This window comes from Eretmochelys imbricata, chromosome 2, assembly GCF_965152235.1.
Source record: "Eretmochelys imbricata isolate rEreImb1 chromosome 2, rEreImb1.hap1, whole genome shotgun sequence".
Classification (NCBI taxonomy): Eukaryota; Metazoa; Chordata; order Testudines; family Cheloniidae; genus Eretmochelys; species Eretmochelys imbricata.
The window spans coordinates 46,154,142-46,276,037 of NC_135573.1; the positions used below are offsets into that span (position 1 = coordinate 46,154,142).

General features: G+C 40.7%; 2 protein-coding genes across 2 annotated transcripts; one reads left to right on the plus strand and one right to left on the minus strand.

Moving 5' to 3' along the window:
* Positions 1-54,074: 54,074 nt before the first annotated feature.
* CALB1 (calbindin 1) lies at positions 54,075-75,129 on the plus strand. Its single transcript, XM_077808933.1, has 11 exons — positions 54,075-54,156; positions 54,673-54,749; positions 59,495-59,569; positions 67,144-67,227; positions 67,323-67,379; positions 69,883-69,960; positions 74,102-74,157; positions 74,250-74,289; positions 74,370-74,423; positions 74,592-74,663; positions 75,016-75,129. Exons 1-11 carry the CDS (start codon positions 54,075-54,077, stop codon positions 75,127-75,129), a joined length of 789 nt encoding a protein of 262 aa, XP_077665059.1.
* Positions 75,130-82,500: 7,371 nt separating this feature from the next.
* On the minus strand, positions 82,501-119,101 carry DECR1 (2,4-dienoyl-CoA reductase 1). The gene is made up of 10 exons (XM_077810046.1): positions 118,965-119,101; positions 107,001-107,203; positions 99,820-99,877; positions 99,605-99,691; positions 94,764-94,911; positions 89,363-89,462; positions 87,732-87,804; positions 84,135-84,281; positions 82,797-82,859; positions 82,501-82,692 (listed from the first exon to the last, which is right to left on the minus strand). The coding sequence occupies exons 1-10, from the start codon at positions 119,031-119,033 to the stop codon at positions 82,633-82,635; spliced, it is 1,008 nt and encodes a 335-aa protein (XP_077666172.1). The 5' UTR covers positions 119,034-119,101; the 3' UTR covers positions 82,501-82,632.
* Between the last annotated feature and the right edge of the window lie 2,795 nt (positions 119,102-121,896).

The following is a 121,896-nucleotide window of genomic DNA, read 5'->3' on the forward strand; positions in this document are numbered from 1 at the left end:
CACAAGCTGTGCTGAGCACTGATGGGCCAACTGCCAGGATCTGGCTCATTATGGGTACCTGTGAACAGTTTCCTTCAATCTCCTTTGACAAACTATGTCATTTCTAGTCCACTGTGTCTTTTTATCAGGTTTTCTGGGAATATCAGCATGTAACTTGTTCTGCAGCCTCCTCCCTGCAGCAGGAGATATGTGAGCCATTCTGTTGCATGTCAGATTGCTTGGTAGTTCTTGAAGAAACCTGATAACACATGATTTCCTTCTAGGTCAGCAGTTTGCAAACTGTCTTTCAAACTCAATTACAATGGTTTATTTCCCCAGTGGCCTGAGGATCATAAATGGAAGAATGTCTGTATTTAATATTTCTCTCCTTCAGAAAGCCTTCATATTTCTTGGATGGGAACTGCGGTCTGTTGTCAGACTATGTCTCATCCATTTCCTTCACAAGTGAAAATTAACAAGGACTGTTATGAACATAAGATGAGACTTTAACTCTCTGGGCCTAAGTCACCATTGTTCTGACACCAATGCAAAATGACTGCAAAAAGGGTGAGGAATACCACTCTGTTTATCCAGTAACATTTTATACCCGCTTTGCACAGGGGCAAATGGCTATGCAGAGAAGTGATGAATCAGGCCCAAGTGTGGCCATGTATTTGCTGAAGTAACCAATTAATACGCTAATGGCTGCTAATCACAACTGCCATATTAAGATCACACAATCCACACCCACAGTAAAATCACCTGTCACCAGCTGGTGTTCTCCCACCCCAGCAATGAATGTGATTCCAAAGCACACAAACTAATGGAAAAACCACAGAATTCTTCCTTTTCCTGGGTTTAATCTTGTCCATATCAAAGTTCTCCTTTTTCCAGGGTACAGGCAATGCAACCCACTATCTCCTTGGGTTTTCCACCACCAACAGCCATACTCTTATTCATCCTGTTTTCTTTTAGTGGCAACTAGGCCCTGTAATTTAAACAGCTCTGGCTGTATTGCTGTGCCAGCTACTTAACCTTGCTGGTCTGATTCTCTGATCTACAGACCTGCCAAGAAACTTAGGTCATTGGCTTTGGTCCTACCTGGGCAACCATGACCACGAGGGTCCTGGCATCAGGACAGGCAGTGTCCCACCGGTGAAAGAATCCTCAGTGGTGTAGGAGAGCTGTGGCTACAACAGCTCCGACACCATCTTCTTTTCAGGAGCCCTGCCCTCCCACCACCATCATGTAAGAAGCATGCCTGAGAAAAAGGGTGCAGAGCCAGGTTGTCCTTGTCCCCTGACAATCCCCAGCAGCAGAATAGCCCCTGGGGACTGTTGACAGTTGGCTTAGTTTAGCTGGCTTTAATATGGCTTTAATTTGCACAGGGAGACCAGCCTGGCTGTTGAGGATTGGGGGACTGCAAAGGTGAAAGCCACCTTTGTCCATGCCTCCCCAGTCTTACACCAAACACTGCTCATCTGGACTCTAGAATCTGGGTCAATGTCTTTGCCCCAAGGTGCACCAGGAGAAGCCAATGGGATTACCTTTGTGAGAAAATACCTTCTCATGTAAGTAAGGGTTTGCAGCATCAGACCTTGAATTATGTGATAATGATAAAGAAATTAGTGCAATTTATTAGAAATTAGAGAAATTTATTCACAGACACACAAACACACACACACACGGTTTAATGGTATGGTCCAACTAGTTTCAAACATCTTTTTTGCAGATCTGAGAGCCATCAATTATCTTTGATTTAATGATTGTCTGTCACTGTCATAACAGTATGTTATGCCTGTAATGGGCTATGTTGCCATTAATTATTGAAATGCTATCCATTTAGTTAACAGGAGAAGACACTTTTCTGGTTAGTATTAAGGATGAGTTGAGCACTATGACAGTTTTACAGACTTATTCATATTCTCTTTACAAAGAGAAACAGATGTTTCAACTTCCGTATGTATCAGTTGCACACCATGCACCTAATACTTCTGTATATATTTCACCAATGCAACTAATTCTATTTTTATCAATAATGAATACAAAACACAGTCCTCTATTCTGGTCTGTAGAGAACAAATTGATTGGGGTCTAATAGGTGTATTTGTGTTAAAATATTTCCAAAAGCTTTTTAAACACCCAAGGGAACCAATTTGGGGGCTAAAACAACATAGAATCTAATCTTCTCGTGGTATTTCAGTGCACATATATTGGAAATACAATGAGGACACTAGTTCCTGTGTATTTTGCACTCATAAATGGCTTTCTAAGACATTATAAATGCTTGGTAAGAAGCAAACATGAATACCAAGCTTTACCAGAATGCTGTTGCTCCTGTGAACTAGAATGCACATCCCTATGTTTTGTGATGATTTGATCTAATAGTGAATTCAAGCAAATCAGACCCAGTAGGGGTAAAAATAGCTTTGTTTAAATTGTATTTTCACATATTGCATCATATTTCCGCCACCTATAATTTACTGTGAACAGAGAGGCTTTAATAAATACCCTATGTCTGCATAAACATAAATAATATGGAACTCCAATGACTAAAAATTCATTCATTTACAGAAACTAATCACAACTGTTGAGCAAACCATTTTCCAGAGAGCTGAAGAAAAATCCAGTGAAAGGTTTTAAAGCCACACACTAGCCACATGCAACCGGCTTTTTGGAAACCCTCCCATTTATTGTTCAACAAAATGAGGATGTACGGATGTCTCAAAAAGGGGACAATTTCTGCTTGCCTTTTTTAAAAGAGTAATCCACTGAAGCTATTGTGCCTAATTCTTCTCCCACCAGTATAATTCCATTCTTTTCATGGAGTTATTTCATGGAATGAACGAAAAATCACATAGGTTAGTTCCAATTCAGAGGTGATGTGCAAAGTGGTTTAAATCAAACTCCTTACATTAACATAGACTCCTCTAGATCTACTTCCTTGAGCTGGTCAACATTTTTTGTCAAAACATATTTTTCAATAAAATTTTAAAATTGTAATGGCCAATTTTCATTTTGGTCACAATTTTCCGGGTTTGCCTGTTGACAACCAGAAATCATAATGTAACAATTTATCACAAACATTGTCATTTTTTCATTAAAAAATATCATTTTTTTGGTTCTTGGTAAAAAATGTGAGGGTTTGGTTTTTGAAAACCACGCTTTATTTTTACCTGAAAAATGTTTTCAGAAGCAAACACTGTTTCAGTTTTTCATTTCCTGTTTGCATTCGAAAATATCCACAATCACTTTATAAAAAGAAGAAAAATGATTGAAAGCATCCTGTAAACAAATAATAGGCATTGTAGGGCCACTTACAGTAATGTTCTAATGTGTGTGGGAGTGAGATAGAGCCTCTAAGCGGGATAGCAGTCATTGAGGGTATCGGAAGAAGTTGTATATTTCACCTACTTGGGGACCCTGGACTTAGACTCCCTTCTGAATAGGGAGCAATGGAACCTTTTTTATAAGGAAAATAAGTACAATCTGAGCCAAGGCAAATGACTGTTATTTCTAGAAATCAGCAGAATAATTTCAGGTCAGCAAACCTAGCAGCAATGGCTGACTGCATTGCTCAGCTAAGTTCCTATTGTCTCATTTCACTTTCTGAAAGCCGTGGAACACAGTTACATTGAATCATTGTTAGCACCTCTTCTCTTCAGAATCTGTTTAATAATGGAAATCTTTCAGGTACCCATGTTTCAAAGGGGTTTGCTTGTCGTCTTGTCTATTTATAATAGTGAGTTGTTTTGAAGTAAAAGTAAATCTAGACAATAAAGAGAGCATTGTAGGTATTTCTTAAGTAAATCAATAATAAGAGTGGCAGAAAGGTAAATATTAGTTAAGGGACCCTTTGGCAATAAAGCAATCATTTGCTTGATCACATACATAAATTAACTACAGACAATGGGAATGAAATGGTAAGGCTGCACAGTTAAATGAGAAAATGTCATGCAACAATAAAATGAAGAAATCAGCATTTCATTATATGCATTTTACTTTGGAAACAGTAATATATTGTATTATACTGCACCTTTTACCAGAAAATAGAAAATAATACACCTGTGTCACCGGGCTGACATAACACTGCTGTTGATACTTTACATTTCTGATTTTGTGTTTTTAACTTTACACCGATCCCATTTTTGCATTGAGTTGCATGCCTAACTCATTTGCATATTTGCAGAATTGAGGGCCGGCACAACATGATAGATTTTTGAAAAGTGCTTTGATGTTGTTCCTTCTCCACTCCTAGCTTTCTTCTGACTGTAAGGGTGGAATGATGGCCACGCAGAAGTCAATGAGTGGGGCAGGGTTGCTACTGACTTCAACAGAATGAGGCTTTCACCCTCAGTTCAAGGCAGAGACTGTGTCTTCCCAGAAGTTTGTACAGAACTTCAGATAGTTAAGGTACAAAATGTAAGCAGTTACTATAATAATAGAGACAGGAAAAGGGGCAGAGTTTCTATAGCTTCCTACAGCCCTCCTTACCTGAAGTCTGGCTATTACTGGATAGGTGCCTCTAGATTTATTTTAAAAATGTGAACATATAAATAAATAAACTAAGTATTTCACATTGGATATTTTTGGTGAGCATTTTTCAATGTTTACAGAAGTTTTCCTCCTTTATTTCCCCAGTCTAAGAGGCACAGCAATGACCTTTTCTGTGGAATAGCCAAGAAAAGCTGTACAATGCTCCCTCTGGTCCTGGGTGCCTAATGATGTTGCTCTGTCGATCAGCCGGTGGAGGGGATTATGTCATTCAAAAGCAATGCAAGCTCAGCAAAACTGAGCTTGGGACCCAAAACTGTACCCCCATATGGTGATGGTGCATTATTCTGCCACCAGGACACAAAGCCAGCCTTTACGTGTCAGTGTTGTTTACCCAGTAGAGATATTCACCACAGCAACCAATGCATCAATTAACATGCACCTAAAATGTATTATTCCATGTTTAGTTCTTGGAATCAACATAATCCACATTTTTATTGAAGAAAAAAAATTGAAACCCAAGGAACAGCAAGTGGTCTCTTTAAAAAAATTATAACTTTGTTCTAAATCCGTGGAAGAAAATTTGTTGTGTTCTAGTTTCTCTGGCTCATTAAGCCTAGAAATCTGATAACAGTCTTAACACCACAGGATAACGTTAAATTTTAAATAGGAACAAAATAAAGCATGCCCAGGAATATATTAACCTGTTATGTCCCCAAAATAAATGCACATACTTCCACTGAATGGGAATTTGCAAAAGATGTTGGGGAGATGTACAGGATACAAATAGGCTAATACATAAACATATGGACATGGCTTAAATGTTGATAGTGGATAAGAAAGAGACACTCATCCATTGTATAAACAAAATAAACACCGTCATCAGAACCAGTTTGCTTTCTGACATTGTTGTTAGCATTTTCAGGCTGAGAGGCAGAGACTATAGCTGCAAGTAATTCAAAGACCACAAATTCACATGCCACTGCCCTGGGCATCATACATAGAGACATGCAATGGTATGATTGTTTATTAAAAACAACAACAACAACAGAAAAAGTCACAGGATGCTATTTCCAACCATACTCATATGGCCACAGCAGTGTCAGGTGCCCCCATGTCCTAAGGTAAGTTCTGATGGGCATCACTGACACTGCTTCACCAAACACCTACCTCCTTTTCCTAGGTTGCCAGCATTTCTGTTTTGACTGCAAATCCATATTGGAAGAACGAAGCTATGAATGCCTTGCTGGACGCTGATAAACAATGTGGTAGTACAATGAGCCCTAAATATAAAGAAAGACATGAGGTAGATCACAATCCTACAATTCTAAAAATATAAAGGGCTAGTTAGTAGCTTTAACCCTAGCCCTGAGTGGGGAAGATCATAGGAAGAGAGGCAGTCTCTCAGATACTTAGGGCCTAAGCCATATAGGGATTTATACACTAAAACACCTAAACTGCATCCAGAACCAAATAGCCAGTTGGTACAGCTACCAAAGGGCTGGTGTATTGTGTACCCTCCAGCTAACACAACTCAGGAAGTGAGCATTTGAATGTTATATGAACAGTTGTTTCCCAGCAGTCACAAAGGCATGGGTCATAGGATCTGAAAGAAAAGGTCATAAATGCATAGCTAAATACAGACAGAAAGAGACACTCTTGGCCATCAGTGCCACCTATGATTCCAGAAGAAGGAAAGGCCCCCCAAACTGAGAATCGCTTTGGTAGGAAGTGGACAAACGCTTGAATACTGGGGGGTGCAGAAACCATCACCTCAAGATCCTTCCTCACTCAACTACAATCACCTCCTTACTGTCCAGACTAAGCATTAGCCAGCTGGCTCTCATCCAAACCCCCACTTTCAGCTAGACATTGAAAAAGCAAAGACATCTCATTATCTGGGCTTGATGAAATTGAAATCTAGAGCTGAGTGCCATCCTTACACTAATAGAATTGCAGTCCAAATCCCTTCACAATTTCCCCACATATGTATGGAGCAAGAGAAGGTAGCAAAACAGAGCTTCATGGAACCATGCTTCAAAGATCATATAGCAGAGATGAGCAGTTGCTCAAAACTTCCCCCATGCAATCTCTGCATGCAGCAAGAAAAGAACAAAGCTGCTGATGAATGATATGATCCCTCCCAGGGCCTATAGATGAATTAATAAAATCTCATAGTTGATGCTATATAAGGTTGCTGGCAGATACAAAAGAATCAGCATGGACACCACACTATTTTCCTTTGCTAGGAAGAGGCTATCATGCAATGAGACTAATGCAGTTATTTGCTATGCTATGCCAGGAGAGCTGGCTGGGGTCAAGGATATCTAAGGACTTCAGATGGCACCTTGTCACAAACGTCTCAATAATCTTCCCTGGAAAAGAGAAAGTTGCGGTTATGTTCCAGAAAGGGGAAGAGGCTGGAGCTTCCCCCAAACCTGGAAGATTCCTACTGTACTGAGGGAGTATGCATGGGGGGAATGACCCTGTAAATCAGATCATCTCAGTAAGAGGACATTGGCATGAGGAGGAGTGGGTCTAGGGGAGCTGGTAGGCTTCGTGGAGGTCTAGTTTAGCTGTGTTGTTGGTTTTCAAGGAGGACAGAAGTTGGGGACTAATGCTGTGCGAATAACTGATTTTTCAGTTCAAAATATACATTTAGTTTCATTTTGGGTTTGAAGAAAACATTTCATTTTGTTCTGCGGGGTTTTTTAACTTGCTGTAAAACGTTAAATGAAAAGGCATTTTGAATTAAAAAAATCAAAATGTTTCATTTAGAACATGTTGAGTGGTCAACTCTGGCCTCTGATAGGCCCATGATGCCATCCTCCTTTGCCCACTTGTTGAATGTTCAAACAAGCATGACGGGGATGGATCACTTGATGATTACCTGTTCTGTTCATTCTCTCTGAAGCACCTGACACTGGCCACTGTCAGAAAACAGGACACTGGACTAGATGGACCTTTGGTCTGACCCAGTGTGGCCATTCTTATGTTCCTATGTTCAAGCACCTTCTTGCTTCTGCTGCCCCTCAAGTTCGGGAGAAACTCCCTATAAACATCCACAAACTTAACTCATTATCCTCTTTCACATTCCTTCTTAACTCTCTCCTTTGCATTGATACCCACAAAAAACTTGACAGCAGTTAGGCTGCTGCTGTGTTGAGACCACTGCCTATCATGCTGACTAGTACTGTCTCATTGTTTCCTTCCACTCCCTTATCTGTATGCATCTGTCATCTCTTGTCTTAGATTGTCAGCTCTTTGAGGCAAGGAATGCCTTTCAGCTCTGTGTTTATATAGCACCTAACACAATGGGGTCCTGGTCCGCGGCTGGGTCTTTTAGGTACTATGATAATACAAGCAATGCATCATAATATTAAGTTTTAATTTTTCCAAACAAAAAGACTGTTTTCCCCCCCAACCAAAACAAATTCAACCCAAATTCATGAAATTCCTCAGTCAACCCAAATCTGCATTTTTTTGGAGGGAAAAAGATTTTTGCCCAGCTCTCTTAGATGACTGTTGGAAATCAAGAGTGCAATCACAAGATAGATCCAGGGGATGTACCAGGTCATGGTGAGGAATGGGAGTTGCTGAGGTTTCCCATCTTAGAAGGCTATGCACCCAGTCTTCTGAATACTTATCAGATCAGACTTCTGACTCTTAGAGATCTCAGGCTGTTCTAAGGTGTACCAGGGGACTGGCTGAGCATGGAGCAGCCCAGGATCAAGAACTGCAATGGGCACCTTTACACCCTTCCTTCCTTAACTGTGGCAAGTGCTCCTTGGCCATAGTTGAGAAAATCTGTTAAAGCCCTTTATAGAAAAAGACAAGTTTGCTGTACTCTAGAAATTGGGGAGAGTGGGGAGAGAAAAGGACATAAGTAACTTCTTAAAGTCCTGTTCCCGCAGTCAGCATGTGGCAGACCTTCTTAGGGGCTACTCTCTTTCTCAGGTTACTGTGGCAAGGGAACCAATAATTCAGCAGCTACTTGATATCCTGACAAAGAATGTAGATAAAATTACCAACCATGGGGGGGAAATATGTCATTTACCGGGCAGCTCCAAAAGGCAGCAGGCCACCTTGAGGAACAATGCTTTACAGAGCTTCCAGCAGAGAGGCCTGGCTCCCCACCACTCCTAGTTCTGAGCTCTGCCTTAAAGGCACAATCAAGCCCTAAACTAGTTCTAACAAGAAGCCAAGCATGAAGCTACAGCGGGGATGAATTTGGCTCTACATAGCTTGACTGAACTGTGTGCAGATGGGAAATGCATGAATATTAGCATCAGAAACGCACTAAGAAGGCTGCCTCAGAAAACTTCCTTTGGTGTCACAGGACACCCATATCACATGCAGTACATTCCCAAGTGTTTCACTTGGTCTTAAAATGATGACTGACAGGTCTTGAGGTTGAAGATCTGTGTGAATATCAAACACAAGGCTTTACTTCGAGTTTCCTGAATGTTTTGTCAGAGAGAGCACTGGAAAATGCTCAATCACTAGTTACCTAAGTCTTGAGGCCACTAATAGGGGTTATGCAGTACGTAAATAGTTGTGCAAAACCACTTCTTGTACAATTATGAGTCAGTCCTATTTTAAATATTGCATATACTATCTACTGATTCAGTTGTTATGCTTGCCCCTCATCAGACTAATCTCTCAAATTCCACAAGACTGAAGTGGATTGATGGTAGTGGGGCAGAAGAGAATCCTTACATTTACTTATTAACATCACAGATCCACAGGATCCTGCAGAGCCTTCTGGGAAATTTTACTGGGGTTACTGCAATTGCCCCCACTCTACCATTGACCATTTGACTTCACTTGATCCCCAAAACACAAAGAATCACTCCTTGATGATGGCTCACATACTGTATTGATCACAAAACCAAAGGTAGAGACACTCTGAGAAGGTGAAATTACATACTGGCAACTCAGCAGATTTAATGCTTGTGTTTGTGCTTTCTTCATTGAAGTTACCAGTTGTGCCTGCAAGAACTTTGTCACTGAGGGATCCAGTTCTGCACTATTCAGTTTGTGGACACGAAGACCAAGCTGTCTGAAGAGGATGCATTAGTATTATTCTTTGCAGGACAACTTGCTATATAGCTGTCTTTTAAAGAGGAAGAAAATAAATTTTCATAAGAGTTCTTGGGTTTCCAATTGATGAAGAATCAAGAAATCCCTCCTCATGCCTGAGTAGAAGCCAGAATGAATAACTGAAGAGGATGAAGAGACAGTAATTACTGAATACTACCAAACTGAGATTTTCTGGAATTATTTATCTCAGATGACTTTGTTATGGGGCTCGGGGTGCAGTACAGACCAGTAAAGGATTGTGTCACCACTTGCTCTGTAACCCTGGGTACCTCACAATGCTTTGCTGCTGTAGCTCCAAATGTTGGATGCTCACAAGCAGCCTACAAGCATGCAGGTCACACGCTGTGTGTGTGTTAGACAGCCCTGCTTCACCAGCTCTGACCCCAGCAGTCTGCCCACAGCCCCAGTCTGGTGGCAAGGTGACCCCAACACACTCCCTGTCCTAAATTTTACAAGAACCATGTGTACTGTAATGTCCAGCCCTTTCCTGGACAGTTCAGAGAAATGATAAGGTCCATTTTTCTCTAAAGGAAAAAAAAAAGCACATAATAATTTATTAACCTTAATTAATTTATTAACACCTTTCCCTTTAAACACAGCACTGAGTTGGTTTTTAGTAAAAATAAAAGAAATTTATTAACAATAGGATATTGGTTAAATGATGCCACGTAAGAGGCATAATGTTAGAAAGGGGTACGAGTAAAACCAGAGCAAAAACACACATCTAAAAGTTGAAAGCTTAGTCTAGCAAGGTACAATCTTTGCATAAGCAGGTTTCTCACCTATATTCAAGTCCCAGAGACATTGATCCCCCTTTAATTGAAGGCTGTCTTTCTCAGCTTGCAAGAGCTCTGTGCCCTTGTCTCCATTGGTGGATTACCGCACAGGCTGAGGGTGCCCATGCCCAGGGGCCCCAGCCAATTTAGGGACCCTGCAGAAGTGCCGGAACTCTGGTCCTGCCCCCTGCTCCTCCTCTCCCCTCAGCGACCTCTGTCTCCCTGCTCCTCCTCTTCCCCCTGAGGCCCTGCCCCTGGCCTGGCCAGAAGACGGAACCTGTGGTAGGGTGACCATACTCCTGCCCTTCAGATAGAGCTTGCCTGAACGCTCTCCCAGTCTCTCCCGCGTGTGACACAGAGCTGGCCCAAGCCTCTGTCCCCCCTGTGCGGGGCTGGCCTGAGCCACTCGCCCAAGCCCTGCTCCTTTCCTGTACAGGGTTGGCCTGAGCCCCACTGCTCACCCGCCCTCCCCCGCCAGCCTCTTTTTGGCAAAACTGGGCATTGGTCTTGTTTGCTCTTGCCATCTGGTGCAAAAAAAGTCAGGCTGTCTGGAGCTGAATTGAAGCAACTCAGACCTCACGTTTTGCTGTGCATGAATAGTTCAAGTTCTCTCCTGAATTTAGGACCTGTGAGTGAAACCCTGGGCCTACTGAAGTCAGTGGGGGTTTTGCCATTACACTTCAATTTGGCCCGAATTCACTCTGTTATTTTTGAGTTGGTTCTAGCAAAGTGACTCTTCTCATCCAGAGAGTTAAACCTTCAAGTTAAAATTGTCTTTTATGCCTTCCCATGTTTTTGCTGATACAAGTATAAAATATATTTTGCTGTGCATGAATAGTTCACGTTCTCTCCTGAATTTAGGACCTGTGGGTGAAACCCTGGGCCTACTGAAGTCAGTGGGGGTTTTGCCATTACACTTCAATTTGGCCCGAATTCACTCTGTTATTTTTGAGTTGGTTCTAGCAAAGTGACTCTTCTCATCCAGAGAGTTAAACCTTCGAGTTAAAACTGTCTTTTATGCCTTCCCATGTTTTTGCTGATACAAGTATAAAATATATTTTGCTGTGCATGAATAGTTCAAGTTCTCTCCTGAATTTAGGACCTGTGGGTGAAACCGTGGGCCTACTGAAGTCAATGGGGGTTTTGCCGTTACACTTCAATTTGGCCAGAATTCACTCTGTTATTTTTGAGTGGGTTCTAGCAAAGTGAGTCTTCTCATCCATAGAGTTAACCCTTCGAGTTAAAACTGTCTATGCCTTCCCATGTTTTTGCATATTAATGATCGGAGTTTTGTTATTTTGCATTAGATACCTTTGCCAACAATTATTCCAGAAACTCCCTCCGATCTTGTCTTATTCCAGCACTTTACAGACCTCTCCCAAATATCTGGCTGAATCTGGCTCTATGTTTTCTCTTGCAAAAAATGACTATAAATTTTAAGGAAAATTGGGACTCCAGTGTTAAACCTTACATGAAAGACAGCGCCCCCCATAGCACCGCACCACATAACTGGCAAAGGCAGTGGTTTGATACTGGATCAAGTCAAAAGTGTCACCTGTTGAATCACCAACACCACACTCTGTGCCTCCATGGATTTTCCTTGGAGAGCTTCTAGCTTAGTCCTATCATGCTAGACTCTGCACTACATGTAAAATCGGATGAGGTCACACTTGAGGAGATACGGCAGTGGGCACATTTCAGCATTTCTTTCTCCACTAAGCCTGATGAAAGCTGTAATGATCTACCAATCGTTAACTCGGTAGGAACCCTGCCTGTAACCTTTACAATCTTCATTGATGAAGTGAGGCCGAGTCTGCTGTCAGAAATCAAAGCCTGGGGGATGATCCATAGAATATATGAAATAATATATTGCAACAGAAATAGGCCAGTAAGAGCAAAAATCAGTAGCTGTGATACAATTGGGTTTATGGTGTTGAGGGATGGAACCAGACTCATCTTGGTTCATTTTTGTGGGGGGAGGGGAGAGGAACTAAGGGAAGTGCATTCATCTCTATACAATTTATTTGGTGACAAAATGAGAAGTCGATCAAATATTTAATATGTTGACCCAGGGAGCTGTAGCTGACAGATCAAGTGCTTTCACGTTAGATTCAAACATTCAGGAAACAACAGAAACAGCCAGCATACAACCAGTATTTCTGGCTAGACCTGAGGGGGAGTGCTGGCAGACAGCTTCTTTCCCTCCTTGAGCACCTGCCAAAAGAGCACAGGGGGAATAAAATCCAGGGGAAAGCAGATAGAACGAATGCTTCAACTAGGACTTTTCATGTTCAGGGGCATGGCCAATCAGGCTGAAGGCATGTGCAAGGGAATATATCCTTGCTAGCATTTACCATCAAGGCCCAGGGAATCTGTGTCATTTTTGAAGACAGCAGTAAGTGCTGCTGCTGAGAGGGAATATGTTGACCCACAGGGAGCAATCGGGGAGCATGCCAGTGAGGTGCTTTAACCACAAGACAAATCCTTCTTCCAGTAGTCCAGCCTGCATTTCAGCACAGTATAGAGTTAGGGGTCATTGGTAAATTCTGATCCAGGAGCAAGTTTGGATTTTGAACATCACCTAGGTTTGATGGTGGTCAAAACCAGTCTTTGGGTCCTGCAAAACCCGTACCAGTTGGCCCCTTTGGTTTTGAGGAGGAATCAATAGCAGTATAGTAAGAGAGGCCCCTGTGCTGCTGATACAGATGGGGAACAAAGATGAATGTGGCATGTACAATAGCTGCATAGTGCCTCAGCTGTACGAGTCTTCTATCAGTTTTACCTGTAGATCCTTGGCCTACATGTAGTTTGGTAGCCCAATTCCTTCTACACCCCCAACTATCCCATAGTACAAGGCAAGGACAAGGAGTAGCTCTTCAAAAGCCACCTATCTATTTGGAGTAACTTCTCTCTTTCTCTGCAGGTTGGAGTGTAAGGTCCATGGTGAAGGTTAAAGGCAGTTAAATATCCAGAATCTCCTGCCAAGAGCATCTGGTAAGACCCCCAAGCATACAGCAAGCTTTGCATTCACTAAGGCTCTTACAAATTCTGTTGATTAATTCATCAATTGATGCAGTAAGGACTCTCCTGCTAGAATAGTTTTACTTATAACTCTCAGATCACAGCAGATCTTGATTTGGCCTGATCCCATTCATACTGCTGCTATACTGGAAATCAACTGTGGAGCATCTAAGAACCATATTTTCATTCCTGGGGGACATGTAAAATCATGCCCGGGGCTCCATGGGACCATCGGGGTCCTGAACTTTATAACATGGTCTAGACCTCATGAGACCAGGCTTTCTCATGGTATTTAGGTACTGCTGCTGCCAGTTCTGTCTGAAACATATGCAGAGGCACCAAAAAATGAAGAAGATATGAAATGGGTAAGAATATAAAATACGTTTTTCAAACTCTATTAAAGACTCAACTCAAATTTTGGGTGAAGGCTTCAGCTGGTACTGATCTTATCCCAAGTGCTTTGCCATACCTTACTTTTAACTTTTACTGGGCCTAAGCCAGAGACATGCTGACTATTTGAAAACCCCATTGATTTCTCTAGCATCTCTAAGTGCCCAGCACTTCTTCGGTCAGGTCCATATTGTGCAAGATTGAAAGTAAACAAAAGTTTGAGGGGATTTTTTGTAAAGAAGTGCTGATTTTTCCATTCTGTATTCCCACTCTTTTTATTTTGTGTCTGTTTGGAAAGATAATCTTATTTCTTTTAGTCATGTCAATGACTCACTTTTTGTGGAAGAATAGCAATTTTGTGCCATTTTACACAGCTGGTGTCAGCTTTAGCTTAATAAGTCAGGAAGCACAAAAATAGAGAAATTCAAGCCCCAGAATGAATGACAGATAGCAATGGATGACTCCCCCACCTCCCCAGGAATGCAGCTCTTTCATATTATGCAATTATACACTAATGTGATTCAAAAAAGTGTTGCATGTGAAGTAAAGGAATGAACTTTCGGCTGGTTTTGGAAAAAAAACATCTTCATTGCTGAGTTTTGATTATGTTGTTGTTAGAGTGTAAAAAACACTGAGGCAGGGATTTGGGCTTTCTCTTTGTCCTGGGAAGTGCTTAGCACACTTCTGAGAGCTGTATAAATAACAAGTGCTAACTGTGAGGGCAGGTCTGCACTTAAAAAGCTGCAATGGCGCAGCTGCACCACTGTAGTGTTTTAATGAAGACACTTTATGCTGACAGGAGAGAGCTCTCCTGTCCGTACTTAATCCACCAACCTGAGAGGTGTTAGCTATGTCGACGGGAGAAGCTCTCCCTCCAACATTGCGCTGCCTCCACTGGGAGTTAGGTCAGTATAACTTCGTCACTCAGAGGTGTGGATTTTTACACCCCTGAGCAATGTACTTATACCGATGTAAGTCTGGAGTGTAGACCAGACCTGAGTTTCTAGTGAGAGGCAGTTTTGTCTGCTAGTGAATTGAAAAGCCCTGGACTGACAGTGAACTGGTAATTGGATTCCCATCAGTGTGGGTTAGTCCAGTCCGAACAGGATCACTGCTAAGGTAATTCATTCTCTGGGCCTCATCCAGCCTTTGGTCTCTCTGCTGAAATTGCCAGCAAAGAAACCAGTTGTGACATTGGGTATCTTTATGGTGAGGACACTTTTCCATTAAGAAATGGGCTGAGATCACCAACTCACGTCATACTGGCTGCTGGGCAGCTATTAGAATGTAAAGATTTTTGGCCTTGGGTCAGATTTGATTCACTGACTTGAAAGTGAAAAGATCCATGTCCCATTACCTAGTCTCTGCATCTGCATGAAAAGCAGGTTCATTTTATACCAGGAAAATTGCGTTTGGCTTTACAAAAGCTGCCCTTGTGAATTACTGCAGTGGAAGAAAGGTTTGAAGGTCAGGGTAAAATGTGGTAAAAATAATTAATCAAAATTGTTTTAAATTGCTCTATTTTGTATAGCCCTTACATTTCTGTTTGTCTGTTAAAAACTGAAAGGAAGATGAACTGATATTCCTATTTAGTCTTTTTTTCACACTAGGGAGTGAATCAGAGTAGAGTTGGGGGGTGGAGACTGTGATAAAATGCAAAGTTAAGAGAGCAAAAGGAAAAGAAAGAACCACTTTTATGTCCTCCTACCTTGACCCCTTAAGAATATTTGGATTTAACACACTGGATAAATTCTATTCTATTCCATTTTAAATAAGTTCTTATACTGCATTCTTCACCACAGTATCTGAATCAATAAGGTCATCGGCCAATTTTATTTGTAAGCCACACTGGCTATAATTGCATGGCTAGAACCCTAAAGCAAGCAGGCTTTGCCATGTATCTCCATGGATGCAGATCCCCCTCTACTTGCAGAACCCTTCCTTTACCAGTTCTAAATCATCTGGGCTGAGTTATGTGGCTGTTTTGTGCCGTGGCCAATTACCCCCAGAGACTTGGATAATTTGTTTCACTTGTGATGTCACAATGTCAGCTTGAATCTCCTGTAATGACCTAAGTTTGAAGGAGGGGAGGAAATTTCTGCTCTCCCTCTGTATTTTAACTCTCAAACAAAATAATACAAAGCTTCATGGCATCCACTTACTCCTCTATTGGGAAATCAGTCACCAGCACACCTTAGAAAGTGGGGCCCACGAAGTCAGACTCTGAACAGGTGCTTGAAGGGGCTAATAGATTAACAAACAGCAGCAGCCCATATTAGGTAAATAGGTATTTCCTCTGCATTCCTACTTAGGACAAAAAAAACATTACAACACTAGGACAATCCCCTTAATTTATGCATAGGTGAAGTTATTTGGCCAGAATCAGAGATTTTCTTATGATAATTAAAAAAAAATAGGTGACAATAAAGGAAAGAACCATATATTTACTGGGAAAGAAAACTAGATAGCAGTGGTCACTGGCCAGCACAGCCTCCTGCATTACACCATCTTCCACAGCAGTGTCTTTAGCCTGCCCTTCCTGCCTTCCGCTATACCTGAGATGTCTTTAACCTAACCTTTCTGTGTCACACTATACCTGCAGTGCCTTTCACTTAACTGTAGATACTGCAGCTGGGGTATTGTTACTGAAAAAAGAGAGCAGGAGGGGAAACAAAATGCCACCACATCAGTTTCCTAAACATAAACCTTGAAAACTTCCTCAATAGTGTAGTGTGCAACTTTCTGTTCAGAAGGTGAGATGGAAGTCAGCCATAGCTGTGAAGATTAAAAGGAATCAGAGACTTATCTTCTGTAACAGCTGTTGGCCTCCCAAAATCTTATGGCTAGAAGGGGACATAAATAACAGCATCCAGCTTCCCTATCGCTTTGTGCTGGTTTATTTCCAGAATCTAACAATTACTTTACACAGAGTGAGTGTGCGGGATAGGTGGAAGGTTACAGTATTTCACTGACAAATCCCTTAATAAGTTACTGCATTCCCCTCTGTCTTGGCTCATTTTGCACCTTGCCCCAGTCACACACACTGCTGTGGAACAAACTCTTAAAAGCTGGGAACAAATGAGAGTTTAAGGTCCCTGAGTTTCCATTTCCCATGGACATTACTATAAAACCAGATGCTATTGTCAGGCTAACCGCATGGTGAAGGGACATGGAACATTAAATATAGATTCAGTTAGCTCAATCAGAGAGAGAATTTCATGTTATCTGCCGCTAGGAAAAGTTTCATTTATGCTAGTGTATTGATTCAACTCTGATTCTATGATTCCTAATTGCGGAGTTTAACCCAAGTGCCAACACTAAATACAATAGCAGCGTCTTAAAAAAGAATCAAGCAATTTCTTTTATTGAGTCATACTCTGCTGTTCATACAGAAGATCATAAACAAAACTCTCAATAAAATTCAAACAAGCCAGTGTTTCCAGTTTCCATCCACCTCCACCCTTTTTATCCTTTCCTTCAGCGAGCAGAACAGCATACAACCATCTCATCATCCCTTTTAAACATCCTGGACATTTTACCAGATCAAACACCCGGCTGCTCAGTTTCCAAAAGTTTCATGTGCCTCTTGACTCAACACCTTCAGTGCCTGAGATCTGAACATGAATGGGGGAGAAAGACTATTTTGCAATACAGCAATCAGGTTTCAAACCCTTATACAGATCTTATATGATTCTGCAGATTTTCAGTGTAAATTTCTAGATGAGGCAATATTTCATTAAGATATATTTTAAAATGTAACATTTTTATGGGACAAACCCTGAGGTGTTTACTCAGGCAATACTCCTACTGAGTCTGTGGGCATTTTATCTGAATAAGGACTAAGTAGAAATTAAGATTCAGATCCTGTTCCAGTGATCTGTACAGTATAAGGATTTCACTCCAGGCCCAGTGTGCCCTTCCAGGCACAGCTGTTCCACTGGGACTTTGCTCAGAAAAGAATTGGAGAGTTTGGCGATGAGGTGAAAGGTGAAAAGGGAAGAGTAAGGGTCTGGTCATGCTCCATAGCACCATCCAGGGGTAGCCCAATGCTAATAATAATAGAAATTCTTTTTATATTACATTACCCAGGAATCCTAGTCAAGGATCAGGCCCCATTTTGCTAAATACTGTATAGTTAACAAGAAGACAGCCCCTGCCACAGACAGCTCACAATGTCCATGTCAGACAGGCTTCAACAGGTTGATAAATCTGAAAATGGGTGGAAGTCAATTGCAAGGTTAATGTTACACTAAAATAAACAAAGTTTAGCAGAATAGCAGAAGTCACAACTCTTCAGGTGCCTAATCAAGGCCAGGTGTTGCAGTTACAGGGCTATCTGCACCTATGTCCCCCCTGAGGGCACCCTTCAGGTATCAGACTTTTACCTCTCCAATGGTGGAACCACAATTTCCCCCTCTTAGACCAGCCCTTGGCTACAGTATCCTGTGTATCAACCACGCTTACCCAGCAAGTCTGACTGAGTTCAGGCATCTGTGGTTCTTCATTCAGGAGTCTATGACCAGTGGTATCCAGTGACAGAAGAACCTTCTTCAAACCAAAGTACTGTTTATGTTCATTGTAGGAACAAAGCATGAGAGAAAAAGAACTTTAACCATCAGCCAGTCTACTACATGCATGTCTCTTACCTAAATTCTTATCAACCCCTGTTGGCAGCCTAGGCAGGCCTAACTTCTTCAGACAACCCAGCAGGTGCTGGTGTCAGTTTGCTCCCCTCGAACAACTCCTCCTCTTAAAAGAGTGTTCTTTTTCAAACTGCTATATTCCTTTTGCTCTCCTGTGTTCCTGGGCCTTTTCCTATCCTGCACTCTCCCTTAATAACCCTGCAGTGTTTGTGAAGAAATGGCGTATCCTGAGTCATTCTTTCCCTTCCTGGTTGGTTTTCCTTACTGCCCCCTATTAAACTAAACCAATATAGTAATATGGTAAACAACTCAATAGCCAGGTCAACATACTATATTCATTAGTTATTTCAGAGCCATTCCAGTTCCATCACATCGGGCAGGAGTGATTTGTAAGCATCATGACAATGGAATGAGAGTTAATGCTCGCTGAAGCAGTATTAACTATCCCGAGGTCCCTTATCTGACTGCTGTTGAGCAGCCTTAAGGCAATCCAGCTACGTTGTGTTGACAGAAGGATGGGAGGTAGCAGAGAGGGTCATGGGACTAGCATAAAAATCAGAAATATCATTGGCAGCTGGCTCTTACCTTGCCATACTTGAGGTCCTTTCCCTACAGATCCACTGGTGGGGAGATCTCACTCCTATATGACATCTGTAAGACTTTGAATTCCTCTCCTGTGAGTGAGTATCTCTGTGTGAAGGAGCAATCTGGGCCTAAGCAAGGAAGGACTTCAGGATTAGCCCCTTATCCTTTAGTTTAAACAGCTTTTGCCTTCACGTTCACTATGGAGCTATGCTTTTCTTTTCCATGTGCTAGGGAAAGTATTTATGGACGTATGGAAGCAGAAAGAGATTGTGGCAAGGAAACCAGGTACTTTTTCATGCAATAGTTATGTACTTCACTGCTAACGTAATCCTGATAACATTATTACATAGACACCAGTAAATGTTAGGTATTTACTAAGAACATTACTGCATTGACAGACCTTTGATATAGAAATCATATTTACCTCACTTCTAAGGCTCTCATGGTTATGATTGATCTATAAAAAATATTTCTATTAAGATGCCACTTTTTAAATAATAATTTGCCTCCCAGCCCCAATGTCTACTGTAAATTCTCCAGAGCTGGAAATACAGTATATCTTGATGTTACAAGACACTCTTCACATTTTAAGTGCCAGATTGGCAGAGCAGGAGACGGAGAGCTTCCATTTATTAACAGAAGAAGGTTAGTCTCAGGGCAGACTTCCCTTAAACAGATCTGCCAGTTTCCCTCAACCCTGATTTAAATGGACCATCTCATAGCTCACAGGGATAGTTAAGCCTTCGTGTCTCTATTGAGACAGTCAACAACCAGGCCAATGACTGCCAGGTGGGGAAGTGGATTTTGTGATGTAGAGTTTTCTGCTCATAAGGAATTGAACAGAGACCAGAAATTTATTTCCAATAGGTCAAAAAATAGCCATAATTTGTTGTCAGATGTCACTGGTATGGTGCTCTGCTCTGTTCAATGTTGATAACAGTTGGCTGTGTGCGTTTGTTCCCTCTGCAGATTGCCAACACAATAGACCCCGAGAGAACCCCCAATGACCACAGGCTCTGATAAGGTACGAAGGCACCCGGCCAGGTTTATTGCCAAACGAAACAGTTTCTAGCTCCCCAGATCAGATGTCTACAGTTCTGCTAGTACATATGTGCTCCCTGACAATGGACACAGCTCAGTCAGTGGCGGGACGCTCCACTGCCCCCTAGGCTGGACAGAGACACCGCCCCAGGGATGCATTCTTATACACAGGTACAAACAAGTTACACATCATTCCTGACGTATTGAGGTGCAACCCCTCTACGTAGCAAGGTGCTGCCTTTCACCTTGTACATGTTGGTTTGAACAAAACAACTCTATCCATCATATTACCCTTTTGCCGCTGTCTTTAGGATGGGTCAGCCTGTTCCTTGTTATGTGTGTGGAATGTGTAAATCTCGGAGTATTCTGGTATCTCCAGTGTCCAGTACCTTTTAGGTATGTATATTTTTGCAACATCAGCCCTTTCCTTGCCAGCTTCTGTGAGCGGGGTCTGCCTCTGGTTCACAGCTTAACTTTGCTTTATGTTAGCAAAGTCTTGACCATTACTTTAGTTCAGGCCTTAGGCCTCATACCGGGCCTCTGATACAATGGTTTATGTTTCAGGGCCTCATCTTCCCACATCATTTTATACCATTTTTTTATCATTACTGCCAAGGATTGGGTCTGAATCAGTTACCTAGAAATGAAAGGTTCTGTATATAAGAAGGTAAAACTTTTAGCAGGGAGACACATATATGCAGTTGGCGCCTCCTACCATTGATCTCTATTCTTTTTCATTTTTTAAATTTTCTCATACCAGGATGTTTATATAGATAAACTATTTCCAGTTCTTATTGAAAAGCTGCACCAACTAGTGCAAAGACAACTGTTGAACTTTCCATTGGAGTAACTTTTGTTTCAGATCTTTTTCGTAATCAGATTGCTAGTGTATTTACTGCTTAGACGCTCTCCCCCGCCCTGCTGCTAATTGTCATACCACACAGCACTGAAACCTATGGAGGTGTTTATGTCTCCAAAAGCTCATAAAAGAGAACTGTAAGAGTATTCCTGCTGACTGTGCAGCAGGGACTCTAGAAAATAATTAGCTCTAATAGCACTGTCCAGACATTTTATATTTCCAAGTTAAAGAGCAAATGACCTAACTACAGAGATGCACAGGTGATTGAGATAAGGAAATAGTATTCTTTAACGGCTTTTTTCCAGGGTCTCATGCATTCAGCAAAAAGCACTTTGACACATACTAGTAATTAGTTGTAGAATTTTCTCTTTTAAGCCAAGTGTTGTGGCTATAGTCGTTTTGATTCTAGTAGTTAATTAGTTACTACTTTCCTGCTACATCTCCTGCCTTTTGGGGTCTCATGCTTATTAAACTCCCCATTATTTGGAGTCATTAAATCAAATTTGGATGTCTCTTTATAAAAGAAATTGCTTTACTTCAACCTCAGGTTAGTGGTCGTGATCAAGGCATCTCTGAGTGTTATTCCATGTTCTTCAGGAGATCAGCCTAGATGATCATAATGGTCCCTTCTGGTCTTAAAATCTAGGAATCTATTCTAACATTGTCACCGGTGCTTTATTTACAGTGTGTAGGGGAAATCATTGCCTTTGCATGGTGCTCCTATAGATGGATGGCCATTAATTAAAAATGTTGCAGAATTGATTAACTAATGATTCAGGCCAGTGCAACTGTTGTAATGTGTAAAATTCGCAGGGTATTTGCAAACTTTTCTAAAGCAAAACAAAATCAATTATGTACCACTGAAGAGGCAAAATGTATTTAATGACTTAAATTGCGCAAAATAAGTTTACAATATTTCCAGGTTACCACTGAATGGGTTTAATACATAATCCTAGAAGTACTTGACTAGCATTTTGTTCACAGATATTTTCCCCATAATGAACTGCCCTATTCATATGAGGGAGGGGAAAATCTTTTGCTCTCCCCATCACCTCCAGGGCTTCCATTAAGGGTGGGATTCAAAAGGGGAACTTAGATGCCTAACAGACATTTTAAGTGCCTATGTCCAACATTGAGGCACCACTGACATTCACAAAACCGCTGCTCAGTCTAACCCTGTAGGTGCCTAGGTTTCCATCATTAAAGTTCCCCTCGGTGCCTAAATTTCAGTGGATGAGCACACATACAGCTGCTTAAGTCCTGACACCCACCAGCAACTCTCCACCTTACTTATACCCAAACCTTAGTGGTATTCACAAATGAGACATTCCCCACCTAGGTTGCCTTCAGGGGCCAATCCAATAGATGCATTCAGAGCTGGTCTAAACTCACACAAAATGGCCAGAAGAATAGCCAGTATCCATCCCTCCCTGCCCCCCTTATAACTTTTAGTCTAATCATTGGAGCATTTACCCAGGATGTGGGAATACACAGATTCTATTCCCCTCTCTGCCTGATACAAGGCAGGGATTTGAATATAGGTCTCCCATACCACGTGCCAGGAGAATGCCCTAACCACTGGCCTGTGGAGCAGGGCTCTCTGAGTCTATTCTGTTGAAGCTGTTCTCCTTTGCATAAATAATTGACTATTCATTGGAGCAGGGGGTACACTAGCCGATGGACTACAGAATCATTCTCACACACTCACTCACTCTCTCCGGACCAATGACTACTTGTAAATACGGCAAATTTTACCAGGGATGGATTTCAGTCATTTCAAAAATATCTGGTTTTGCAGGTAGCACTGAGATTTTCCAATCCAAAGTTATCTCCAGGCTGCCACGGTCATTCTGAGGTTGAATTTAGGTGCAGTCTCAAGATATAGAGAATACACATCTGTATGCATATTTCTACTGCTCGTTTGAAGTGTGTTTAATGATCCATGGCTTCAAACGTATAATTACTACAGAAGTCAACCCAAGTGCATACACATGGCATCAGGAATAGAAATCACGAATTTCATCTTCAAAATTCAGTCCTGTACCTGGTGAATTAAAGGAGCAGCTTTGCTAACTCTCTCGGTAAACAGAAGTGATGCACATGAACAGGAGTGACACCCACCAGGCAGTGGGAAGCAGTGATAGCATGCACGCAAACTAGACCATCAGCTAAAGATTCCTGAACATTCAAAAAGGGACTTTTGGAAGAAATCTAAAATCTCCATAAACATTTTTAAACAATCGTCTCCCCTACCAACCATCCAAGACACTTCTGTCTCCAAATTCCAAATCACACAACATTCCTTTGAGTGATCCCTTGCGTCTGGTTTTGTTCATGCATCACAGCCACATATACATAAACAATGTGCCAACACACAATCCCATGTTCATATTTACCCAAGACTGTGGTTTGCTGCACACATGTAATCAGCCTCTGAGCCTGCAAGAGGCATTGTTGCTAGTGTTGCCAAATCACTGCTGAATCTGACCTGTGCACTAAACTCAGACAATCACAGGACTGAAGATGAGCAAATCAAAAGTTTTAGAAAAGAAAACAATCCGCAATTGTTAAGATGACCTTTAGTGCTCTGGTGCCTCTGGACCTGCCAGACGTAGGCCTCTCCTTGTCTGATAATGACATTTGCTTCTGGGAAAAATTGGAAACACTGCAACCCTCCTCTTCCACCTATCTACTAGGTTCCCTTCAGCGAGGGAGATTCAAGTGGCTTCCTCTCCTCCATTTTTTGCCAAAGATTTAGATTTCTTCTTACACTGTGGAATAAAGGTGAGTTGTGCACGGGTGCTGACAAGTGAGTCTGAACTGTATTTTCTAGCCCCAATCACCAGACATTGGCTAGGATTATAAAATGTTCATACCACGAGCATATGACAGCAGTTAGTGTCCATTGACTCCAGTAGCTACTGTCCTACCACCACTACATATGAATATCAGATATAAAAGCCCAGCCAAATCCAAGTCACATTTCAGCTTCTGGTATCTAATAATTAAATATCTGATCGATAGAATGATGGAGTGATTGATATGATGACATGCAATGTAACTGGTAAGGCTTGGAGGGGCTCTCTCCCCACCCTGATTCCCATCCCATGACCTAAACTCCATCAAGGAATAATGCACTACACCTTCAGTCTGATGTTTAATTCCTATCTACTCTATCAACACATTTCCCCTATAAAAATAGAACATAATTTTATCAGATTAAATGTTAAATTGTAACAATACTAAAAATACTTCCCAATAACTGAGGAAATTACAAGAGTGTACTGTGTGTAGGCTTTCATCCAGCAATAATATGCTATCGGCCTCAGGCTGATATCACAAGAGAATGTATACATATCCCTTTGTAATAACTAGAGTAACTGCTATGCCAAATATAAAGTCAGATCCTAAAGGAATTATAGAAGGTAATAACTGTGCTAACTAGGCCAGGTGCCTGCTGCCAGCCAGCCAGCCAGCCACAGGGGCTAGACTAGGAGAAAGTGTGTGTGTATGTGTGTATGGTGGGGTTGTTATTGTTGGGGAGTGTTTGGGGGCTGAGAGGGAAAAAGTTAGATTTTTCCAGCTAGAACTGACAATTCAACTGAAATTCGGCTTCTTTATCTTTTTGAGAAACCGACAGAAATGGACTTTTGCTGATCACATGAGATAGGCTCAGCCAATCCAGACCGAGCAGCAGTACCATGTAATTTCTACCATCTGATTTGAGTCAAGTACCCCCACCTTTATCCCAACAAACCAGGCTCATATTCAAAATGAATGTAAACTCTAATTATCTGAATTTCAGAAGATCCCAAATGTAGATTCATCCCCCCCCCTCAAATCCAAAATTCATATAGAAATGGATTTCATTTATCTGTAACTCCAGTTATCCAGATGTTTCAAATAATTAGAACTTAGCTGCGCACTACAAACAGCCTAGAAATGTTCACAGATATCCAGATAGAGTGGGGGAGGGAAATCTCAAATATGTTCTATGGAGAACTTGCAGCCATAAACACATTTTCAGTGAACCTTGGCTGCTTCAAGGATATGGTCAGTTGCTACTCCAGGTACAAATTTTAGATGGGGCCTTCTAATTTGCTTTAGGTTTGCGGATGCTCCTTACCTTAAGTGTAGTTGCTGGCATGGTTGTTCAATGAAATCTAGCAGCTGCTGCTGCTGCTTTGGAGCCCCCAGTACAAGTGTACACCATGTAGTCTGTGGGCTTGACTCTGCTCTGACTTACCTGAGCTTTACACTGGTATACCTCTTTAAGTTTGACTGGAGTTACTCTATTTACTCTGGTGTGAGAACAGAATCAGGCCCTGGGTCTCCAGAGCAGCTGCATCTTTCATCTCTAAGAGCTATTCCAGTGAGTTAACAGCTGTGAATGACTCAGAGGATTTCAATGAAAGTACACTATCTTATTCTACTTCTAACCCAAAAAAGCTTATGCCCAAATAAATTTGTTAGTCTCTAAGGTACCACAAGGACTTCTCATTATTTTTGCTGATACAGACTAACACAGCTACCACTCTGAAACCCTACTCTACTTTGTTTTTCTTATTTTCTGAGGGAGGGAGTGCTCAGGTACCCAAAGGTAGACCCTCCATGGAACATAGTTGGAAGTAGGCTTGCGTTGCTACCTTTTGGTGGCTCACACCAGAAATGGACATAAGCCACAAAGTTGGATCCAAATCCTCTTTTTTAATACTTCAAAATTTGAGAATTTGTGGAACAGGATTTTCATTTGAGCCTCTCTTGACTTTGCAAAGCACTCAAAAGCACAGGAAGAAGATCCATAGTGTAAACCCTCTGGCTAGGGGGGAAAGAGCTCTCTACTCCCTCAGTTGGGGAAAAGGGAAATGTGTTAGCATGCACAGCTTCATTTGCTTAGGCTACTTATCCACAATTCCTCTAGCGGCACATGGGAAGTCATCGTATACATGAACCTGGATTTTAGAGAATAGTGGGCTCCCAGAGATGCTGTAGAGGTGAAAGAGCTGTTACCCTGTGGCAAAGAGCTCATTTCCAAACTGCCAGGACTGTACTCAAGAGTCGTAAGTGTTCTTGGTTCCCCTCCTGTGAAGACTTTGCTTCAAGAGACAGCACGGAAGACTCCATAGCAAGAGACAACTCAGATTGAGGACTTTGTTGCAAGAGCTACCACAGAGAATTCCATGGCAGGAGATGACATAGAGGACAGCAGCAGAGCTGAGTGGACTCCTGGGAGACCCTGTCTACTAAAATCTTGATAAAGCTGAATCACTGAACTGGGTGGTGGCACTTCCTGGTGGGATTAGGCAAGCAGCTCATTTGGGACTAGAAAGAGACCTGTAAAGAGGCATATAGACTGCTGCTAGCTGCAGGAATGGGGTTTGGTGGAGATGTGAAGTTGTGCAGCCAAAGGACTACCACCACTCACTGTTAGGTGGGAAGGGAGTTAGGTAGACTACCCCTAAGTTACTGGAAGGAGGGTATTTTATTCTTTCTTTGCATATATATTCTGTGGCTGTGTTTTCCAAAGTTATGACTGTGTTCCCTTCCCCCAAATAAAGATTTATTTGTACATAGTCTCAGAGTGAGAGTGTGGAAGTTCTGCCTCTTAAAGGAACTCAGGGAGGATACATTAGATTTTCTAGGTTTCTGGGCAGTGGCTCAAGCTGGTCTAGTTATCTGTCAAAAAGTAGCCTAGGTATATTGATCCCGGCTCTTTTTTGCTGCCCTTAATCATGTGGCAAAAGGATTAGAATACTCCTAGCCTATCTAACTCAAGTAAGTTTGTATCTGGCACCCCAGTGAGTTTTGATAATTGAGCATTCAAAAATCATCAAAGCCACTAATTGATGCCATTCTGCTGTCAAGCTACTCTAACCCTTCTCCTCCCTTATTAAACCAACTGCTGTAAAACTAAGACTTGTTGCAGAGATAATAAGAACTAAAGACCTGACAATTTTATTTAATCTTCTAAGGAAAGACACAATGCCTGGACATGCCAAAATGGCCCAATTAACCTCTGTCCAGCAGCACCTATGTTGGTATCTTAAATATAAAATGCAAACATTGGATGTGCTTTAATAAAGAGCACAGTTCAGTCCCCTTGCACAAATATCCATATTATAAAGATGACAAAAATGGTGATGCATGGACCTGTTTTTACAATCTCTTCTGTCTGGATCCCACTATCATGGAGCACTTTCAGGCCACCTATAAAAGCAGTAGAAAAAGTATAATTTGAAACTAACCCTTAGTCTAGGATAAGTTTGACTTTTGGATATAAATAGCAGCTAACCCCTGCTTAACCTAAATGTTCCTTTTACTTTAAACTAATTTAATTTAAGCAATAGGAGTGACAGTTATTTTTAATGGGCAGCAGCTGTTCATTAAAGTTATAATGACATTTAGATATCCTGGTGATAGGCACCTCAGAAATGCCATAGATATTCATTAATAGCCCAATTGGTCTGAACGTAAAATTAGCTTGAAAATAGCCATGTTACAAGCTTCTGGGTGTAATATGGAGGCCTGGAGATAGGAGTATTGCAGGAGATGCACATGTGCCAGTGAACGTGCAACTCTGAATGTGCTAGAATCCAGTTTAGAGTAGACACATTGCAGAAGGGATGTTCTTGATCTTTGGGGGAAAGGTGTCCACTGTACTGGATGAGTAATTAATAGACTTGGATGAGGCTACATATTCCATTTTGATAGCTGGAGGGAAACTGCTCCTGAAAGCCTGAAGCAAGTAAGAGGATTGTTTACACTGGAGCAGGAGGTGTAATGTTCAGCTTGGGTAGATATAACCTGCCTGGCTTTGATCAAGTTAGTGCTGTAAAAATAGAAACATAGCCATGGTTGTACAGGTGGCATGATGGGTTAGCACCTGAGTATGTACCTAGGATTTCAGATGGGATTGTACTCAGGATAGCTAGCCCATCCCACCACCCATGCACCTATTATTAGCATGCTAGCGTGTATATGTCTGCCTGAGCTAAAAATGATACCTTACAGCTCCAGTGTAGACATACCCTGAGAATCTTCCTGAGCAACAAGAAGATGAGCCCTATATAGTCATGGGATGCGTCTGGAAAAAGACTATCACTGGTTTCCATATTGGTGAAAATATATATATTCACATTCCCATAAAGTTAGAAGTGCATTGAAGAGTGTACCTACAAATATTAACACAGTTTATGTATGTCTAAACAACTCTTTATTTTCTAAGGGTTCATCTACACTACAGGTTATGTTGGTATAACTTATGTTGCTCAGGGATGTGAATAAGCCACCCCCCTGAGTGACATAAGTTATACCAACCTAAGTGCCGATGTGGACAGCACTATGTTGGCAGGAGTGCTTCTCCTGTCGACATAGCTACCGCCGCTCGCATCAGTGCAGCTGTGCCTTTGTAGTGCTTCTAGTGTAGACTAGCCCTTAGGGTCCAGGCCTTGTCCCACTGAAGCCACTGGGAGGTAGGGTTTTTTCAGTGCCTCAGTAGGATGAGGGTTCAGCCCATAAATCAGGGATTAGTCCAGGAAACAATTACCAAAATAAAAATAAAGTTTTAGACTCTTATTCTGAATCCTGCATTCAGCCCCTTTGACCACTAATTGCACACTAATTTCTTCCTACAGTCTTTATCTTGGGCCTCTTCCTCACCTAAAGTGCAGTTCTGCGCCGTAAAATTAGCATGGTCAGAACCATATTTATTATCTCTCAATGACCTCCATACTAACTGCGATCACTTTACAAGTAAAGAGGTGTTTTGTTTTTTCCTCCACTGGCCAGTCTTGAAAACTCAACATGGTCTCCGAGTCAAACTGGGCTCTTCCTTCCTTGCACATAATCAACAGTAATCAAGGTACTCCAGGCCAAATTAGGACCTCAGTTACACCTGTGGACCCCACTGTGTTCTAATTATGACTTCAGTGACACCTTTGCAACCCCACTGATAACAGCAGGGTTGCACAGTTGTTACTGACTGGAATTTAGAAAGCAATTCTGTTGCTGATATACTAAAAGGAATAGAATACAGCTCATTCCCTCTTTCGCGAGGTTGGCTATCTAGGGCTAGCAGGAGTAAAAATCAGCAAATATGTATTGGCATTAAAGTCAGCAGCTATGACTCTGAATATGTAGAAGATCTGTGAAGTATGAAAATGTCATTTCTACACAATAGCTTTTCAGAACAGAACTGTACTTTAATTAACAGCTCTGATTAATTAGAAGGAGCACACATAAGTACTGTTTCCTTTGTGCATCTCTCTTATTTTTCTGCTCTCTTAAATAAGTACTAACATAGCAGGAAATTCATTAGCAAACTCTTTGCTGTAAGTAATGCTTAACTTTAAAACAAATGTACTGGCATGAGAGTGTTTTGATTAATCTGCTCTTCATTAATTGAACACCTTGGCAACTGTGTAGTAAATTATGTATTGATGCAAACCAGCACAATTATACACAGCTGCATTTTTTAGAATCCAGTATTCTGACAACATTTAATTATCATCGAACAAACATTCATTATTTGTTTACATCAGGTCTGGACCTAAACTTGATCATTGCCAGACATATGTGCAGTTGTGGGAATACTGGCAATCTGGATGTCCATAGGGCTCCATTCCAGGGAAATAATCATTGGCTGGCCATAAAAAGCTCTGGCACATTTACAAACTGGACAGGGATGTACACTGTGTGACCTAAGAATTAGAAATGGAGAACATATGGGAATTGTTCCATCCACCAGAGCTGTTGGGAAAGTGCTGTAGAGATGTCCAGTACAGATTAAAGTCTCCTAGTTTTCCATTTCATTACAAACCCAAAACCCTGACCACTTTTTCTCAGTTACGTATATATTTTATTGAACTTTGGCTGTGTCTCTAGCTGAGTTGAATAGTAAATTGGGCCCAATTTTTATGCTAACCTAGGCCAATTTGTGGGGTTTAGCGTAAGGGGGAAAACACTGTCTTTGTAAGCCTAAATTTTTATTAAACAGCAATACACAGATTAACATTTCTCTGAAGTGAGGATCTCACATCTGTGCGTAAGTCCACTGTCACTATGGAAAATGTCCCTATGAGTGGAGTGCAAGGGGTACTGCGATGGGCCGGAAACGTGAGAGCAATGTGTGTGGGGAATTTGGGAATGGCAAGGAAGGCAGTTCTGCGTGGGCTGCAGAAAAATGAGTTCTTACTGGAGCTCCCCTCTCCTGCTTCAGGTATGCCAGAGCCGGTCTGCTGGGATTGGCTACATCCCTCCTGAGTCAAAAAGAGGTCCTGGCTTACCAGATGAGCCTGGTAGCTGTCCCACATTCTCCTCCAACTTGACTTCCGCATCCACTACTTCATCCTCAGGGCTGACTCCGCTGGCTGCTGCCTCCATTCCCCTGAAGTATCTGTGGGGGGACTTGGCAGTAGAGGTGGGGTCACCACCAATGATGGCGAGCAGCTCCTTATAGAAGCGGCATTTTTTCAGGGCCACACCAGAGCGATGGTTGGCCTCCCTTGCCTTCTGGTACGCCTGCCTTAGCTCCTTGATCTTAGCATGGCACAGTTGTGTGTCCCTATTGTGCCCCTTCTCATCCATGCCACGAGCAACCTGCTTGTGGGCGTCAAAGTTCCTACAGCTGAATAGGAGCTGTAACTGCACAGCCTTCTCTCCCCACAGACCCAACAGATCTAGCAACTCCAGTGTACTCCACATTGGAGCCTGAATGCTGAGGGAAGCCGGCATGGTCAGCTGGGAAGATGTGATGTGAGCTCTCTGAGCCAAGCAAACAGGAAGTGGAATTTCAAAAATTCCTGGGCCTTTAAAGGGGAAGGGGCACATGTCTGTGTATCTGGCTGTAGGGCAACAGAGTAGAAACTGCTTACCAGAGCAGTCATGATGGGCATTGTGGGACACTCCTGGAGGCCACTTATGGTGACATAAGCAAGTGTAATGTCTGCACTGACATTGTGTGGCTCTAACATTGCCACAAAAAGCTCTATGCTGCTTTTTGAAGTGGTTTTATTATGTTGGCGTAGCAGGAGAGTTAAATCGGTGGGAGGAGCATTGTAGTGTGTACACCTCTGCTGTTTTGTTGATGAAACCTGACTTTTCAACAAAACTGTGTAGTGTAGATTAGGCCTTAGTGGAAAAATGAAAACATCCCTGTGTATAGTTTGTACTTTTTAGTTTCTAAAGTACTTTAAGATCCTTGAGATAAGAATCCTTATATAAATATAAGATCAAAGAATTATCACTTTCCTTCTAGTTTGCCATTCGTTTCATTTTCCACTAGCATAGCATAAGCATAAGATTCACCTGTCACATCCTTTCATGCCAAAATGTACCCAGCTAGAACTGCTCTTCTCTGACCCCCTCTTCAGAAGTTCATTTCAATATGAACTTCCAAAGACAACAGAGAAACAGCTCACAGGTCACACCCAGCCACTGAGCAAAAATTGATCACAATGATTTTATCAGTTAATAGCTGATAAAAGAAAATGGATCTCCCACCCTAAATGGGACTCTTATTCTGCAGTTATTAAACATCAAACGAGGAGGAGCTAGAGGGGTCTGCTGTTGCTTCTTCAATTTCTGTTTCTGCTGTAGCTACTATGAGAGTGGGGTACTGTCCAGCAAAAAAAGAAAGAAAGAAAGAAAGAAAGAAAAAAAGCAGAAAAACCCCACCCCACTTGAAACAAAGCACCGAAGGTCAAATTTTCAGAGCTAACAACATGAACATGTGCAGAAATTTACACAGAGCTCTTAAAAACATAAAAATCAGCATTTGTGAATCAAATAATCATATGAACAAACAGGTAGCTGTGTGAGCAACTAATTTTTACAGATAGGCTGGGGCACTGGAACAATTTGTATAGTGGGGGTGCTGAGAGCCATTGAACCAAACTGTACATCCTGTATATGATAGAAACCACCTCAAGCCAGAATGTGTGGCACCCCAGCACCCTTAGTTCCAGCACCTCTGCATATAAGTATAGTGCCATGCACAAACCGAGTGCTCCCATAGCATTACCCTTTGGAAATTTGTCCCAAGAGGCCAATGGTCCCTTTTCTTTCTCCACTGCCCTAACACAACTGCTGTAAAACCAAGACTTGTTACAGAGACAAGAACTAAAGAGCCATGCCCTTTATATAATCACTCAGTTAAGGAGAAAGGATTTCTGAGAGTGGTGACTCAAGATGAAAGCCTTTAGAAAACTCTGAGGGATTTCCTCTTTGCCCACAAGAATCACTGCAGTTGTTGGCTTGCTATTGAATTCAAAATCAAATATTGGCATATAGAGATAGGCTTGAATCAAATGCCTGGATCTGAACACCCCAAATTTTGGAACTAGATCCAGATCTAATCTTTGCCACTTGGGCAATCTCTATCCATGTGCTATATACTGCATGTGTGAAATTGTACTGATTCATCTCTATTAAACACTATCAGATCATGTATGTATGTACGTATAGATCACACTATTGATCAATCTGCACTTACTTACAATGAGTGAGGATTCAGAAGGGCTTTATTAAAGAGAAAGTCCACAGCAACTGCAAGAAAAAAAAGACAATGTATTCACATTGTCCTTTCATCTCCTTTCCTTCTTAAGTTTCTATTCAAGGACAGTGGTGTTACTAAGAAAGAAAGCATTCAGTACAACCCTTGCCAGTTTGGGATAATTGGTTCAGGTTATAAATAGCCAATCTAGTTGTTTAGGGGCTGTTCAGGAGTCAAAATAAGTTGCAAAAAATGGTTTCATGTTTGGTACCCACAGCAAACAGAAGTTGTATTGTCTCATTATGTCTTCATTAATAGGACCTGCTGCTGCAAATCATTACTCACAGGATTAATTCTTATTCAGATGAGTAGCCCCACTGAAGTTGATGGGACTGCTTGTGGGCCTGATCCTGCATCCATGTAATCAAAGGGAGCTCTGCCATTGACTTCAATAGGACCGGAGCTCATGTTCACAAGCATTATTCACATAAGTGACAGTTGCAGGATCAGGCCAATATTGTGTTAGCACTTGATTCGGGAACACTTAGTCACATGACTAACTTCACTGCCTTTATGAAATTACATACATATATAAGGTATACAGGACAAAGTCTTTCAGATTTGATCTTGCACTATTCAAGCCAATGGGAGTTTTTCCAGTGGCTAAAATGGGAGCAGGATGAAACTCTTAAAGATTAAGGATTTCAAACAATTTTTAAAGCAATGCACCTCACCTTCAAATAAGCCTTATTGCAATCTTGTCTACTAAGTATGAAGCACTTTCATTTTCTTAGCAATGCAGTGGGAACAAATCAAGAGATTGACGGTAAAATAAATAAAGCTCTGGGTTTTCCTTACAGTATATTGGTATTGAAGTTTCCTCACTACATTCCTTTTGTATGTATTTAAGAGTTTGATTAATTTTTTTCTAGTATATAAACTCACAACATCTCTGAGGATGACATCCAAGTTATGAATCGTACAGACATATAATAAATGTATTGATTGAATTTATATTACCTAAACATAAAAAGAATAATATAGTATATGTTTTATGAAATGTTGCACATTATATATCTGTATGTGTAAATACAAGAATTATGTAGTATTTCAATAATAAATATTCATATGCATATATAAGAACAAGGACCATATATATTCTTTTAACCCCTTTAACTCATTAGCCAGGCAGATTGCTTTTTTTAGTTATAGTCTGAGGGAAAAGTTATACCCAAGGTGAATTTTGAAACAACTCTGTCACTCTGAAACTGATCCCTCAATGATCCTTATCTGCAAACTATGGGATATTTGTTCCATTGAACGTCACAAGGATAAAATCGATCTAAAGTCTCATGTTAGCTATTGGCAACCACATAAGAGCATTACATCTGAGAACAGGCTTCACTTTATTCACCATAAAAGTAAACAATGTATCTTATCATTCTACTATTTAGGCAGCAAAATACTTTTAGATGAAAGCTTTCAAAGACTTTCCAGCCTATTAAGTATACTGTTGTCTCAACATGGGCTAGTACTTTACTTAATATAGTCCTCACAACAGACCTTATAAAATCCTGCCATGAGGTAAACAGATGTTCTGTCCAAGTAACTACTCAGTCAGAGTGCAAGAAATGAGATGTTATTTTTGAAAGTGTTAAATGCCCATTTTCAAAACTGACTTAGGCACCTAAATACAGTTCAGGATCTGGGACAAAGTCACTTTTGAAAATGGTGTCTACATGGTGCCATTAAAGAGCTCTGAAAGGGTATGATTTGTAAAGCACTTTGATGTGCTGCACTCTAACTGCCCCATGTAGATCCTGCTGGCCAGCTCCAAAAAATAACTAGTTCATGTTAATGTAGTTCTGTTTGAAACTTGTTTGAAACATGACCATGTTAACATGAACTATGTACCTTTTAGAGCATGCCAGAGAACAGTTAGTGTGCTTTACAAATCACACCCCTCTGATACCTTTTGCCGTGCCATGTAAACAAGCCCTTCGACACTTTTGAAAATTTTATCCACAGTCTTAACTTTATTTTCATACTGCAATCATAGGACCAAATTATTTTTCTTGATCCAGCCCCTTTGATTTCTCTGTGATGCAAAGGGAGTGAAAAAATGATGGCTCTCTCCAGCTGAGGATTCTCTCAGAGTTGGAAATTTCCCAGATGTCATAGAGATGGCATACCCAGCTCCTGCACCAGGCCCCTGCAGCCCTGGCAATGGGAGCATGAGCAGGAAGAAAGGCATTGCTGGAGCTCTATTGCTTCATATGTGTTCTTCAGTGGATAGTGGGTGCAGCCTGAAATATGGCTGATAGAGTCAGAGAGTTAAAGTCAACACTGGAGTAAGCTGGTGCAACTTTACTGGAGTGAATTTGATTTATGTAAATTAGACCTGTTAGGTCATTCAGTTCCATCCACACTGACACTGCAGGATTATTCTCTACTATATTTCCTACTGCTTTGTGCAGTCTGAAGAGTTAATTCTGTATCTTATGTCAATAATGAACTTTATATAACCTATCATAAAAGATGAGTCATTCTTTCCTCTATTTTAAACTTTCCAAGGATATTAAGTAAAAAATATGGATCTGGATAGCTTTAGGAGCCACATTTGGAAACACTAAGACCAATTTGTATACCCACCAAATTTGTGTATGAGCTTAAGGCTGGATCCAAAGTTCATTGAAGTCAAAGGGATTCTTTCCATTTACCTAAATTGGCTTTAATTCAGACTCTCACTGCACATGCGACATACATATAGATGCATTTAAAATGGGTAAGCACTTATACTTGTTTGCATGTGAAAGAGGAAATGTGGAATTTGTGGGAAATCGAGTACTTACACCAATTTTGAAGGCACATTTCTTTTGGATACCAGAGTCTCAAACTTTGATTCTATGGATCTTAAATCAGCAAATGCCAAGAGACTGAAAGTTATGATTAATAATACATCCCTGATTCTTGCTCTTTTTATTTTTTACAACATGAGTGAAAAATGGAGAGTCAGCCCTAATTACGAATTTCAGTGCTTTTGTTAGGTTAAAATCAGACCTTTCTGTAGAAGCGGGGCTTTTATTTTATGTATTTATTTTTTGCTACTCGATTAATAGGAAAGGAAAAAAGTATGTAGCCACCCCAAATATAAATTGTACATTCACAAATTCATATTTAAAGGTGAACTAAAATGCAATAAATAAATAATGAGCTGTTTAAGATGTCAAATCATTAGCCAACATGCGTAGACTTAAATAACACAATAATAATTTAAATTACCAATCAATTCAGTTTGAAACCTTGGCTCTGATCATTGGCTGTGGCTGAGGGGCATATGGTGTAACTCAGGAGGAGAGGCACCAAGGTAGCCTTAGTGTTCTACCACAGTCCTGGGTCTGCTATGCACTGAGCTCCGCCCACCCACCCCCTCCAATCCAATGCAAGTGAGAGCTCTGAAGACTGCTCTAATGTATGCTATCTGACAATGGCCTCAACACAAACTACTTCCCCCCTAGCCACACCCCAGTGCCAGCTGCAGGAAGAAGGGTGGCATGGGAGTCATCACACTGGCTTTACAGTCCCACAGGATCTCCTTACCCTGGGGCTGCTTTGTGCCAATGGGGCAGTGGGCACAGCACAGATGAGCATCAGGATAAAAATATTTGGAGTTTGTTTCTAAGGGAGTGATAACCCTTGAGTTTTGTGAACGGTCAGTGACAGAGTAGTGTGATCTGGTTTCCATCAGATGATGGATCTAATTCCGGAGCACCTGAGGAACAGGAGTTGTACAGAGCTGGTTGAAAAACAGTATTTTCCATTAAAATTATTGTAAGAAACAAAAAAAAAACTTTTGGAAACTTTGTATGAAAAAATGTCAGGCTTTGTTTCTTGGTTTGGTTGTTTTGAAAAACCATCAAACCAACAACTTCTCAGTTGTGTGTGGGTTTTTTTGTTTTCAAACGCAGAAAACAGGGGCATCCGTAGCCGTACACCAATTACTCAGCGTTGGGCCCACCCAATGGCAGTGGCACCGGGGTGGCAGGGCCAAAATTGAGTGTGTGATGTCATGACCTGGTGCATAGGAGCCGCAGCAGTGCAGAGGTTTGCTGCCCCCCTATCATGACTGGGGAGCCGGGGGCCAAACCTGAGTGGGGAGTGGGGTGGCTCGTGCTGTTCCTCCTTGCTGCTGCTGTGAGACCCTCTCCTGCATCAGGGCTCCTCCGGCCTCGCCCCACTTCCAGCAGTCTGTGTCCCCTCTGCTCTGCCTGCAGGACTCACTCAATGACAGCCTTGAGACCTGCTACAAATACAGGGAGCTGAAGGGAATGCCCATATAGGAGAGGAGGCTGGGAGAGACATGGTAGGGAGCCCTGGGATATACCTCGTGATAGTGTTCGGGGGGGCTCCCTGACTGAAAATGCTCCAGTTCTGTTTTTCATCCCTGAAAACAGAAGATTATGAAAGAAATAAAAATGTGCATCTAGAAAAAGATCATTTTTAGTCAACAAGCTGCTGGGTAGGTGAAAGGTGAGGATGCGGAAGCTAGTAATAAAACCAACAGCATGGATAAATCTACGCTCCTTGAAATCTGATTGAAAACAGTGGGCATTGTGTTAGGGGGGCTTATTCCTTCACCCACTTACTTCCCTGGTCCTTCTCGCATGAACAGAGAGCAACAATACCCGAAGTCCAAAGGTGCAAACAATTCGATGTTTATTGGGGTGAACTTCCAGCAAGCATGATTCCAGTTTCCTTCCTTAGTGTTAGGATATAGATATTCAGGCCTGTCTGTAAAGGCCTATACTCTAAGAATTTAGGTGTATTCTTATCACTTGGCTAGTTAGAGGTATAAAAGAAAGAATCAAAATCACTGTCTGCCAGTGTAATGTCCTTCTCTTACTGAGACAGTCTGAGGCGCTGTTCTTAGGCTCAGGCTTTTGGCTAAGCAACAGAGGCAGCCATAAGCTGGGAAGTGACTGGTCACCTCCTCACATTCCAAACTAGTCACATTGAAATAAGGTGCTATTAGGCTGTTAGGAATACAGTCCTGCCCTGATAGTGGCTATTGCCTCCAGAGAAAGGGAAGTGCCTAGAAGATGTAAAAGTAAACCTAGTTTGATGGCATCCTGCCTGGCAAGTTTCAGAGTAACAGCCGTGTTAGTCTGTATTCGCAAAAAGAAAAGGAGTACTTGTGGCACCTTAGAGACTAACCAATTTATTTGAGCATGAGCTTTCGTGAGCTACAGCTCACTTCATCGGATGCATACCGTGGAAACTGCAGCAGACTTTATATATACACAGAGAATATGAAACAATACCTCCTCCCACCCCACTGTCCTGCTGGTAATAGCCTGGCAAGAACTCACTTATCAATAGCTGAGAAGTGAAATCCTCACTTCTGTATTGTTTTGTCATTATAGTTCCCACTTTGCCATTGTTTGTATAATCTCTGTCTGGTTCTGTGATTTTTTCTGTCTGCTGTATAATTATTTTTGCTGGGTGTAAACTAATTAAGGTGGTGGGATATAATTGGTTAAATAATCATGTTACAATATGTTAGGATTGGTTAGTTAAATTTCAGTAAAATGATTGGTTAACGTATAGCTAAGCAGAACTCAAGTTTTACTAGATAGTCTGCAGTCAATCAGGAAGTGAGTGGGTGTGTGGGGGGGGAAATGGGAACAGGGAATGGGGGTGGGGAAATTGGAATCATGTTTTGCTAAAGGGGGAAATGGGAACAGGGAATGGGGGTGGGGAAATTGGAGTCATGTTTGGCTAAGGGCAGGAATGGGAACAGGGACACAGGTGTAAGGCTCTGTGGTGTCAGAGCTGGGAAGGAGGACACTGAGGAAGGAAACTGCAATCATGCTTGCTGGAAGTTCACCCCAATAAACATCAAATTGTTTGCACCTTTGGACTTCGGGTATTGTTGCTCTCTGTTCATGCAAGAAGGACCAGGGAAGTAAGTGGGTGAAGGAATAAGCCCCCTAACACATTGCAGGAAGTGCAAACCAGGGCAGGGTTTAATACACAATATACATTCTAAGAACTACATTTTCAGATCTTACAAAAACACTTCAGCATTGTCAATGAAATGCACTGAAGTAATTGTGCCTGTCTCCATGTCACATCTCTAAGTATTTTTACTCTACAATATATAATACTGGCAAGTGAGAATACAAGTGATCACTTCTTAGCCATTTTGTCTTACAGTTTAAGATGAAAACAATGAACTTTGCACACAGGTCTCTAAAAGACAAGCACACTGCATCTACAGGATCTGGTATACTTGGGAAATTTTAGGTACTAACTAAAATAGAAATCTATATTTAGGCTCTGTTACTTCATGCTTGGTTAATCTGGAGAGTATGTCTGGGAGAGCAACTGGTGTTAACCAGTCTGATAGGGTGCTGCCTGCAGCACTACAAACTTGTTAACCTAGCGTTTAAAATAGATCTTGCACACTCTCTCAGATTAATCATGACTAGCTTTATCCTGTATTGTCCATTCTCCTTTCCCTCCCCTATTACTCATGTTGGGAAGAATGAGATGCTGCTACAAATGGCTCCGTTTTGATAAAGTCCCTCATTAAGAATTGTATCTAGACAATAGGAAGAGCAATGTATGACTCACATCATCATAGATGGGTCATTTTATACACTGGCAAGACTGAGGGCTGGGGCTCAATTAAGTTAAACGGACCACAGCCCCAGTTCACTTAGGCACCCACTTTTGGTATTTTCTTTACTGTAGTTACACATATGCATTGGAGCTCAGTAGAGATAGGTACACCAGCTTGTTGTAGTTAAGATCACTGTTTAGGTATGGCCTGGATTGAGAGACCGGCTTGGGCTGCTTTCAACATACAGGGAAATGTCTGCACTCTGCCAGTCTGCAATTATAGCTCATGCTATAAATGGCCACTGAACATTTTGCATTCCGAGCAAGAGGACTGCCTGTTCTGCCTGCAGGACAAAACCAGCCCTTCATGAACTGAGACCAAATATCTGTAACTTCCATTGACTTTAATGAGACTTGTGGGTAACTCAGTGCTTCTGAAAAAGTCAGGCTGCTTTTATGTAGGTTCCTAAGTGTAGATTTAGAAGTCTGACTTTAAGCACCTAGGTTTGAAAATTTCATGCACTGTGCAAACCCAGTAAATGGGTATATTATACCCTCTAACATTAAATCCTGTTAGGGTTGCCAACAGGTTGAGCAGAAGTAAAGAAATATTTGAAGAATTCAAGTACAAATATTGCATTTAATTTGCTTTTCAGGTTTTTTAATTACAACTCTGGTTCAAAGCACTGAAATTGGTACCGGGCATTCATTTAGTTTAAGTTCTTGAATGACTTAATCAACATAATAAATCCTCAAAGACTTTAGTATCACTGCATCAGCGATAAATAACTGATAAGAGACATTTCAAAGATTGAAAGAAATTAGTATTTTAGCTTTCTTGGAATTCAGGCTATAGCTAATTTGATTAGGTAAAAGAATTAGCTCATCAAGGAGAAGGCTGAAGATGTTTTCTTGATTTTTGGACCCATCTCTCTCCATTGAGCAGTCTTTTTTTAATTCATTTATTTCAATCGTACATGAAACCAGGACATTTTGTAGTTCAAGTGAACATACAGTCCTAATTTCATAGGCCTCACAACCCTCCTGTTCCTGTCCTCAGGCCGCAATTTCTTTGTGATGGAAAATAATTTCTCCACATAAACCTTGCTTACTGGTATGAGTGGAACTAAGATCAGAATGGCCTCTGGCACTATCGCTGCTCTTCCAGTCAGAAGCTGGAAGGTAAGGAGCTGGTGGCCAGCCTACTGCCCTCAGCCCAGGGAGCAGACAGCTACGCTCATAGGCTCCCTGGATGCACTGATTTGAGTTGTAGAGTGCTACCTGTTCTATGTAAAAGAGGCAGACAGAACGGGGCAAGTGTGCTCCACTCAACCAAGATTGCCACATCACTGCCCTTCTAAAAAGCGTATTTTTCAGTACCTGCAAAGACATTGCATAAATGATTAATGCTGTTACCATTTAATGGGAGAAAGAAAAACAATTTTCCATGAATTAGGGATATTTGAATATCCCAACAAGATCTGTAAAGGAAAAAGGCCATTGACTAAAGACAATCACAAAACATTCAGGACAATTGCAGCCTTAACTCTTATCCACTATGAAAAAGTCCTTGTCTACACTCTGTTTTAAGTGTGAATGGAATCACTCCAATTGCACTCAGGTCATCTGGTGCACTGGGGTCTCATGGTGTCCTATCCTATAGGGCATCCTCAAGATGCAAACCTCAGGTCCATTTTAGGTTCACAGAAATGAGGATGATATTACTGTTTATTTCTACTTCCCATATTCCCTTATAGCTATGCTGAGGGAGAATCTTCAGTGCTTGGGATTTTCCCTCTAAAAAAATTACTACCATTAAGAGAGCATATGCTAAATTTGTCATATCAAAAATCCTGTCAGCCCTCCCACCATGTGCGTCCCTTTGAAGGCTCCTCTCCTTTACTGGTTTTTATCTGCTTTGTTTATCAGTTTTAAGGTAGGTTGACCTTGAAGCTGAATGAGTGGGCATAGGTCCCAGCTGTGTATTAGGGCTGGGATCAGGGTCTTTGTGCTGGGATCAGGTGGGATACAAGGAGAGAGCAAGTAGGCTCATACATAATGACATCATGTGACAGTGGCCATTTTTAGTATTCATTAGCTAACCTTATTTTCCAAATTAGATGTATAAGAATACAAAACCTAGCCAAATGGTGCATCAGCAGCATTTTTTAATGTTCTTGCTTTGTCCTCCTTAATTTAAATTTAGATAGACCTTTTTAAAAAAATAATAAGCACTTGGTTACTTTCTAACTCTGCTTCTAGTTGGTTAAAATTTGATACTTCCATTTTCTGGGGCTCATTATTCCCACCATCTAATGCTTAACTGAGGAAAAAGTGAAAGAGGAGAAGGGAATAAAGTCAGTTTTATTTGAAACATTAAATATTTCCAATTAGTGAACTGAACTAGTGCACCAATACTATACAGGCTGGTGATTTTTTGCTGGCATGTATTGTATTGATATCATAAGCAGTACTACAAGAATGATCTTTCCATCCAGATATATCTTAATAAATCTTGGATTCTCCTGATACTTTGATGGATGAGTGTTCAGCTAGGTTTGACTTCAGTTCTGGGTTTATTTGTTTTTACGGCTTCTGACATGGGAAATGACTCCAATCTTGGATTTTCAAATGTGGTTGCATGTCTTGCATGCATGACATGTGGTTGCATGTCAAGTGATTGTTGGGGAAAGGGTTTGAGGCATTGGCCTTATGACATGCTCTCTTGTCCTGTACAGACCTCACATGCTACTCCTCAAAAGTGGATGTGGCCTTATGGCCCAAACGTTTCCATCTGGGTCTGTCCAGTGCAACAATTTCCATGTTCAAATTTCAATCTTGAATGCTTTGAGGTTGGCCTTCAAGATGTCTTCCTATCTAAGGATAGGTTGACCCTTAGAGTGGGTTCCCATGCTCAGCTAGATATAGAGCAACACTTTCAGTATATGGGAAACCTTCATGAGGACCACATTTCCAACCCAGTGAAGTTGAGTCCTGATGAGCATAATCTCAATGCCAGGGATTTACACCTCTCAACAACTTCAGTATTGGGATCTTATCCTGCCATTTGATGTTACAGATGCATCTTAGGCAGGGAAGGTGGAAGCTTTTCAGCTGTTTGATGTGGTATCAGTAGAGTGTTCATGTCTTGCAACCTTAAAGGAGTGAGGTGAGTACAACAGCATGGTAAACTTTTATCTTAGTTCTGAGACAGACTCCATGCTCTCTCCAAAGCCTCCCTTTTCCAGGCACTGAATGATCTCATCATCCAGCATGGCATTGCTGGAAAGTATGCTACCCAGATAGCAGAATTTCCTGACCGTGCTGAGGGCTGGGATTATGGTGCTAGTGATGCCGGTGATCTGGTGCTGACCTCTGTCTTTTTTAGGCTGATTGTGAAACCAAAGCATTTTGAGTCATAGGCAAAGCGGTCCAGAATAAGCTGAATCTCCTTGAAAGTGTGTGCAATGAGGGCACAGTCATCAGCAAACAGGAGCTCTCTTAATAGCTGTTTGATTAATTTAGTGTGGGCCTGAGTTGCTGTAGACTAAATAGACCTCCATCCAATCTAAACCGGATCTGTATGCCTCTGTCAAAGTGCTGGAATGTGAACAAGAGCATGGCTGAAAGGACAATGGCAAAAAGCCATTACACTTCTCGTTTGGTGCCGTTAGTGACAGCGGAGGCTTCTCATAAGTCACCACACTCCATCACCCAGGACATCATGTCATTGTAAAATGAGTGGATGACAGCAATCATCTTCTCTGGGCAGCCAAATTTATGAAAGAGTTTCCATAGGCCTTCACATGTCAAAGGCCTTGGTCAGGTCAACAAACCCCATGTATAGGTCCTTGTTCTGTTCATGAGCCTTCTCTTGTATTTGTCCAGCTGCGAAGATCACATCCATGATGCAATAGTCAGCACAAAATCCACACTGTGACTCTAGCTACACCAAGTCCACTAGATGAGAGACAAGCCTGTTGGGGACAACCCATGAAAGAATCTTCCCCACTAAAGATAGCAGTGAGATTTTGTGATGGTTGTCACAGCTAGATATGTTTCCCTTTCTTTTGTATTGATGGACTATGAAAGCATCCTTATATTGCTGGGGCATGGTACCCTGTTCCCATATAGTCTTGAAAAGTCTGGAGATTTTCCTAACCAGGTGGGCACATCCACATGTGTACACTTCAGGTGGAATGCCATTGGGGCCTGGAGGCTTCCTGTAGATAGCTCTATGATGGCCTTAGTAACCTTGGCTAAAGAAGGATCCATGGACAGCTCCTCCAGGACAGGATGCTGGGAGTGAGTTGACAGCTTAGTCGGACATAGTGGATTGACATTTCAGGAGATTATCAAAGTGCTCTGCCTTTGAGAATATAATTTTTGTTTGTGAGTAGCCAGCTATCATCTGTTGTGAGGAAAGGGGCTGTACCACTGGATTTTGGGCCAGATATAATACAGATACCTTCGTAGAAGAATTTCATGTCTTCTTGTCAGCTACTTCCTGCAGTTCTGCAGCCTTCTGCTCCCACCAGTCGTTCTTCATTACCCTTAATCAGGTTTGTAGTGTATGTTTGGCCTGAAGGTACCTGAGCATTCTTTGCTGCTCATTTCTTGTCCAAGATGTAGGATTTGTGTGTGTAGAGCATGGTCTCCAAGAGTTGGTCTATCTCAGGGACATTCTCATCAAACCAGTCGGTGTTTCTGCCTGTCGCTGGCTCCTGGTGTTGTCTTTTGAGGGGTCTTTGCTGCTCCTGACTGGACCTCCTTAGCTTGCCTTTTGTCAAGGCAATTCTTGGACCCTCACCTCTAATTAAGTCTAGTAGTCTACTTCAGTCTCCTGGCTATGTTCATGGAGGCAAACCGGTGCAGGGGTGTCATCCCTTTGCTGCCCCAGGCCTTTATGCCTCCCTTTCCGTCTCTGTACTCTCCTCTTTATAGCAAGTCTTGTTTCCTCTAGTGGCTGCAACTGTGAGTGCCTGCCTTCATGATTGGCAGCTCTGGCCACTGCCTGGGGATGTAATCCAGCATATGCCACTGTTTTGACCTAGGATGCATCCATGTTGTCTTATTTTGTTGGCCTGTTGGAAGACTGTGTTGGTGATAGTGAGATTGAACTGAGCATACTTAGAGAGAAGTAGTTGGCCATTGGAGTTTGACTTTCCAATGCCATGAAGGCCTAGCACCCTGCTCTACATGTGAGAGTCAGCTGCCACATAAGCATTAAAGTCTTCAAGGACAATGACTTTGTCCTGGTGTGGCAGACCTCTGATGACCCTGCTGAAATTCTCATAAAACACCTTCTAGATCTCGCCTGTACAAGTCGGTGTTGGTGCGTAGCCACTGATAATGGTGGTGTATTGGTCTCTGGACAAGTTTATGCAGAGCACCACAAGTCAAAGTCATTGACTCCCTTGGTGAGTGAGTCAAGCTTGCAGGCAATCTCCCACCATACGGCAAACCCTACCCCCGACTGTTTGGCTCATCCTTGACCTTGCCAATCCAGTAGTATGTGTAGCTTGCTCCCACATCTTCAAGGTGGGACTCATCAGTGAGTCTGGTTTCACTGAGGGCAGCAATGTCTATATTATACCTCTTCAGTGTTTTGGCATTAAGGGCTGTTCTAAATTCTGGTCTTTGGTCATTGTCAAAAAGTGGTATTTTCCACTGCATGCATCCGATGAAGTGAGCTGTAGCTCACGAAAGCTTATGCTCAAATAAATTGGTTAGTCTCTAAGGTGCCACAAGTACGCCTGTTCTTTTTGAGGATACAGACTAACACGGCTGCTACTCTAAAGAGTTCTGACATTCCATGACCCAAATGTCAGTCTGTGAATCTATGTTTTATTTCAACTGCTGAGTTCGATGACCAGCCAGAAGTGGTAGCCTGACAGTTACAGAAAGGGCAGGCTGTGTTTAGGGTTCCTTTACAATCCCCTTTCCTTGGACTGGAGAGAACAGCGCTATGCCTAAAAGGGCCTGCTCTATCACCTCAGGAGGATAAGACCTCCATATTTGCCCAGGTCTATGGAGAATGACCATCACCCTAAGGTCTGTCTGTGTGAAACGTTGTAAATAAGGACTGCTGGAAGCATCCTCTACCTGTTCCTGTCACCTCTTCCCCATTGCCCCAGGACTGTGATAAATTCATTGGGTGAGATGAGCTAAATGAGTTGAATAAGTTGATTGAACAACCTGCACTCTGAGTGGATTTAAGTGAGTGAGATTTGTGCAGAGCCTTTTTCATTCTCTTGCCCAACCAGGTGTTGATGCGCAGGTGCAGTAGATGCCACAATCACGGCAGCGAGCATAGGTGTGGGATTTGTATTTGGAGCTGTCCTCCTAGATGAGATGCCGGCTTGAGCTAAAGAGCCTCATCTACCCCTGGGTGTAATGATTGGCCAGTGACTGTGTATATAATACAGGGTGCCCTTATATGCCATCACAAGAAATGCTTCATCTCCATCCTCGCTGTTATCATCCTATTTGTTATAACTAAATTTCACATCATCTGCCAATGAAGATTTCATGGTGACACTGGCAAGGAGGATGAGGCTTAGGGGTTACTCACACTTTCTAGGGTGTGACTTCAAGACTAGTGGAGGGCAGGAGCATCTCACTCTTCTCATATAGACCTGTGGAGTTCTGCCCACTGCCCACTTAATAAATAGGTAATAAAGATAAAGATCTTTATGAGTTTGAAAATCAGGTTTTCGAGGCTAAAGTTGTAAGCTGATAACAAGTTGGCCAGCTTGCACTGTAGCATTGTGAAAGCCTAATGCTTAGCTTCTATTTGTTTTAACTTACTACCTGCATTTTTCCATTCTCTAAGCATTGTAAATGTCAATTCTTTCCATAAGCACACAAGGCTGTGTCCTGATCTTTGCTCACAAAGATTCTAGTTCTGCCATCAGTTCTGCACTGTAACTCTCCAAATTTTTATTGGAAACCTTGTACAGTTTTACAAAGTGTTTATATTATCAGCTGTTTCAGGGAAGATATATGATCATGAACTCCAGATTAGGCAGGTAAAATGGATCAGATTTTCAAATAGTTTGTTTTATAAATGCTTATAAATGTAAAATTTGCAACTCCCAGGCAGCCACTGCTGCTAGCTGATGATGAAGTCATCCCCAGTAGCTGCTTAGGAATAGCTGTCAGTTCTCTACAAAAGCTATTCAAACTTGGGTGATTAGCCAAAAGGATCCCTCATGAATACAGCCAGGTTTCTCTGTTCTGAACTGGAACTTAAGTGATATGGAGTCAATAATTTACATTTTACAGAAAATTAAACAATTTCAATGGATCATAGACATTAGCGATGGGGGAAATGCCTACTTGTTCATCCAGTCTAGCCTCCAAGTTTGGCTTTTTATTTGATTGATGAAAAATACCATCTTAATTTTTCAGGGGTGGAGGGGGGGCAGTGGGGAAGAATGTGGTGGAGAAAATGCACAAAAAGCTACAGGAGAATGCTATAGGCAGAATAAATAAATCTCTGAACTCTTAAACAGCTCACATAATTTGGAGGATAAATATTATATAGAGAAGCTACTCTCCTCTTCACATGCACACTTACCAGCCACTAATCTTAAATGAGGGACAAACATATGGAGACTAGACCTTAAAAATAGATGCAGTCTCTTCCTGCATCCAGGGAATAATAAATTGGAGCCAGGTAGCCGCACCACATAACATTACATACAATAAAACCAATATTGCACTTGCTCCTTTCATATAAGAAAAAGGAGCATTGATCCTGCAGTCGTCTCCACATGGACAGAAATTTATGCCCACAGAGAACCCCACTAAAGTTAGTGAGGCTGTTAAAGTTAAAGGTCCACATATGCAGATCAGATTGTATGTTTAAGGTCTTAGTTTGTAAAGTAACCACCCATCCCCAAACACTAAGGTGAAATCTTTTCCCCACTACTGTCCGTTATGCTGGGTAAAAGGGCCAGAGCTGTATAAAAGTGCTCTAACAGCTCCAGATTTGGTTGTGGGAGATTTCCCTTTAGCTGCTGCCTTAATGCAGGTTTAAGCCCCATTTGCACTGTTGAGAATTACCAGGGCCAGGAATCTGGCTCAATGTAGCTAGAACTTTGATTTCACTGGTTACTTCTTCGGGAACAATTGGCCTTACTGGAGCATCCAAGTTCTGAGGGCCTGATCCAAAGTCTACTGAAGTAAATGGTAGTCTCTTACTTGAGTTCAGTGGTTTTGGATCAGGCCTTGAATGATTTTAAGAAAGACTTGTGATGTTGGTGTGTGAGACATTCTGGTATCTTTCCCTATCTGGAAAATGTGTTCCTACCTATAATGCCAAGCAAATGCAACAATCAAACATGTAGTAAAAATTGAACATTAGTGTTAATAATAATTTTATAATCAAATATTAAGGACATACAGTGCCAAATTTCCATTGACTTCAATGAGAGCAGGAACTGGTCTTTAATAATGGATGGTTATAATTAATTTTAAAGCACAATTAATCCTATTTAAGACCACACATCAAGAGTCTCATGAAACTGTCACTCCTAGAATGACTTTGCATAATAAAAACATAATGTTAATTTGTATCATCGTTTTCTGTGAACATTGATATAAAAATTATAAACTTTATTCTTGTTTGCACTCTCACAGCACAATGCCATCCTGCACAATACTTGTGCTATAAGGATCCTGGGGAACATAATTATTGCTCAAAAAAGTATTCATTATAGCAAAGTTATAGAGTACGAAAGTCTTTTAATAGGTAGTCTCAACCCCTAGTGAATAATGGAAAAACTTGGGTTATCTAATTTCAAATTCCCTTATTACAGTTATAGGTCAAACTCATGTGACTTCAAAGCAATGAAATTACATGACAGGAGACTCAGTAAAGTGTAATATGGAAAAAACAATAACTAAAAGCAAACAACATTAAAAGGTTCACAGGTTCATCTTCCAACACCATTGAACTTAAAACTAGCTCAGCACAATGACATAAATCCAGCTATAATAAAAGTCTCAGTTACCATGCACTATTACTCAGCAAACTGGATTCCCTGTATTGATAGAAATCTGTGTGATCAGCTGGAGTGCCCAATCTATCAGCCTTTATACAGCAAAAACTCTAATTGATTTTAATGGAATTCAGTAGTGGTTTTGATTGAAGTATGCAGGATTGGGCTCCTAAATCTATTTACTTTTTCAGTATAAAATCCCAATAATTGCAATTCAATTCTAAGGTCTATTCTCCATATGTGTGGCTCTCATTTAAGATTAGTGGCTGGTAAGTGTGCATGTCAAGAGGAGAGTAGCTCCTCTACATAATAATTTCTCCCCCAAATTATACGAGCTGTTTAAGAATGAAGAGCTTTATTTACATTGCCTGTAGCATTCTCCAGTAGCTTTCTGTGCACTTCCTCCCCGACCTTCACCCGCCCCCCCCCCCCACCTGTGTCCCTCCTCCAAAAATTTAAGAGAGTATTTACTCAGCATAAGGGACTATAGTGGGAACAAAGATCCCAACTTAGTATTTGGAGATGGGTAATTATTTTACAAACTAAGATCCCAAACATGCAATCTGATCTGCATAGGTGGACCTTTAACTTTAACAGCTTCCCTAACTTTAGTGGGGCTCTCTGTGGGCATAAGTTTATGTCCATGCAGAGCCGATTGCAGGATCAATGCCCTTTTTCTTATATGAAAGGAGAAAGTACAGTATTGGGTTTATGGTATTTAAGGTTATGTGGTGGGCCTACCGGGCTCAAATTTATTATTCCCTGGACACAAGGTGAGTCTGCATCTATTTTTCTTTCCTACTGGCTCAAGAGATATTGAAGCCTTATAATTTAGTTAATGTGTTATCCACCCTTTCAATAAATAAGTAAAAAGGCTTACCCATGATCCAGCCATTAATACTTATTTCGAGGATTAGCATAAAGTTAATTGTCTTCTAAAAATAGTCCAGCAATTTCTCCTTTATGACCCTTTATGATAGTTCATGTTTCCAAGATATCTTTAAAGTGTTGTTGTTTGTAAGTGTTGTAAGATCTTAAGAGAGATATTTTATGGAGGAGTTCTAATGCCTTTTTCCATACTGAAAGGTAAGTAGAAAATGCCAGGGATTAACTTTTTCAATTGTTTATTATTTATTTAATGGTTGTCTTCAGAAAGACAAGATGACAGCAACCCTAAAACAGGCTGTGGTTAGACTCTAGCTCAAGTAACTGACCATCATTAAGTTTCAAATCTTCTTTTTTCTCAGGGAAGGTAGTAGAAAAGATGGTGATGAAGAAATTCCAGTCACACACACAGACCACAGATTTCTTCTCCCTTTAGAACTGGGTATAGCACAAAGGCATTGGCTGACCCTCCTCCTAGTAATGCCTTTTTTTGTGTGTCAGTCAGGCCTAATATTATTTTGTTGTTTATTTCTTGTTTTTCTCTGTGGGATATTATAAGTTGGATCAGTATTATATCAAGGTCAAGACATTTTTGAGCCATTTTGATTTCCTCATGTCTTAATAACCCATCTAATGAACCTTGGGAAATTAGTTATAGATGCTGCAAAGACATGTAAAACAAAAGTCAAAGGGAACAGTTTTCAGAAAACCCATACTCTGAAAATTATTCATCCAAACTCTTCTGTGAACATTTATGACTAACAAATATAGTCAGAGAAAATCAGGATCACTTCACAAGCAATTCACTAATCATGGACCGTGGCTAAAATAATAAATTTTGAGCCAGATTCTCAGCTGACTTCATTGTAGCTATTCTGACTTACACAAGCTGTGGATCTGGCTCATTATCTATAATGAGAAGCCCAACTAGCTCTCGCTAAAATGAACTACAAAGGCTACGGTTTCTAGTTTATTAATCAATTGATATTCGTACAGCACTTAGAAAGTATAAATGCTAGGGCTCTGATCTAGAGTCCACTGAATTCAGTGGAAAGCTTCCTATTAAATGCCTATTAACTAGATCAGACCCTGTATATACTTATATTATAAGCCAGACTTCAATTTAGTCACGGAGGTCATGGAAGTCACAGAATCTATGACTTCCAGTGACCTCCGTGACTTCAGCCTGCAGTGGTCAGGAGCTGCAGGGTTCCCACACTGCCCGTGGGGGCAGAGAGCTGTGGCATACCCCGCCACCTGTGGCACCTTGGAACCCGAGGAGCTGCCAGAGGTGGCGGGGGAACACCCAAGCTCCCAGCCCTCAGGGGCAGCAGGGGAACCCCCAAACTCCTGGCCACCGGGGGCAGTAGGGGCCCCCAGAGCTGCTGGTGGGGGGGGGGAACTGCTGAGCTCCTGGCCACCTCAGGCAGTGGGGGAACCCCCAAGCTCCCGGCCACTGCGGGCCCCCAGAGCTGCAGGCAGCAGGGGTATCTCGCAGCTCCAGGCAGGCGGCAGGGATACCCCATAGCTCCCAGCCACCACGGGCAGCGGAGGAACCCCACATCTCCCATCCGACGTGGCCCCTGGAGCTGTGGATGGTGAGGGTACCCCACAGCTCCTGGGCTGCCACGGGAGGTTGGGGCACCCCACAGCTTCCGGCCCCCACAGGCAGCAGGGTACTCCGCAGCCCACAGCCCCTGCACAGCTGCCCCACTTCAGGCGGTGTAGGGACCTGTAGATCCCCATTTTGTCATGGATATTTTTAGTAAAAGTGCCCATGACCTGTCCGTGACTTTTACTAAAAATATCTGTGACAAATTCTTTATTTTTAAGATCTTTTTAAGTTCTTTCTCTTTGTGAATGGAAGTTAATATCTTCTTAGAACTGAGAAGACCACCTTCTGATTTGGGCTTTACATAAGTAGAGTCCAGTTGCATTAATTTGAATGGTGGCTTGGAAATTCATTAAGCATGAAAATGTGGAGCACAGTTAATTACACAAGTGATTATTTTTGCATGTAAATGTCTTCTACTTTTACTTTAATGTGCAGAGGTGCTTTAAATGCAACAACGAGGGACTATAAACCTGTTCAGCTCTTCATATTATTTTACAGGGGCACATAAATGCTTTGTACACAGTACTGATTTTGGAAGTGTTAACATTATGAGAAGACAACATGATTTTTAAGATCCGGAGTATGGTACTTACACATATTTGTGTACATTACTAGGAGGAAGTACATATTTTAAAAGTACCAGTGAGATTTTTTTTTAAGCCTCTGGCCACCAATGATCTACATGTAACGTTTTGTTCTAGGCACTTTCAAAATGTAAATAATATTAAAGCACCGTCACATTTAAAATCCTTCCACCCTCATGATTAAGGATGATTAAGACTACGAGTCAGTCATGGAGGTCATGGATTCTGAGATTTTATGTGACCTCTATGACTTCAGCCCCAGGTGGTAGGGCTCTGACTGTCAGCCCTAAGCAATGGGACTTTATCTTCCATGATTTATTGTTTATTGTCCTCGTCCTGTCCTGACTTTTACTAAAGATACCTGTGCCAAAATCTTAGCCTTAAGGATGATATAGCCCTCTTCTAGAGTCAGACTTTCAGATCAAAGATTAATAAGAGACACAGAAGTTGATGTGCCAATTCAAAACAGAGCACAGCAAATAGCAGACCAATGTAAGATGCAAGTAAGAAGTCTGAATACACGGGTTCAGTACTCAATTTCCACTAGTTCATGCAGCTGAAAGATGAAATTCTGCACTGTACAGTGAAATTCAATATATTTGGCAAGTATAAAATGTTACTTTATTGGTGGAGACCTGTTTATGTAAAAAATTATGAAAATGCCAGTTACATTTTTGTAGCCTTCTAGTGCCCTGTCCTCACTCTAGCACCTCACTGTTTTTTTGGTACCTTGTTTGGTCACAGAAACCCTGACAAACAAACTTGACCCACTGCTTTGATCCCCGCACTAACATTACTGCTCTGTGTGCTTGGTCCTGATACTGACACGCTCCTCAATTCTACATTCTATTGCTGTCACTGTTTCTTTGTGGAAACCCTAGAAAGTTTAGATCTGTATTTGAAGTCAAGAAAAGAGCAAACCACAAAAGGTTCAGAATGATGCCATATCACAGGTCATTTCTTAATTAATCTGAGCCATCCACAGCTTAAAATTTTCATTGGTGGGAGCTTGATATAACCATGATTTTTTTCATGTGTCAAAATATAAGAGCATGACTGCAATTAAATATAGTCAGTGATTTTGTTTGGTTAGTATATTGCAAATCTATAATGATCACTATGATCTTAAATGTATTTCAGACATTTTGTACTTATAACAAATAAGATGTTAAACTAAATAAATTACCATATTCCCAGATCCTTCACCTTGCCAATAAGTATTATTTAAATGTACACTGCCCACAACATGCTGGGCACTTTAAAGAATACAGACATGTTCCCTGCTCTGAAGAGCTTACATTCTAACAAGGGAGACCTAACAAAAGAAAACTGCACACAGTAAGTGGGGAAAGAGGAGAATGGAAACATTTGGGGCACAAATAGTCACATGATAATGTATGTGTTATGCACACATGTTGTTTCATAATATTTACAAAATCCCAGCCACCCAATCCATTAAAATCCTGCCCAGGGAAAATTGCCCCTTTAACTCTCATCCTCTGAGACTATCCAGGTCCGTTGACCATGGCCCCTGCTCTTATTCTCCACCAATAAACCACCTTCGTCCTCACACCACATGACAGCCCCAAATATGTAATCCTGAAAGCATCACCCACACTTATACATTACTCCTGATATCTGAAGCTCCCAGGTCCACAGGAAGTTTGGATCCCCCACCCATATCAAGCTGCCCACTGACCAGAGAATTGGTAATATCCTGTCTGCCGATCAGACAGTTGGCAACATATTTATGGCAGAGTCAGCTCCAGGAGATAGTCAGGAGGATCAGGGGTGGTGGGAGAGGGCTGCTGGGGCCTGTTGCTACTTGCAGTGGCATCCCAGGTGTGCAGGACCACAGAGTGAAATAACTTTTCCCAGTGGGGACAGAACCACCCTATGGTTACAGTAACAGGTTGCCAGGTGAGGGAAAGAGAGGACCTCATCGGGGCTGCTCTACTCCCTGCTTGCCAACCCACTGCAGCAGCTCCAGGAGAAATTCTTGCTCCTCAGCTCATAATAGCTGCTGGGGTCCTTTCCCTCACTGGTGTCTGGATTTTAAGTGGGAAGGGGCTCAGCTGGGAGATCTCCTCCAACCTGATGGAAGAGGAGCAGCAGCTGAGGCATTCTCATGTTGTGTCTATCCCAAGCCCACCCCATGGCATCTGAGCACATCCGTGGTTCCAAAGAGTTTTGTCTGAGTGTAAAGACAAACCCTGGTTTGTAGCTCTCTACCTGTGTTACCATTACCTGGGGACCTGCCTCCCTTGAAACTTTCCCAAAGGGCATTGTTGACTGTTTGTCTTTACAGAACCTTTCATTCCCGTGTACACACCTCAAGCTGGGGGACGGGGGTGGGGGGGGAGCATGTTCATACATAACCCACAGCTGCCCCAGTTCCAGCAGCAGCATACATTGAATGAGCCTCATTGGCAAAAGTTATCACCGAAAACCGCTCCCCAGCCATATGTGTGTGGTAGCTTCAACTCTCTGCCGCTGGCATAGCTCGGGTCGCCAGGGACCATCAGAGACGCGGGGGGGGGGGGGGAGGAGAGACCAGGACTGTCTCAGGGCCCCGAGAGCTCCCTTTGCTCGGGGACCTGCAGCTTTCCAGCTGGCCCGGCTGCTTGGGGTGGGTTTTCGCCGACGTTGGCCCCAGGAGCCGGGAGAAGAGACCCAGCCGGGGCACGCGCCCACCTGGCAGCGAGCAAGCGCTGGTGGGGCAGCCTCGCCCCGCGAGAGGCGGAGGAGGGAGGCGGGGAGAGGGGAGGAGGGAGGCGGGCAGGAGGGGGGGAGGAGGGGGGGCGGCCAGCGGGGGGCGTGGCCCAGCCGAGCCAGACGCGATAAATAGAGAGCGCGGTGCCGGCAGCCCGGTCAGCACCGCGGACAGCAGCGCCCAGCCCCAGCCTCAGCCCCAGCCCCAGCCGCCGCCGCTCTCCAGCCCGCTCGCCAGCCCGCTCGCCCTCCGCCGCACGCGCCATGGCCGCGGAGACTCACCTGCAAGGAGTCGAGATCTCAGCCGCGCAGTTTTTCGCGATCTGGAATCACTACGACTCTGATGGTGACTATATTTCATTGCAACCCCCCCGCCCGCCCCGAGCCGGCGGGGGCCTCGGGCACCCCCGTGTCCCACACACCCCTCCCGGCAGGCTCCGCTGCAAACTTTCCCCCAGCACAAGCCATAACTTTCCCCAGCGAGCCCGGAGCTCCAGCCCCTTGCGAAGCAGGCGGCCCGGCTGGGGCTGGGGCTGGGGCTGGGGCTATGCACTCGCGCCCAACCTTCTTTGCCTAGGGCTCGCGCGCCTTTAGCAGGGCACCGTTCAGGCTCCCGTACGTGGATTCAAGCGTCAATGCCTCCAGCCGCAGCTAGGATGCCGCTGTTTTCTCTTCAGTAACTTTGCATGTAGATGCCTCTGGAGGCGGGAGGGGTGGCAGGAGGCTGAGCCTAAGTTAGCAGATCAAACAACCAAAAAGCCACCGATTTTTAAACACAAGGTTTGTGAATGTCCTTTCCAGCAGCTGGAAGGGAGCAAATCAAAGGGTTCTGGAACACTAACCCTAACTCTTTGTGTTGTAGGCAATGGGTACCTGGATGGGAAAGAGCTGCTGAACTTCATCCAGGAGCTTCAGCAGGCACGAAAGAAGGCAGGATTGGTAGGTTAATGTTTCCTCCTGCTTTATTTCATCTTAATGAAGAATTTTCTTGAGCAGATTTCAGCAACTGGGTCTTTTCTATCCTTAGGGCCATCAAATGTTCAGTCACTTAGCTGGTCAGGCAAAGGCAAGGTTTAGAAATTGACACAAGTCAAGTAGGATGCTCAGTCACTTTGCGAAGTGTGGGGAAAAGGGTTCCTGACCAGATACAAGATAATATTTAGATTCCACCTTGGTACTAATGCAGATGATTCTTCTGGCAATGTTAAAAAGTAAGAGTCCAGAAAAATATGGAACTGGCATATTATATAATATAGATTTAAAGCAAGACTTCTATCTTTGCCTCACTCAATTATCTACCAATATTTTTAAAGACCTAATTTTTCATGAGCTGGACTCATTTTTAACTCCTTCTTTAATGGGAAGTGTGTCAGTTTATCTGCATTTCTGCCCCTTGGTGGTCAATAAACAGATCTGCAGATCATTCTTAACTATTTATTTGCACTTCATTGGATTTATGAAAGAGGAAAATCAATACTAAATCTTGATAATCAAAACTGTACAAGAGAACAGAGAAATTATCTAGAGAATATTAAAATGTGGACAAATCGAAATGCATATTGGAGTTTAATTTGTAACAATTATAAATTCAGCACTTTCTTAAGCAAGAGAGAAAAGTTTTAAAGTAAAATACTATTAATTTTTTAACATTCTGAAAAAATAAAACCAAATGTATCTAGATAAAGATATTAGTTTAAGTACATAGTGACACTTCCTTACTGAACAAATAACTCCTAAAAGAATCAGAAAATAAAATAGACCACTTGGCAGCACACTGAAATATATAGCACAGTATAATGAAGCCTACTTAAATCCACTCTAAAAGATAGTTCTAAAAGCATATAAGATAAAAGTGCACTAACTAGCTGACCTGTGGGAGGGGGGAGGGGGGGGGAAGAGGTTATAAATTCATATTGGGCTACATCAAAATTAAGAAATAAATGTTAGCTTTTGGATAATGAATTATTGTCTTTGTTTGGGTCTTCCTGTTAAAGGCTGGAGAACAAATGTGTACCAGTATTTTTATTTGTTTTGTGGAAAGTAACATCTTCCTATTAGCTTCATGAGTTAATATGCAGCTGGAAATCTGTCATCTGTAATATTACATATAAAATTACATACACACTCTAGATTCCTAAACTTTTTTTATTGCTGTCACTGTAGAATTAATGTCCAAAAGCATAGGTAAATTTGATTACTGAAAATTGTGAGACTGCAATTTCTAGAGGAAAAGGATATGTATAATCTTAGTTTCTTTCCACAAGGAGAGTGAGGCAAGTAAATTACATTTAAAAGGGGGTGGGAAGAGAAGGTAAGAAAAGCTTATTTTAATTCTTTAATTGGAACTAAATATTTTTAACATATTGAGATGGCAGTAACCATAATAATAAATATGTTCTAAATACAGTCTCGAACATCATCTTTTAACTGGGTTTACTGATGAATTGTACTTTTAAAAATAGTCCTAACGTAATGCTCAATGGATGAAAGATTCAGAGGTTTTACAACAGGAAAATGTCATTTTAAACTCATCTTCACATTTCTCCAGAGGCAATTAGTGTCATAATAAGTCATCTTCTACCTAAAAAATTAGTGTTCACAAAGTAATGTATAAGGTGCTTGTAGGATTATTGTTGTCTCCCACCCACTTTACCATTTATGCCTTTTTAATAGACTCTGCCTGCACACACTGTTATATTTTGAAAGTGCTTAGGTGTTTAATTAACTTTTCCTTTGTCATTGCTCTGGTACAAGCTTATTTCTGGAATATTCTGCTGAAAAGACCAATCTACAGTAACAACACTGAACTTCAGTACTCTCATTGGATCATCTAGAGATTCTTGACATCTTGATCCCTAAAGTCTTTTCTGGATTATGGATATGTGCCATCAGGGGTTTCAAATCTAAGCTGATTCTTGGATTTGGAGTGTCATTTGCCAAACAGTCATCTCACTAGTTCACCTATCTTGCCTCACTGGATAACTAATTCAGTGGCTTTGAATTTTTTGCTCTTTTGCCAGAAGGGACACAATGAGAAGATAATGGATGTTATATGTGATTTCTGTGGCTGAGCTGCCCTTTCCCCTCCTCCCCCATAAGCTTCTCTCATCATTTGCATCTGCATTTCAGATAGTTTCTCTTGCTCTGTATTTTTGGAATATTCAATTATGTATTCTTCATAGCTGGATTATACTTCAGTCATGCTACATGCCTTATAAAATCTCACTGATTTCAGTCTTTGAACAAGATGGCTTAGCATTTCTCAGTGCTCTTCCCAGCTTCTGAACTGTCCTAATTGTTTTGTCATTACCTAACAGCCATATGATTTTTTTAATTAATCAAATGACTATTGTGAAGTCCATCCTTTTGCTTTCTATTACTTCCAAAGAGCAGTAACATGCAATTTGATGCATGTTATTTCTGTCTCATGTCATACTGTCAGAAGGAGGTTACATTTGCAACGTTGTGTTTGAACTATTTTTGGTGACATTTCATATTTTCCAACACCACTCCACCACATTACAGTATGTGAAATACAAAGTTGATCTTTCACAAAGGCTAAAATAAATAATTCTTTGGCAAAAAATAAAATCACAATTTTTAATCCCAAAAATATACGCTTAACCTCTTTTGGCCTACATTATACTTGGTATGTTCTCTCTCTTGTTTCACTTTTGCCAATTGCCAAGAGAGAAAATGTGTGGGGAAGTGGTTACCAAAGGGGTTCCCAGCTCTCCTACTGTCTCGTTGGGTGACTTTGGGGAAGTTTTTCAACATCTGTTCCTTGATTTATCCTTATGTAAAATGAGAACAATATTTACCTACTTGACAGAGATAGTGACTTCATGTTCATAAGTGCAATGATACTGGTGTTACTATTGCACCATTCATCCCATGATTTCAAATCACTTTACAAAAACTAATGTGTATATAATGCCTCTGAGTCAGGTAAATTATCTCCATTTTAAAAAGGGGAAATTGAGATACAGAGAGGTCAAGTTACTTGTCTATGGTAACAGAGCAGCAAGTCCGTGGTGGAACCAAGATTAGAACTGGTTGAATACTGGATAAAATTATTTGTCGCATAATATATCCAACAAATATGTTATTCAAAGGATATTATTCAATCAGTTATATAACTGATAAAATTCAAACATGTATTAAGTGAATATTTTTTTAGATGAATGACATTCTATTTTTTCAGATTGTAAGCGGTGACGGTGCCTCTTCATATGATTGTACAGTACTTTACATACTGTGGGTGCTATTAGAAACAAAAAATATCAAAATATTTAATCAGGGCTAATTAGAATCCAGATATCTAGACTTTCAGGCCTGGACCTCAATCACTAGGCAAATACTTCTTCACTTTGAGATCCTTGTGTGAAAGGTGACATTGAAGGGCAAAGTATTAATAATCATGTCTTAATAACAACAATTGCAAATTACTAACCACAACAGATGACTCTGAAACAAAGAGGACATTGGGCCGTGATTTGCTTTGTCATAAACACTTACATGTAATGCGTTTTAGCAATTTCTAGTAATACAAATTTTGGGCACAATCTAGTGGATTTGACTCAGACAAAATTCCTAACAATTGCAGTGAGAGTTTCTCCTAAGAAAGGACTGTAAGACTAGACTCTTCATAACATTTTGATAACTTTGATAACTTTGATAACTTTCATTTTGATAACTATGAGATATTGTTTATACTACAGATCTAAACCCTGATCCTGCATGAGGATCTATTAGCATAGATCCTTGGACTCATGAAGAGCCCAAAAGAAATCAAATGGGCTCCTCAAAGGTGAAGGAGTCTATACTAGTGAATCTGAGTCAGACCGATCCTTGGTGCGACTCCACCGCCATATCTTAAAGAGAAGCTGTCATTTTTGAGACAAGTGCATGGGGGGAGCAAACATATATATCAAAAGCACTTTGACATTGGCCTTGTGGATTTACCTTGTTATTCAGGATTGCTTTATATGTTTCAATAAGGGATTACTCTCTCACAGCCCAGCCTCTCCTTACATTTGTTCTGGCAATGAAGTTATAGTCCTGCTTTTATGACATCATAAACAGTGAACAATACAAATGGCTGATGTACAAATTCCACTTGTATGACTTCATTGTGAGATCTGTTTGGAGTCTGGTCAAAAGAGAATAAAATCCTCATTCAAATGAAAGTAACATATTAAAATATGTGAAAGGTAAATATTTTGGTGTTCCAATGTGTTCTGTAAAATTTTCCCCCCTGTGAAAGATTTAAGCTTGTCTCAGATTTATTCATTTAAAAATGAAAACTCTGGAAAAACTGAATAGTAATCAACAGTGAAATTTCATTGCCATTTGATTAAACAAAGGAACAGTAAGACCCACCTTCCAGCAGATTTGTCCTTACATGTGAATGTTCTCATTTTGAAAGGTAAAATAGAAGATCTGAATATCTAATGGTCAGATTCCGCCACTCATTCCTATCAAGTAATATCTTACTGCTCAAGCAGTCACGGTCATTGCAACAGTATAATCAAAGTAAAGCATTACTCAGCATAAGACTGGCAGAATCTAGGCTCTAACTAGGTTTTTATATATTACCTGGTAGTTACTCATTGGTGTTGAAATACTTAGCAGGTATTTCTACATGTCTTACAAATAACAATTCCATTATTGTGAATTTCTAGGAATTAACACCTGAAATGAAAGCTTTTGTGGACCAGTATGGGAAAAGTACTGATGGAAAAATAGGAATAGTAGAGGTAAGCTAGTTTCTTTATTTCAGGCTCAGTCATGTTTATATGCACAGAATGCTCTTAGTATAGTAATACAAAGATAACTTGAACATAATCTATAAATATATATATATATATTGTCTTGTATTTGCTATAACACAGACTTCTTTCCCCATCTCAGGATCTTTAGTATTTTTTTTCACTGAGGCATTAGTGGAAAACAAAATATTTCTTTCTCCTCAGACATTTCATTTGACTCCACTGAACATTACAGGCTTACATCAATAGAAATAAAGGAGACCATCATTATAGTTTTCCTGTAATGCAACTGAAGTCTGCATCATTTCAGGAAATTCAAGTTATTAAAAACACTGATGTGCTGGAATATTGTGAACTGTTTTATGCTGAGTTATTCTGGAATTTGATTTTGCATTGGCCCTCAAGTCCTGTAGTGGGTGTAAAGTACAATTCAGTGTAAATTGGCTAAGAATCTGATTTCCTTCCCTCTCCTCCTTTGTAATCATTGTACATAGTGGTTTATTATTTCTAATTAATGCATATGGTAAGGACAGAGGGGAAGGCTAAAATCTTGTTGACATTTTCAGCAATGTTTTTTGACAATCCAGTTAGTGAGCGATTTTGATTACTTATGAATTCCTTTATTGAACACAGTCACAGAAACTGTAAGCAGAAAACTTTTGTTTGCAAAAGTTAGAAATGCCTGCCACCTGAATTGCCCTGGGTTATATGGTTCTCATGCTTTTCCATTGTGTAGACAACTCTATGAGAACGAGGGACACTCATGGAACCACTTCCCTTTCCAATTCCCACTACTTGTTTCTCAGTGTTTAATTCTACAGATCAAAAGGAAGGTATCCATGGGTTGGTGTACAGTTTGTGAACCACGGTTTTAGGACCAGATTCATGACTCATTGAAGTCAATGGGAATTTTGCCATTGAATTCAAAGAGATCAGGATTTAACCCTTAGAAAAGACAATCACGTTCCCAGTTTGATTATCAGAAAAAATAGTCTGAACAATTTATAAAGAGCTCCTTGGAAACATGCTATTACTGCAACATTTCTATTGTTACTGACTTAGCTACAGCTATTTAGAATTGATATAATGAGCGGAATATACAACCACCAATGAGATTTACAATATAAAATATCCTATTACCAGTACATATAAATTATTACCTTGGAATATATGCTCTTCTTTAGGTGTAATTCCCATATGTAACTTCCACATACTTGCTAAAATATTCATGTCACTTAGTCTAAACGTACATGAATAAGCGAACTGTGACTGAATTTGTTAATTTCTTACTATATTTAAGGTTAAACTGACTAAATTTTGACCAAACTTTTGATTCATCATCAGATTGAAAATTCTGCAAGTAGGAAAAGTTAGTATAGGCATATCTTTCTTTTTCTGATAAATAGATTATTAGTATATGAAATTAAACAGGCCAGTTTAAATACTTGTTTTTTAATAGAAGCATGCCTTTTTTATTTCGAGTACACATGACAGCAGACTGTCACATGAAGCATGTACAGGCAGTTCCTGAAGTAGTCTACTGGTTAGACAAGGCAACTGGGCGTTGTATCTCCTGAGTACTATTTTTGGGTCTGTGACTAACTTATTATGTGACATTGGCCAAGTCCCGTAGGGCCTGATCTTGTAAGGTGCTGAACACCTACAGCTAGAGTGCTGAGCACCATCAACACTGACTGAGGTCAATGGGTGCTGAGTACATTTAGCAATTAGCTGGAGGGCCTCAGCACCCTGGAAGGTTGGGATCTTAACCTGAGTACTACTTAACCTACATCATTGTATCAGTGTGAAGCTGAATTGTTTATAAAGTGCTGTGAGATCTCAGATGAAAGGTGCTGTATGTGGAAAGTGTTATAATAATCTTACAGATGATCAGTTAGACTTTGTTTTCCTGACCCTTTAAATTTTCTAATTTAAAATGCCTAATGTTTCCAAAATGAATTCAGCTCATTTACATGCCATATTACGAAGTCTCCCCACTCCAAAGTTCATGTAGAGTCGATGAACCATGCTTTTTTTTAGTATAAATAAATGCGGCACTCAGTCACTCAATCACCATAACACATGGCACCTGAAGATTTTTAAAAATATCCCGATTAATAATTATTCCTCAGGGAAGATCTATTAAAGAGGAGTCCTGAATGGCTTAAAGTAATGCATTTTCAGCTCTGCTGACCAGATTAAGTGAAGCCTTAAAGTGCAGATACTGTCTTTGGCAGTACATTGCTGCAGTGAGTTCTCCAGCTTTTAAACAGTTTCCCCCGGCTAAATGTAGAATCTGACACATCTCTTACTCTCTTTTATAAGATACTCCCTCCTATTCCCCATCCCAATATTTGGTCTGGTCAGTGCTTTCACTGACATGTAGATCTTAAAGTCCAAGCTTTTTACATCTCAGGACTGCAGTTATTCCATATCCAAGTGATTTAAATGCTTATTCCTGTGAAGCAAAATCGCTACTTACCATACTGAAAATGCTTTTCTCCCACTTCCAGATTAAAATTTTAAGACAAATATATTGAAGCATGTAAATCAGGTGTTTTAAGGAAAGGGTTAAATATCAGAAAGTGAGATCCATTCAGAGAGTGATTTCTAGAAAACTGTTCATGCTGGTCTGTTTTAAATATTGTAGCTCCTTTTCCAATTCGGTAACAATCCCCTTCTTTCTTTAACAAGTTCATAATGAGAGGTAGAGGGTCAAGCTAGTCTCAGCAGAAGCATCTCTCCAACCATGTTCTATTACTCCTAAAACAGAGAGAGCTGCCATATTCACCATAAAAATAGCAGGAGCTCACACTACAGTCACAAACTGGTTTTGTGTCCTTTGAGTCTGCCATTGTAAGTGAAGGCTTGTGAAATTTCATACTCCTGTTTAAACATCCTCATGAGCTACTGCTACTTTTATATTCTAGACATTGACACCAGGCTTCCAGGTTTACTCTCTTTATGAGTCAGTCAAATCTGCTCCATTTACAAGTAAAAAGATGAGGAGTCCTTGTGGCACCTTAGAGACTAACCAATTTATTTGAGCATGAGCTTTCGTGAGCTACAGCTCACTGGTATGCCTAACTACTAACCCTGCCAACTCAACGAGTAATAATTCTGCAGCTGGAACTTCATTAATGCTGTTGATGCAAGAATCAAAAGAATCTAGCTCCTTCTCCCCCACAGTATTGGTCCTACAATGCTAAAAGGAGCAAAATAAATCAAATAGGGAAAATTTACTTTGTCAAAAATCTAGGCAAATATGATTTAATACTGAGTTATCAAATGAGACAGTTCACTTATCTATAAAACACTAATACAGAGAAAATGGTATCATATATATTTCTCTGAGGCCTATGTAGAAGTTATACATCTGCATAAAGGAGAGTAAAACTTAAAGTAATATTTTATTGGCAGCGGTAATATATTTTGTATCTTAAATGTAGCTTAGTACTGGTAGTTGGTTGTTCTTTGGAAAGTTAGTGAATTCTGAAAGGATGATTCTACCAGTTAACTGTACCTACCAGTAAGTCACAATGGGAATGTTGCAATGGCAGCATGTTTCTCCTTTAAACTGTACGCATTAAATATCTTCTGATTGTGAAACTGGAAACTTGTCTATCTGATTGAAGGTTAGATCCCAGTCCCATTGAAATCAGTGGAAGGAATTCCTATTGCTCTAAATGAGCTTAAGATATAAACCTAGAAATAAGTTCTCAAACTGTGGTCCATGGACACCTTCCTGTTGTTCTGCAGAATAAAACAAGTAATGTTACAGTCACTGAACGCTACAAAAGGGACCAACCTGTGCCCCATTTACATAGTCATTTTTTACCATAACTACACTAATGGAAGACATTCTTCCTTGTGGAAATGAATATTGCTTATGCCAGTTAAGTCCCGACACTAAGGGACAACTTGCAGCAATTAGCTACTGGCTCAAGTAAGGTGTGGTGTGGAAACTGATCATCCCAAGGGGAGCTTGGGGAGATGTGCCTTAGGGAAGCCCAAATCCCTCTCTGAACAAGCCAGGCAACAGGCTACACTATCCTTTTGGGCTCTCTCATCAACCATGCTTGGCCTGTCACGATCTGGTCCTCAAATAGGTACAGCCTTAAATATACATTGAGGGCAAATTTGCATGAACAGACAAACTAACAAAGAAAAATATATTTTAAAAATGCTACAGTTGTGAGAGAAACAAAACAAGGAATACAGTATTAGGAGATGTTAACTGCACTACAGCCAGCCACCAACCTAATTCATCCACTATTATATAAATAGTACCTCTGACTCTGAACAGGGTAGCACTCTTATCACTTGGTAGGGATAAGTGTGCACAACCTAACTGGTATTTTGTTCCACCAGTCATAACCTACAGTATGTGAAAAATCTCTAATTCATGACAAAGTGCCTACACACTCTCGGACATATGTAGACATCTGTACCATAGCTGCTGAATAAATAAGGATGACTTTATCTCTAGCAAATATGGTAGCTTCAGATGGCTGATAGGTTTACCTATACTGAGTATAAATAGCAATACTGAAAATCTGGAATTTGTTACATACTTATGAAGATTTGCAAAAAACTAATGTCTAAATACAGATATCGGAGCCTAATTTAGGCACCTAGGTGGCCTGATTTTTCAGAATTGCCAGCCACCCACCAGCTTCCATTGACATATGCAAGATGCGATACTTCAGTGGGAGCTGCTGGGTGTGCAGTGCTTCTGAGGCCATTTACTTGAATGCCTGATTGTGGATTTAGGAGCCTAACTTCAGGCCACCATTTCTATAACTCCCATCTCTACAATTAGACAATGACTTAACATCCAGTAGTACTGCAAGGGCTGTGCTGTGCTAAACTAACTTTTCTTGACAATAACTGGAAGCCCTTGTAGAGGCTGAATATTTTATGGTCTTATACCTAAAGATCTGAAATTACTATGCTGGTTATACTCTTAAAAATACCTGTATAATAACCACATGTCTGTATCAACGTGCACCACTGCCCACTGTCAAAGTGCAATAATCCCATAGCGCACTGACATCAACAAAGTGAATGAAAGTGGTGTTTTACGTCTGATGTCACAATCGCTCCATTGGGAGAGGTGAAGGAGGAGACCTTCGGGGGGGGAAGGAAATGCCAGGTCTTTGAACTTTTCCCATGTGCTAATACTAAAGAAACAGGTCACACATCCATATCTATTACACACACACGTATGTATGCACACTCAGTTTTTACCTATCAAGGAATCGAATTTTGAACATTTGAGTCAGAAACAGAGTAGCACCCATGTTAGTCTGTATCCGCAAAAAGAAAAGGAGTACTTGTGGCACCTTAGACTAACCAATTTGTTAGTCTCTAAGGTGCCACTAACAAATTTGTTAGTCTCTAAGGTGCCACAAGTACTCATTTTCTTTTTGAGTCAGAAATCTCATTTTACATTGATTAGATTTAGTATTCAGCAATTTAGCAAAATCTCTCAAGATGCACTTTGCTATGCTTGATAGTCTATACCAATTGCTCTATTCTTGCAAGTCAAATGAGTGATGTGCATTTTAAATTGTATCAACATTTAACAAATATAACTGAGTTTTTGCAGTGGTAATTTTTGAAATACAGATGTTCTATTTCCATCTCATTGAAACATGTTAAAAGACACCTATCGAGTCTGGGACAGGAGTTGCAGGCAGCTATGGTCCCACTGGAATCCAGCAACAAAGCCCCAGTTTTGCAATCCTAATTCATTGCAGTGAATTGGGATTGAAATAGGGATGGAGATAAGATCTGAAATGCACAAAAAAGAACAGAATTTTGAATCCAGTCTTGGACCAGGCTACAAGGAGGTGGCACCTGTTACTGCTGTTTTTACAAATGGATGCATTTAAGAAGAATTTTAACACCAAAAGGAAGGTGTCTGCCTTCCCCTTCTTCTGTACCTACATTTTCAAATTTCTTCTCTTTTCCATTTCTTCTCCTCTGTTTCGCTATTTTAATTAGAGCTGGTCAACATTTTTTTCAAACAAAAAGGTTTTTTGTTCAAAACCAGATTTTTTTTATAATTTTGCCCCCCCCAAAAGATTAACAATTTTTTCCTTTGGAAAAAGTCTTTTTCAGATTTTAAATGATAGAAAACACTTTCCAAACCATCATCAAGTTTTCATTTTCCAAAACCTGGGTTTCCAGTAAATGAAAATTTTTAATAATTATTTTAATAAAACTAAACATTTTTGAAAAATGAAAATGGTCCTTTTCAACTATTTCAAAAGGAAAACCACTTCACTATTATTTGTGGAAACAGATTTTCATCAGGTTTTGAGTTTTAAGGGCATGTTCCTTGAAGTCAATGGAATGGGTTGAAGGGCTGAGTCCCCCTCACCTTGCTGTTCTGGTTCTTGAATTGGCTTTTCCTCAGCAAGGTCTCATGTTTGGGGCTGACAAATGGCTGTGGTTCCAGGATGGATTTCCATCTTACATATTTTCTTTCCTTGTTCTCACTTCTCTCCTCTTTTCCTCATTGGTTTCTCTGCTTGCCTTGCTGCACCTTTGCCTTCTCCCTTTCACTATCCTTCTCAGCCTTTTCCCTTACTCAGTACCCGCATCTCCATACAGTTCTCCTTCACCCTTGCTCTCTGTATCCACCATGGTTCTCTGCATCTTGCTCCCTTCACTCTCAACATTCTCCCCCCTTTGGTCTCTCTTTCACTCTCTTACGCACTTAAGCTTTTACCACACTTTGTAACCCTGCATTTGTGAATGTGAGGTGCCTCTCTCACGCTTTCTCTAGGCCTGCTGGTTCACTCCTTTCCCTCTGATCTTCATTTGTGTCTGCTCTTGAGGAACATATCAAAAGCAGGGAGCCAAAGGCCACTGAGAGGCATGCTCCCCATTCTAATGTACAGGAGATACTCCAGCAAATGGCACGTGGCTCCTTGGGTCATCATGGAGAGTACTGATTACCAAGAGAAGAAAGGAGAGCTGATCAGGGTTGTACAGCACTCACCTCAAGAGCAAAATAGGGAAGGCATCTCTGATTTCTATTAATGAAGGGGACAGGTGGGCCTGTTTGTGAGTGGGTTAGAGAGCCACTGAGAAAGCAACATTACTCTAATGTTGGAACAATATGGAACAACCTTTAAGGACCTGATTCTGTGTGAATCTGCACAGTGAGCAGATGAAAAATTGGGGCTTGAGAAGCTGATCCAAAGACCACTGAAGTCAGTGGGAGTTTCCTAATGGCTTCAATGGCATCAGAGTAGGCTCCAGATTAAATGTAACCACCTATTCGACAGCTGGGAGTAAGAGCACACAATTCAAATCTTACCTGGAGAGTAAGACAATGTAATGACTATATTTGTAAAGCTCCCCGACACACAACTGAGGTTCTTGGTGTGTGCTGCGAGACACTTTATAATACAACTAAACAGCCAACTAACGGGAATTGAAAACAATTTTAGACTTGTCACTAGAGCCCCACTAAGGAGGTTATCTGTTCTCAAAGAAGCAGTTGGAGTTTTATAACAAACTTTAAACTTGCTTTAAATCTGTTACAGCTTGCTCAGATATTACCTACAGAAGAGAACTTCCTATTGTTCTTTAGGTGCCAGCAGCTAAAGTCAAGTGAAGAATTCATGCAGGTACTGTACCCCATTTTTCCTTTGATAAAGTCATCCAGGTCTAGATTTCAAATACACAGATACATAAATAAACCTCTTTCATTTACTAATTGCAGACCTGGCGAAAATATGACACTGACCATAGTGGCTTCATTGAGACTGAAGAACTTAAGGTAAATTGATGTTTATGTGTATTTCACAATCACTATATAGATGTGTGTGTATTACACGACAGTACTGATATATATGGCTGTTGAAATGTAAAACACAACTGGCAAGTGATAGAAACTGATTTTTCTATCACAGATAAATTGAAGTGTGATTTCTATTCTGATAAATGACTCTAAAAATGGCACTTAGAGCAGATCCATGTTTGTCCCCCAGTGATTGCCAAATAACAAGTGCTCAGTTTAGAAGTAAAAAGATGTTCTTAAACTAACCACCCTACAAATGTAGCTAGGACGTGAGAGCTAAAGTGGGTTCTTTCTCCTAGCTGCATCACTGCCATTACTAAACACTCTGTGGTCCAGTTTAAGCCCTCAGTAGTACCTGTGCAATCCTGTTGTTGCCATACTAACCCCTGTTCAACACAACTGCAATCCCATTGTCCACACTCTGTTTGCATAGGTGTGACTGATGGGAACTTAGCACATTTGATGCGTAAGAAATAACAGCATCCAGTTTGTTCTATTAGCTGTGTCAGCTCTGCAGTTTACCGGAGTAAAAAGCAGCCCATTCTTATTTCTTGTCACTAAAGCTAACAGATACGGTTTGACTCTGAATATACATGGGGAGCAAGTCTGAGTGGGAAAGTATCTTTTGTACATAACCATTTTTCTATGTAGAACTGCAATTCAAGTGGTGCAGTTTGTCAGCTGATGCAAACTGTCATAGCTCCACAGGATCTCAGCTGAGGACCTGGCCCTGTGTACACATTGATTGAGACCAATTGTCTTGTTCAGATGCAGAATTCCAGACAAGAACTCCGCATACATTAACCAAAGCATTAAAAAGTCAAATTGTCTGAAATCCTTAGTAGTGCTTTATAAAAGCAAAACTTGCCTCATAAATCCATGTAGCCAAATTGTCTTTTTTTCCCCATCCTCTTTGACCTGCTGTGGTAGTGCAAAAGAGATGAAGCATGTCTGTCTGTCTGTATCTCCTCTGCTGAGGATTCCCACCTCACAGAAGAGACGTCGGTTGGCATGACCAGCTCCTATGCCCCTGGTATACAAGTGGCTACCCCCTCCCACCCACAGTCCCACATACAGGTGTGTCAAAAGGGAGGTGAGGTCAGGAAAGAGGCACAACTGGTACACATTGTACTTTAGCAATCCCCAGTTGTTGGACAGTCCCTTGAGGACTGTTTCCAGAGAGTATAGTTTAGACCAACCAATAAAGGCTGGGCTAATGAACAACCAGAAAATCTTAAATGGCTCCCTGATGGCTCCCCAACTCTGCTGTGCTGTGCAAATCTCATATGCATCAGAAAATCTGGATCATTTTCATCCTTTCAGAACTATATACTGTAGCTTGTTTTTTTAACGTAGTGATCAATAAAATACTTCTCTTGGCAGGTATGAAAATATTAGTAAGCATTTGCTGTAACTGGTTTTACTCCCTGCATAACTATTTTAAAGCACATATGATCTAAAATGTTTCCATGAAATCTGTTCACAACATTTCTGCTATCACTTTAGTAGATAGCACAGGTACAGAGAGGCCTGATGAGAAAATCTACAGTATGGTGGTGACAATAGGGCTATCATACTTGTCTTTCAAGTTCAGGGGCATTATGCATACGTGATTGGGAGGGGAGATGGCTCAAGAAGAAATTCCTATTGTAAAATGTGGTCCAAACTGTGAAAAAAGCAACTCCAACACATCAGATAAAGAGGTTATAAACCAGCTTGATGTGTTCTTCCCTGAAAATTGATAGGCATGCACAGTTCTCAAGACTTGCAGACTCCTTGCTTAATAAATTAAGATTTTTTTTAATGTCACTTATCTAGGACAGTTGTTCAAACTAATCAGTGGGGAAAACAAAACTTCATTCTTTAGAGTAAAAGTAGCTGTTGTTGAAGGTCAGGAAGAAATCTTGCCAATTCCTCCCAAACTAGCAAAATGGGCAAAATGCATTTGCAATATATCTGTGTGAAGGAGCAAGAAGGTTTCACCTTCACCTGAAGCATCAGGTCACTGCTGTAGGCAGGAAAGTAGACTGGATTAATCATTAATCTTTTCTTTAAAACTATTCCTATATTTCAAGCAGTGACTAGGAATCCAAGTTTTCCTATGGGTCTCAAGGTTAATTAATGTAGTTTACTGTTAAAATTAATTAGCACACAGTATAGCTGGATGCCAATCTACTTTTCCAGACTTCTGTATAGTACAACAAAAGGCATATTATGCACAAAGCTCTGTGGGGATCTTTTTAAAAATAAAGTGTTGCAGTATACTTGGTCTAGTTAAAAGAATTTTTGTTGTCAGATATACTTGATATGAAAATAAGTAGTAGTTTCCATGTTGATTTTACATTTCAGTAGTAAATATGTAAAAGTAGAATTTCCCAGACTGTCTCTAGACTGAAATTGGAGTACAATAAGGAAAGTAACTATTCTGTAATCCTTTTGGCTTTCGGGCAAATATTCACCTGTGCTTACTTTACTTTCACAGAGTTTTTTGAAAGATTTACTACAGAAAGCAAATAAGAAGATTGATGATTCCAAGCTAACAGAATACACAGAAATAATGGTAAGATTATTCAGACATTTCATCCATAAAAGCACAATACTGTGCACATGTATGGCCACTAACTTCTCATTTAAAGACTTGAATGAGAACCAGTTTGGATTCCTATTGTGCAAAATAAGACATCACACCTTAGAAATCATCGTCCGAGCTAAGGAGGCATATCAGGTAATTCTGTAGCTATGTCACCTTCGGCTGTGATCTGTAAATTTAGCCCTGTTGGGCCTAATATAAGTATGGGAAACCTTCAAGGAAATTTAACTGTTGTTGACAAACCAACACCACAGCATGGTGCTAAGGAGAACTTTTCCACCAAAGGTTCTTTCCTGTCAGGTAAGATTAAAAAGTGAAGCTCTGAACACTTAAAGATCCCATGGCACTTGTCATAAGAATAAGCAGATTAACCTGTACCTGAGCCAAATTCCAATTTGACTGATTATATTCGACCTACCCATTACTTTTTAGTTTATTTCATTTCTTGTCCTGCACTGTTGTGCTGTTTGGTGCTACATTTCATCCTAGATTTGGCTGCATCTTGGTGATGAGTGAAGCAGTTCTTTGTGTAAGCTGCAAAGGCCAAGGGCAGTGGGATAGTTCTGGATGAAAGGCTCTACACCTCAGCTTTAAGTTATTGCATGATTTAGTGTTGGGCACAAGGAAAGAAAAGACTGCCCAAAATATAAATGCTGGTATGCATTCATTAAATAATTAAAAACAAAGATCACTCTAGTATTTTTAATTCCATGGTATAGAATCTGATGACCATCTAAAATGATCTATAGAGTCTATGATATAGGCACATTTGTTTGGCATATATTTATTACTTTTCTCTAAGTGTCCCTTGCATACCGCTGATGGAACAGTAGTGCACACAAGTAGCAGTGGGGTTTACTCCATCCTCTCCGAGGAAGGGCCCAGAATCTCTGGTAACCATTTACCATGCTTCCTTGACCTTTAGAACCCTAAGGACACATATGCCTGTTCTTAAACTTCTCAGGTAGGGAATGGAAGCAGAATATCTTCTTCCCCCTGCTATGCCTCCTTCTGTTCCTCTTCCTGCCCTTTCCTCATAGCTTCTAAAGGAATCTTACCCTACATTTGTGACCTCTCTCCCAATAGATACCAAAATATGCCTCAATCCTCCTTTTCTATGAATAGGCAAGGAACATACCTGCTAGTCTTCAAGTACAGAATGCTAAATGGTTTTGGTTTTTTTTGCCAGTTCTACACTTTTTTACTGCCTTCCTTGTGCCCTATGCTAGTGTGAGAAGGGGAACCTGATAGCAGGGCAAGCCTCCTAGGCAGGTGGGATAGAACAGGCTCTGCTTCAGTCCTAGCCAGGCCCATCCTTAAACATAGCCAGATTCTCCCTCCCCTCTAACTCCTGAACATAGGACTCTCTAGTGGCCTCCATGCAACTGTCAGTGAGATTTGTGTGTTCCAGAGACTGGGAAGAAGAAAATTCCCTGTTTTAAGAATGGCCAAAGTTGTGATTTTTTTTTTCTCTTTTGCTTTGCCAGCAACTTTGTTTCACCCTAAAACATTTTAGGGATTTAACATTTCAGGCTGAAATGCCTCAAACTGACCCCAACTATGAGAGAGGTTAATTAAGACAAATATCTAGTGATTCAGTTTTCTTATGGTAAGCTAGAGGTCTAGAAATCTCATGATGGATTAGTTGTAGAAAGTGTTACACGCTGGAGAAATAAATCTCACATCCTTAACCTTCATGCACTGCAATTTTTTATGACTCTTTAGCCCAGATTGTGCCCTACATTTGGACCTCCGCAGGTTGAAAGTTACAAAGAATTAACACTATAAATAAGTGATAATGGTGATGATATGCTATCTCCTCAAAAATTAGAAGGGAAAAACTAATGAACAGAAAACATAAAAGGAGTTAAGAACACTTACCAGTTAGAAAAAGGGAGAGGCATATAACAACCAGACATAAAATAGCCACATTAGGGCTGCAACTGCTTGCCTCTGCCAAATTTAAAGCACCCTTCCCCTTAAAGGTACGCTGGGAAGAAGTTCCTATAAAGGGTGGGGAGGATTAGAAGGAGCCAGGTGGTCACACTGGAATGTATGGGTTCACAAACAGTCACTTCTCTATACTATCTCTGTATCACTAATTTGTTTTTTAGGCAAAACTATGCTTTTTCCTGCAGCATGAATTTTGTATTTAAAGGGGTCCAAACAAACTGATACAGGTGTCTGATTCTACCCCCAAACACTGTACATCTAAAGTTACTGTAATTGAAACTAAAGGGGTGGGGGAGAGAAGGGAGAAACCCTCTGTTTTCAGTTACACCCCCACATCTCTTTATACAGTAAGTTTTCCTTGATGCTTTTTCTCAATCTTTCAGGTAGCAAGAGGGAAATAACATCTAAAAATAGGAACATGCAATTGTACAGTGACAGGGAGAGGAAGTCACAGGCAGCCTAATACCTCAAAGTCCTGCTAACTAAATTTTAAAAGGTCTTAATTTCAAGTTAGCCATGTCTCTTCAGAGATTAGAGGCAATGCAATTTGCTGACTTTTCACTGTATCTGTGATACATTAAATATTACATTTTAGACAGGAAACCAATTTCTAATACACAACAGGATCCTGGAAAATAGTTTAAAATAGTATATAATACTTTGTTAAATCACATTAACATATATATTTCTATTACATGACAACTCATTTCGATGGAAGTTACTTAGATATAGTTCTTGTATAAAATTAATTAACTACATGTCAATAGTGGAGACCTTTTCTTATTAACACTTAAGTGTTTATAGGGCTTTAAAGCTGGGAATAAGCTAAACATGAGACATTAAGTCAGTCCTGTTTTCATTCTGTAAATGAGATTAATTTATTAGCTACTTAATTCACTTGTAATACATCACAAGCTAAAAATTTTCTTGAAGTGCATGGCATGAGGCAGATTCTGATATCATTTACGTGTGTGTAGACTTGACAACCAACTGAATACGGATTATAAATGTTGTCGTCTTTTACATGAAGATAGTACATCTGGATGGAATTTAGAACACCCCAACCTACGTTTGAAGATTTAATTCTAGCTACTGTTTATTAGATTTTAAACTGAATTATGTTTTTATAAGCAGCTTTATGTATACTAAGTATTAAATCATGACTCAAGACCAAATATACTATTCAGTAACTTTAAAAAAAAAGGCTATAATTTTTGGTCTAAATCTTTATTCAATAGACAACAACCATATGGCACTGGATCTTGATCTGAGTTTAAAATAATGTTTAAATGGGTTCAGTAAAGGATGTTGGATATCATGGCTATAGCTTATGTGCCATTTGTGAGGGGCCAAATTCTGACCTCAGTTATAGAGGTGTCAGTTTGGAGTATCCCTCTTCAAATCAGTTGAGTTACAAACAAGACCCTTCATGGGTCTTTAAACTCCTTTGACATTGTAGACCACACATAAAACAATCAGAATTCAGCAGTACAAAATGTAACCACAGTTGAATTCAGTTTTAGTGATTACTGTGTATATTGGTCATTAGGCAGAGAGATTAGAGGACTATGTATATTGCTACTGCTGCAGCTGTTTGAGTCCCTGCTTTATATCGACCAAGTGAGGTATTTGGTTGTAGTAACTGAAGTGGACGCAATTTCTTTTCTTTGATGTTTTCAAAGATAGAAAGGTGAGAAACCCTTTCCTTAAAGCCCTTTGGCTGTGGACAATGGGTGTTGCATCTTGTGGGGGTGACAATAAGAACCTGAGTGACCTGTCATGATTTAAAAATACTTAAGTGGACCTTGCTCAGTTTCTGCAAGATGGAAATTTTGATACCATGCACATCTCTGATTTGGGAAGTTCACTGTTAAATGAAGCTGGATTTAGTGAACATTTCAACACAACTATCAGAGCTGCACAAACAGTTCCTTACCAAGATTTTATAGTAGAATAACTAGTTATCAATTTGTGTTCAATAATTTGTAACCTTGCTTACAGTAAATATACCACACAACAAACGTGAGTTTATTGAATTAGGTTCCTATATTATATTTAATTAGTACCTTCCCATTGCTTTTAGATTTCCCAAAGAAATACTTTATTTCTTTGCTGCACTGACCAATACTTTAATAATAAATATCTACATTTATTTCAGCTGAAGATGTTTGATTCAAACAATGATGGAAAGCTGGAACTTACTGAAATGGCCAGGTATGTTTTTATACCTAGATCATCTAAGTAGTGCATGTCAGTTGCCATTATGGGGAAAAAAATTGTTTGAACTCTCATTTTTATCTTCAAAGTTTACTCCCAGTGCAGGAAAACTTTCTTCTTCAATTTAAGGTATGTAGCTTTACATTCTGAAGTTTGAACATATAACACTATATATTATTCTTTTAACTCTTGGCTTTTTTTTATTTTAGAGTGTCAAAATGTGTGGGAAAGAGTTCAATAAAGCTTTTGAGCTGTATGATCAAGTAAGTGATCTGAAAAATACTATAAAACTCGCCTTTTGTGAACTGATTGACTACTCTTTGATATCACTTATTTTCTGAATTAGGGAAAAATAAATTAGGTGTAATGCTACAGTAGCCAAAATGAAAAATAAATGCTCCAAAATAAACCTTGATATTAATATTTTTCAGGATGGCAATGGATACATAGATGAAAATGAATTAGATGCATTACTGAAAGATCTGTGTGAAAAAAACAAAAAGGTAATTCTAGAGTTTTTCTTAATGATTAGTTTAAATTGGGATTTTAAATTCACCCAATTACAATAGAGCTGCTAAATCATAATTCCTGAAGTGCAGGACAATTACAAATCTTGGCAGAAGTAGAAATGTAAATCCTTAACTAAGTGAGCAACAACATTATAAACTGGCTTCAGAAACAGTGATCATCATCAATCTAGTGTGCATGGATGTGAATTGTATGCAAGCACTTGAACAAATGGTATTGTTGGGCAGGCAGGCACCAGACAGATTCCCCCCACCCCAAATCTCTATCATTGGCAACTGTAGTTGGCTACTAAACTGGATTATAAAGCATTATCTGTTCTTTAAATAGGACTTAGACATTAACAACCTGGCAACATATAAGAAAAACATCATGGCCTTGTCTGATGGAGGAAAGCTTTACCGAACAGAACTTGCTCTTATTCTCTGTGCCGAGCAGGATTAGAGACATCCTGTCACTTCAATTTAACTAGTGATATACGGTTTCAACACAATAACTGTGCACTATAAGGGAGTAGCCTGTACTTTCTTTTATATCTGTAAATTTAAACCGCATATAGATAATTAGCCATGATGTGTGGCACATTCTTTTCAGTCTGTTTCTATACTGTTTGTAATGTACAGTTTTTGTAATTATAAGATTGATAAAGAGAATGTCTGTCTGTTTGGGCCAGTCTGTATATTCAAGAAGAAACTAAAAGATTTTTTTGCTTTCATAAACACGGCTGGAGAAAAATTTTACATTTTGCTGAGACTGTTTTGTTCATCATATCCTTTGACACTTGCAACACTTCTGTTCAATGATACATATTAAGTAAAAGCCCAAAGAGCTCTTTCAGTGTATGACTAAATACGGGTTTTTAAATGCAGAATGTAAAAATGCTGTTTTCAAGTAGGAATGATGACCAGGGCTATTTGAACTGAAAGAGATTTACCAAGCTGGTGAGAAATATTTTCAGTAGTCAGACTACCTACTTGCAAATCTATGCTCCTTGCAGTTTTGCAGTTAATGAGGAGAGCTTATGAATGTATGGCATACAGACATAACATCTATAAACAGCAGATGTCTGGAACAGCTACCAGTGCTGCTATTCACAAACATGTTTTCCATTTAGTTGTTTAATTTCACTAAATTTAAACAAGGTGATAAGCATCTAAGAAATACAAGAGACAGAACTTCTTGACAAACCTTTAATCTGTTTTGGAAACCTGGCTAAACTACAGATAGGATAATTAATACACACACTTGCATAATACAATAAGTGTAACTCATGAAAACTGCTGTGTCAGACTATGACAATCCATTTTCTAAACTATTTGCACATACTGCAGGTTAAAATTATTCTAGTAAACTGCTGTTTTTAAATCATTCTGTGTAACCTATAATTAAATTTAATATACTAAGACTATTCGTGTCTAGTTTGTCTACTTCCTGGATTTTCTGAGCAAGTAGAAAACAAGGAAATAATTTGTTTTAAGTGTGCTTCCTGCATCTTACACTAAATTTCTAATGGAGAAAATTATTGGAATTTAATTAAACTAAAAAACAATCCATTTCTCAAAGTACTAATTCAACACCAAGTCTAGTAGTTTATATATCAGACTCTAAACTAGATTACTCTGCAGGGGAATATTTTTTTTTAAAGCAGAAAGCACACTATAATTGCTCCTGTCTTTTTTCTGATTGTGCTCTGTAGGTGTGGGTCTCCTTTTACTTACACCAGTTTTATGCCAGCATAACTCCACAGACTTCCGTGGAGTTACTCCCAATTTATAGTAGTGTGAGAAGAGAATTAGGTCTATGTCTTAATGTCAATCAACCTAAGCTGCCTCTACTTAAAGTGCGTTGTTTCAGAAGCAATCCCAGCTCAATAGATTATTTTATTAGCTGGACACAATGCCTAAAATGCATCCACAGTAACTTATCTAACAGGGGCAAATCGGTTTAATTAGATACAAGTGGTCTCAAGCAGCAAGTGTACTGGGTACTCTCCGATCTTGAGATAGATGTAAGTAGAAGATAGAAGGAGGAGGCAACAGAGTGATTCTTAGTGGAAAAAAAGTAACGCACTAAGTTGTTTAGAGTCAGATCAAGACAGGTCAATGACAACCTCACTCCAGGCACAGTGATCTGATTACTCAGCTTCTGGTTCACCTCTTTTCTCTATGCAATGTAAAGTATAATTGTGTATTTTAAGTGAAGGAACAGTGAATAAATTATCTGCCTCTAGGCTTAACACACACACACACTAATCATATATATATATATATATATGATTAAAGTGAATTGTGGATAGATTTTGTGCACATGAAGCAATGGATTTTGCCTTATTTTAACACTTAAAAGTAAAGGTGAAAACATCTTGCACTGTAATAGTATCTGTGATTTAAAGTGACCGTTTGGTACAATAATTAGACTGAAAGATGAGGTAGTTAAATTGTTTTGATAGAAAGATATCATCTAAACTTGAATCTGGCTTCCAGAACACAAGAAAAGTTGCCTATCAAAGATTTGTTCCAAAGTCTCACTTCTACCATTCCTATTAAAACCAGCTGCCTTGGTACTGTACAGAATATATAAAGAAGATTTGAGTCCTCTACATGTGCATTGTTTCTTAAATCATGCATAACAAGCCCATATTTCCACTGAAGTATAGCAATTAAAAAAGACAGGCTAACAACGACGTGTCTTATATTAATACAATGTCAAGTCTAGCAAATATAGTAAGTCAGGATCACTGTAAAAACGCCTGCTTTTTAAAACATCTACACCTCCCTGGAATTGTTCCTCCAAGTCTGGCACCTGAGAGGCGCTGAAGACAACAGGAGTTGGTGATGGTCAAACCCTAAGGTTGCTTACTCTGGGAGATATCTGGTGGCAGCAGAAAGATCATACTGGAAGAATAATAGACAGCTAAAATATTAATTATACCTGCGGCTCCTGTATACTGTATTCAGACTCTATAAAGAAACCTATATAGAGGTAGTTAAACAGGAAATAATATATTTTAGTTACTAAAATGTTTAATTACTCACTCATTAACAAAATAATCTACTAAAATGTAACACTATACAATATGCAAGCAAATGTGCTATGTAAGATGAGTATAATATTTTGGAGTTTAAATATATACATTTTACAAAATATGCTGTTACAATGGAGACCTCACCACACTATCTGCTACTAAATCGACTGAGAAGACCATTGTCTATGTGCATTTTAAAGTATATAGTTTAGTGAAGTGTAAAACAGCAAAGTTCTATTGTACTTTAGAAAAAAAAGTTGTCTTCATTACCTTTACGGCTGACACTTCAATTATATGCATTATAAATAAATTCCTTACTTACTGAATTGATCTAACTAATTAAAGCTAGGCAGTGCCAAAACACTCCCCAACCTTGGCCTACAACACATGATATTCACAACATGAGGTCCCTCAGGAATCTCCTAAACAGAAATTGTTAACAATGCACAATTGACATCTGTGACAAAGGACCACTACCTGGAGTAAAGAAAAACAAAGCTTTTCACGGGCAACCTAATAAGGATTTGAACATAGAGCTTGAAGGGAGAGATTTATGCATTCATTCACTGTTGCACATAGGCCTGACATGTTCTGTTTTGAGGGAGAAGTTGGCTGAGGTAATATCTTTTATTGGATCAACTTCTGTTGGTGAGAAAGACAACTTTCAAGTTTACACAGAGCTCTTCCGCAGGTGGAACAGATTGTTTAGCAGAAGTAGTTAACACATATTTCAAGGGCCCATTCAAGCTGAAGAGATCCATTAACACCTGTCCAGTCAGAGAGGGAGAAAAAGGGCATCTGGGCAGGGAGGGGTTGTAAGTGGGTTATAGATTGTTGTAATAAGTAATAAAGCCAGTGTCTCCATTCACTGGATGATTTTTAGTGTCTAGCAAAGTTATGAATTTATGCTTTCAGGCCTAGGTGGTGGAATTAAGGGTGCCGGTGATGGGGCCACACCCCCAGCATGGGTGGCAGGTATCATAAGCCTCCCCTGACCCAGGCCATGGCCCGGCCCATGTTGCACCCCGAGGCCCAGCCCTCACTCTTCACCTGAAGGCCACTGAAAATTTAAAAATGTTTATAGCAGCAACTCTCACACTGTGCAAAGGTCAAATATAGATCAGTACACTGTTTGCCAATGCTGCTTTCTTAGTAAGATGTGCTTAATATAACAAGACAAGTTTTTTCAAGATCCAATTTAACTGACAAAAACTGTATTTAAGTTTTTGTCAGTTAAAGGGTTGATTTCATTAGGCAAAACTAACTTTGTGTGATGAGAACTTATGCACTGCATTGTTACTAGAAATCAGTACATCTTCCATCCTAAGCATTTTTTAGCGATACACACTGAAATAACATTCTTCTTAGGTGCCTAAAAGGCGGCTCAGAAATCCATAGTTAAGCATCTAAATATAAGTGGCCTGATTTTCAAAAGTGCTGAGCTCCTTCAAATCCCCCTGAAATCAACAGTTGCTCTACACCTTGAAAATCAGGCCAATGTATTAAAACATCAAGAATGGTTTTATTTTACTGCATTATGGTAGCACGGTAGTATTTTATTTAAGTCAGTTTAACAGTGTAAAAGCAGGGATACGAGTTACAGCACATTGTTCAGCAAAACAGCTACATGACCCAATTCTACAGGAAAGAAAACACTCAATTCAGAATTAGAAACCATCTGTATGCAAAAATGCTAGTTAATACCAGCATGAGATGCAAGCTGGGGTTAAAAAGTCAGTTTACAAATTACCTTCCACTTCAACCTTTGTATTTATTAAAGTGCTGTCAGTGCGTATCAGGATGTAAAGAAGAAAGAGGAAGACACAATCTCTGTCCAAAGAGTTTAGAATCTAAAATGAACAGACAGACCTCAAAAATAGAAATATCATACAAAAGTGAGGCAGATTCTCAGACTGGTACACCACCACCAATGGTCTTAGAAGAACTTGTGTTGTTCTAAAGGAGAGAATTCCTATAGGCAACAAAAGGTAAACAGCAACTGTAATATCACAGTGAGGAACACTCCAGGTCAGCTCTATTCCGTCTTCAATAGTAACTGCAAAATTATTCTGCACTCCCTGTTTCTCCACATAAAATATCTGAAATGGGTTTAATATATTGTAGAGTCTTATTTATGTGCACGCTGAACAATGCAATACAATACATTTCACTTTTACAGAGCATCTTTAATCCACAGAATTATAAAAGGTTCATCAAGACAGCAAATCACCTACTAAAGCAAAAAGGAAAAACTTCATGATACAGTTGAAGAGACCAGATTTAATTCTGGCTTGAAGAGCGATGATATGTAGTCATTTGCATGGTCTCTCCACGTTGAGGATGAGTTCATCCTGAGTTCACAGGATTGATCATACAATTCACTGATGTGATAGCTACTGTCCCCTAGAAACATGATTTTACTTCAAAAAGTAGCTGTAACTTCACATCCAAGGGAGCTTGTCCGTCTCTGCAGCTCCCACTAGCTCCTTTCCTCTTCTCCAGTACTCCCAATGCTCGTTACCTTCCTTTCTTGCTTGTTTGCAGGGCTGGTTCAAGGAAATCTGGGGCCCCTAACAAAGTCGTTCAATTAGGTCCCCAGCTAAAAGGCCCAAGGTCCAGCATATGACCTGATCAAAATTCCTATGCCATACTAGACATGGAGGGAGGGCTACATCAGTCCCAGAGGAAGCAGGGAATAGGCACTGTATCCAGAACTGATGTGTACACTTGTGGAGAGAGTTAAAAACACAGTGGATAGAGATTTCTTGTTAAACAGGAAAAAAGTCGGGGGGCCTGTGATGTGCCTGAGCTCTAATATAGGAGAAAGCATCCTGCTTTTATGGGCCTAAGCACTAGTTACAATCCCACAGAACACTTGGCAATAAGCGATTTGTGTTCCACACCGTGCGGCACTGGAACATTGGCAGTAGATATCACACAAGCAGTGGTGCCCTCTCACCATACCCTCATCCCCTCACACCCCCTGAGGCTGCAGATTTGGCAGCACTGCCTGTATTAGCCCTGCTTCCCTCCCACATACCACTGATCTTTCCTACCCCAGAACCCTCCATTACAGACTACTCAACATAGACCAGAATAGCACCGGTTTGTGAAGGCAAGTGCTGTGCAAGCTTTCCACAAAGCTTTGCCAATGCAGTCCTCAGTCCTGACTTACAAGTCTCCTTTTCTAGTTTTAATAAAGTTCCTCCTAAGCAGACATGCCTAGTCATGCAGAAAATGTGTCACTAGTACTCACAACAGCCCTTCCCTGGAGACTGCACCTTGATGCAGTGAGAAGGCTTGTATGTGCCAATGAGAACTCTAGCAGCATGAGTTTGGACTCCTCGTAGAGCCACCCAAGCCAGACAGGTCAAAGGGCAGAGATCAGACAAAAAGCAATCCACTGAGCCTTCAGGTTGAGTGAAAGGCCAACCACCTATTCTCATAAAAAAGTTATGGAAATACAAGGTAGCCATTCCCTCAAATAGCACAATAGACAGGAATGGTGGAGCCTTGTTCCTGCCCTAAGTGATATCAGACAATGAGAAAAGGATTCAGAATCACAATTGCACCGAAGGAGCTACTAGTCTCTCTTTTCAAGAGCATTTACTCAAAACTTTTGAGGGAGCAAAAATATATATAAAGAAAATATATATGTATTCAGGAAGGCAAACCCAATCTTCAATGCAATTTTTAACATCAATTACAACAGATGCAACACAGACTGAAAAATGTCAGCAAAATCAAGATTGTAACTAGTATTCAGTCTTTAACTTCTGTGTGAGATGTACCTTAGTACTCTCTACTCATTTACACTCTTCCTCCCAACAACAGTATTAGGCTCCAATTCTGCAAAGACTTATGTATGTTCCATTGACTCCTCACGGTAGTAAAGCAAAGCACGTGTAAGTGTTTACAGGATCAGGAACTAATACTGGAGTGCAAAGCTTACATCTTAATTTTGTAGTTTTCATCAGTTTATCTTCTATCTTTTCAATAAAATATTCCAGAAACATTACTGGAACTGAAATGATAATTAAAAAATATGCAAATATCTGAACTGAGAAAAAATGTTGAAATACAGGTTTGTCTACATGATGTTTTAATGTGTGCCAGCTGGGATGTAAATTCTAGCACACATCAGTATGTCATGTACTAACTGGCCTATATGGATCCTGCTAGCACGCACTAAAGCGGTGGCCCCCAACCTTTCTGTTGCAATAGCATATTCATGTTCCCGCGGCGGCATTTCGGCGGCGACGCTTCTTGGCGTTGCCACTTTCGGCGGCATTTTGGCAGCTGGTTGTCTGGCGGCCGCGCTCCTCGGCAGCGGTTTGTACGGCGGAAGCGCTCCCTTATCAGTAGGTGGGTGCACACAAATGCCCGGGCGGGCGCCATGGAGCCTGCAGGCACCGTGTTGGGGACCACTGCACTAAAGGCTCCCTACTCCCTGAAAACATAGTACTGTTTGAAATGGGACTATGTTAATGGAGACTGGGGAACTTTTAGTATGCGCCAGCCAGGTCCCACATGGACCAGTCAGTGCTGGTGCACTCTGGACATGCTGGTGCACACTAGAATTTACAACCCAACTGGTGCATGCTATCACACCATGTAGACCAGCCCACATTAAAACAAGAAGAGAAGTGGAACTAATTCTACAGCATGGCATAGATATTTTTACTCAAAGCTGTAGAATATTTTACGTACCTAATCAGAAGACTTCATTTGCCTATGGGAACAAAACAGTCAAATTAAGGGGTAAGTATAAATGACTCATTCAAAACATATTCCAATTTAAAAATGTTTTATTAGAATTGCCAATAAAATGTTTAACAAGATTATTTCTTAATATGTGTGTGATTTACAGCTAATGGTACTTTTCCAGTGATACTTTCTGTAAGGAAGATAAGACGAGTATTTTAAGAGCCTTTTGTTTTCCTGATTAATGCTTCCATTATATCCCACTGCTCATTGGTAACCTACATAATATAAGAAGAAATAGCATTTCACTTGGGTCTGCATACAATTTTATATAAATTTTTAAGTATGTTTGTATGTAAATAGCATGCATGTAACTTATTACCTTTTTCAGGTCATTGAACTCTCCAGCCATAGAAACATATTCTCCACCATCCATTCTAATAACCTAGGGGAAAAGGAAGCAATGCACTTAAAATTGGTGCTTTTTTATTAAGTTCCTGTATCATTAGCATTCTCATATATCAGGGTTTGGAAACATCAACCTCAACTTGTACAAATTCAGACTAAAAAATACACTCAGAATAAATGAATGCAACACTTCTTATAAGAAGCTCTGTGCTTTAAAACCAGTAGCTAGAGTGAAGTATAATTAAGGCTAAGAGTTTGTCACGGATATTTAGGGTAACCAGATGTCCCGATTTTATAGGGACAGTCCTGATTTTTGGGGACTTTGTCTTATATAGGTACCTATTACTCTCCACCCCGTCCTGATTTTTCACTTGCTGGCTGGTCACCCTACGGATATTTTTAGTAAAAGTCACGGAGAGGTCACGAGCAATAAAGAAAAATTCACGGAAGCTGTGACCTGTCCGTGACTTTTACTAAAAATATCCCTGACAAAATGGTGATCTGTGGGTCCCCACACCACGTGCAACGGGGCAGGTGTGCAGTGGCTAGGAGCTCCGGGGGCCCCCACTGCAGGTTGGGTGTTGGAGCTCCAGGATCCCCCGCACCCCACAGCTGGGAACTGTGGGGACTGAGCCGTCTGCAGCTTCGAGGGTTCCCTGCCATCTGCGGGGGCTGGGAGCTCTGGGGTACCCCCACAGCCCTGAGGGCCTGCTGCGGCCAGAAGCTTGGGGGTTCCCCTGCTACTCCGGGGGGCGGGGAGCTGCAGGGTGCTCCCACTGCCAGCAATTCCAGAGGCCTCCACCGCCTGCCACGGCTTGGAGCTCAGGAGTTCTCCCGCCGCCCGCCACGGCTTGGAGCTCGGGGGTGCCCCTGCCACCCACAGCTCCACGGGCCCACACCGCAGCCAGGAGCTCAGGGGTTCCCCCGCTGCCAGGGGTGGCTGGGAGTTTCAGGAGTTCCCCCGCCACCTGGGACGTCTTGGAGCTCTGGGGGCTGCCAGCAGCGGCAGGTGTACACCGCTGCTCCCGGCCCCCATGGGCAGCTCCCGAGCGCCACAGGCTGAAGTCATGGAGGTCACTGGAAGTCACGGATTTGTGACTTCGCGACCTCCGCTACTAAATCATAGCCTTAAATATAATCAACTGACTAGGTTAAAAATGAACCTAAAGTTTTCAAATTAGCTATTTCTTTTGCTAAGTTCTCAAATATGCTACAGCACCTAAAGCTTCTTTAAAAATTCTCAACACCACTCAGAACATCATCTATAAGCTTAATACTGGTGACAGCATGAACTAGAATAACGAAAACTTACTGCTCCAGTCACCCAACTTGCATATTCACTACAGAGGTATGTGGCAAGATTTGCAATTTCTTCTACAGTTCCCAGACGGCCACAGGGAATCCTCCCAATCATTTCTTTCTCAAATGTACCTGTTGGGTCAACACGACTAAAAGCACCCTACAGAATTAAAAAAAAACAACAACAACATTCAGCAAAATGTTCTGAGTAACTAGAAAATAAATTCAAACTAAGATTTGATTTCTGGTATCAGACTTAATACACAAGTTAACAGTTAGTAGGAGTGTTGTGACAATCCCATGCTTATTGGGGGCTGGGTGAAGAGAGAACAGGAGACAAAGGTCAAATTCTGGGGTAAATTCAGTCAACCAGTTACACCAGAATTTAACAAAGCAGTTCATGGTGTTCAGCAGTGACCCTTCTACACGATTAGAAAGCAGTAAAGAGAGGCTCTAGTAAGCATCTTGTGCACTTTTTCTGAAAACGTGCAGGATAAAGCTTTGAGAAAAACAAAAATGCTGCAGAGCTACTAAAGAAATGTAGAGGAAACAAACGAAACCAAAAATCATACATAGCACAGAATAACGAAACTGAAAAGCAAGCATCCTTTAATCTGGTTGAATAGGAACAACGAACAGAATAAATCTAGATAGCTTTGGGCTTTAAAGTGCATTTGAATATCTGGGGACAGTGCAAGACATGGCTGAGCCTGGGGAGAAAAACCTCACTCAAATGGACTCTTTTACTAACACGAATAAACTTTACTGAGCAAAATCAGAAACCTAAGAAAACATAATTGAAGTCAATGCAAGCACAGTGCTATTTAGTAAAACATATCAGTAAAATAGTAATATATAGTAACATAACTGCTTAATGATCTTATTTTTTAAAATACCAGGTTGTATATCTAATAACTTGGCACTGACAAAGGACTTTTCTTTTCCTCCTATGGTTACTTAAAACAGTGTTTCCCAAAGTGTGGGCCCCTTCCCCTAGGACAAGTGCGGGTAGAATAAAGATAGGCCTCTCCATTGTTCTCCAGCATATCAGCTTTCATTAAAAAAGTAAGTCTCCAGCTATTACAGTTGCAGAGAATCTTGAAAACTTGACTCACAAGCACCTGATGCAGCAATGCCTACCTTAGTTCGTAGAGAGCCTGAACAATACCCCGAAGCATGAGCTGCCCCACTAACTCAGATACAATGATGATAGTTAATGTAAAGTATTTAATTATTCAAGTTTATTATGAAGGTCTACAAAATCTACTCTAAGTGACAACAGGGGTGGGTTTATTTCCCTTACTTCTGCTTGAGAAGCAAAGCCAAAATTGCCCATGAGGGCATCTAAGCCCACTTGAGAGGAAGCCAAGGCCAAGACCTGTGCTTAACATAGTCAATGAGTGTGAAACTGTATTTTAGAGAAAAAATTAATGTCAACACTTAGCACATGCAACTAGAACTAAAAACTGCTGTGAAGTGATACTGTAAACTTGACAATTAATGTTTTATTTCAGTTTTAAATAATAAAATAATTTGTATTCATTGATTTAACATCCCATATTGACTAGGGAGTTGCACACGTTGTTGTATCTGTAGGCCAAGCACACTGTACTCACCTGGGGCTCCTTGCATTGCTCCATTACCCCTACAAGCTCCATGTTTGTCAACCTCCCATACCCCTCTAGTTCAGGGACTCCCTGCAAATCCCCCACTCCATCATTCGTGCCAAAGGCTGTGTGCCCCCCATGTCTCCCTTCACCCATATCACTGTCTCCCATGCCAGGGGCTCTATGCCTCCCCTATTCTCTCCCTCTTCTATGCTTTCCCTTTCCCCCTTCCTTTCAATACCAGGGTTCCCCCTGTTCTCCTCCCTGCCACCCAATCACCAGGACTTCTGTGAACCTTCCCATTTCCCCCACCACTCTTACTTCTTTTCTTTCTGTCTGGGACATAAGTCATTCAAGATGTCAACATTTTTAAACTGTACTGGGAGGATCAGCAGAGCTGAGATGGTGGGTATTATTATGCTGGAAGGCATTAAGGGTTGTCATAAACCAGTTCTTTGATATATACACAATTGTAAAGGAAGTTGAAGCTGCTGGGTCTGCTAACCAGATGCCAGTGGCCCGTGTGTCCTCCAATTTCCTCCTTCCACTTTTCCTATTTTCACCAAAATCAATAGGGTTCTACCCATTGATGCCTACAACATTCCCTGAAATTTTGGAATTGATTGGATGTGGTATTCAAAAGAATTACAAACAAATGCCACAGAATTTATTGTAAAGCCTTGCTTTCCTCAGACAAATATGTCATTTCTTAAAATAAAAAATGAAAGACCTGTTTAAAAATACCACTTAATTTCATTTAACTAAAATTCTCAAAAGAGAGTAAACCTTAGACAACCCTCAGAGGAGTTGGAGAGGCATGAAGTTCCATTTTCCTTTATTGGGAGAAGGGAGGCTCAGCTTTTAAAAGTTTGGGAAAATACTATCCTGAAGCATTTACAATTACTCTCATTTCACAGATGGAGAAAATAAACTACTGAGAGTATAAGTGACTTGCTCAATGTTGCACAACACTGTTGGATCACTGAAGAAACCAAGTTTGGTCTTATCCATACCAAAAGGGTTATAGTAAGAGATATGCTATATTAAAGCACGTTTGCATGACATAACATATGTAGACTTGGAATGATTAGATTTTTATTGGTAAATGTCGATGTGTGTCTGTGATGGGGTGGCTCAATCAGCTAATTAGGCTTCAAACAGGGGAGCTTTTGGCTGCAGGCAGCTAATTCGGAACAGGCTCACCTGTGTACAAACACGCGAGGCCTATAAAGCCAGGAAGCTGTCACAAGATAGGGACAGCTGCTGAGAAAGGATAGTCACTCCCTGGGAAAAGGTTTTTTGGAGCTGGTACACCCAGAGAGAGAAAAGGGGAACCAGAGTGTAGGAAGCAGTCCAGAGATGGAACAGTAAGGACATAGAGAGGAAGCCCAGAACTGCTGAGCTGAAGGTCCCTGGACTGGAACCTGGAGTAGAGGGCAGGCCCGGTTCCCCTTCTAGCTACTGAGGGAGTGGCACCGGGGCAGTGAATGAGAACACTGCCAAGTGACCAGGAGGAGACGCTAGACTGGCGGTGACTGGAGCACCTCATGACAATATCAATTTCACTGTACACACACAAACTGATTAAAATATATTTCCATCAAATATCAAAATTTACAGATAGGCAAAGTAAAAGAAATGCTGCTTGATAACTCACTGGAGTTTGATTTAAGACTATTTATTTTGTATATTTTGATATGACGACAATTTGTGTTAACAGTTATAAAGCTTTAACTTTTTAAATCTCAACATCTAATGTCATTAAATAATTATTGTATGACTGCCGTAAGTTCCTACAATTGTGAAAATTTGAGAAAAAAATAAGAAGCCGAAAAACCATAATTTTGTGCAACTGTGAAAATATAAATGAATACAAATATATAAAATGCTTTAAAATAAACATTAATATTTTCCATCAAAATTATAACAAAAATAAAAATCAATTTCTGCCAGGCCTAAGCACATGTAAAGTCATGTCTCACTTTTTAATAATAGAAACGTACCTTTGTTCTTATTGGACCTGGTTGGATCACATTGAATCTCATGCCATATCTACCCCATTCAGCCGCAAGAGACCTAAAAATTCATTAATAGAATGCATAAATATTTCAAACAGCATGTTGTCTAATGTTATTCAGGATGTAATTTAGAAACAATTCTGGGAAGTATATGTGTCAAATTTATAAACACTTTTAACATTTGAATCCTGACCTAGGTTCTCAGATTTTTTTGAAATATTTTTACTTTTTTTTGTTAATTGGATTTGAATCTTCTCACACATGGATCTCATGTTACATTGAATTAGCCAACTGACGAATACAGTAACACCAATTTGAAGTATATATTGCATATAAAGCATACCTTAATGACAATCATTGGTACTTAGGTACCTATCTCACTTAGGCACTTTAGAAAATCCCACCAGTATACACTTGTGGCAGTCTTCAATATAATTCTCAAACCAAGTGTTTTAGGAAAAGTAAGATAACCAAACCCCAACTTCTAATATGTTTTACAAAGCAGAGTAAGAAATGCAGTTTTCCTTTTATGAACAATATCGTCTTTGCACAATATCGTCTTTGCACATGCTGTTTCTTTAAAGGTGCTAAAACATCTGTTGTGGTAAATGAATAAGGTGGCTAGTCTTTGAAATACACCCTTTTAAGTCATACTCAACTTCTATGAAAAAAGTGTAAAAGAACAAAGCAAAAGTGTCCCTTATTTGCTTTCTAGAGAAATAATCATACCTGACCTACTTATATTTTCAAAATTTCCATTTGATTGTCTCTACTGAAGTGTACGGGGCTGAACTGTCTGTTAGTATCTTCTACTCCAGGGGTCTCAAACATGTGGCCCACAAGGTTATTTCCTGCAGCCCGCCAAGCTCCCTGCACCTCCCCAGAGTTATTTCCTGCTGCCGCCGCCAAGCTCCCCTCCCCCCCGCGTCCAGGCTCCTCTGCCTACCTCCAGGCGCTTCCTGCCGCCAAACAGCTGCTTGGCAGCGCTTAGCACTTTCCAGGAGGGAGGGGGAGGAGCAGGGAGCCGTGCACTCAGGGGACGAGGTGGCAGAGAAGAGGTGGGGCAGGGGCAGGGATTTGGGGTGGGGACTTCGGGGAAGGGGTGGGAAGAGGCGGGGCACGGGTGGAGTGAGGCTGAGGCCAGGGCAGGGGATTTGTACCTTTATATGAAAAAGGTGTCAGTGATGCGACCCTCGGGCCAACGTACTAGTCCTCATGTGGTCCTCGTGCTGATCTATTCCCATATAGCTGCTAATCACAGATGTATTTGTTTGGGGAATGAATGTGGATATCTGTGTAATGCTATTAAAAGAATTATTGCAGATAGTCCTGATAAAAATCTAAGCAGCAGAATTCCATGGAATTGAGTAAACTTCTATTTATTGATCTTTTTGCTCTAGTAAGATGGCAAAAGTAATACAACTTAAATTCTTCTTTCCATGAGAAGCTGTGATAGTAGCAACTGCTTTCTTGTTACATAAAATGGAAGCTAAGGAGTTCATTCATGATCCAGTCAAATAGCTTAATTTTGCCAGACTGACAAGATGTGGATAAAGAACCGATCAGCCCAGTCTGGGAAATGTGAAGATAAAGCACTGGTACGCTCAACTACTCACTTGCACATTGCATCTACCCCAGCTTTGGCAGAGGCACTTGGTGATACAAATCCAGATCCACTCTCCGCATAGATAGTTGTAATAGCCAAGAATGCTGCCCCTGTAAGATGCAAGAAGACAACATTTTTAAACATGCAGGATGAGCTACAAATCTTAAAATCAACATAAGTATCAGAACAGTACTGGTGTTTGCATCATCTCTGTTTTCAGGGATTTAACTTTCAGCTGTAAAAATGAACTCAAACAAGTTTGGCTCCAGCTGTTCTTTTCACTTTTGATTCTCCCTGTCCCTGAAATGAAAGAGTTATTCCATATATTATATATATATTCCATATATAAAAATTCTTTTTCTTGGTGGTACTATAAACCCCAATACTGCATTTGGAATTGTGCAAGTAGGTCCTTGCACCTATAGAGTCCCTCTGACACTGAAATTATACCAAGAAACCCTTTCTAGTGTACACAAGGCATGAGCCAGGATATTATTCTCATGATACTTCTTGAGGCCCAGGCCTTTAGCATATTTCTATACTGCAATTAGAACTGTAATTTCCAACTTGGGTAGATGTACACATGCTAGCTTTGCTTGCGGTAGTGTTCTACAACCAGTGATATAGCTGCGATGGCACAGGCAACTGCTTGGGCTAGCTGCCTGAGTACAATCCAATCCAAGATCCTAGAGATGTACTCGGGCGGCTAGCTCGAGCCACTGCTAGTGCTGCTGTGGCTGCACTGCTATTTTTAGCTTGATGAAAGCTAGCGTGGGTGCCTTCTCAAGATGGGAATTACACCTCTACCTGTAGTGCAGGCATACCCCCAGTTCTCAGGCAGCTATTTTTGCTCCAGCTTCCATCAGTTCCCCACACTTCCTGGCTGAAAGGGCAGGACATAAAACATCAATGTGAACAATTATTAATTTCAACATAGTCTTAAATTATTACGAATTGCAGTAGGGGGCTTGAGGTTGAAACTGAAGTTTATTCTAGTGCCCAGAGATCTCTTCTTAGCAGGTTACAGTAACTCATACTACAACAGAAAATATGCCAAAGTTAATCTTGACAATTGTACTAAATCTTGCTATTAGTGCCATAATGAGGTCTCCTAACAAAGACTGTTTTTATAAAATACATTAAGTTAGAATAGCAATTATCAACATAAATGAAGTACTTTTTGTGATGTAATATTTTTGTTTATTTGTTCACTCACTTTCTTTTGTAATACTCAGTAACTCAAAATAGCTTGCCCAATCATTAGTGCGTACCTACTGTAGTTGGGGGGCGGGAGGGGGGAAGGGGAGCGGATAAAATATTAGCTATAAGTCCCTGGTAAAGAGACCACTAGTTCCTTATGCTAGTGAATGTAAAACTAAAATATTAAAAAAAAAATACTATAGGTAGAATAATGATTTTAATTAGAACTGTTGCCCAATGGATATCACAAACATTTTATGTCTTGGGGATAGCCCACATACAAAGTCAAAGTAAAGTAACTCAATTAAACATTTATGTTGAGAAACATTCACAGGAGAATTAAAATAAAAAACCATTAGCCTTAGAGAAATAAAATTCTCCATACAGAGACTCTGAACAGAAAAACAGACCAAAAAACCCCAAACTAACTTTAAAATCTATTTCGATGTGGATATAAATTATTCGTAATTAGTAGACTTACAAGGAATAGGTTTATTAAATGCATGTTAAGTAAAACCAGGTGCCCCCAGCTTAGAAGCAGCAAAACTGATATTTACCAGGTATTGTTAAGGCTCATCTATGTTTTATTTATATGTATTTCAGTTCACTCTTACAAGGTGTATGTGTAAATGTATCAGTTCATTAAAAGGCATTATTTAATTGTTTTCACTATCTCGTGTTAAAATTTAAAATAATGTTTAAATGAAGAGGCAATGGACTGGCAGATTACTAATAGTAATTTGTATTACAGTAACACTTAGATGCCCCAACAGAGATTGGGACCCCCACTCTGCTAGGAAGAATACAAATGCACAGTAAGACACTTCCTGCAACAAAGAGCTCAAAAGCTAAACAAACTGTGTACTATTTATAAAAATAGTTTTAACGTAGATCACATTTTGGACCTAAAATACATGTCAGTGTCTCTGTAACAACAGCTGTGATGTATGCTAGCATACTATTATTAAATATTTGTTTACAGTAGCACTCACAATGTACTATGTGCATCCCAAACATTCAAGAAAGAATGGTCCCTGCTCCAAGGAGCTCATATCGTAAGGAGAGGCAAGTAGACATGGGTTAGGGGAAGGGAAACAACAAATAGGGAATTTTAAAAAATATAAATGAGATTCACTGAAGGCAGCATGGCAGAAGTGGGTCTCTTAGAGGGCCTTAAACGTGAACAGGCCTTGCATGAGAGTGCCATGAAGAAGAAAGCACGACTGTGAAAGACGATCAACTGGTGGCCAAGGCTGTGGACACTATTAGAGTGGAGAGGGAAGGTAGCGGGATGCCATGAAACTTAATAAGGATATGTAGAGATGGAAAGAATTACATGGAGCTTTGAAGAAAGAGGCAAGAAGCTTAAATTTAATGGGATATGAGATGGGGAGCCAGGAAAGATAACTGAAAAGGACATTGACAAGTTCCTATTGTGAGACAAGGAAGCTGACTTTAATGGCTGCAATGTGTATTGACTAAAGGGAAGCAAGGTATATGTTTGGAAGACCAGAAAAGACGCTACTGCAGTAAAATAGGCAGGACATTAAGAGGTCCCAACAGAGATTTGTCTGTTGGGATGGATCTTAGATGCTGAGTAGGAAGAAGATATTAGTACCTAAGTGTTATTGGACTGACTGTACATTTCCAGAATGCATTGCATGTGGCACATGAAAATACCATTTGACCAGAGACCATAACATACTCTAAAGTGTCTATACACAGCTTTGAAACTTTAAACTCTAGTCATCAACATACAGCAATGGCAAAGCAAATTCAAAGCATCGTGGACACTTTTTGGAGTGAAGTTCTACTACGTTGTCATAAAGATTGCAATCTCAATAAATATGACCATATTAGCATTTTTTGTAATTATGATAGTAACAGATTTTTGTTCAGGTAAAATATAGGAACAAGCCTATATGCATGCTATTACTTTTCATGCTCTAGATAGGACTTCTTGCACTTCTATATTTTTCCTGTATCGTTCTGGAATAAATGAATGTTTTGGATAATAGAGGACGAGATTACATTACAGTTGCAAGATGAGATGGCTCACATATGTAAAGTGAACTACTCAATATTCATGAATAGTGAAGAGACTATGAATTTTCATTATAATTATCACAAAAATAATGGAAGATGATGTAACTCATTCTTGAATTAAGTCTATACTCTACTAGCAATTTACTATTTTAAATGTTCCCAAGGAAAAATCCCATAGAAATTAAAATACCTTATTCCCAAGGATTCCCTGAAGCACAAAGAGGCAGTTATACGCAGATTCATTAAAAAGATCATAATGAAGCTCATAATGATATACAGCAAAATATATGAAGAGATGATTTTAAAACTACAATCTAATGAGCAGTAAATATGGTTTCAGGTATGAAAGAAAGAGCCTGACACAGTGATTGTACAATAATTAAGAACATATTTGGCAAAGTTTATTATTAGAAAGGAAACACTTTTTGCTGCTTTTACATAATTGCAGACTGTGTTAAAGCAACAAAAATCTGAAACCTTAGAATGAACGAGTCCATCTGATCAGGCAGCTAGAGAAATGCAATACAAATAGGCTTTGCAGAATTCAATTTTTATTGTTTATATTTAACAGATGATATCAATGTTTATTTTCAAGCATTTTTTATTTTTATCAATTGAAATGTTCACTGTTGTGTGAAACCATGGGTTTAACGCTTTTTTTTCAATTTTTATTTTTTAAATTTTCTCAGTTGTGGGAAATTATGGGGTGTGATCAGACAATTTTTTTAGTGACAGTAGATACTGAGATTCAAAAAGTTAACACTTCATATAAGTCTTAACACAAATTGTCAACGTCACATGTCAAAATATACGGAGTAAATATAATTAAATCAAATTCTTAAGTTCTCAATCAGCATTTTTCTTACTTCGCCTATGCGCAAATTTCTGTCACCACTGACGGAACTATTTTTTTTGTTGGTTTGTGTGCGTACAGTGAAATCGACGTTTACCAAAATTTACCTATTAAAAAGCTAATCTTTCTAAATACAAGTCAGGACAATTCTAGGCTCTTATCTAGTGTGAGCTATTGACTCAAATGTGTGACCGTGTGCCTTAATAAATCTGGAAAAGTAGTAATAAAAAAGGGACCATATGGAAAACCATACCCAAGAACTTGCACTGCTGCTAGCCAAAGAGCAGGAAAGGAAGATTTATTTTTTTTTCATTTTATAAATTAGCAAAGCAGTGTGCCAGAATAAAAATAGAGCTTTCTACATACATCTGCCAGTTATTATATACTGGCATATAACATTTTCCCCTAAAACAAATGAAAAAAAATTGGTTATGTTGTCGCCTACTCAGGCGCTATATATTTGAATGTCCACTGGAACAGAATTACCAATTAGTCCAATTTTCAGAGTTACCGTCAGACACTCTGTCAAGTACTTTAGGATCAAAATTTGAATTTAGGAAAAATGAGAAACAAAAGCTAATATTAAATATTTTCGTAATTTAAAAATATTGCTTGAAGTTAAACATTAACCTCTAGTATTTGCCATCAAAACATCACAGCCTGGAACTTGAAAAATGACTGGAAACAGAATAGAAAGAAGACTGAAACCAATACGTCTACTTTTATTGGTGAAGTAGAGGGAAATTCAAAAAGTCTTCAAATGTAGTGAAAAGCAATATTTAGATGTTTGCAGTTCTTTTACTTTAAATAAATCTAAGGTGCCGATAGTAACATTAATGGTATTTTTTTGGGGGAAAAAATAACCTAGCATGATTTTTAACCTAACTGAATCCATTTAAATGAATGCCACATAGTTCATTGCTTAATTAAAGGAAAATGGAGAAAGGACACAGGAGATGAGTTATAGCACTATTTGTAATTTAAAGAAAAGTCTTATTTTTAATAATTTACAGATAAGGTCCAAATCCTGCAATCAGATTTATGTAGGCAGCCTCATTCACTTTGGATCTGATTGCAGGATCAGGTCCTAAAATAAAATGATGGATTCTGCAAGGTAGTGCTGTGTTGTATAGATGTTTGCACTATACAAAAGTTTCTTCTTGCAAACCTGTACAGCAATACAACTCATTTACCAAAATGTTTATTTAAAGCATCAAAACTTGCTATTGTACACAAGTTTTAAAGCAAGGACAGTAAATGGTAATGAGATGTCACAATCCTCAGGCACTGTTTAGCTTTAAGTGTAACTTACCTTTTTGTACTTTAATTAGTTCCTTTCCAATTTCTAGAGTTACAAAGGCAGTACCATTAAGAACAATATCAACTATTGTTTTCCAAGCATTAGCAGAAAGACGTTCAGTAGGAGAAACAAAGTTTCCAGCTGCATTGTTTATCACAACCTAAAACAAGAGAAGACAAGCCTAAAAAGTTATACAGAAATTACCATATATACTCGTTCATAAGCTGAATTTTTTTGGTAAAAAAGTGACGCATCAAAGAGCGGGGGTTGGCTTATAAACGGGTCTACACCAAAATCTGCTGATTTTAAACTCTATGAAACCATTGAATTGAATATTTAATACACTGTCATTTTGTTTACCTGGAGCGCCTGCAGGCAGGGAGGAACTGAGGGTTCCTCATGGCCGCGGTTTGCTGTTCCCAGCCACTTCCCGCAGCTCCCATTGGCTGGGAACGGCGAACTGTGGCCACAGGGAACTGAGGGGCTCCATGCCTGCAGGCGCTCCAGGTAAACAAAACGTCCCAACCCGCCAGTGGCTTACCCTGACAGGCCGGGAGCCAAAGTCTGCCGACCCATTTATTGATGTCAATACTGCAGCCTTTTAAAGTTGCAAAGGCTTTGTTTAGTGGACTAGATTGGCTTGAAAGGAATCCTAAAAGAGCAGTAATTTGATCTCTTCATGCATTTCTACCAATGGACCTCATAAGTCTCGAGCCAATATGAAAATATAACGTGCAGAATCGATGGAATCTCTAATAAAACTAAAACAGCCTATTATCCCCACAGACATGCCAATCTGTAGGGCTGTTTTGAAATAAACAAACAAGAATAATAATTTGACAGTGATAAAGCAGGTGACATTCCTGTATAAAGTCCTACAAAATCTATAACTACTATAATAATAATAATCTATTTTCATACTAGTATTTAATATGAACAACAATGAAATCAAAAGAAAAAGGTCTGCTTATCACGCAGCGTTCAAACTTAAAGTTGTTGAATATGCAGAAGCAAACAATAATTGCGCCGCTGCTCGCGAATTCCGTATCAATGAGAAGTAAGAGAATGGCGAAAAAATAAAACAACACTAAAAGACATGCCAAGAAGCAAGAAAAAATGTCCAACGAGGTGCGCTTCATTTCCTGAGCTGGAGAAAGATCTCAATAATTGGGTTGTTGAATGTTGACAAAATGGGTACATTGTCACTAGAACTGGAATTCGTCTGCGTGCTCTGCAAATGTCGAAAGATGACAAATACAAATCAAGTTTCAGAGTAGCAGCCGTGTTAGTCTGTATCCGCAAAAAGAAAAGGAGTACTTGTGGCACCTTAGAGACTAATACATTTGTTAGCCTCTAAGGTTCCACAAGTACTCCTTTTCTTTTTGCAAATACAAGTCAGTAAAGCCATCAATGTTTGTCACATCAGCGGGTTGGTGTACTCACTTCATGAACTACCATAGTGTCTGTCTTTGTCAGCTAACAAAGATAGCGCAAAAGCTGCTGAGAGATCTGGAAGAAAAAATCTAATCTTTCCAAAGGTTTATTATAAAATATCGAAAGAAATATGCATTTGAACTGTCACAAATAGGAAATATGGACGAAACACCGATGACATTCGATCTCCCGAGCAACAGAATGGTAATCGGTGTTGGTGAAAACACAGTTTTAATTAAAACCACTGGCCATGAAAAAATCCATTTTACGGTCGTTTTATTGTGTTTGGCAAATGGATCAAAGCTCCCTCCTGTTGTTTTTTTTAAAAAACTTTGCCTAAAAACATGAAATTTCCTGCTGGTGTCATCGTACGTGCACACGAAAAGGGATGGATGGATGAAAGTGGGACTACTGAATGGCTGGAAAAAAAAGTGTGGAATAAGAGACCAGGAGCACTTTTCAAGAAACCTGCTATGCTCGTCTGGGACATGTTCAGGGCACGCAAGACGGATGAGGTGAAAAATGTGCCCAAAAATATGAAAACTACTTTGGCTGTAATACCTGGAGGCTTAACTTCAGTTCTACAACCGCTTGATGTCTGCCTGAACAAATCCTTTAAAGACAGGCCATGCAAAATATGGTCTGAATGGATGTGCTCAGGCATGGCGAAGCTGACAAAAGGCGGAACTCTTATGAAGCCAGAAATCAATCTAGTCACCAAGTGGATCAAGGACGCGTGGGTGTCCATTCCCTCGGAAATGATAGAAAAATCATTTAGGAAATGCTGTATCAGCAACGCATTCAATGGTTCAGAAGATGATGCCATGTTTGAAGATGACACAACAGAGACTGATGATGAGAAGGAATCTGAGTCTGAAGATGACACTGCCGACATCTACGATGACAATGCAGGTGCAGCTGTGACTGAAGCCGAGTTTAATGAACTGTTTGGTGAATCAGAGACTGATTCAGACTTTGAAGGATTTTAAGACTTTTTAAAGTCTCTTTGTTCTAATTTACTTGTTACATATTTGTTCAGTTATTACATATCGTTACATATTATAACAGGTTTTTCTTTGGATTACATTAAAATAATTCTAGCAAAACTTTTGAGTGTTTCTTGTGGTGCCAACTTTTAAAATATAGCAGGCGTTGGCAAACTTTGGCTCCCGGCCCATCAGGGTAGCTGCTGGCAGGTCAGGACATTTTGTTTACTTGGGGCATCTGCAGGCACAGAGCTCCTCAGCGTCCAGTGGCCGCAGTTTGCCGTTCCCAGCCAACTGGAGCTGCAGGAAGTGGCGCTACTGGGAGCTGAGGGCTCCATGCCTGTGAATGTTCCAGGTAAACAAAACGTCCCGACCCTCCATCGGCTTACCCTGATGGGCCAGGAGCCAAAGTTTGACAACCCTTGAAATATAGGGTCTGCTTATAAAAGTGTCATACAGTTTTTACTATTTTTTACCTATCCATCTTGGGGGGTCGGCTTATAAACAAATGGGCTAATGAACAAGTATATACGGTAGTTCACCATAGCACTTAAGAGGTATAAGAAACCTTTTGGCATTGCTAGACACAGAAGTAAAAATCTTCCTATCAAATGAAGTACAGTTTAGACAGACAGGAAATAATCCATCATAAACTGTAGAGGAGGGCCACCATATAGACTCTGGCCATTAGGCTACGCAGCCCTGACTAAGGGGGGGGCAGCCATATTGACCCTGGCCACTAGGCCATGTAGCCCTGCAGAAGGGGGCAGCCATTTTGACTCCAGCCATTAGGCCATACTGCTCTGAGGCTAGGGTGGTCATTTGGACTCTGCCACAGGGCTATAACAGCCTTCCCCCGTCCCCAAAGTATGACGCGGTGTTCCAGCCCCACGACATTCTCCCATAGTGAATACCGGAAAGAAAGCTATTCTGGACAGGTATCTTGGTAGAATTTTAGGTGGTGAAACTCAGGGATCTTTACTAATAGTTCAAACAACCACCTACATATCTAATATTTCCTAAGTTGCTAATATCAGTGTTCAATGATCCTGACTGTTATATCCCATTGAGGACAAGTGGGTATAAAAGAATAAATGTTTTAAACAGACTCACTGTCAAGTGGTTTTGTAACATATGGTACTGAAACAGGATACAGAACTCCAAGAAAGTGAAAAAAATGTATATATTCTCTTCACATGGCTTCTGGTGGGATTTTTTCCTGACTTCTAGCCCATGCTGTCTCCCTCCTCCACTTTACCCCATTTTTGTCCTCTGATCTCTCCTTTACATCCCCTACTCTGTTCTCTTGCCAAGTTATTGCCTTCCTTCCTTCCTTGGGCTTTTGTTATCTCTCTCCCCCAAGTTCTGCCCTCTGATGGCCCTATACGCTGCATTAAGCTATACAGGCAAAAGCACAGTTCTGCCAGTTTAAGCTGTGTCCACACTTGAAGTGCTTTGATATGGAATACCACTACAGCTACACTGGCAAAGCCCTTCTAAGTGCCAGCCTGACATATGTGCCCTGTCTCCCAAAACTGAACAGGCTAGTTCTCCTACAACTCTAACCAGCTTGGGACCTATCTACTTGAGACACTGCCCATCTCCCTCTTCCATAATGCGACAGCTGGATACCTCTGGACTTAAAAGAGAGGGACTGGGGGTAAAGAGTCCTATGTGAGAAGCCCTTCGCTTTGGAACCAGCTCCCTTAGCTTTGGTCCAAAAAAGCCTTATTTGTTCACCTTCTGGGCACAGGGAAAGGCTTATCTTTTTACTCTGGCTATATGGAAGTTGACATTTTGTGAGTAGAGTTCTGATTTGTTTAGCTGACAGTGAGTTGCTGAGGACTGTGTGCAGGTTATTGGAGAGTGTTTACCTGCTAGGTTTAATCGGTAATTTCTTTACATGTTAGTTTTCAAAATAGGTACCTTTTTTGTATATTTTGTATACACCAAAAAAAAAAAAAAAAAAAAGGCAAGGAAGGAAGAGAGAGGGAGAGAGACTGTTATTTCTGCTTTTAATTTGGAAGACATTCTGATAGTAATGTGACAATTGTCATAAGTCCAGAGATAAATAAAATAATTCCTGTAGGGCTTCATTCTGCTCGCTTTACTCACACAAGTAATTCCACTCGAATAGCAATGGAACTTTTTGAATGGGTAAGGGGACAGGATTTGGTCCATCTGGCTACTGAACCATTCAATAGCTACACAAAACCAGCTAGATACTATGGGGATAGGCACTGTAGAAAACTAGGATAAACAGATAAAACACTAGTTTTGTGCTGCACTATTGCTGTATTAGTAGCTGTCTTTTTCCTGCAGGTCTCTGTATGCAGAGCTGCTTTTCTACCATATATCACTTTTGTTCCCACATACTACTCAGGGTATTTTCACTGAAGACTGAAGTCCTTGCCTCATAACTATCATACTTACATCAGGATGTCCTGCCACCTTGATTAATTCAGCAACAGCATTCTTAACTGAAGCTGGGTCTCTCACATCACACTGGATTGTATGAACCTATATATTAATAGAGAAAAAGGCAATTGTAAGACTTTATAAAAGTATCACTCATGAGATAAAGAATAAAAAAAATTCTTTAAAATTCATTAAAAAATATAAAACTACAAACTTATCCATAAACTTACCTTGTTTCCTGTTTTAGAAGAAATCTCTTCTGCAGTTTGTTTCAAAACATCGATCTTCCTAGAAATAATTATAAATTTTAGCATGACTTGAGTTTCCACTAAATGCATCTATGTTACAAATCATTACACTTTGAAACATTAAAATCTTTCTATGAATGCCATTTGTGTATTGGTGATTTTAGTGCAAAATTTACCTTTGAAATAAACATAATTTAGGGCCTTGGTATTTCAATTCAGTTTCTGAAAAAAGCTCTTTCAAGTAAAATGGAGCTTTAAAGAAATTCCAAGTTATGTCCAACAAAGTAATCTTCTCTCATATTTTCAGCTAAAAGCAACTCCGATGGGACTTAAAAAAAAAAGAGATACTGCTGATAGTAAAACACAGCAGGTGATATTTAACAAAAAATGCCTTCATCCTGGGCACAATGATATTTAGCAGAGACAAATTTAAGGTGCTACCCTTAGGGAAGAAAAACCAAATGCAAAAATACAGAACAGGGGATAACTGGCTTGGCAGTAGCACTGCTGAGAAGGATCTGGGATGGTGGATCACAACAATGCAATGCTGCTGCAAAAAAAGCAAATGCAGTTTTAGGTTGCATTAACAGAGGCATAACATGCAAATCACGGGAGGTGATAGTAATGCTCTACTTAGCACTGGTTAAGCCTCAACTGGAGTACTGTGTCCAATTTTGGTCATTAATGGATAGAAAGGATGTAGAGAAACTGGAAAGGATCCAGAGGCAAATGACAAAGATGATCAAAGGAATGGAATGTAAACCATATGAGCAAAGACTGAAGGAACTGGGTATGTATAGTCTGGAAAAGTGGAGATTAAGGAGGGACATGACAGTGATCTTCAAATACTCGAAAGGCTGCCATAAAAAAGATAGGAAAAGTTATTCTCTTGCCACAGAGGGCAGGACTAGAGGCAATAGGTTCAAACTACAGCATAGCAGATTTAGATTAAATCTCAGGAAAAACTTCCTAACTGTAAGAAGAGTAGGACAATGAACAGACTGCCTAGGGAGGTTGTGGAAGCTCCTTCATTAGACTTTTCAAAAGGAGGCTGGATAGCCATCTGTCTTGGATGATTTAGACAACACAAATCCTGCATAACACATTTGACACCTAAACAGCATACTGGCAGGGCGTTAGAGCGGATGGTTCTATGATACTAAGTATTTTATTTGGGGCTGTCAATTAACCACAGTTAACGCCGCAGATTAACTGAAAACAAAATTAACACATTAATTTCTTTAACACGTTAATCACATACCTTTGGGCAGGGAGGGAGGCATCAGCAGCGGCTCCAGCTCAGAGCATCGGGTGGGCTGAAGGGGAGTGGGCTCCAGTCCAGAGCTCTGAAGGGGAGGGGGCGGGTGTGGCGGTTGGGCGGGAGCCCCACGCCGTGAGAGCGGCTGAAGCCAAGTTCCTGACTGGGGCTGGAGGCCGGAGCCCGGAGCCCTGACATGGGATTCGAGCCTGAAGCCCTGCACCCTGGGGGGGTGGGGGTGGGGGCTGAAGCCCAGAGCCCCCAAGCCTATTTTTGAAAATACAGAAAATCTAAAAAATATTTAAATAAATGGTATTCTATTATTGTTTAGCAGTGCGATTAAAACTGCAATGAATCACAATTAATTTTTTTAATCTCGCAAATAGTCACAATTTTTTTAATCATTTGAGAGCCCTAATTTTATTACTTTTTATATATTCACTTATTTTTTTGGGGGGAAAATATTAAGGAAAGGCCTACCAAGTGTTATAAGTACGGTATTTGATTTGTTATTTGGAAGAGCTTCACAGGTTGTTTATGTTAACTTGACGGATGAGATTAATTGCTCTTATCATGCTGGAAATCAGTAGAAATCCTGATGGTTAAAAGAAATATTGGCTATAGGAAATAAAAAAAAAAAAACTTGATAAGAAAGATAATTCTAATGATAAAATCATAACGGCCATTGCTGTCCATTTAAAAAGAAATTTGTTGACTTATTTTGTAAGCATCTAGAGGATAATAGCCAACGTGAATTTGTCAAGAACAAATCATGCCAAACCAACTACATTTCCTTTTTTGACAGGGTTATTGGCCTAGTAGATAAGGGTGAAGCTGCAATGTGATATATCTTTATTTTAATAAGAGTTTTGATAGTCCCACATGACATTCTCCTAAACAAACTATGGAAATATAGTCAAATGAAATAAATATAAGGTAGATGCACAACTGGTTAAAAGACTGTATTCAAAGCAGGGTGGATAAAAATCAATTATTTTAAAAAAAATAGAAAAAAAATTGTTTCTTAATTTAAAATCAGATTTTTTTGATAAAATGCTTTTTGAGGAAAAACCTAAAGATAGTTTTAATTAAGATACATAATAGCTCAAAGATATCTCATCATAGAATAGGGATTATAAATTCTAATTCTATATTCATGTAATGTTTAAGAAAAGTTTGAGTTCCAATAGTTCATGGATTAAGAACCCAATCTTATGGGATTCCAGGGGCTTCTGGAATTATTTAGGTTAATCTTTCTATCTACCCAATGGGATTCAGTGCTCAGTCTAGAAGATACAATCAGAGATGCTTAGTTTTGCAGTTCTCAAACTGTTGATTTGTGTCTCCAGAGATAACATGCTTGTTAACAGCAAAATTTTTTTAAATAAAGAAAGAAATCATATATAGAGGTGAGAAATAACAGACCTCAAACCTATTGTCCCTCAGCAAATTTGTGTACACTGTGTCAATTCCTTACCTCTCTCTAGAAGTGCAAAGTTTCAAAAAGTTCAATGAACTGTTGGGGGCGGAATAGATCTGGAGAAGGAGCAGAAGACTGGAGATAAATGTGAGTAGGGAGGGACAGGCAGTAGAAACAAAAGTGAAACTGTATGAGCACCATATTCCAGAAGACTTGAGATCTTTCTGAGTATAGCCTTCATTGATTTGAGATCTACCATACCATTCTCTCACTAGAAGGGGAAACCTATAATGGCAGCAGGCTGTAAGAGAGACCCAGTTTGGGAATATTTTAATGAAGTTCCTCTATCAGTGGGTAAGACGGGCATGCATGCAAAATGCAAACAGTGCAACAAAGAAATGCAAGGCCTGGATGCCCGAACGAAACAACATCATGAGAAGTGTTCCTTCTCAGGAAGAAGCTGCATTGAAGAGGATGCAGGAACTTCAGGTTGGTTAACTTTTTTATTTCATACTTCTTTCTTAAGGACTGCCTGTCTTCCTTCTGGACTATTCTTGAATTCTCATGTTTGAGCAAAAAAATATAGTTGTTACTCTATGGTACTATCACTTTAGATGCAGTTGTGATAAAAAAACAAAAAGCTGAAATAGGCAGATCTTCCTTTTACAATTTCACCTTTAAAGTAGTACTGAGTGTCAGTGAATGCAATGAGTAATACTAAATAAGCAGTATGGAAATAATAATTAAATAACTGCATTGACTTATTTTGTTTAGGAGAATCCATCCTCAACATACAGGATTCTGAAGACTATCCACCTTCAAGATCATTATCATTTCCTATCGTTTCAGAGTTATCTGCCAATGATAGCATTTTAGTCACATCGCCACAGTATGGAGCCATAGCCTCTAGCAAAAAGAAAAAAAAAATCTCCATCATTCAGAAACTATCATAGATAAATCTGTGATAAGAACCAGCAGATTACAAAAAGAAGTAATTGATGAAAAAATTGCCCAGTCTGTTTATGCAACAAACTCTCCTTTCCGTATGATTGAGAACCCAAACTTCAGTAACATGGTTCAGTCATTAAGACCAGGATACAGTCCAACCAACGGAGCAGATGTTGCAGGCAAATTGCTGGATAAAGTGTATGAAAGAGAAATTGAGAAATTAAATGCAAATGCAAAAGGTCCAGAGGGTGAAATTGTTAACCTGAGTCTTGATGGGAGCAACAATGTCCACAATGATCCTGTTGTACATGCTTGTGTGACAACTGAAGAAGGGAATGTCTTCCTTACAGAAACAATTGATACATCAGGAAATGCACACACAGCAGAATACTTGCAAGAAGTAGCAGTAAAAGCTATAACAAACTGTGGGGAAAAAAATTCAAACGTCTAGTACGCAGCTTGGTCACAGACAATGCTGCAAATGTATCCAAGATGAGAAGAAATTATTCAGAACAGAGTCCCAAGCTAATAACATACGGTTGCAGTTGTCATTTGATGCACCTCCAAGCCAAAGACTTCAGTGTTCCAGAAATAAAGGCTAATGTTGTTGAAATTGCAAAATACTTCCCTAACAACCACTTTGCAGCAGCTGCTCTGAAAAAAGTGGGAGAAACCAAGCTAACCCACCCACAAGACGTGCGATGGAACTCAGTAGTGGACTGGTTTGAGCACTATATGAAGAACTGGCCTAATCTGATGACAGTTTGTGAACAAAATTGTGAAAAAATAGATGGCACTGTCACAGCCAAAATTCTCAACATTGGGCTTAAGAGAAATGCTGAACACATGCTGAGTATCCTGAAGCCTATTTCTGTAGCCTTGAACAAAATTCAGGGAAATAGCTGTTTTATTGCTGATGCTGCTGAAATTCGGAAGGAACTGAGTGAGATATTAAAAAGAGAAATACACAATGACAGAGTTAAATTACAAGCATTAAAAAAATGAATGGGACAAGCACTATCTCCAGCTCATTCTCTTTCAAATATTCTCAATACTCGGTACAAGGGTCAAACCTTAACTGCTGAAGAAGAGGAGTTGCCTATGACATGGACATCCAGCAATCATCCCTCCATAATGCCAACTATAATAAATTTCAAAGCTAAGGGTGAACCATTCAAGAAATATATGTTTGCTGATGACGTTTTAAAGAAAGTCACACAAGTGAATTGGTGGAAGTCACTTAAGCACTTGCATGCAGAGACTGTTGAAGTGATAATCTCACTTTTAACAGCAGTAGCTTCTTCTGCCGGTGCAGAAAGAGTATTTTCTTTATTTGGACTAATTGATTCCAAATTGAGAAATCGTTTGGGACCTGAAAAAGCAGGAAAGCTTGTTTTTCTTTTCCAGATTATGAACAAACAGGACAATGAAGGTGAAGACGACTGAAATAGCTGCAGAAGCCAATATTTTAAGTTTCTCATGTTGGCCTGGCTGACATAGTCAATTTAATTTTTCTTCTTTTTTTTTTTTTTTAAATATTTCATTCAACTATTTTAGTTAAAAACAATGTTAATAAAATAAACCTGATTTTAAAAAACTTGAACGTTTAACTAAATTCAAAAATTCATATGCTTGTTTTGTTAAAATATGTTTTCTGTTGAAGGAAAAAACGCGTAACACTGGTTTAGTTAAATAAAACAATTTAAATGTCTGTCTGGTGATATTCTCCTCCTAATATAGCATGGCAAGAAAATCCTCCAAATATTAATGATTAACCTGTTGAATTGAAGATAGTTCACCTCCCAAAGACTTCATAAATATCTGCTTCAATTACCTTTGGTAAATGAAATAACCAATCATTCATTTTCCGATATAGCTGTAAAATTAATCTGAAAAGTTTTCAAAATAAATCACTTTAAAAATGTATCATGTGTACCTTCTAAAAATGAAACCTACATCTATCTTGGAGTTGTGAAGAATATGTATTAAGGTTATAACAACCAGCAAGAATGCATTTTTATGTAGAAATCCATGATTAAATTGAGTCTTCCTGACTAGTGATCTAAATCAAATCCACCCTGATTCAAAGAGTAGTTATCAATAGTTTGCTGTCACACTGGGGGGACATATCGAGTGGAGGTCCTGAAAAGGTCTGTCCTGGGTCTGGTACTATTCAATATCATAGAATATCAGGGTTGGAAGGGACCTCAGGAGGTCATCTAGTCCAACCCCCTGCTCAAAGCAGGAGCTATCCCCAATTTTTGCCCCAGATCCCTAAATAGCCCCCTCAAGGATTGAACTCACAACCCTGGGTTTGGCAGGCTCAAACCACTGAGCTATCCGTCCCCCCATTAATTTTCATTAAAGATTTGGATAATGGAGTAAAGAGTATGTTTATAAAATATGTAGATGATACCAGGTTGGAAGCATTGCTAGCAGTTTAGAGGACAGGATTAGAATTCAAAATGACGGACAAATTGGAGAATTGGTCTCAAATCAACAAGAAGAAATTCAATAAAGACAAGTGCAAAGTACTACACTTAGGAAAGACAAATCAAGTGCATAACTATAAAATGGGGAATAACTGGCTAGGCAGTAGTACAGATGTAAAAGATCTAGCATTTATAGTAGATCACAAATGTAATGATAGTTAATGTGATGCAGTTGCAAATGAGGCCAATATCAACCAAAGGAGAGCAACAAAACTGATAAAAGGCTTAGAAAACCTGACCTACGAAGAAAGGTTAAAAAAACTGGGCATATTTAGTCTTGAGTTAAGAAGACTGAGTAAGGACCTGATAACAGCCTTCAAGTATGCTAAGGGCTGTTTTAAAGAGGATGGTGATCAATTATTCTCCATGTCCACTGAAGGAACAGGCAAAATCTGCAGCAAGGGAGATTTATATTAGATATTAGGAAAAACTTTCTAACCATAAAGGATACTTAAGCACTGGAGTAGGTTTCCAAGGGAAGATGTGGAATCCCTGTCATTGGAAAATTTTAAGAACAGGCTGGACAAACACCCGTCAGGGATGGACTAGGTATACTTGGTCCTACCTTAGTGCAGGACGCTGGACTAGATGACCTCTCGAGGTCCCTTCCTGTCTACATTTTTATTTTTTGCCTCTCTTCTCCCACATTGAGTTTGCAATAGAGGTGAAGTATACCTGGCTTTTTTTTTGTTTTACTATACTTCCTTTTTGTGGACCATCATGACTTTCTTCTCATTGAAGGCTATGCAGCAGTCAAGCACAAGACATTACAGGTCTTACATAAATACTAACAATTTTAAATGTAATATTTATACTCTGCAATGTATTTGTGTATATTTCGGAGCAGCTTTTTAAAATTTAGCACATCAGATTATAATTAAAATGGTACTGCAGGTTAAGAGCCAGATTTAAATTACATGTCTGTAGCTATGAATAAAAAAAATGTATCTTTATGTATTATTTACAAAGGAACAGGGAAGCAGATCAATGCAGCTTTCAATACTAAATTTTAAAAGATTTTTCAGGTTTGATTATTAGTATTTACCTGCTTGATATAACACATTCGGCACCTAAACTGGACAGAGCTGTTGTCATTCCTTTGCCAATCCCAGTACCTCCACCAGTAACAAAAGCCACTTTTCCTTGAAAGGTATTTGGTGGTAACATCATTTTTTGAAGAGGTGGAAAGAAGCTAGCTTGTGGTGCATTGTTACTTTGACTTAATATATTTGATCCATGACTGAAAAACTGAAACAAAAAAATAAAATTATTTATTACTGCTTACATACATGGATTCCCACAACGATCATAAGAAAATTAAGTTTTCAGTCTTGGAATTATAATAATAAATATTTTCACAATTGACAAAAATTCACTGTAAGCAATAATTGTCTATTTATTGCATCACACTATACGTGAATACTTTTAAACAAATATGAATATTAAAGTAATTTTAATTGTTAGGGTAAGTTAATAGACTGCGGTAATTTCCTCTACATTTTCAAATGAAATAAATGTTTTTCAACAGTTAAGTGATTTTTGTTCTTTTGAACATTGTGCCCAGTCCTGCAATAATTACTCACGTATGCCCCAGTCCTACATTGGGATTAATTAGTGTGGACCCATCAGCTGTTTGTAGATCCCAAAGCAGGAGTGATGCTTTAGACCCTGATCCTGCTGCAAAGACTTCTGCATGCGCTTAACTATATGCGTTGTGAGTAGCTTCACTAAGTCAGCAGGACTACCCGTAGTATGTAAAGATAAGCACATGTATAAGTCTGCAAAATTGGGGCCTGCAGTAGTAGCTATCCAAGGCCTTGATCGGGCACCACTGAAGTAAATGGAATTTTCATTATTGGCTTCAACGGGACCAGGATCAAGCCCCATACAACTAATCCCACTGGTTAATGGAACTACTTGTATGGGTAAGGCTTTTATGACTAGAACATTATAGGTGAAGTAGGTATCACTGCCTATTATTAAAGTTGTCTGACACATACCATTAACACACCCCGTTTTGAGTTGCTTAAAATTTTGCCAGTTTTAACAGTTTGAGCTGAAAATTTCAATGCTGGGGTCTGCTTCAAGCAGAAGGTTTTTGTAAACTTTCAGCCAAAACAGTTCAACCATTTCTGAGAATGAGACTAGGAGAAAATATGATTTTTAACATTAGAGCAGGGACTTGAAATTTTGCAGGGGAGTGGCCTTTGTGTCAGGGATGTGCTTTTTGCAACCCCTGTGCAAATTTGGCCAAGTTATAAGCCCACGAAAAATCACAGTTCACACGTGCTCAGTAGAGACTTGAAAGAGCTTAACTTAGGCCTGGTCTACACTCGGGGATGGCTGGGGGTGGGGGGGGGAAATCGATCTAAGTTACGCAACTTCAGCTACGTGAATAACGTAGCTGAAGTAGACGTACTTAGATTGACTTACCGTGGTGTCTTCACAGCAGTGAGTTGACCGCTGCTGCTCCCCCGTCGACTCCGCCTGCGCCTCTCACGGCAGTGGAGTACAGGAGTCGACAGGCGATTTATCGCGTCTAGACTAGATGCGATAAATCGACCCACGCTGGATCTATTGCTGGGTAGTGACCCTATCCGAGGGGTAGCGTAGACATACCCTAACATATCTGAAGATTCCATCCTCGCTAAGCATGCTCCCTCCCCTCACAGCTCCCACATTTTACTGGACTGTAAATGCACCAGCCCCACACAACAACTGAATGTGCTCCATCCCTTCACAGATTCTGCATGTGACTGGTCTGTGCATGAACCAATCCCCTGGAGCAACTGAGCATGCTTCAGCCTAGGCTGCAGGAGCAAAGCTGGACTTCTCCTGTAATGGCTGCTTCCAGCAGCTAGGGTGGGACTGCAGGGCACCAAAACTGAGAGCAGGCAGCCTGCTGGCACTCAAGTGGCATGGAGGAAGAAGCCATCTGATTCAAATGCAGAGGGGACAAGAACACATCTAAGGAATTATGGAGGACAGCTGTGGGAACAGATTCAGAGAAGGAGCCTGAGTCAGGAGACTAGGACTGGAGGTTGCCCGCGGGTGTAGGCTAGGACTGGTTGGGGAAGGAGGCAAGGAGCCAGGGAGAGAAATGGGGTTGGGAGAATACAGAGAACCAGTGTGTCGGGGCAGAGGGGCATGCGTAGAAACTGAGATCAGATGAAGAGCCAATAGGGGGAGACTGGCAGGGAAAGGAGACAGGTGGAGACAGGGAATCGGGGGGAGGGGGAGTGGTGAGGACGACGGGCAACCTAAGGCCATATCATAATTAAAGCTAAGATTTTGTCATGTGCATTTTTAGTAAAAGTCATGGACAGGACGCAGTCAATAAACAATAAGTCATGGAAGCCTGAGCCCCGACGCCTGAGGGCCGAAAGCCCGAGCCCCGGCAGCCAAAGTTGCAGAGGTCATGTAAAATCAGAGAATCTGTGATGAACGTGACTGACTCATAGCCTTAATCATAATGCATATGCACAAGATTGCATAGGAAACCTTAATTCTGGCATTTCAAACTTTTGCAACCTAAATAATGTCCTTTTAACATTTTTTTCAAGTAATTTGTATAACAAAGTATGTATTGTAAATACTTGTAGATTTTTAAAATTAATCATCACTAAGGCAATAAATGATGACTGACCGTCTTCTGTGCATGTAGATTTCCAGTTTTCAAGATGAAAATTAAAGAAATTAAATTCTTGTTCTTGTATAAATATCATGTTCATTATTAAATTACATTAAAACTGGTTAATTTTAATAAATGCATATTTTTTAAAACCCTCAAACACTCAGTTTTTTAAAATATAAAAATCAAAACAGTTTAAATTAGAAAATTAATTCTTGTGCTGAACCTCATGTTATCCATGGCAACGCTTAACGCTTCAGTAACCAACAAACACCAATTAAAATGGACTATGGTTATAACTGCACTTCAGTAATATGAATCCACTTTACAGTGATACTCCGAAGTCCCAAATCAGGATTGGGGACCCTTTATGCGAGACCCTATACTATGCCCAATAATCTCCTGAATTTCAAGCCTCTGCATTGGAGTAGATAAGAGAAACATGGCCAGGGTTATGCCAGTCTTATGTAACCCAGATGGCAGGAAAACTATCAAGGGGAGATTGAAATGGTGTAAGTTGCCTGCTATCTCCCTATCACAGGGAGCATGAAGAAAGTCAACTGGGGCTCAGGCTAGCCTCAAAATTGCGTGGTGCTGGCCAGTGGGGACAGAACCACATTGGTTGCTCCTGGACCTACAAATGGAAACTAAAATTGCCCTCTCAATTAGTCCATGTCAGAGGTTAGATGACAGCTGTAACCTGCGTCAGCAGCAATGCTTTCAAGACTTTCCGTAAGACTGGTTCTGACCAGGGCAGATAAAAATCAATTATTTTTTTGTATTTAAATCGGATTTTTGGATAAAATGCTTTTTGAGGAAAAAGCAATCTAAAGATAGTTTTAATTAAGATACATTATAGCTCAAAGATATCTCATCATGGAATAGGGATTATAAACTCTAATTCTATTCTATATTCATGTAATGTTTAAGAAAAGTTTTGTAAATGAGTTCCAACAGTTCATGGATTAGGGACCCAATCTTATGGAGGTTCCAGGGGCTTCTGTGTAGATTATTTAGATTAATCTATCTACCCAATGGGACTCAGTGCTCAGTCTAGAAGATACCATCAGAGATGTTTAGTTTTGCAGTTTTCAAACTGTGGATTTGTGTCTCCAGAGATAACATGCTTGTAAACAGCAAAAATGTTTTTAAATAAATAATATATAGAGGTGAGAAATAGTTAAATAAAACAATTTAAATGTCCGTCTGGTGATGTTCTGCTCCTAATACAGCATGGCAAGAAAATCCTCCAAATATTAATATGATCAACCTGTTGAATTGGAGATAGGTTCACTCCCAATGACTTCATAAATATCTGCTTCAATTACCTTTGGTAAATGAAATAACCAAACAATCTTTCATTTTCCGATATAGCTGTAAAACTAATATGAAAAGTTTTCAAAATAAATCACTTTAAAAATATATAGTGTGTACCTTCTAAAAGGTGAAACCTACATCTATCTCTGAGTTGTGAAGAATATGTATGAAAGTTATAACAACCAGAAATCCATGAATAAATCGAGTCTTTTAAATCGAGGCACTTTAAATCATGATTTAAATAAAATCCACCCTGGTTCTGACCAGAAGAAAAAGTGTCTTTACTTGGTTATAAAGTTGTTTTAAAGAAAACGGAAATCCTACATTCCTGAAGCGAACCTGGTAATTGAAGTAACAAGTAAAAAAGAACAGTGAGGCATAGAAAAGAATTCAACACTATAAAGAGAGTCTGTGGCAGAAAATGTCTGCACACTTATCATGAAAATCTAGATTACATACTAAAGTAAATACTCTGGGACAGTTTGCAGTCTGCCTGGTAAATAATATAAAGATTTAGAACTCCTCCACAGCAGAGCTTGTGGAAATATTTTTGTAATTATATAAGTTAATGTTTTGCTTTTTCAGTTAGCTGTTTACTAGTTGTTTATTTTGGCATGTTATTTTTCTCTTTTTTCCCCCCCATACACAATGAATTGACCAAACTACAATAATCTTTTCCCATATCAAAGACAGTTTTACTATCTGATTGCCATCCACCACCAGAACTTTTCATGAAGATAATAAAAGTCAAATGCTTTTTTGCATAGAATGACATTTTCACCACTCACTTCTCAATCCGAAGAGTCTGCAACCTGCATCAGAGCCGAACACCAAAAAATCATCTTATCTCATTGGAAAGATCACGCACATTCAGGAAGCCTTCTCAAATGGCCTGGATCCACTCCACCTATCACCACCAGCCCACCTGCATTCCTAGAGTTCGGTATATTCACTCATCGAGAAGTTCGGACATTACATGAGTGTCAACCTGAAACTTGTGAATCCAACCCATGATCTTCCTGGCTTGTGAAAGAGCCAACATGAACTAGTACCATCCCTGACTGAAATAAGTCAATGTCTCATTCAGAAAAGGAATCTTTCCTTCCTACGTCAAACACGCAACAGTCCAACGAACACTGAAGAAACCTACCCTGGACACATCAGTTCTAGCCAACTACTGCCCAGCGTTAAATCTCCCATCCCCCCAAGCAAACTCACAGAGAAGCTAGCTAAAGGCCAACTACAACCTCATCTAATTGAAGCTAATATTCTAGACACAGCACAATCTGGATTCAGGCCAGGCCATGGAACTGAAATTGCTTTAGCGGCACTGATCTCCTGTCAATGGAAAGGACAGAACATCTATTCTCATCCTATAGGACCTCTCTGCAGAATTCAACATTGTTGACAATAAGATACTCCTGTCTCACCTTAAAGGGGTGGCAGAAGTCCAGGGTAATGCACTAAAACAGTTTAAATCCTTCTTGGAGGGACACATCCAATGAGTACGGATAGGAAACTGCACCTCCACTGAGCATAGCAGAGGTGATGCTAGTGGGCAAAAGAAAATATTTTCAAGAGTTTTCAGCCATGGCGAAGTCTCCTTTGGTTGAAGGTATATACCCACCATTGCTCAATTCAGTCTGATGTTTAGGAGTACTTTTAGATTGCTTGCTGATACTAAATTTTCACATAGCAGCATTCACAAACAACATTTTCTTGCCATCTCCAGTTGGTTGTGTCCCATTCTGGTGGACAATGACCTGGCCTCAGTTATTCATACTTTCATGATCTCTTGGCTGGATTACGGCAATGAATAATACCTGGGCATGAAACCTTCAGTGCTCAGGAAACTCCTGCTATAGAAAGCTGTAATACATCTGCTCAGTAATATAGGCTACTACAAATAAATTAAAACCTATACTACCCTTAAAATCTCAAATCAAGTTCAAGGTTTCAGACCTTATCTTCAAGACACTCCATGATTTGGGCCCAGGATATCTCCAAGATGAAGACTGTGGTCAACAACTTCACTCCTCTGACACAATGGAACTCTCTACAAAGAAGATAAAGCTCGTTTGTGTGAGACACGTAACTTTCTTGGGGGCCAGACTGAGACTGTAGAATGAAGTCCCCCCAGGAACTAAGGACCATCACAAACCTCACCACATTTCTTTGACCTTGCCTAAGCTAACATAAATACATAGCAACATGTATATTAAAAACATCCTAGTAAAATAAGACTCTCCACTGTATGCATTTCTCCCTCTGGGGAGCACACACAATACATGGCAGATGGTAGTTACATCACTAAATGCACCACTGGAAAGTGATCAGATACTACTGTGATGAGGAGTGTGGCACACAAACCCATATATAATATAATGTTCTTGGAAAATCTTCATTTTCAGTGTATATTACAATGTAGCGAAGGGTTCATTGTAGCGGCACTCACAGCAATATACTATGCATTACATTCGCGTTCTCTCATCTGACTTTTGTGGTTTCTCAACTTCAGGAAGACCAATTACAGACCTGATTATTCTCTTGTCCATTCCACTCAACAACAAATGGTAAGCATATGCCCTCTTACTCCATAGACAAATGTACTTAATATTTATCCATTATCTCTAATATTACTCCTGGGGAATTCTGCGCGAAAAAATTAAAACTGCCCAGTCCATCACAGCCCCCCCCCCCCCCAACGGTGATTTACATCTCTACTGGCTGCTCTGGGGACCCAAACTAACCTGCCTGCACCTCCAGGGAGGGATGTGTGACCAGTCCTGTGTCTTCCCTTTGCTTCCCTGTCAGAAGTCATAATTTTCTACAGGGAAGGAAAGAAATCTGCAGAGGACATTAATTCTGTGAACGAACTGTGACACAGAATTCCCCCAGGAGTATAACATGTAAGGGTTTTGTTCACTTTTAAACTGATGTTTAAAGGGAGAGACACAGATGGGTTTGTTTCACGATCTGTAGGTTTCATATAAAACAGGTTTTATGAAACCTAGTACTATAGGAATGTTTTAGAAATAGTGCTTAAAATATTACCAAAAATGGGTATGCTTGAATTTGAATATTCCACATTTTCCACCTACATATTTTTACAATCCAAAGAGTGCAGCATTGGGCTAATGTAAAATCATTAATAAGTGAAAATAACTGGTTTATTTCTATATTCTGAATATAGAACAAAAAAAAAATCATGAATGATTAAAAGTATTTTATTTTTATAAAGACATTAATAACAATCTAAAATAATACTTTCTTGCTAATGTTACTAATTTTTTATTTGTAATAGATCCTTTTAAATATAAGCTCCCAATATGATTTTAAGAAGCCAGTTTGGGCCATTTACACTATATAGAAGTTGTCAACTAAAATATGTTAGAGAAATTCAAGAAACTCAGATCAAGATTTTGTTCAGAATCAATAAGAATTTCCCAGACCATGTGTTTTCTGAAGCACCAAAATCCTGGTAATCAGAGCTGTAACAGAATAAACCCGTACACAGACTTATCTTTTATATTTTTTCTAATGAATACCAGATTTTCATCGGAGGCACTGTCAATTCTTAAACTTTTTCTGGAAGAAATTATTTCAAAAATAATGCTAGCAAAGGCTCTTTTTTTCTTTCCTTATGAACTCCACAGCTTTAAAACGCTCATATTGTCTACCTCACAAACTACCTTCAATTACCACTTTTCTCATTTCCTTTTATATATCTTGGCTACAAAAAGCTAAGTGAGATGCTCAAAACCTAACCTAATATATATACCCTAGGAACAGAACATAAGAAGTGACATTTTGACCATGAATCTTTTTCCAGGCTGAAGGAAAGAGAAATAAAACTAGACTAGTTGAATTTTAAAAAGGAATTTCAGAGAAAATGTGAAGATGGGAAAATGAAAGGCAAGTAGACTGGGAGAAAACAAAACTGGGAGAGTGGGCACATTTAGAACACAGGTTTAATATACTTTGGCCACATCCAGGCTTGCCAGCCAAACAGAAAGAGTAATTGGTTTGATGGTTTCAGAATCTCAGCTCCCAACCAAATGTATATGGGACTTTCAAGTCTTACTGGGCCCAATTTTTAGAACTGCTCCATGCAAGCACACATACAATTGCAGTAACTGCTTATGTCCAAAAGGTCAGTTATACATCTATGTAGTTACTTATGAATGCTAGCACCAAGTGAAATCAGGAGCCCAGGATTTTTATTCCACGCCTGCTACTGACTCATTATATGACCATTAGCAAGTAACTTAATTTCTGTATCTCAGTCGTACAGTCTTTAAAATAGAAATAATCCACCTTGGTAAAGTGCATTGAAAGAGTAAAATTACTATTTGCTTGATAAATTGACAAATCATGTGTACACATTTGCCACAAAATAAAATAATAAATGTATTTTTCTTTCTTTACTTAAATGCAGTAATACATTTATGGTTTAAAAACTATGTGCAGAATTTTTAGGGGATACATAGACTCATAGGCACTTTTATATAACTGTTCTATAGAGATCTGATTGGTTCTTCAAGTGAGACTTGCAAGCAAGGCTGACAAAGAAAAAACAGCTAAATTAAAAGAGGGCAGGATGCATGAGCAGCTGTATACTTTCCTCAGCAGGCAGTGATCGATCTATCAGGGATCGATTTATTGTGTCTACACTAGACGCGATAAATCAATCCCCAATCGCTCTGCCGTCAACTCCGGAACTCCACCATGGCGAGAGGCGGAAGCGGAGTCGACCAGGGAGCGGCAGCCGTCAATCCTGCGCTGCAAGGATGTGAAGTAAGTGATTCTAAGTCAACATCGACTTCAGCTACGCTATTCTCATAACCGAAGTTGCGAATCTTAGATCGATCTCCAGTGTAGACCAGGCCTTAGTCAAGAGCTGGCCTTACCTATTCAGATCTAGCAAGATACTTAGCACATTACAGAAGGGGCTGAGCAGTTACAGCACAGACCCTCTGTGAATGGACAGCTGATCTGGAGAGTCAAAGGATAACACAGCGTCCCAGGTACAACACTGGAATTCTAACTGTGGCACAGAAACAAATTAGAGTCAAAAGAGTAAAGGACTGAACACAGCAGCAAAAAATATGTATAAGTGAAAGTCAGACAAACATACAGCTGATTTCTGGGGGCAGGAGAACAGAACGGGCTCATTATAGGACAAGAGCAGCAAAGTTGTTCAGAGGATTCACAGTAGTGGGAATTGTCACAAACCACAACGAAAAAATCTAATACTCAGTTCTATGTCGGGACATGGGTGCCAGTCACTAGCGTAGAGGCGCTGCAATTGTATACACCATAATTTGCATGCAGATAGCCCATTTTCAAACTGAGGAAAACTGCACTGATACAAGTCACTTTTTACATGGGTGCATGCAATGTTGTCTACATTAAGTAGTTTCCACCAGTGTGCAACAACATCAGTACAAAAACAACCCACATGTAAACATGGGTTAGGGATCAAACTAAACTGAAAACATGCCCAGGAACAAGCTAAAAATAAACTAGGTAACTGAAGGAGGAGGGGAGAGAAATCATAACATTACTCCCACTTGTAGGAATAACACAGCAAGTCTTCTCTGACCCGTAAGTGCTGTGTCTGGACAAAACTCTTCCAAAACACGGTCTGCAAAGGTACCATAAGTAAACAGACCAATTTATTTTGTTGCTCTGACTGTAAAATGTAAGCTATTTTAGTTAAACTGTATTGAACAGTACTGCTCCCAAGACCAAAGGTTGGTAAAAGGCTTGCTGTGCATCTGCAATATTTATCCAGCCAGAGAAGGGAAGGTTCCACTGAATGCTTGGGGGTAGGAGGATAGAAATTACACCATTATGTATGGTGAGGTGAAGGTGACTCTGTCTAAGGAAGTTATACTGGGTACGTAGATTTCAGAGTAGCAGCCTAGTTAGTCTGTATCCGCAAAAAGAAAAAGGAGTACTTGTGGCACCTTAGAGACTAACCAATGCATTTGAGCATAAGCTTTTGTGAGAAACAGCTCACTTCATTGGATGCATGGCTTTCACTGTGTTCCTAGAGGAGAGAGGGGAGAAACAGAGTGGGCTTCCAGTGTTGTTAACTCTCAAAATTTTATTACAAGTTTCATGATATCTGTTGGCATTTTTTCTAAAGCCCTAGCTACTGAAATAAAGACATTACATGAGAATCCCAACTTTAATTAAAAAGTAAATTTCTAGCCCTCAAGGTGACAGAGGAAAACTTGAAACAATTAAGCAAGTGCATCCTAAAGACTAAGAAATCAAAAGATAAATAAAAATAAACCACAACTGATTTAAAATGTCATTATTATAAGTAAATCTCATGATTATTTTAAACACTTGGTGGGGCAGGCAATGCTGAATGTCACTGTATTTTACAGGAGCAAGGGTTAGCACTGCATCCAGAGGGAGGGGAGATGAGATGGGTTATGCTGGTTCCTGGGATAGTTACATTGTGAGCCCTGTGGTGAAGGAAACTGGAAGATGGGAATGGGTTACCTCATGCCTCAGCCATAATGGCAGCATGTGTGTGCCAGAAGACAGTAAGGGTACACTGTTCCCTAGCTATGGGGGTACCATGTGTGTGCCAGCGGAGGGGGCGTTACACGCCGGGCCCGGGCCAGGGAGGCAGCCTGGGGGTGCGGGACGAAGGGGGGGGACCGGACACGCCGGGCCCGGGCCAGGGGGGCAGCCTGGGGGTGCGGGACGAAGGGGGGGGACCGGACACGCCGGGCCCGGGCCAGGGGGGCAGCCTGGGGGTGCGGGACGAAGGGGGGGGACCGGACACGCCGGGCCCGGGCCAGGGGGGCAGCCTGGGGGTGCGGGACGAAGGGGGGGGACCGGACACGCCGGGCCCGGGCCAGGGGGGCAGCCTGGGGGTGCGGGACGAAGGGGGGGGACCGGACACGCCGGGCCCGGGCCAGGGGGGCAGCCTGGGGGTGCGGGACGAAGGGGGGGGACCGGACACGCCGGGCCCGGGCCAGGGGGGCAGCCTGGGGGTGCGGGACGAAGGGGGGGGACCGGACACGCCGGGCCCGGGCCAGGGGGGCAGCCTGGGGGTGCGGGACGAAGGGGGGGGACCGGACACGCCGGGCCCGGGCCAGGGGGGCAGCCTGGGGGTGCGGGACGAAGGGGGGGGACCGGACACGCCGGGCCCGGGCCAGGGGGGCAGCCTGGGGGTGCGGGACGAAGGGGGGGACCGGACACGCCGGGCCCGGGCCAGGGGGGCAGCCTGGGGGTGCGGGACGAAGGGGGGGACCGGACACGCCGGGCCCGGGGGGCAGCCTGGGGGTGCGGGACGAAGGGGGGGACCGGACACGCCGGGCCCGGGGGGCAGCCTGGGGGTGCGGGACGAAGGGGGGGACCGGACACGCCGGGCCCGGGGGGCAGCCTGGGGGTGCGGGACGAAGGGGGGGGGACCGGACACGCCGGGCCCGGGGGGCAGCCTGGGGGTGCGGGACGAAGGGGGGGGACCGGACACGCCGGGCCCGGGGGGCAGCCTGGGGGTGCGGGACGAAGGGGGGGACCGGACACGCCGGGCCCGGGGGGCAGCCTGGGGGTGCGGGACGAAGGGGGGGACCGGACACGCCGGGCCCGGGCCCGGGGGGCAGCCTGGGGGTGCGGGACGAAGGGGGGGACCGGACACGCCGGGCCCGGGCCCGGGGGGCAGCCTGGGGGTGCGGGACGAAGGGGGGGACCGGACACGCCGGGCCCGGGCCAGGGGGCCAGCCTGGGGGTGCGGGACGAAGGGGGGGGACCGGACACGCCGGGCCCGGGCCGCAGCCTTGGGGTGCGAGACGAAGGGGGGGGACCGGACACGCCGGGCCCGGGCCGCAGCCTGGGGGTGAGGGACGAAGGGGGGGGACCGGACACGCCGGGCCCGGGGGCAGCCTGGGGGTGCGGGAGGAGGGGGGGATACGCTGTGCTCCGGCAGAGACGCGGGGTGATACGGGCCAGCTGGGTCGACAGGGAGGGAGGGGCGGAACAGCAACTCCCCGGCCGGCCGGCAGCTCCGCAGGGGCTGGGAGGGGGGCGCCTTACCCGCGTCGTGGGAAGGAAGCGCGCGGCCGCAACACCCCACAGGCCGCACCACCCCGCCCGGAGCGCCATGGCCACCGCGCTGCCGCTCCCCCGGCCTCCGCCAAACTACCGGACTTCGGCCCCGCTCCTCGCTGGGACCGAGGCGCATGTGGAAAAGGCGGGGCTTGAGCTCTGCCCTGGCCCCGCCCCCTCTGGTCTCCTGTCTCCTGCGGGGGCGGGGGCAAGGAGGGAGAGCCGCTTGCTTGCTCGCACCAGGGCGGAGCTTCCCCTCGCTGGGGCTGCGCGCGCCTCACTCACCCGAAGCCCCCACCCCAAAGCCGCTTCGGGGTCGCGGGGACTGGCCGCGCGCGCCCGTTTTTACCCCTCACCCATAATTCTTATTCATTGGTTAAATGTCGTTACCCATTTAAGCGCCCGCGGTGCCCAAGTAGCTGGCAGGAGCCTGAGCCAGTTGGATCAGCCTCGTGTTTGCCTGTCTGGCCACTCCCAACCCTGTCCATACACAGACACGATTCTCGGATATAGGCACAGGCTGAGCCTCAGCCTGCGGTGACCTGTTCTCCTTCCACCCCTGCAGCAGTGGATATTTTGGTGGGGCAGCCAAAGTGGCTCCTTTTCCTCTGAATAGCTGATTTCTAGAGCCCAGTGCGGATACAAAATCAATACCTGTATCTGATCCATGATCCGCAGCAACATGGTACTGTGCATGGAAATAAAGTGGATATCCGCCGATTTGCAGGGCCCTATTGATTTCATCCAGACAGACTTAGTACCGTCTCTTGCTCCCACCCATTGTAAGGGGCAGAATTTGCTGACAAGAAAGCCAATTGATTGTCCTGCACGACTGGTGTGCAGTGTTGTAGCAGCCTTGTTGGTTCCAGGCTATGAGAGAGAGAGAGAAGATGGGGAAGGTAATATCTTTTATTGGACCTGTCAAGGTTCCTTCCCCACTCTGAACTCTAGGGTACAGATGTGGGGACCTGCATGAAAACCGCCTAAGCTTATTTTTACTAGCTTATGTTGAAACTTCCCCAAGTTACAAACTCTTTTCCTTTTTCCCTTGGACTTTATTGCTGCCACCACCAAACGTCTAACAGATATATAACCGGGAAAGAGCCCGATTGGAAACGTCTTTCCCCCCAAAATCCTCCCCAAACCCTACACCCCCTTTCCTGGGGAAGGCTTGATAAAAATCCTCACCAATTTGCATAGGTGAACACAGACCCAAACCCTTGGATCTTAAGAACAATGAAAAAAACAATCAGTTTCTTAAAGAAGAATTTTAATAGAAGAAAAAGTAAAAGAATCACCTCTGTAAAATCAGGATGGTAAATACCTTACACGGTAATTAGATTCAAAACATAGAGAATCCCTCTAGGCAAAACCTTAAGTTACAAAAAGACACAAAAACAGGAATATCTATTCCATTCAGCACAGCTTATTTTCTCAGCCATTTAAACAAACAGAATCTAACGCATATCTAGCTAGATTACTTACTAAGTTCTAAGACTCCATTCCTGTTTTGTTCCCAGCAAAAGCATCACACAGACAGAGAGAGACTTTGTTTCTCCCTCCCTCCAGCTTTTGAAAGTATCTTGTCTCCTCATTGGTCATTTTGGTCAGGTGCCAGCGAGGTTATCTTAGCTTCTTAACCCTTTACAAGTGAAAGGGTTTTTCCTCTGGCCAGGAGGGATTTTAAAGGTGTTTACCCTTCCCTTTATATTTATGACAGGACCAACTTCTGTTAGTGAGAGAGAGACAAGTTTTTGAGCTTACACATAGCTCATCTTCTTCCAGTAAAAAATATCTCACCTACCTTGTATCTCTCATATTAAACTTGAGTAGGCAGTAAGAAAACATTGGGTCAGTTCTCACAGGAGACTATCAGTGCCTCCCTGAGATCATGCAAGTTGTCAGGGGTTCTCAATCTTGCCAACTTTTTACCTGTTTCACATCAGTTATTGAGAAAAATAACTGGGAAGGTTATGGCAAATCAATTTTTTTAGAATCTGGGATTCTCAAATCTCCTTGACCCTACTCAGTCTGGGTATGTTAAAGAAAGTGCATTTGCTGATCTAATCACAGAAAAAGATAAGGTATCCACACTTGTTCCTTTAAATATGTCACCTATATTTGATACCATTGACTATGGGCTGATCTACACTAGAAAATTTGATCAACCCAACTGCATAACTCAGGGATGTGAAAAATACACTCCCCTGAACAATGTAGTTAAACCAACCTAAATCCCTGTGTAGACAGCACTAGATTGATGGAAGAATTCTTCCATTGACCTGGTTACCGCGCCTTGGAGAGATGGATTACTTATGCCTATGGCAGAATGTCAGCATAGGTAGTGTCTACACTGAAGTGCTACAGTGCCACTTAAGGGTTTCAAGGGTAGACGAGCCCTATATGTTGGAATAAGGGTTAATTGAATCATTCTTCAGTGGCTCTACTCCTTGCTTTCAAGTCAAATGCTGTAATTGTACTTGCAAGAATCAACGAGTCCCACCCTATTGTGAAGTATAGGTGAGCTAGAATGCATTGCAATGGACAAAGACCTTGATATAATTAGCATTATGGAAACTTGGTGGCATGACAAAAAATAACAGGATACTGTAATACTTGGTTACAAACTATACATGAATGCCAGGCTAAGCCACAGATGTATGGGAGGAGTGCTCTATCTAAAGGATTCCATAAAATCTAGAGAATTAAAAAGAGAGGGCCACTCACTATGCATCCATTCTATATGGGTACAAATCCCAAGCTGTAAACATATTAGTACAGCTCTACTACTAGCCCCTAGATCAAGAAAAGGAAAAGCCTAGAGAAACAATTTCTTAGGACACTTCAGTGATTGTTTCTTGGAGCAGCTAGTTCTAGAGTTAATTCAAGAAGCGACAGTAGCTGAGCCACGAACAGTGAT

Coding starts and splice junctions, on each gene's coding strand:
- CALB1 (XM_077808933.1), top strand. CDS start 54,075: ATGGCCGCGGAGACTCACCTGCAAGGAGTCGAGATCTCAGCCGCGCAG. Junction 54,157..54,672: donor GAATCACTACGACTCTGATG/GTGACTATATTT, acceptor TTTGTGTTGTAG/GCAATGGGTACCTGGATGGG. Junction 74,158..74,249: donor GAACTTACTGAAATGGCCAG/GTATGTTTTTAT, acceptor TTATCTTCAAAG/TTTACTCCCAGTGCAGGAAA.
- DECR1 (XM_077810046.1), bottom strand. CDS start 119,033: ATGGCGCTCCGGGCGGGGTGGTGCGGCCTGTGGGGTGTTGCGGCCGCG. Junction 87,805..89,362: donor GGGGTAGATGCAATGTGCAA/GTGAGTAGTTGA, acceptor ATGAATTTTTAG/GTCTCTTGCGGCTGAATGGG. Junction 82,693..82,796: donor AGTTCAATGACCTGAAAAAG/GTAATAAGTTAC, acceptor TATATTATGTAG/GTTACCAATGAGCAGTGGGA.